The 144,179-nt window shown below is 44.3% G+C and overlaps 1 protein-coding gene across 1 annotated transcript; it reads right to left on the bottom strand.

Moving 5' to 3' along the window:
- Window positions 1-16,301: 16,301 nt before the first annotated feature.
- ARHGAP25 (Rho GTPase activating protein 25) lies at window positions 16,302-62,497 on the bottom strand. Its single transcript, XM_081253704.1, has 10 exons — window positions 62,126-62,497; window positions 54,977-55,064; window positions 48,890-49,006; window positions 36,436-36,643; window positions 31,196-31,328; window positions 26,958-27,031; window positions 24,967-25,088; window positions 23,970-24,166; window positions 20,814-21,340; window positions 16,302-18,033 (listed from the first exon to the last, which is right to left on the bottom strand). The coding sequence occupies exons 1-10, from the start codon at window positions 62,306-62,308 to the stop codon at window positions 17,826-17,828; spliced, it is 1,857 nt and encodes a 618-aa protein (XP_081109830.1). The 5' UTR covers window positions 62,309-62,497; the 3' UTR covers window positions 16,302-17,825.
- Window positions 62,498-144,179: the final 81,682 nt, after the last annotated feature.

Here is a 144,179-nt window from a genome sequence, read left to right on the forward strand (position 1 = left end):
GAAACAATTGCAGGTCACTGACTATTCAGACTCAGTGGCCACCTACTGTGACGTAGGCTATTTGTCCATCCCTTTCCACCAGGGTCACTTGTTCCCAGGGTAGCTCTATTTCCTAGTTGAGAGATATTGGAGGTAGGGGGTCCAGCAGGGAAGTTGATAAAAAGGCCTGGTCTGAGGCAGTATAAATGCTTGAGGTGGGGAGAGGATGGATTCAAGAGATATTTTCAAAAATAGAATTACTGGGCTTCCCTGGTGGTGCAGTGGTTGAGAGTCCGCCTGCCGATGCAGGGGAAACGGGTTTGTGCCCTAGTCTGGGAGGATCCCATATGCCACGGAGCGGCTGGGCCCATGAGCCATGGCCGCTGAGCCTGCGTGTCCGGAGCCTGTGCTCCGCAATGGGAGAGGCCACAACAGTGAGAGGCCCGCGTACCACAAAAAAAAAAAAAAAAAAAATAGAATTACTGAGCTTGGATGTGATGGGAAGAGAGAGCAGGGTGTGGAGAACCCAGATGATTCAGTGTTTTGTAGTTTGGATGACAGGTTGAATGTGATACTCTTTTTTAAAATTTTATATATTTGTATATTTTAAAAATGAAGTATAGGGCTTCCCTGGTGGCGCAGTGGTCGAGAGTCCGCCTGCCGATGCAGGGGACACGGGTTCGTGCCCCGGTCCGGGAAGATCCCACATGCCGTGGAGCGACTGGGCCCGTGAGCCATGGCCGCTGAGCCTGCGTGTCCGGAGCCTGTGCTCCACAGCGGGAGAGGCCACAACAGTGAGAGGCCCGCGTACCGCAAAAAAAAAAAAAAAGTGAGCATGAACTGACTACTCAAAAGACACTTGGATGCTACAGCCAGGGCGTGATGAGACAGGACCAAAAATGATTGAGATCAAAATAAAAAATAATAGCTAACATTTTCTAAGCTCTTACTAAGTGCCAGGCATCATTCCAAGGGTGACACCTTATTTAATCCTCATGGCAGCATCATGAAGTAGCAGGTAAAAACTGACCCCTTATGGACCTAGAGTCTGTCATAGAGAGTGAAGTAAGTCAGAAAGAGAAAAACAAATACCATATGCTAACACATATATATGGAATCTAAAATATTTTAAAAAATGGTTCTGAAGAACCTAGGGGCAAGACGGGAATAAAGATGCAGACGGAGAAAATGGACTTGAGGACACGGGGAGGGGGAAGGGTAAGCTGGGACGAAGTGAGAGAGAGGCATGGACATATATATACACTACCAAATGTAAAATAGATAGCTAGTGGGAAGCAGCCACATCGCACAGGGAGATCAGCTTTGTGCTTTGTGTCCACCTAGAGGGGTGGGATAGGGAGGGTGGGAGGGAGGGAGACGCAAGAGGGAGGAGATATGGGAATATATGTATATGTATAGCTAATTCACTTTGTTATAGAGCAGAAACTAACACACCATTGTAAAGCAATTATACTCCAATAAAGATGTTAAAAAATCCCAACTGATCCCTTGCTTATTCCTGCCTCTTTGCTAAGAGAAACCCAATTTAGCTCACACCATGGCATGGCTCATCACTGATCTGAATAAACCAAGGTGTCCTGCCCCATTTGGCCAGATATGCGTCTCCCCAGCTGCCTTTATAGCTATGAGTGGTCACGTGACTCCATTCTGAGCAATGGAAAGTTAAGGCAAGTTTTCTGGGGAGGCTTCTTTTTCCAGATCAAAGGACAATGCCTCAGAGGGAGAGGAGCATCTGTCTTCTGCTCCTTGACTTCAGCTGTGATCAAGCAGCCCAGAGCTGAAGTGGCCATTTTGGAAACAGGAGGTGACCAGCATGAGACAAGCCAAAAGGCTGAGGATGACAAGGGAGGGGGAAGTGTGGGAGAGCCTGAGCTCCTAAGACATTGTGGAGGTGCCCTCCCATACATGTACCACCTGCCTCCAGAGTTCACAAGAGGAGAGACTATTACATGTCTCCATTGCCTGGGTCACTCTTAGTTGGGTGTCCTTTTATTTACACCCAAACACCTTAACTGAATCAGCTTAAAACCAGTATTAGAAGAAGAAACTGAGACTTGGGAATGGTCAGTGACTTTAGCTGAGGCTGGCAAGTGGGGAGGGAGGCTGGCACTGCACACACCACACAGCTGGACTCCAGCGCCTGCTCTCTGGGCTGTGTCTATGTCTGCCAGGTTATGAGACTTCTGTGATGCAGAGTTGGATGATGGGCAAAGAAACAGAGAGCCAGATAAAGAAAAGGCATCAGGAGAAGACAAAGCGAGAGGAGCTAGACTGATAGACTGACTAAGGAGATGGCAAGGAGAGAAGTCGGGGGGGAGTTAAGGTTAAACACACAGATCAATAACACATCTCCAGTAGAGAAAGTGATTTTGCGACTCTGATGAGGGTGGAGCATAAAAGATTGGATAAGAGAAGTTACTGCTGGGGGTGGCGTGGGGAGTCCAAAAGATAGAAGTAAAAAAAACAAGAATTCCTTTTTAATAAAACATGCTCTGACTTCACTCAGTGTGAGAATCTCTAGGTCCATGCACATCACTGCAAATGGCATTATCTCATTCTTTTTAATGGCTGAGTAATATTCCATTGTATATATGTACTGAGTGGAGTAAGTCAGAGAAAGACAAATATCATATGATATCGCTTACATGTGGAATCTTAAAAAATGGTACAAATGAACCTATTTACAGAACAGAAGTGGTCACAGATGTAAAAAACAAACTTATGGTTACCAAGGGGGAAAGCGGGGGAGGGATAAATTGGGAGATTGCGATTGACCTATACACACTACTATATATACAATAGATAACTCATAAGAACCTACTGTACAGCACAGGGAACTCTACTTAATACTCTATAATGACCCATAGGGGAATAGAATCTAAAAAAGAGTGGATATATGTATGTGTATAACTGATTCACTTTGCTGTACAGCAGAAACTAACACAACATTGTAAATCAACTACACTCTAATAAAAATTAATTTAAAAAATGCTCTGAGCTCTTTGCACTGTCTTCAAGGCTATCAATATATAGAGACAAAAGAAGTAATACAGAGAGTGGCCCGCATGGGCTTGGAGCCACAGGTTACTATAAAATAATAAAAACCCAATGGCTCTGTGCAACTGAGGGACTGAAGCGTTTTAAGGCAACAATTCATTTCCAAAATTCTTAGTCTGACTGTATAACTGTTCCAGCTGCCAGGTGATAAACATAATGAATAGAGATGACAATGGAATCAAGAAAGAAAGAGATGAGAAACGGCTGACACCAGGAAAATTAGCAGAAGAGAAAAAGAAAGTTCTTAAATTTCAGATTTTGCACCAGTGTGCTCAGCAGAAAATTGTAAAAGTCTGAGCTGGAACTAAGGGCGAACCACTGTTGATGACTCTCTTCAGAGATGTGAACTTTGAACAATTAATATAAAATCCTGCCACTTTGATTTCAATCCACCCTTTTCTAGCCTCTTCTGGTACCTAAAAGCACCCAGCCAGACTGATGGCTGGTTTCTGAATTAAGTGATGGCTCTGCTTTGCACGTGCTGCCTTCTTTGCCTGGAACCCTTTCCTCCCCTCCTGTGAATGTCCCTCGACCTGCTCATGATAAGTCTACTGCTCAGGTGGCATCTTCTCCACGGAGCTCCCTCACATCTGGTGTTGGGTGCTCTCTTTGTGTGTCCCAACAGCAACATGTACATGCTGCTATTACGACACGTCTCCTGTTGACTGGACAAGTCTACTCACAAGGACTGTGTTCTGAATAATTTAAGCCCATATCTGCCAGGAACAGTGTCTCTGCCCTTTCCTTTGCCGGAATGTCCTTAGGGCTATCTCTGAAAATCTGTTTATTCTCGAGCGGAGCACCCTATTTCTTTCTTTAATAGCATTAATCACAATCTGCAGTTCTTTTGTTTGCTTTCTTGCATCTCTCTCCCTTCTGCTCTAGAAGGACCCTTGTGTGATGGCAAGGATCTTGTCTTCTTGTCTCTTTCATGGAGGCTGGCATTCACTGGGTGCTCCAAAACTATTAGTTAGAATAAATAATGCCTGGTACATGATAGCTAAAAATACCTAAAATTCAATCCAGGGCTGCTTTACTTCATATCTTTTCAAAAACTAATTATCTGTATTTTTTGTTGCGGAAACTTTTACTTCATGTCAACCAGTATCATTAATATGATACACACAAAAGCCAAAATGTTTAGGTGGAAGCCACGCAAAAGACCTTTATGATGGGATAGTGTCTCTGGTGACAAGGACTAAATACTTCTGTACAAGGAGTGGTTCTTCAGAGCTTGGAGCCCGAGTGTATCTCTTTTAAAATACCTCCTTTGGGAATTATTGGACGCACCCTTGGGTGCTCCATTCTAGGTCTTAAAAGAGCAGAGGCTGTGGACCAGGAAATCTGCTGATCACTGAGGCTCATGCATGAACCAGATGGACACAGTCTGTGCCCCATGAGTCTACAGGTTAGTAGATGAGATCAACATTAATCAAAGAATCTTACCCGAAATGTATTACCACAAACAGTGATAAGTACAGCGAAGTAAAAACAGTGTGTTGCCAGCAGGACCTTGTTCTAAGGCCTGGGGGAAGAATCTTTCCACATTTGGTTCCCAGCAGGTGTTTCCCTTGGCAGCCACAAAGCTATTATTGTGTTCAGCACCATCCTTCCTAAAACAATGACTTAGAAGGAGGAGAAACCTGGGATGTCTCAAATTGCAGAATTAAAAATAATAATGTTAGGGCTTCCCTGGTGGCGCAGTGGTTGAGAGTCCGTCTGCCGATGCAGGGGACACGGGTTCGTGCCCCGGTCTGGGAAGATCCCACATGCCGCGGATTGGCTGGGCCCATGAGCCATGGCCGCTGAGCCTGCACGTCCGGAGCCTGTGCTCCGCAACAGGAGAGGCCACAACAGTGAGAGTCCCGCGTACCGCAAAAAAAATAATAAAATAAATAAATAAATAAATAAATAAATAATGTCAGTCTTAATGAGATGCATGCAGGTGGGGATGAGGATGCCCATGCCCACCTCAGCATCTTCTTGTTACCCCTGGTTCTCAGGCACCATGTTCAGAGGGGACCACTTTATTTCAATAAAGTTTTTGCTATAAATCTTAGAGATTGCTCCAGGGTGAATGTCTGGGGTTTTTAAGATGAATGCCTTTTGTCCAATTCCCAGCCAAACTGAAGCTTACAACCTGGAAGCAGGCTCTCTGGCCTCCTGGGTGTTTGTTTCCTGGGCCCTCACCCTCGTCTTTAGATCTCACAGTGTGTAAGGAACTGAAGAGGTGGCCTCTCTCGCCAAACTAACTGTGTGGAATAATGAGACTCTCAAAAGATAGCACTGCAGGGGAGAGTTTTGACCTCAGCCTCTCATCCCCTAGTCCAAGGCCCCACCAAAATATCCTCACCCCATATTCTAGCCTATCCTCGGGTTGATGGCAGCATGAACCTAGAGCTCCCACTAGTGGCAGGAGTGGGCCACCAACGCGTCTCAACTTTTCATTGAGGGCTTCTCAACTTTCCATTGGTTTCTTCCCTCATTCACAGTGGGTTTAACAGCTAGGCCTCTGGTCTCCGAGAGGCGTTCAAAAACGCCATCTTCACCTTTATGGGGACATTTCTCCAAATTCTAGCAGTTTTCTACAGACCTGCCTCGGCTACTCGGAGGCAAGTGTGAGGTCATCTCATCCCTGCCACCACCTCCACTGATCCCCACTACTTTTTCTTCCTGAGGACTGTTCAGAATCAAGAGAAGTGAATTTTACACACACACACACACACACACACACACACACACACAAACAGTTAGGTTATCCCTGCCTTCTGCCAGCTGGGAGATAGGTAGGGCTCCTGGGGAGTCTGGAATGAGAGCTTAGAAAAGCTCTCCACAGAGATTAAGAAGACTACTCTCCTCCCCTCCTCTTCTTGATGAAGCTTCTCCCTAGGTCTGCCTTTTTCCAGTGTCAGAATGGGGAGATTCGGGGGCCCAGCATCTGGGGGCAGAGGAAGCCGCTAAGTCCTCCTGGAGAACAGGCTGCAAACCCACCTCTAGCTCAGGTACCAAGGGCCCCTGTGCTGCCACGAGGTCCAGTCCACATCACTGAGGGATTAAACTGTAGTTTGGGGCAAAACCTTTATAGTGAGGAAGAGCACGCAATTGTCTGGCATATCCTTACAAACCCACCACAGTAATGGCTGGGTGAGTGCCAGTTGGGGCATTCAGGGTTCCTGGGTCAAGTTAAATAGTGCCTCATCACGCCTTCCTAATATTATTATTATTATTAATTTAATAAATAATCTAATAGAAATGCTTATATTACAAGTAAAAGCCAGGTTTCCTGACCCCCCACCCAATGCCCTTCTCATGGCATCCATGGGTCAACCAAATTTTAGAATTCTGATCTTACTCATCTCCTGTGATAGAAAATTTAAAACTAAATGAAACAATAGCCCCTGGTTTCTAGTTGTGAAGATATTAAAATTTTTACTGATGTGTAGAGGAAATTCTGTAAAGTGGGGAATGCCTCTTCATTGGAGATGTAAGTGATGATGCTAAAAATGTTACCAAGTGTTAGGGTTGAATTGTGTCCCCCTCCAAAATTTATATATTGAAGTCCTAGCCCCCAGTACCTCAGAATGCAACTATATTTGGAGAGATTTTGTAATTTTGTAATTAAGGAGGTAATTAAGGTAAAATGAGGTCATTAGGGTAGGCTCTAGACCAATATGACTGATGTCCTTACAAGAAGAGGAGATTAGGACAGATGCACACAGAGGAAAGACCACGTGAAGACACAGGCAGAAAGCAGTCATCGAAAGCCAAGGGGAGAGGCCTCAGAAGAAACCGAGCCTGCCCACACATTGATCTTGGACTTTTAGCCTCGAGAACTATTAGAAAATAAATCCCTGTTGTTTATGGCAGCCCTAGAAAACTAATACAGCAAGGGTGGGAGTTTTTCTGATGATTTTTAATGGTGATGCAGAACTCAAAATAATATTATTGAATAGACTAGAACTGGGATTCAAATTCAGGAGTCTTTACACAAATGGTAATGTTATTCATTGTTCACCACCTTGAGCTCTTTTGAAACAATGCCTTTTAAAAGGCTATTAAAGAACATTTGCGGAGAACACAACATTGTAAATCAACTATACCCCAATAAAAACTTTAAAAAAGAACATCTGAGGGAGAAATGGGTTTTTTTTTTTAATAGAAAGACTTCTTTCTTAGTGGTGTGCAGGAGTGAACAGGAAGCTTCGACGTGCATCAGAGTCTCTTCATCCCTCCGTCCTAGTGCAGGAGGCTTCGGCTGAAGGCACAAGCTTTGCTTCTGTATCTCTCTCAGACGTTTCCTCCACACCAAGTGCTCTGATGCAAACACGGTTCCTGGAAGGCAAAAGGGAGGAGCCAGATCCCTGGGGTCTCCACGAGCTGTGTAAGGACATTCCTGCCCTGGAGGCTCCCCGTGGGTCAGGGACGTGAAACTCCCCATAGTGACTTTATGTGCGCGAACAGCCCATTTTCTCGGGCTGCATCAGGAGGCCTAGGTGCCCTCCGTCTGGGCAAGGACCCTCATGCTCAACCCAGGCAGTCAGAGGGGCTGGGAAGAATCTGTTCCCTGCTCCTGCTTGGGAGACAGGGCGCTGACAGGGAAATGGGGTGCAAAGCCTGCTTTCAGGACAATTCCTGTTCTGGGGATCTTGAAGTGCAGAACCCTAATCCTCAGACCAATGGCTCACATTTGTATCATCCTTTCACAGGCAGCATCCTATTCGGTCATCACGTGTGGTGGGTAAGACAGATCTCCCCACTGGCCCAGTTTAGGGGTGAAGGAAGTGATTTCTCACAGGTCACTCTGAGGGACACTTGCACTGCTAGTCAAATGAATGGCATGACAATAGGGACAGAGGAGACACCGTAGAGCGGCGGACTGCACGTTCCTGTGGCAGCCTTGTCGTGGCATTGGTCCTGGGCCCCAGAGGAAGACAGCCAAGCTGGGCCGAGGGCCATGTTCAGCTGACACGGCGGGTCCCAGGGTAACATGGGGACCACAGGTGTGTGCACACATGGAGCAGGGCCCATGGTGCAGGTCCTACATAGTGGCGCTGGCCTGGCCATGCTCTAAGTGCCCCCTACACCAAGTGCAGGCACTTGAGCTTGTCCTGCTGGCAGACAAAGCTTTAGGAGGCAGAGTGGACACCTTGAAGTAGACTAAATAATTACAAACCAGATACAATTCTCCCAAGGTAATAACCCTGTTTACACTTAACCAGTACGACCCACCCCCTAGAGAAAGGAAGTAATTTTAGAATGAAAGTCTGGGCCTCTGTTGCTAAATTCTCAGCCTAATGGTTCTCTCCATTCCTAAGCCTTTTTGTTTTCTAATTTTATTAAGGTGTAGTTGATTTACAATGTTGTGTGTATATATATTCTTTTTCATATTCTTTTCTATTATGGTTTATCACAGGATATTGAATAGAGTTCCCTATACTATACAGTAGGACCCTGTTGTTTATCCATCCTATGTATAATAGTTTGCATTGGCTAATCCCAAACTCCATTCCTTCCCTCCTCTACACCCATCTCCTTGGTAACCACAGGTCTGTTCTCTGTCTGTGAGTCTGTTTCTGTTTCGTAGATAGGTTCATTTGTGTCATATTTTAGATTCCACATATAAGTGATATCATATGGCATTTGTCTTTCCCTTTCTGACTTACTCCATTTAGTATGATAATCTCTAGGTCCATCCATGTTTCTGTCAATGGCGTTATTTCACTCTTTTTTATGGCTGAGTAGTATTCCATTATATATATGTACCACATCTTCTTTATCCATTCATCTGTCAATGGACATTTAGGTTGTTCCCATGTCTTGGCTATCGTAAACAGTGCTGCTCTGAATATTAGGGTGCGTGTATCTTTTCAAATTATAATTTTGTCTGGATATAGGCCCAGGAGTGGGTTTGTTGGATCATATGGCAACTCTATTTCATGCCTAAATCTTTTTGATACTGATTTTTTTTTATCCACGAGAGCTTTTCATCTGCTATAAGTAATAATAGTACCTTCAATTACTAATAAAGAACTATCTTAAGATGGACCCCTCGCAGATCTCTTGAGATCTAAGGAACTTCTTTTCCCCTCTGTCTCTGAATTTTTACCAAGTTACTTATAACAAGCCTGGCAGGCCTGAACTTCCTCATTCTCAACAGCTAGGCTTCCATTTCCGCCCCACCAAGACCTCTGCTGGAGAGTCATCAGCAGCCTGTGTGGCTCCTTGGTGTCAGATGAAGACTGTGCCCATCGTGGGCTGGTGCAGCCCTGCAGGTGCTAGGCTTAGCAAGCTGCACATGCTTCTGTGTGGAGCAAAGGGCCCCGTTCCTGGGGTGAGCAGTCAGGATGGAGGCTTGGAGGGCAGAGTGCAGGCTGCCGACAGCAGAGCGAAGGAGCTGCATTTGCCCCCCTCAGCTGTACAACTGCACAGGCAACCCGGAGACAGAAGGCACTCCCCCGCCCCCGGAGTTCCAAATGGCGAGCTTTCTCTAGCCCTGCTGATCCTCTCTGCAGGATCTCTAACCACTGCCTCATCCCACCTTGTCCCAGCCCTGATCTTCATTTCAGTGGTCCAGGAAGTGGCCTCTGCCTTTCCTTGTACCCTCTGTCTAATTCTTTTCCTACCAGGTGCGAACTTCACTTATGCTTTTCTGGGGTTTCCAGTAAATCTCTGTTTCCAGTTGGCCAAGCTTGGCTATTAGCATGTGAAGCAGACTAATTTACCAAAAAGTTTGTCAGATGAACAATTCACCCAATTACTGGAGATTGTTTGAAGTGTTAGCATTGCCCTCATGTGTCCCCAAATCCATCTCCAACCCCAGAAGCTGTCAGAAAAATGTTTTCCTCTGGATGCGAGACAGTTTGCAGAGTCACAGTAAAAGGCAGGAGCAAAAGCAGAAGCAAGTTCCTTTGCTATAAAAAGGGGATAGTGCTATCTAGTTCTGGGGGTTCTGTAGGATTAACTCAGTTAATACACAAAAAGCACTTAGAACAGTCTGGCCGGCAATATTTAGCACCCAATAAAAGTTGGTGATTATTACCATTATAATAATTATTACTTTTAATTGACACATGCATTTAAATTATATGAATTAAACTACACATTTGATGAAAAATTAAAATAACAATTTAAATAGGAATGCCAGGTAAAGAAAGTAAGTAACCATCACTAGGGCCAGTTCAGTGGTCCATACCCTTGGTCTCGTCATTTACCCGGGGAGGGGAGAGGGGCTGGAGATGAGTTCAATCACCAGTGGCCAATGATCTAACCAATTGTGATTATGGAATGAGGCCTTAATAAAACCCCAAATGATGAGGTTCGGAGAGCTTCTGGGTTGATGAACACATGGAGATGCAGGGAGATCAAGGAAGCTCTGCGCCCCTTCCCATGTACCTTGCCCTGTGCATCTCTTCCATCTGGCTGTTCCTAAGTTATATTCTTTTATAATAAACCTATGATCTAGTGAGTAAAATGCTTCTCTGAATTTTGTGAGCCACTCTAGCAAATGAATCACAACTGAGCAGGGGATGGTGGGAACCTCTGATCTGTAGCAGGTCAGTTAGAGGCACAGGTGACAATTGGTACCTGAAGGGTTGAATGGGGGAGCAGTCTTGCAGGACCGAGCCCTTAACCTGTGGGTTCTGATGCCATCTCCCAGCAGAGAGTGTCAGAATTAACTGCTTATGGTGTTGGAAAAGCACACACTGGACATATTAATTTCAGGTGTGCAAATAAAAAAACATTTGCACACTTGAAATTAGTTAGCAGGATACTATGAGCCTAAGCAAGTTACTTAACTTCTTGAAGCCTGTTTCCTCATCTGTAAAGTGGAGATGATACCAGCACCTTCCTCATAGTTTACTGTGAGATGTAATAGAAATATTGCAGGTAAATCAGAGTCTACCATGCTTAGGGAATAGAAGCACTCAATAAGTATATTATGTTTTTTAAAATGTCCATACAGGGCTTCCCTGGTGGCGCAGTGGTTGAGAGTCCGCCTGCCGATGCAGGGGACGCGGGTTCGTGCCCTGGTCCGGGAAGATCCCACATGCCGCGGAGCGGCTGGGCCCGTGAGCCATGGCTGCTGAGCCTGCGCGTCCGGAGCCTGTGCTCCGCAACGGGAGAGGCCACAACAGTGAGCGGCCCGTGTACCGTGCAAAAAAAAAAAAAAAATGTCCATACAAATGTAGCTCTTCTAAAACACTAAACTGTAGGAGGAAGAATCAGTATTGTAATATTTTGCTGTATCTTAGGTGCAGTTTACTTGTACTGAGTAAAGATATCATTGGCAACACAGTTACCCAGATTATCACTGTGTAGAGATAAACCATCAGGGGTGGAAGATTTTAGATGCCATATGATTTTCATGTATCTTACTTTTTCAGTAATTCTCAAATTCTTTGAGGCACGGGTTCCACTACTCTCAGAAGAGCAAGGAAGACACACAATAATGTCTGTCAAAGACTAGGTAAGTATTACGAAGAGCAAGCCAAACAACCTATGTGCACACAATTGGGTCCAATACCATGAAATCCTGCATGAGAATCTTGAAGGCGATAGCTGGATTCTGAGGGTATTAGTTTTGTTTAAGGACCAGCATTTCCACAGGTGAGTAAGCTCAGTTGCAGAACAGGGTATTGGCTTTTTCTGATTGGGGTTGTTTTTTCGTTGAAGGTAATATCCAGTCCTAAAATAAACACTATATCTAATCCAGACCGCCTGCTTCCTGGTGGTCAAGTTCAAGTTCCCGATGAATGTGTTTGGTGGCAGCCCCAGGACAGCTTCTAAGGGAAATAAGGGCTTTGCATCCTAGCCAAAAGGCCATAATGATAAAAAGCAAGAAGCAGAGGGCGGGTATGGGTAAACGCCTCGTTAGATGGGCCTTATTTTTAGAGCAGTTCATATGGCGACATTTCTTCTGCTCGCTGATCTACCAGGAGTATTTAGGAAACAGACTATGTGAAACAGACTGAAGGTTGTCCAGTGCCCTCTGCTCAGAAGCTGCAAGCTTCCAGACAGAATGATCTGTTTTAGGTTAAGGTTCCACAGGGCAGAGCATATATTTAACTTATGACATATCTTAAGATGAGGAAAGGATGGGGAACGCGTGACCCTGTGTCCCCACCCCTGCCACCACATCCGCCTCCACGTGGAACAGGGGGAGGTTTTTCTCTCTCCCAACGATCTCATTGACAGTACATCCTTCAAAAGCATCCAGCATGCCCACTGAGGGCCCTACTAGGCTCGTGGGAAGAGAAAAGTGTTTTCTAAATAAATGGAAAAGAGGGTTGAGAATAAGTGAGAAAGTTCAGAGTAGAGAGACTGACTTCTTAGCACAGTAGAAACAGAGGCTCTTAGGAGACCCCAGTCCCAGAGTTATTCCCAAGAGATCTTTTAAGTGTGGAGCCGATGACATGGGACCCTGAACTGACTCCAGGCAAAGACCAGGTGATGTGTGGCCCCCATCCATCCTCAGGGCAAGCAGGTGGGGTGAGATCCGGGGTTGTGGGGAGGCATCTGCCTGCAGATATTTCTCCACATTGATGCTGAATCAGAAAAGGCAAAATTAGTGATTTTTTTTCCTGGACCCACACCTGTCTTCTCTCCTTAAAAGACTTGGAACGTTCTTGGAAATTTTATTTTAATCTATCATTACTTAAGAGATCATTTTCTATGTTGTACTCCTCTACATGAGGGCCATAGCATTGGGCAAATTGGACAAACTTGTGTCAGTTCCCAGCTCTGCTACATTGAAACCTCAATTTTGTCATCTGTAAAATTGGTAGAGTAGCATTTAATCCAAGAGTCGATTTAAGGTTTAAAGGAGATGACATGTACAAAATCCTTGGCACAGAGAATAAATGGTATTTGTTCCTTATTAATGGTAGTTCCTGTTATGATGTTGATGATGACATCGATCAAGGATCCAGGATGATATCTGAACATGATGGGCCTTGCAGGCTGGGAGGACACCAATCAGTAAATGGGAGAAGGGAGCAGAAAAGGTGGTCAAAGTGCCAACTTTGACCAGTTGTCAGCTTTGCTTGAGGGCAAATGAGCTCTCCGTCCTGCTACCTGAGTCCTCCTGTCCCCTTTTAAGTCCCTACCTCTTCACCCATCTCAGATTGTATGCCCTGTGCTCTCAGGTGACCAGCATCCTCCACTACACTATTCCATGGTGAAGTCTCACACTCCATCCACCTCTCCACCCACGGCACAACTGACCCCACCAGGCTCCCATTCTAATTACACAGCTCTCTGATAGGAATCAGATAACTACGTGGTATAAAGATGGTACTAATGATTAACACAAGTTTCAGGGGTGTCTCCCAGGAATGTCTCATCTGTGGTTAATATCCCAGAGGCTTCTGGTAGAGATTTCTCAATCTACTATGAGTCTGAAAGGGAGACGGTTTTAATCAGAGTTGTTCTCAGGACGCTTTAACTCAAGCCCTGAAGTGCTTATCTCCTTGGCCTATGTCAACCCTAAAAGTATAAGCTGAGTGTATCCCCAGGTGTTAAGGAAGTCTCAAACTCCTGGGACTTCTTCAATGACTAAACTACTGTTATACTGAAATTCTTTGGTAACATCTTCAGGCTCAGTTTTCCCCATCTAAAAAATGGGTTCATATCCTAAACCCATTTTCTGTCTTGTAGGCATCTCTTATCCTAAATGAGTGAACACATGATAAATCAACAGTTGTGTTGACTGGAGATGGGAAAGGGGAGCAGGTAGATTTAATATTATCATTAGTCATGACTTGAGCCAAACTTAGCAGTTTTAGAACCATGTTTAACAATCCTGTCTGCATATTAGAATTAACTGGAAAGTTTTTTTAAGAAAAGAAAATCCCCAGGCCCCATCCCTAAGATTCTGATTCAGTTGCTATGGGGTGGGATCTGAGCATCAGATCCTTAAGGAGGTTCTATTGTGAGGCCAAGTCTGAGAACCACTGTCTCAGGACAGCACTGGAAATGCAGAGGAAGCGGAAACTGGCATCATATGAGGTGGGTCTTGTTGTGACCAAGAGTTGAGCCAGCTCTATATCCTGGAAGCATTTAGCGACTGACAATGAGTTTCACAGCATGGTTGTGAAAGTGGGGGAGAGAACTTTTGGACAGAAGCCATGAAGCATAAGAATCCGTGAACAGTGGATCAGAAGAGCCCTTTAATCCTCTTCCTCATCGCTGCATAAACACTGGCAATTCACTTGGCTCTGAGTCTCGGTTTCATTATCCATTAAATGAACAGGTTAGATTAGACAAGTTCAAGGGTGCCTTCCAGTGCTATTCTTCTATGATCCTAAGATAGTTTCCAGGCATCAGAGGAAAGAGAGGCTGGCATTGCACATCCTTGTTGGTATTCTCTGCTCACTCCTTGTCTGAAGTCACTTGGCAGCTCTCTGTTGCTGACCAAAGGCCAGTCTTGTGTAACAGCTGAATCTCCAGAGCAGCAGCTGAATCTTCATCCTTGGGGCCTCCCTTCACCCAGGCTTCTCCTGCAGGATGAAAGATTTCATGCCATTCTTGTGAAAGCAGGCCACATGAATGGCAGGAGTAGACTCTAAGTGATCTCTCTGTTCCCGGGCCAGCACACAGCCTGATGGTATCTGCAGAGGAAGGGGTGGAATGTGGAAGTTTACATGACGTCAGTGCACACACATCCTCCTGTCTTGAGCTGGGAGCCCAGCCATCAGCTACTGTGCCGTGCTGCATCCTTTCCCCCGCTTCTCGAGAGCCTTGGGCTGCTTTGGAGTCCCCTGCTCCATGCTTCCTGAGAGGATGGGCCTCTGAGTAGGACTTAAACAATTGGTCAAAACAACAACAACAAAACATTTATTGTTTGCATCCTCGGCAGCAGACTCTGTACTAGTGACGTCACATTCCATCTCTCCAGGCCTCAGACTGACCAAGATTCACTGGAAAAGAATTGCTCTGGTCTGTTTGTCACCCTATCCCCCCAGAAAAATTCACATGTAGAAATCCTAACCCCCAAAGGTGATGGTATTAGGAGATGTGGCCTTTGGGAGGTAAGTCATAAGGGTAGAGCCCTCACGAATGGGATTAATATCTTACAAAATAGGCCCAACAGCGCTCCCTACCCCCTTCTGCCATGTGTGGATACAACCAGAAGCCTGCCACCCAGAAAAGGATCCTCACCTACCTTGATCTCAGACTCCAGCCTCCAGAGCTGTGACAAATGGATACCACCGAGTCCGTGGGATTTCTTTAGAGTGGTCCAAGCGGATGTAGACAGGACTCATCCCAGCCAATCCCCTAATACAAAGTGTCCTACCCAGTGCACACACATATGGAAAACCATCAGATGTACCTCACGCTTAGGAGAAAATGCCCTAACACGCCATGCTCGAGGCTGTGAGGACATGCAGAATGTTGGTGGGAAGAGGGCAAGGGGTTTTAACATGCATATTGAAGACCTTTTGGAGTTCTCAGCACCTGTGCCGGTAGAAGAGACGGGAAGGCTGGAAAGAGAGTGGGTGGCTGGAAAAAGACAGATTCAGTAGATCCCGCCCATGGCAGGGCTTTGAAAGTAACAGTGGGAGCTCCTGGGTCCAAGAGAGCACCCGTGACATAGGTCAGTCTGGTTCTGCCTTCCAGAAACTGGCTCCCAGGTCCAGGTGAGGCCTGGAGCTACGTTGCGATGCATAGCATAGGTGGTCTTTTGGGGCACTGAGGACAGTGGCCTCAGACCCCAGACCTTCTTCCCTGGCCCTTCCTTGGGCTCACGACGGCCTGGGGTCCTTGAGAAACTCTTTCTTGTGTTCTCCTCATATGGAGGGTGGCACAGGAGCACCTTAGGCAGCCAGGTCCCCTCCCGATTGTGAAGAAGACTTGATATTCTGGCTTCTGATGCTCTGTGATCTTGCAGTTCTGGCAAAAGGTGTGGAATGAGAAGTATCACCTGACCAGGAGGGGCTTGGGATTCAAACATGGGCCTTCCACCCAGCCTGAGACCCAGCGAGGTCCTATAACATGGACCCCTAAGCAAACAGGCTTCAGGGCTTCCTCTTTGCTCCTTCAAACAAATGTTCCCTTTGGAACTGTGAAGCCGGCTACTTCCATACTCAAGTCTATATTAGCATTCAAAGGGTCCGTGCCAGGAACCCATGGGAGAACATGGCACACGTCTGGCAGGACCATAGACACTCATCAGTGGACATTAGGTGTTCAGGAAGTGTTTCTATGTTTGCTACTCTGCAACTGAAAAACAAATCAACTCCAGGAAATCAAATATTTTATTGCTTTACTTAATAATGTTCCAAATCAGTCTCCCCGCCCCCAATCTGCTGTAAGCAAGTCTCTACGAGCAGCTCTAAGTGTCATCCTTGTCCTCTGTCAGTCTTGTCCTTGGGGGGCTGGAGGTGGGTGGAGCAGGGCCTGGGTAGCAGGACTGAGAAACACTGACCCCCTGTCCATCCCTTTCACTCTGTGAGTGATATGTCATGGCCACAGGCAGTGGGGAATAACCAGAGTGAAGAAAACATAGAGAGGAGGAGCAAAAGGGAGAAAACGAAGGGAGAGAAAGGAATAAAGGAGACACAGATGCTGCAGAAGGCTAAACTCTCACTGTGGTAACCGGAGATTCCAAACCACTAATTCAGCCACGTGGCTTCAAGAGTTCAAGAAAATTATGGGTGTAATGGGATGAACTATGTAACATTAGTACAGGTAATACGTGCTGGGAAATTGGGCCAGGAGTTTCCAGAGCTAAAAGCACATTTGAGAATACCTACTTACATTTGTTTTTATCTCATCATGATTCAATTTTTGTCCTGTGTATGTTTTATGATATAGCAATAGAGTAGTACGTGTGTACAATTTATAAATAAATAAATATACCTATGTTGAGGAATGTATGCTCAAATATTTTCTATTGATGGGGCACAGGGTCAAAAGAGCTTGGAGACCACCTAACTAGAACAATGACGAAAACCACTAAAGACTCCACCATCCTACCTCTCAAGGCCTGGGGCCTCACCAGGGGCCTTGGCCAGGGTGGCTTAATGCAGAAGGATGACTGTTACTATCTAAACACCCAACTAGCATCTAAGGAAGCTGTATCATAGTGGGCCTGCTCTATGCAATCGTGGCCCCTGAAAGGCAAGTGGGATTGGAATGCAGCCCGTGACCTGCTCATCAAGCCATGTGCCCAGAGAGGGGTGCATCTGTCCCCAGGCAGGGGAGGCTTTTACTCTCATAATGGTGTTGTATGGATTGCCAATAGCCCTGCTTCTTTTTTTTTTTTTTTTGAATCTAATTTTCTAATTGCTTTTACTTTCATAAATCCAGCTGAATATCATTTTTGGCCCCTGTGTCTCAGAGACACTCGGAGGCCATCTGACTAGGTGAAATGTCCCACACAGGAAACAAAGAACCAACTCCTCAGTCCAGCCTCTGTTGGGGTCAGCCTGTTGCCTGGGTCCTGGGATGTGGCCTGCAGCAGAGTCTCCATTGGACACAGCCATTCAACCACAGGAGGTGCCGCTTCACTCGACCTGAGACCACGTTGGAATAATGCAATCCCTTTGAATACAGCCCCGGGGCTCGGAGATGTCCACACAAGTCCCTGCTCACGCTTATCCTCCTGCAAACTCCACTGACTTATCTACTGGGAAATGTGATGTTTTCCCCCGGAAACTGTCCTCTCCTTCTTAGGGAGGAATATTGCTTCCTGGTCATCAGCTAGCAGCAAGAAAGGGAGCATTGCTGGGTCTCTGCAGGCTGTCTCTGTGGTGCTCCTGGGACCCTCAAGCATCAGTCTTGGGCTCCTTCATCGATTTGACAAATTCCTTGACATCCTCTTCCAAGGCCTTGTTCCTCCTCTCCACATCCTCCCGGGAGCGCTCCACGTTGCGGAGGCTGATTTCCAAGGCTGCAGACTTCTTCTTCTCCTTCTCCAATTCTTCACTGAGCCTCACCACCTTAGCCCACACATCATAATTTTCCTTCTCAAGCCTACGAGGAAGGAAAGAAAATAATGAAAGGACGGGGTGTGACCTCTAGACTTTCCCTTCAGCCTTGTCCTCAACCCCCTCTGTCCACTTTACCTTCCACATCCCAAGACCCATCTCCAACCTGTACTTCCTAGTTATGTCCCACCCCCGACAGGAGGACTTCCCAGTAATCCTGAATTCCAAGAGCCTGTCCCCTTTTTTGTCATTTGTCATCCATATCATGACATCTCCTGTGTTGTTTTTCACGTCGTTTTGTGTTTTGTATCTCCCACCACACAATAAAGTCTTTGAATGAAGAGACCACCCCTAATATTTATAGCCCCACAGCGCCTTGCCTCTGTCCTGCTCAGTGGAAAGGTTGACTGCTGAACCCCATCCAGATTCCAGATTCCCGGCACCCGTGTACACATGCATGCTTTCTCATCCTGCTTCATTGCAGAGCACGGACCAGAGCCTTCTCTTACGAAGGCTCCTGGGGACCAAGATTTGGAGAATTTGGGGGAGCTGCCCCTTGGGAGCAACTGTCCTGCCAGTCCCACCCTTGCTTCTGAATCCCACTCCAAGTGAAGGATCTGTTGGATTCCTGAATTCGCAGGATTTTCACTGTTACTGGCCAAAATCCTCGTCTAGTCTCAGGTGCCCATTTCTCTCCCTCCAGGCTGTGCTGAATTAACCCTTGGGAATGAGAGTACATATGACATTTTTGAGCCAAAGGAGAGAATTTCAGGCCTGTAAGGAGGCTATGATTGGAAAGTGGCTTCAGAATTTCATTCTGTGAGATGCTGCTTCCCTGCTACCCAATGGCCTGCTCATTTTTATACGGAGACTTGAGTTCCTGTTTGAGCCCATCTCTGGCTTCTATCTTCAAGGGCCTTGGTCCATTTTGCAGTCAATGGCCCCTCTTCAGAGCCTTGCTTACCCCTGCCTGTTTCTTCTTAAAGCCAAATTAGTCTCATTCCTCTGGAATTCCACCCATTACAAATTTAGTTTTCTTCTCTGAGTTCTCCATATCCTTCTTGTTTTGGGGGGAAACCTCAAAAGAGACACCATGCTAGATCTTGACCACTGACTCCAGTGGAGAGGTAGAATCTGAGTGGATTTGGGAGGTTGGTTGACCCGAGTTCAAATCCCAGCCCCACCAATGACTAGCTGTGCAACCTTTTTATACTTCCTAAACTCCCATTTCTTCTGTAAAATGGGGGTATTACCTATTTCACGGGATAACTGAGGGGATTATATGAGAAGGCGTGTCTGAAGCATGAAGCTTAGAGCAGGCACTGTAGACTGTTAATTCTCCTTCCTCTCCCGAGGATGGAATGGGAGGCTCCCCTGACAGTGGATTCAAAAGACTTTGTTCCCTTCAGGAGGAGCGGCCACCTCAATGGCAGCCAGTTCTTCCCCACCCTGTCAATGACCCCCGTGCTAGAAACTGGGGCTCAGTGTCTGCTCTGGGGCTGCCTTGGTCACTGCCAAGATGTCGCCCAAGTCTCAGAGTCTACAAACAGCTGATTTCAGGTTCTTAGACAAGAAGTTATGTGTTGTTCTAGATGGGTGGCCCTCCTCAGGGAACAAAGGATCAGGCTCACCAAAGTCTTCCTTTCATGTACCTGAGTCTCTATGGACTGAAAAGTACCCGTCGTTCGAAAACCCCACTAGGTTCACATTCCACTAACTTTTGATTAGTGTGACTTTAGGCAAATCTGGATTGAGGTTTCTTCCCAGGAAAAATCAGTGGTGTGAAAAAGATTTCAAGAAAGTAGTTTATCTACTCAAGTGAGCAAATCATGTCCGAGCATCTTAGAGATTTGTGTGAAATGGCGGCAACGGCCATGTCACCGGCCTCACTTCCGTTCACCCGCTGCAGTCTGAGATCGTGGGGAGTTAGCAATCCTGACCCAGTGAAGCCTCAGTCAGGTCAGGGGTGCCCAGAAGCTCTGCCCCCCTTAGGCTTTCAGGTGGCTGACCAGGCCCTCTGCATTCTCTGCCCTCTCCCATCAGTCACTCCCCTGTTTCCACCAACCACCACTCTTCCTCTGTATGAACACGCCAGACACCCCCCTTCCCATAGCCTCTGCACTTCGGTTCTCTCTGCCTTGCCTGCTCTCCCCCAAACCCACCCCAACCCCTCCCACGTGGACCTCACTAGTTCCCTCCCCTCCTTCAGGCCTTTGCTCGAGTGTCACCTTCTCAGTGAGGCCTTCCCCAGCCACCCTATGTAACACTGGAACCCCCTTCCTGAGCTCCCCAACCTCCTGCCCTGCTTTATTTCTCTCCTTAGCATTTTCCACCATCTGACATAACATATGTTTTAATTACCTATTTGTATTCTCTGTCTGCCTCCACCAGAAGGAAAGCTCTATAAGCAAAAGGGCTTTTGTTCAGTGCTATTCTCTAACAGCTGAGATGGTGCCTGGCACATAGTAGGTGCTCAATAAATGTTTGCAGAGTTGATGAATGACATTAATATGAAAATTTTAAAAATTTCTCTTAATTCATTAAGACGTGTTGATGTTTAAACAACCACTGTTTGGAAACAGTTGATTAAACTACTTAAGCTACATATTTAACTTTTCATGAATGTAAGGTAAAGCTTAGAGTTTTCACTAATTTAGTCATCTCCTCAATGCCTTTGCCCTGTTTCTCATTAGGCCCAACTGCTGTAGATAGCGTCTTCTGTAACTGAAGTTTTATAATGTCACTTCTTTGGCAGAGGAGAACAATCCCTATTGCTTTTAAGATGGAAGGTGACTGGCTGCCCAGGGCCCTCTGGACGTGACTTACTTTTCAATCTGTTCCTCATACATTTGCTTCTGTGTTTCTATTTCCTTTCGCAGCTCCTGGACCATCCTCTGCAAAGATTCAAGTTCCTCTTCTCCGGAGTTCTTTTTCCCAGGCTCGGTTTCAGAGTTTAGGCTGGCATGAACATCTCTCTTGGAGTCACAGGCCTGGGATGATAGTGTACCGGCTTCATCCCCAGGGGACCCCGGCTGGGTGGGGACGTTATCGTAGGTGGAAGTCCGCTGGGAGTCGAAAAACTGTGGCACACCTTGAGACATCGTTCTCCTGTGCCCGTCCCCTGCCTTCCCCTCCGAAGAAGATGACCAGAACTCATTTTTAAAGATCTCTACTTTGCAGCTGTTGGTACCTTGCAAAGCTGATGTCAAGAAGCATTTCCGGTTAGGGAGCGTCTGAGTCCTTTTTCGTGACTGCAGCTTCCAATCTCCTGGCTTTTCCCTGGATGCTTTGTCTTCTAGACACCCATCACTTGGCCGTTGTCCAGTGGGGCTGGTTGCATCTGAGTCGCTGGCCTAGAAAAAAGTGACCACGGATGTTACATGGGTTTTTCCCACATGTGTCATGTTCCCAAGATAAGGATTAGAGACTTGAAAGAAAGTATCTCCTGGCCACACACCTATGAAACTCAATTAGAAGACCATCTCCTAATTTGTCACATTAGTTGATTATCTGTGTGGCATTTTTTCAAAAGGATATTATACTTGAAGGAACTCATGCTCTAGAGGTAAACTGCTGACTAAAATCAATTGTTTGCTTGTGGTAAAGGGCCCTAAACTAGGATTCTTTTATAACCTTAGAATGGGGGGGGGAGGGAGGCTTTTCTAACTATGACCCAAATCCAGAAGCCATATAAGAGTAATTTGATAAATTCAATCCACATGTGTTTCCATGACCCACAAAATTAAAAATAAAACAAAGAAACCACCACATGCTAAATCAAAGAAGAAATGACAAGCTGACAAACATATTTGCAATGTATATCACAGAGAACAGGCTACTCTCCGTAATGCATAAAGTTCATAAAAATTGAGAAGAAAAAGACTAATATAAATATGTGCAAAGAGCAAGATCAGCGAGTTCATGGAGGAAAAATGCAACTGGCCCTTACACATTAAAAAAAATGTTTGAACACTCTTATAACAGGAAAAACACAAATTGAAATTAAAATTACTGAAATATTAGTTCTCATCTAACAGATGGGAATCCTCCAAAATCTGACAACACACTCTGCTGGCGAAACTATAGGGAAATAGGTTATTTCATGCATTGCTGGTGGAAGTGCAAAATGGCACAACCACTGTTTAACAATTTTAATGAAAATTACATATTACAAATCTATTTACCCTCTGACTCAGCAATCATACTTCTAGGAATTTATCCCAGAAATATATTTGCCTGAGCACAAAATGAAGTATGGTCAAGGTTATTCATTGCATCCTTGTTTGTAGTACAAAGGAGTAAAAGAAACCTGTTCATCTATGGAGGTTGGCTGAGTAGATCATGGTACATGCACAGGATGGAACACCATACATCTGCCAGAAACTTGAGGCTGTATGAGGTAATGCCTATGTATTGACATGAAAAGGTCTCCAGGGTATCTGTTAAACAGAAAAATTCAAGATACACAGTAGTGTGTGTGTGTGTGTGTGTGTGGAGAGGGAGAGAGTGAGCATGTTACACTTTGTGTAAAAAGGGAGGTAAATAACAATTTACACTCATATCTGCTTATATTTGCATAAAGGAACACTGGAAGGATAAAAAAGAAACTGATAAAGGCAGGGAAGAATAAGGTGGGTGAAGACAGCAGAGGGAGCAGGAGTTCTAAACATATCTCTTTCTTTTGTTTTGACTTTCTTGAGTCATGTGTATATATTTTTAGATTAAATTACAAAGAAAAAGATTGAACCCTAAAATGAGAAAATCAGGGCTCAAGCTGTCTGTCTGATGCTTCTAGCTCATCACCTGCTTTGGCAACTCCACCTGGAATCAGAAGGACCTGGGCCCTGAGGTGCAAACTAGATCTAAGTCCCACTCTCTACCATTCTACCGCTGTCATCTTGGGACAGTTGGTCAACCTCCCTGAGACTCAGCGCCTCAGCTATAAAATGTGGATGATAAATTCTTCCCTACAGAGTAATGGTGAGGACTCCAGATGTGATCTATTTAAGGTTCCCAGCACACTGCCTGTCCATTGCTGCCCCTACTGTTACAATAAATACAGAAACCTGTCAAATGAGTACAACAATGGCTACTCTCAAAGACGTCTAGGATGATTTCATTATATGAAGTATAAACATTTCTAAATATTAATTTGATTTTAGAGTGTTAGTAAATGCACTGTGTCCAGACAGGCATCACCCAAGAAAAATCACAACTACCACCATCTTTTTTCCAATACATTCTTAATCATCCTCAGGATTAACAGTAGTCAACTGATATTACCTGGTGAACTGGAAATTTTACATTCATTCCTTGACCACACATAAAGAATTAAGCTGCTATATAAAGTTCACATGTTCTTTTAAAAAATATTTGCCTCTATAAATACATTAAAATATTTGAGCTTTGTAAATTATTGGCCTAAATCGTCTAAATTTCAGAGTCTGCAGAGTTTTTTGACATTGTGAACGTGAGCCCCAACCCTTCAGTACAAATGAGGGGGTTGACATTGCTGAGACAGCTTATCAGGGAATGAGAAATATTACACAAACACATCACATACTCTGAGAAAGGAATCACGTTTCATGGCTTAGCAGGAAACCGTTCTCTCTGGACTTTCACCCGGAATTTTCAACAACTCCCACTAGAACATTAACACTGTGGTATGTAGTTTCCCCATCGAACTTCCCTGGACTAAGTTTAAAAGGGTTTAGAGTGGGCTTTAGTGAGAATTCCCATTGCGTAGTCACTGGGGGATGGGCACACATGTCACCAATCCCACCTCCAGGTTACCAACTGGAAACTAGATTTTGAAAGAGGCCAGGCTTTCAAGATTCATTCAAATGGGTCTATATCAGCTGTGCCCACTGCCACAGCATCACCCAGGACTCCCTAAATTGCCACTCCAGAGCAGCTCTTACATGGGATGACCTGGACCGAAGGAAGAGTCGGATGGAAGGAGGAAGGTTCTCTGTACCTTACCATGTTACTGACGCTGTCTGTCCTAGAAATTGGAGGGTCCTCAGTGGCATCCCAGCCCACAGAGCTTCGCGCCACTGGAGGTTTCCTGGGGTCATTTTGGAGGGCAGGGGGTGACAAGGGTGCATCCTTGGACTTGGGAAAGAGGATTTCATGGTCTCTGATCATCATGGTCATCACTCTTTGGATTTGAGGAGTCCCTGAAAGAAAGAAGAAAGAGATTTGTAGTGCTGGACCATGGGGCAGAGGGCAGGTGGTCCTCAAGGTTCTCCACCCATGAGATGTCTCTAAACTTGACTCTAAAACCCCATGGTCCCAAAGGACCTCATTTGCTCCTCACAGGACCCTTCTTAATTGCTTGGGGTAGGAGATTGTGGTGAATGGGATGGGATAGAAGAAGGGTATGGCAGTGGGGTGGAAGAGGGTTATTTTCGGCCTACAGTCCTCTGGATCACTCTTTGATCAGGTTATAGGCAATACGACAGGAGAGGAAATGAAGACATCTTTCTCTCTTGATGTGACCCTCAATATGACATCTGATTTCTTATTGCGTGCATAGAGAATGCATACCAGGCATACTGCCTCCCCCAAACCATGGCAGACATCAGTACTCTGTGTCAGGACTCTTGTTCACTGAACCAAGACACTACCTCAGAAGTCTTTTCAGCGCAGCTTTACAAGTAACCTCTTTGGGAGTTGTCTTATAAAATCACACTTGTTTGCTCTCTCTGGCTAAGGATGTTTAAAAGTAATAAAAGACTAAGAAACACTGTTTTCGTGCTGGCCTATCATACTGTGTGATGATTGGTAAATCTTTACCCTCTCTGCTCTCTGTGATCTGGAAAATGAACATAATTCCTGCCTGCTTATTTCACAGGGCTATTTTACAACTCAGACAAGATAATCAACGGAAAATGCTTGGCAAACTGCAGAGCAATTTGGCAGCGATGTCACTGTCTTTACTTCCTCTGCCCCTACCTTCACCACAGGACCAGCGTACCTCTCATGATCACAGCAGGGTCTTCGACCTTCGACCTGATGAGATTCACACCAATCACAGTAGCCAGATTGTCCACACTCATCTTGTTAACTCCACAGTTCAGCTGGATTTCGTGGAGAAACCTGTGGGCAAACAGGAAATCCCAGAGTAGGAAATAGAAAGTTGCCACAAGGAAGCACTTCCAGGTACCCACAGGATCCCAGAGGTGGGTCTCAACTCTTTACTTCTGGTCTCAGGAATGGGACCAGTCTGCTCTGACTACAAGAATTTAGCTTCCCCGTGAAAGATTCAAGATCAAGGAAGAAGAGACACAAGCAACCCAGCTGCTGATGGTGGTATTGGGGCCAGGGGTGGGTGAGGAGTCACATCAGCAGGAGGCAGGGTCCAGTTCAGGGAGCTAAGAGGAGACAAGAAGGACTAAAATGGGTGTTTGACTATCTCTGGTCCTGACTTTACAGGCTTCTCTCCCAGGCTCTCAGCACCTATCCCAGAGGAGTCTCCAGAGAAGAAAACTTCATTGTGGGAAGATCTCAGAAATGGGAATTCATGGTGCCTCCTTGCTCTCATCCTCAGGTTACACTACCAAGCATCTCAAATTCTCAGCAAGTGCTCAAAAACTAACACTGAATTTTTGCTGTAATCCCACCTATTTGAGGAATGAAGCTCTCAGATTCACTATTTTAAAAACCTGAAAATATCAGAAAAAAGCACTTCTAAATATTGTCTCTAAAAACCATTTTTAAGTGAATCGGCTGAAGCAACATAAAATTCCAAATACAGAGAAATTACCAAATAAGTGGCAGGGGAGGGGTGTCCAAATGAGGAAACATTATGGAATATTATGGAGTCATGTATAATCCTACTTTGTGACATAGGAAAATGCTCACAATTCAACATTTAGCCAAAAGAAGCAGGATACAAGTATATATGTATAAATATATTTCTAATTTGGTATAAAAATTGTTTCCCTATATTTATATTGATGCATGTGATGATCTGTCACAGAGACAAAAATATTCAGAAGGAAACACACGCAAATATTAACAGTGACTTTTTCTGGGTGAGGGGATTTGGGGAAATTTTCATTTATTTACAGTATTTTATATTCTCCTAGTTTCCATATCAAGCATGTAACTCTTTTATCATCTGGAAACTACAAAAAATTATTAAAAAAAAATAAAAGTAGGGCTTCCCTGGTGACACAGTGGTTAAGAATCTGCCTACCAATGCAGGGCACACGGGTTCGAGCCCTGGTCCAGGAAGATCCCACATGCCGCAGAGCAACTAAGCCCGTGCACCACAACTACTGAGCCTGTGCTCTAGAGCCCACGAGCCACAACTACTGAAGCCCGTGTGCCTAGAGCCTGTGCTCCACAGCAAGAGAAGCCACAGTAATGAGAAGCCCGCGTGCCGCAACTAGAGAAAGCCTGCGTACAGCAACAAAGACCTAACGCAGCCAAAAAATATATATAAACTAAATAAATTAAAAAAAAATAAAGATAACTTTCAGCTATGTCTGACGTGGAGATCCAGGCTCCCAACTCAGCCAGATCTGGGTCAATCCACATGCTATGTGTTGCCACAGAGACAGCACATAGCAGGTCCGTCCTCAGAAAGGGAATTAAGAAAGGTAGCCTGGAATGAATGTCTCTGGGGTACTAAGTTATGGTCCAGAGACAGGAAGATGGGAGAAAAGTCTAGAAATATTATAAGGATTCTGCGTTCTAATGCCTGTCCCAGGACTCTGGGCAGCACTGGGGCAGGCTTGGAGGAGGAAGCATGTTTCCTTTTATGCTGATTCGATTTTCCGGGATCCTTTCAATTATCTTGGGGACACAGGAAACTACCTCAGTGCTACGTGAATAGAGTTGACCTTCCAGAGGTCTGGAACAGAATCTCTTGAGTTCACAGAGATACTCTTTCCTCCTCTAACTGGGGGATTCTTTCTGGTATGGCTGAAAATTATGGAACTGATACCAGGTGCCTCTTACCTGCAGATGTAGCTCAGGAGGCTATAGTTGTCTCGAGGAAGGATGGAGAGCTGCTTCATCAACTCCTGCTGAGCCTGGGAAGAGATTTTTAATGACAGTAGAAGAGCCTGCCCACTTGCCAGCAATGGGACCCTGGAGCATAACTGGTGTATCTCTGCAGAAGCAACACTTTGGCAGTCACTCCCGTTCCCATAGTTGTGTGTGTGTGTGTGTGTGTGTGTGTGTGTGTGTTTTAACATCTTTATTGGAATATAATTGCTTTACAATGGTGTGTTAGTTTCTGCTGTATAACAAAGTAAATCAGCTATACATATACATATAGCCCCATATCTCCTCCCTCTGGCATCTCCCTACCACCCTCCCTATCCCAAGCACCAAGCTGATCTCCCTGTGCTATGTGGCTGCTTCCCACTACCTATCTATTTTATGTTTTGTAGTGTATATATGTCCATGCCTCTCTCTCACTTCGTCCCAGCTTACCCTTCCCCCTCCCTGTGTCCTCAAGTCCATTCTCTATGTCTGCGTCTTTATTCCTGTCCTGCTCCTAGGTTCTTCAGAGCCAATTTTTGTTTTTTTGGTTTTTGTTTTGTTTTGTTTTTGTTTGTTTGTTTGTTTTTTGCGGTATGCGGGCCTCTCACCACTGTGGCCTCTCCCATTGTGGAGCACAGGCTCCGGACGCACAGGCTCAGCGGCCATGGCTCACGGGCCCAGCCGCTCCACAGCATGTGGGATCTTCCCGGACCAGGGCACGAACCCGTGTCCCCTGCAACAAACCCGTGTCCCCTGCACCGGCAGGCGGACTCCCAACCACTGCACCACCAGGGAAGCCCTTGGGTTTTTTTTTTTAGATTCCATATATATGTGTTAGCATATGGTATTTGTTTTTCTCTTTCTGACTTACTTCACTCTGTATGACAGTTTCTAGGTCCATCCACCTCACTACAAATAACTCAATTTCATTTCTTTTTATGGCTGAGTAATATTCCATTGTATATATGTGCCACATCTTCTTCATCCATTCATCTGTCAGTGGACACTTAGGTTGCTTCCATGTCCTGGATATTGTAAATAGAGCTGCAATGAACATTGTGGTGCATGAACCTTTTTGAATTATGGTTTTCTCAGGGTATATGCCTAGTAGTGGGATTGCTGGGTCGTATGGTAGTTCTATTTTTAGTTTTTGGAGGAACCTCCATACTGTTCTCCATAGTGGCTGTATCAATTTACATTCCCACCAACAGTGCAAGAGGGTTCCCTTTTCTCTACACCCTCTCCAGCATTTATTGTTTGTAGATTTTTTGATGATGGCCCTTCTGACCGGTGTGAGGGGATACCTCATTGTAGTTTTGACTTGCATTTCTCTAATGATTAGTGATGTTGAGCATCTTTTCATGTGTTTGTTGGCAATCTGTATATCTTCTTTGGAGAAATGTTTATTTATGTCTTCTGCCCATTTTTGGATTGGGTTGTTTGTTTTTTTGATATTGAGCTGCATGAGCTGCTTGTATATTTTGGAGATTAATCCTCTGTCAGTTGCTTTATTTGCAAATATTTTCTCCCATTCTGAGGGTTGTCTTTTCATCTTGTTTATGGTTTCCTTTGCTATGCAAAAGCTTTTAAGTTAGGTCCCATTTGTTTATTTTTATTTTTATAAAACTTCTAATTTTGAAATAACTATAAATCCACAGGAACTTGCAAGAATAGCCTGGAGAGGTTCACTGTTTTTGGTACCTTGTATTTTTTTATTCATCTGCGATTATGCCCTCCTCCCCGACTCAGAGCTACTCTAAGGCAAGAACTATTTGATAATCATACTCACAGTAATTGTTTGCTTAATAAATGCTTGAGCTGTAACTCTCCAATAAAGAATTCGACCGGAACCAAATGCCCCCCAAGTCACTTTAAAAGTATTGTGAGAAGGAGAATGTTTCTGAGAACTGAGGTTTCATGCGATATGGTTTTGCTGGGAGCTGCTAGAACCCAGGGACAGGCTGACCAAGCTGGAAGGCAGGTGAGAGGTCCGAAGGTTATAGCTTCATGATGACACTGAATGTTAGAGACAGTCCTACAGGGAATGCAAGTGCCAGGAAGAGGAAGGACAGTGAATTTTCTTTGTTCTTTTCGCTCACTGTGCCTATAGTGTCTGCAGTCGCTGTCTACAACGTCATGACTGTAAAAGGGCACCAGTGCACATGAGACTCACAGGCTCTCCTCAGACCTGAGCAGCTCCTCCAAGAGAAAATGCACCCTATGGCGTGTCGGCCTGCATGCAGTGACTTGGTGCAGCCCCACTGGATCTAGAATGCCTGCTTCATACTGATTCCCTCCTCTTCAGTTTAGTCAAGTAAATTCTTTGCAAAGGTTGCTTTAGACTCACGCCTCCCAGCGACTGCCTCCGCCATGTTTTCACCCATGAGAGAGGCTGTGATCCCTCACCCTGTCCAGATCTGTGTTACCATGGATTAGAAACTCTCAAATATGTTGAGATCGAGAAAAGTTGGGAGCAGCAGGTCTAAATCAAGGAAGTTCAGGGGTGGGAGTCTGCTTGTCAGAACTGCATCCACAGATCTCCTTTCCTTTCCCTGAAGCTGTGGGGCAAGATGTCACCTGAAGCATTCATCTTTTTAGCCAACTTTTAAACCTTATTCCATAAAGTTGTATTACTTTTGCAAAGGTGAGCTGATATGCCTGTATAAATTAAGACTTTCCATATCCTATTTTAACCCCCCCTAAATTCATAAATCATACACAAAATATCCTAAAATCACATCATGCAACCTAATTTTTGTGTTGGAAAATAGCTACAAAGGCTAGAGTGCGTTAGTTGCATCCTTATCGTGCTCTTTCTTTCCTAATGCTAAAATATAAAACCACCTTTTATCTTGTACCAGGTTCTACTTAATTTGTGAGTCTCCTCCCTCTCGATCAGGATGGAAGTTCTCACAGAAGTACTTTCTTCCAGGGCTAGGGCACTATCTATTCAATGATTATATATATATACATACATACACACACACATATGTGTGTGTATTATACATATATATATATACTTTTTCTGGGAGCAAAGTATACAATAAATTCTGAAGTAGAGCAGAGACTAAACATCCCCTTGAATCAATAATTTTAAAATGTCACTCACTTGTTACACATATCCCATGGTCCTCAAAACGATCCCGTTATTATGAAATGTGTCTAAGTTTGTGCTGTCTACTACAACAGCAAATTGACACATGTGACTATTATAAAATAAAATAAAATAAAATTAGAAATTTGGTTCCTCAGTTGTGCTAGCCACATTTCAAGTGCCTAGTGGCCACATATAGCTATTGGTTACTACGTTGGACAGTGCAGTTATGTAACAGTTCCATCATTGTAGAAAGTTCTCTTGGGCTAAGTAAATAAACTGAGTGTCACAGAAAATGCATCATTTACTAAATGGCAAAATCAAAGTTAAATTTACTGCAAGTCTTTCTGTGCGCCACTTTGCCAGAGAGAACTTTTAACATAGTAGTGCTGAACACTAACCTCCCCAAAGTGGGCAGTTAGACCCCTTTATTAGCTGTGTAACAAATGCATTCATGGGCCATTTAGTTTTGCAAATCTTGGTTAAAAACCATCATGGTTTTATTGTTGTCAGTCAGGTTTTCTTTTGCTGGTTGGTTAGTTTGCTTAACATGTTGACTATAAGGGCTTTAAGGAAACAATTTATATAAGGATCAAAATTCCTGCTGGAGAGGAGCTGCATGATGCTGTAGATGGGGACTGCAGACCCTACAGGCAGCTGCAGCTGAAAGGAACCAAGAAAAGCTCCGTCCTTCCTCTCCCTGGCACATGTGTTTCTTGTATACCCATGCGTGACATGCATGGTCATCACAGATCTAGAACATTTGGACCTCTCACCTGCCCTCCAAGTGGGTCAGTCTGTCTTTTTGCCCCAGCAGGTCTTAGCAAGGCCATATTGCTTGAAACCCTTCTCAGAAGCATCCTCATTCTCTTACTAATTTTAGAGTGACTTGGGGGTATTTAGTCCAGTACTCTGTTGGAGTGCAGCATCCCATAAAGGCTGTCACCATGATTGGATTCATGGGACTTTTGTTGCTGAGAGTTCCAGTTTGACAAAGTATCTCACCAAAAGTTATGGGGTTCACCCATGACCCACTGTTGCTTGCCTACCAGAATAGTGTTCAGTAACCCTCACCTTCTTCTGAAGCAGGACAACTAACTATTGAGATACAAACCTTTGCCTCATCTGCATTCATGAGCTGCCCACAGAGCAGGAACCCCTCATACTGGCTCCAGGGGACCACTGGCTCTGGGAGGTCTCGGAGGTAGAGCTTCAGCAGGGAGGCTACCGTGTGCACATCTGTATCTCTGGAAAAAAACAAACAACATTTTCTGAAAACAAAACTCCAGAACTCTCCTCACCTCCCCCTTGGTGATCCACTGAACAAGATCCCAGCTTCCAAAAAGAAATTTTGCCGAGGAGTAGAATCTGATAAAGATGTATCTGACCAAAATATTTTTGCAACTCCCCCTTCTGGAATAATAACTCCCAACACCTTTTCCTTTATCTCTTCTACCTGACTGCCTCAAAGATAAGTTTAAGGTCTACTCTTCCAAGAAGCCTGTTAAACTATTCTAGTCTTCATTGCTTTCTTCTTTCTCCAAGTCACTTAGTACAATGGAGCATTCTCTACTTAGTCTCTAGTTTTTCATGTGGTAACTCCATATAGCTATGACCCATTGATCTCTTTAGTCTATCAGAGAGCTTAAAATAGGTCTGGGATTCATTCATATATTCACACAATCATTTATTCAACCAATGTGTTGAGAGAACCTACTAGGTGCAAGACACTATGTCAGGCACTAGGGTTTCAGCAGTGAACCTGAGGGACCCACAGGATCCCTGTCCTCATGGAGTGACAGAGCTATGCAGACTCAAATGTTACCAAGTCATATACATGTTACCAGCCAAGCCTGGCCCATCACCTTTATTTGGACAGCCTGTGAGCTAAGAATGGATCTAACATTTTCAAATGGTTGGGGAAAAAACCCAAAAGGAGAATATTTCATGGCATGTGAAAATCATGTGAAATTTGAATTTCAGCATCCATAAATAAAGTGTTATAGGAACATAACCATGCTCATGCATTTTTGTATTGTCTTTGGCTGAATTCTGGTATAAGAACAGAGCTGAGGAGCTGCAGCAGAGACTGTCTGGCCTGCAAAGCCTAAATATTTCATATGTGGCCCTTTAAGAAAAGTCTGCTGATCCCTGGTTTATGGAGCTATTGTGTTTATTCCGCAGCTCTATAAGAGAAAATGAGTCTGAATATACCATATACTTGAAACTCATTAGTGAAAAATATTTATTTCATATCAAGAAAAACTGGTCATGCACCCCAATGTTCATAGCAGCACTATTTACAATAGTGACGACATGGAAGCAACCTAAATGTCCATCGACAGATGAATGGATAAAGAAGATGTGGTATGTATACACAGTGGAATATTACTCAGCCATAAAAAAGAGTGAAATAATGCCATTTGCAGCAACATGGATAGACCTAGAGATTATCATACTAAGTGAAGTAAGTCAGACAAAGAAAGACAAATATCATACGATATCACTTATATGTGGAATCTTAAAAAAAATTTGATACCAATGAACTTATTAACAAAACAGAAATAGTCTCACAGGCATAGAAAACAAACATGGTTACCAAAGGGGAAAGGGGGGATGGAGGGATAAATAGGAATTTGGGATTAACAGATGCACAATACTATATATAAAATAGCTAAACAACAAAGACCTACTGTATAACACAGGGAACGATAGTCAATATCTTATAATAGCCTACAATGGAAAAGAATCTGAAAAGGAATACATATATACATATGTATATATATATATATATATATATATATATATACACATATTTATATAAATTAATCACTTTGCTATATACCTGAAACTTTGTAAATCAACTATACTTCAATAAAAAAAGAAAGAAAGAAAAAGAAAAACTGGTATCTGTAAGAGACACTCCCAGTAGTATTTTGAAAAGCTGTGATGGGGCAAGAGGTCCAGCTGATCTGAGTGGCTCTTGGGCTTCAGCATTGGGGACATAGAAGTGGCTGGGCTGGGTGAGATCACATCCTGGAGGAGGGCCGGGAGGGGTGGAATTGGGCAGGAGAAGAAGGCAGGCATTTGAGGCCTCAGAAACCAGAACATCAAGGCTTGACTGTGGAGCTCTCTATCTTGACGTTTCATGTAAACGTTTTCTTTTTGGTTTTTGACAGCCAGTGGTTGGAACTGTCTTCTGGAAAGGCTCCCCACTTTGCAGCCTGTGAACTCTACCTCCAAAGGAGAACGTGAGCTGGCACAGAGCCCTGCCTCTGCTCCACTGCTGCCCTCAGGAAGTCGGGGGTGGAGACCATTCACTTAAGGTGGGGATTCTGGAAAAGCCTTCCCTGCTGAGTCACTGCCTAAAAATACCTTGGCAAAGCCCTCTCGTCAAAATGCAGGAGAAGTTCCCCAGAAAATGGCAGGACAACAGCCAGCTGACACTTTGCAGGGGCAGCATTAAAACCTAAAATCTCCTTTGTCCTAAATCCTCTGGATCACAATCCACCCAGGGGGCTTAATCAGAGTCCAGGGTCTCAGGTTTGATTGAAGCCTCTTCCTCACCCCACATCCTCTAATCCTACTCGGCAAATGTCCCAGGAATCCCTCTAGGCCTCACTCCCTGTCCTGTTCCAGAAGGCCATGGTCTTTTGTCAGGATTCTGCAAGCCCCTATCTGGCCTCCTGGCTCCACGACTCCATTCTCCAATGCACTGTCCATCACTGGCACAGCCCCCAACACTGAAAACATACCCACAGAACAAATATGTAAAACAAAGAATTTGAAATGAGAAAAACAGTATAGATGATACATCAAGAACCAGAAACTTTTGAAGAGAAACGGCAATAAAAAAAGACAAACGCTATACACAGTTCAATCAGGAGAAACTAATAGCCAACATTAGAAAAGAGAAAGGGGTTGTAACCACACATATAGGATTGATACTTCAAAATTATCATCAAAAAACACAGTTAGCCATCTAAATCATCATAGAATATTGCAAACCACAGAAAACTTCCCAATTCATTTTGCCAGGGGGAGATAATGCTGCTTGGTCTGGCTAAGTCCTCAGGCTTGTTTATTGTCTCAGCTTAAGTGTCATTTTTGGGGGGGCATTCTAAATCCAGCAGACCATGTCAAAAGCATTTCAACATTTCATGTTGAAATGAAAAATTATGAAAAAATGGAATTAAATGAAAAATAGATGGTATTAATACCATCTATTTTTCATTTTTTGGCATTTAACCAATGGAAAGTCTACAGTTATGTCTTTAAATTTTTGGTTTAATGTTTATGCCCCATTGTAACAGAGCTGGATCAGATGTCATGCTTATAATCTAAGTTTCCAGCATGATTTTTCCTGAGGCTGCTTTTCCTCCAACCTAATGGAACATCCTTATATGATGTTATATGAACTTCTGAGTTCAACACCTGACCCATCAGAGATTAGCCAGGGCCTCTCAGCTGGTCTGCCTACCCCTCCCTTGTAGCACTGACCTTATAATGTGGCATGTCTGTCCTTTTCTCACAGAAATATAGGTATGGGAAGTGTATTGTGTATTGGCAGTATCCATCCCAGTAGATGGACATCCATCCCATACTGTTTATATGTTTAATGAGCACCAGATACATCCAGTAGAATCTACCAAGTAAGAGTGCCTTTGTTTTTCTTCATTCTAGTGAGGCAATTTGGGGGATCTCTGGTAGAACTGCATACATGACCTATGTAGAGGATCTAGGTGAGTACCCACACGGGTCACGTGGACCCAAGAGTCATCCCTGGGAGGACTCCGAAGAGCCACAGGTCACCCTTCCTATTTCTGGATGTGTAAACTCTTTTCCTCAGTTCTAGGGGGTGGAGCTATCATGACAAGGTGTGGTAACTCTCCTCCCTCCAGCCCCAAATATTTCACAGAATCAAAGACTCCAAGTCTAACAGCCAGGCTGACTTTACAGATGCAGAAGCTCAAGCCTTGGGCAGGTGCTTGACAATCCCCACAATCACCTCTAGTCCTCCTGGCTGACTATTCTCATTGCCTTAGCAACAATCCATCTGTATTTTTTGATCAACATAAAGCTAGTTAAAAACATAAAAAGAAAAGTGAATATAAAGGTAGTGAACTTGATTGAATAGGTGCCTAATAATGAAATGTGATTTATGGTCCTGCTGAAAGCTCTCTAAATTTGATGCCCATAACCTGCTCTAGTTCCAGTAACATCTTCACCTGTTGCTTTCCTGATAAAATGCAGCACCTTGATAAATTAACCTATTGCATGCCAAGGGCAGCAAAGACAGACGTATGGTGATCCAAACTAAGACAGTGGCTTTGAGGATGGAGAGGAACAGACGGGTCTTGGCGATGCTTCCGAGGCAGGGTGGGCATCGTTGGCGACTGGAGTGGGAGGTGAGGGAGAGGGAGGGTGAGACGATCCACACAGCACCACACTTAGCTGTTCACGATTTTCCCAGGATCAGCCTGAGTCCTCTATCGTAAATAAGCTCTTGGGGGGATTTCAGGCTTTGGAAACTGGAAGAGTTCAGGCCCGTCTCACTGAATCTTGGTTTATGGGCTGCCGATTTGGAAACAACAGTGGCTCTTTCTTGCCAGTAGGACAAGCACGTGCAGGCAACTGGGGCAAATATTGCACAATAGACAGAAAGTATACAATGTCGGGTGGTGGTTGTACCCGCTGAGCAGGGCAGAGAAGGAAACCTTGGCAGGGTGGCTGCAGCAGCAGGGGTGGGAGGGGGATGGTGGAAGAAATATTGTTGCATCTGGAATGCCCCAAACAGGACTGGGCAACCTCCACAGAGGAGATTGGGAGAACGCCAAGATGTCGGTATTCACTCGCTCCCAAAGGGTTCAGAACCAAATTCAGAGTTGCACAGAACTGTGGTCTCCCAAGTTAAGAAGTCCTGGCTCTGGCCATTTCTGGAAAGCTGAGGAAGACCACAGAGCCCTTGGATATGGACATGGTGTCTTATCCACCACCCAGAGTCGGTACAGGCAGCTCAGCAATTCTCCACCCCTCATCTGCTCCGAAGTGCCTGCCTTGAGCTAAGTCCCACCTTTCTCCCTTGGTCCACCCTTCCCCTCCCACCATACCCTAAACATCTCTTGACTGCCCTGCAAGGCACCAGTTCTAGTTCCATCATCTCTCACCTAAATGATCAGGATGCTCCTCTGTGTTCCAGGCTCCCAAATTCTGAGTTATGAGCAAAACAAAAGGTTCTTTCTGTTGCAAACCAGGGCTTTTGGAAGCATCTGTGCGAGTCCCATAGCTCAACTGGTAGAGAGAGGTGCTCTCAGCCAAGCAGGGCACGGGGGAGGTGAGGCAAGGACCGCATACCTGTCAAAGGAGGGCCGCTCCCCCGCGTCGAAAGCATCTCTCAGCTGCTTCACCAGGTTGTCCTGCCCAGGCAGTCGGAAGATGCCCTCTTCGTTCAGGCCGTGCTCCAGGATGAACTCGGCACACTTCTCCACCAGGATGGGCACCAGGTGGGGGCCGAATTTCTGCTCATAGGCCACGGTCTCATCCAAGCGCTGGCCAAACACCGCTGGGAAGAGAAAAAAGCAGAGCCTGCCCATCACTCTGACTTCCCTTGGAGGAGCTGATAGGTCAAAGTGCTTTGTCTATTTCTTGATTTTCTGCAATACTAAACAAAACACAGAAGACAAATCACACAGAATATTTCCTGGGGCTATAAACTGGGGGAGGTCCACTTGAAGCAGTCTGTCAGTCTTTTTCAGTTTGTCCACATTTATTATATTTAAAATAACAACTCACTTTTAATGAGTGCTTGTTTTGTGCTAGGAATCATGCTAAATTTTTACACCTTTTCTCATTTAATCTTGACAGGAATCCCATGAGATGTTGGTATCATTTTGCCCACCTTCCTATGAAAGATACTGAGCCTTAGAGGTGCTAATGAACTTGCCAAGGTCAGGTGCCAGGACACAGTACCGTCAGAATTCAAGCCCAGGCAGTAAACTCAAGAGAAGCAAGAAGGCCATTTTGAATTCTGCTTGTGTCATGTAGCATTAAAGCATAATAGTCTATCATACGGATGTCTCATACTTTATTAAACCATTGCAGCATTTTAAATAATTTACGTTGTTTACCAGGCTCTACTATTATGAGCATTGCCACGGCGAACATGGCCACACCCCTAGCAGAGTTCCTGGAATGTATATAGTGCAATGTATAATTCCTAATTAATTGCTTAATTGATTAATTAACATTTGGATGGTTGAACATAGGCTTTTCCTTCTTTTGGACTATTTCCTTAGGGCCAATTGCCACATGTAGAATTACTAGTTCAAGTGGTTTGAACATTTTAATGACTACAGTATGCAAATTGCTTTCTAAAAATATTTTTCCAAATTACACTGCCTTCAGTGTAATTCCTTCCCTCCCTCCCTCCCCTCCCTCCAGCATGTGTGGACCACCTCCACTGAGCCCTGCCAGCACTTGGCTCTATAATTTCCCCACCCCAGCAGTGTAACAAGGTTAGTTTATAAATCAGGACATTGGTTGGCGGGGCCCCATGGGGCCCCAGGGCCCCATGCCCTTTGTGTCCTGGAGATTCAGAAGACAGTCATGGTTTCAGCTCTGTCCTGCCTGGTTTTCTCTCTGGCATAATTAGGGCTCTGTTACACTGACCACTTCAGTCGCTAGGACACTGTTCCCAAAGCCCTTTGGTTTTCCCCATGATTCTCTCTGATTGGTCCCCTTTATCCAGTCTCTAATTAACATGGATGCCACATGTAAAGAGCTGCAGCGATCTCTCTGGAATCCACCGTGTCCTCCCCACTTCCCACTGCCTTAGGCCAGGCTGGACTCCTCTCTCACCTCCCCCTGCTGTGGTCTCCTCTCCTGTAATTGTTCAAAACCCTCCTGCTATTTAAACAACTGGTCTACCTGAGCACGTTTGTCCTTGTTTTTAATAGTCACCCACTTCTTCCCCAATTGCCACAGCAGCGACTTTCAAATTACCCCTCAAAGCTCCAGGGGTTCCTCAGAGGCCCCTCAGATGCTGAGAGGTGAGAGCATTTCAGAGGAGCTGAGCACGTGGGCCTCCCTCCTCCCTCCTCCCAACCCGGCCTGCTGGGTTGTTGTCTGTTTTACTTACAGCATTCCAGTGAGACTGTTTGCTTAAATATTTCTGTGGCTAAAATTTGAAAACCAGGTTGGCATTTGTACTGGCTCCTACCTACCTTTCTGCCTGATCTGGCACCTCAACCTGATGATCTCAAAGCCCACAGTGCCCTCCAGTCCTCATGCCCTGGCTGAGGCAGTCTATCTCTCCCTTCCCTGTCTACTAAGATTCTATGTGTTCCTTGGCCCGACTCAATATCATCACCTCTGCCAAGTCTTCCCTGACCCAGCCCGAGGGGCTCCATTGTATCCCTTCTGTAATATCCCAATCCCTCTTCCACTATGCTATTATCATTTGTAAGTACTGTGCCCTCTGCGAGACTGTAGGCTTCCTGAGGTTGGGAATATGGGGAGAGGTCTCTTGACATTATCTTGTTTAGCATGGGGCCTGGCCCAACGTAGACAGTCAACCAGTTTTGCTGAATTACTTAATGAATTATGTCATCTTTAAGCAAGTGCTTTCCATGATTCATGACAATTTGGGCATTTCTATAGTTTAAACAATAGTAGGTACCCCATCAGTAAATGAATTCAGCTTCACACTAACATCTATTGAGTGCCCTGCATGTGTTAACAGCAGGTCACGTGAAATGCATTATACAGAAAAGGAGGGACTGTAAGATGTGGTTCTCGCATTCAATTAGCTTACTACCAAGTTACGAAAATGAAAGGACTCCATGCAAAATAATGAGAAACAGTTAAAGGATGTGAGGAACTATACAGCATTAGGTTTCTGTTTGTCTGTGAAAGGAGCTAGATAGATATTTTCACCAAACTGGAAGGAAATGATTAAAATGATCTGACTCAAAACATAGACCAGGAGGCATTTGTAAAATTCCCTTTGAGGGGTCCAGGGAGGGCACCTCAAAGGGAGAAGCAGATGTGTTTCAGAGCAGTTGAAACTTGGGCTCAAGGAGCCCACTGGATGCCCATGGAGAAAGATACCATCATGGAGATGTCAGAGCTGTCAAACATGAGCTCCAACTCTGAGGTCCCAAGGCAGACGATCTGGAATCAAGTTCCTTCTTCCAGCCCTCTGCACAGCCAGTCCACCAGCTTTTCTCCTCAACCGAGTCTCTCAGCCGTGTCCTGTGTCCATCTTCTCTTCCTCCCATGTCCACAGTCAGGCCTTTCAATGTCATTCTTCCTGGGACACTCATTTTCCAACATTCCTTTTCCGTCCAGCATCTCCACCACCCCCTCCATGCCTTTCTCAGGCCACAGAGGTACAGAGCATACCGATCTCCATAAGACCTTCAGTTCAAATCTTCACCACACAATCCCCTCCCCTCTGCCTCAGCAGGTGACCTTGTCTCCTCCTTCCCTTATCTCCCCAAATGAAGGGATTCATGAGAGAACCCCCTGGTCTCCAGTCTCTGCCTCTCCTATCCTTCCTCCTCTGTCCGTCTGCCTGTCCTCTCTCAGGAGAAGTAAAGTACCCTGTGCTTTCCTCTAAGATGATGTTTCTTGAACTGTGGGTTCCATCCTTTTCCACCTCTTCTAGGTCTTCACTCCTCTTTTATATCTTAGACTGAAAGAGCATGTGAGTCTAAATCTTTACCAATTTATTAAAGAATCATCTCCCACCCCTGCTCTCACGCAATCAACTAATACCTGCCTTTCTTCTCTTCACCAATATGCTCATAAGAAAACATGTCTACTTCTGGAAAGAGTCATCCACCCTCATAGCCTCTACTGTTTCCCTTGTTATTTATGTAAACTCTCAATCCATCTCAACCTGGTTTCACAAGCTGCATCTTCCCATCCAATCTGCTCACTAAGATTTCTCGTGCCTCCTAATGGCCAGATCTGACCTATGCTCATTCCACACTCTACTGGTCTTCTCCGAAGACTCTGATGGTATTGATTCTCCTTCCTTCCTCAAGACTTCCTCCTTATGTGGCTGTGAAACCGTCCACCCTCATTCTGGTCTCATCTCTCTGCAGGCTGCTCTGCAGGCTCTTGCCCTTCCTCCACATGCCCCTTCAGTGTGTCATTTCCTAGCATTCCAACTCAGACTCCTCCTCACTCTAGATGTTATCCTCGGGAAAGTTCATACAACTCCATGCATTTGGATATCACCTATAAACTGACATATAAATCCGCATACCTGGTCCAATCTCTCTATATATATCATCTCTATCTCCCTCATTTCTTTCTGTCCCTCTTCTGTGCCTATAAGCCCAACATCTGATGGCAGTTCTCCCACTGTCTTCTCCAATCTCACTCTCATCCCGTCCCCAACTCTCCCATATCACTGCTTCTCCTACACACTTCCGCACAGTCAATAGCCTTCAGTCAATCAAGCAGTCAAGCAACAGGCACTTTCCTAGACCTTGAGAATACAAAGCCATTAACGCAAGGTACCGGCCCTCAACTAATCCAGTTAGCAAAAGTGTGAGCACTAGAAGTATCTGCAACAACCCTCCTTCCTTCTTTAACAGATCAGGACCTTTTAAATCCCCTTTATTTATTTATTTATTTTTATTTTTTTTGCGGTACGCAGGCCTCTCACTGTTGTGGCCTCTCCCGTTGCGGAGCACAGGCTCCAGACGCGCAGGCTCAGCGGCCATGGCTCACGGGCCCAGCCGCTCTGCGGCATGTGGGATCTTCCCAGACCAGGGCACGAACCCGTGTCCCCTGCATCGGCAGGCGGACTCTCAACCACTGCACCACCAGGGAAGCCCTAAATCCCCTTTAAACTCTTTCTCTTCTCTATCCTCGCTTGTACTGTCCACATTATTGTAATGGTTTCTTTTGCAGTTCTTTTTCTTGCAAATTCCTTCCACTGGAACTCATGAAATCATTTGGCAAATATAGACTGAGCGTCTGCTGTGGACCAGCTTCTTTGGTAGCTGGAGATTATGATAGAAAGAAGGAAAAATAGTCTTTCTCTTAAAAACTCTGGAGTGAAAGCCCTCCCTCCTGCCCACCTGGAAACCTGATTTTCCTGCAGCCTGAATTCAAACATCTTCTTCTAAGAGGGAATTGGTTACTCCCTCTGCTGTGCTCACGGCGTTCCCTGTGCATACCTCACCGCTTCTCGTGTCCCTTTATGATGATTTAGTTAAGCATCTCTCTTCCACTGGACTGTGGCTCCTCAGAGGCAGACAGCCCGCCTGGCTCACCATCTATTTTTACCTCCTGGCACAGAGCCTGTCACATGACAGACTAGTCCTCAAAGTGCTGTTACCTGCTGTCTTCCATTCCTCCTGTTGCCCATCTCTTCTCTCCTAAATGTACTCTTCTCAGCACTTCCTCAAACTTGGGCTTGTCAAAGAAATCAATGGCCTCTACATTTTTAAAATCCAGGGTCAAATTCTTAGTCTTTATCTGAACTGCTCCATCAGCAACATGTGACCCAGCAAATCACCCCTCCTTCTTGAGGCAATTTCCCACATGACTTTTGGTTCTCCATTTATTTCTTTAGCCTCTCGTTCCCTGCCTCCTTGGATGATTCCTCCTTACTCCCTCTCCTCTAAAGGTTGCAGTGTCTCAGGCCTTTCCTTCTGCATCTGCCTCTACTTCATAATCTCACAGCTTTAAATATCACCCATATGATAAAGATTCCAAACTTTCCGTCTCCAGCCTAGAAATCAGTCCAAGTTATTCTTACCAAGAAATGACCACGACCTGCTCTAGAGACATCAGGACCCACAGGTCCCTTCTAACATGAGAGAAAGGGCATCCTTGTTTGTTCAGTTTGCCTAGGCCAGGGTTTGTCACTTTTCATCTCACATCACATAAGATGAATTCGGCATCCAAAACATCCCTGGAACTCCAAAGACCCAATCGTGAGTTCTATCTACCACTGACTTCTGGATCCTGATTGCTATCCTTTGATCCTGGGTGGACATGAAAGAGCCTAAATATAAGGGAATAGATGAACAAAAAAATCCAGGGAAACTAGGGAAGGGACCAGTGAAGGAGGAAGACAGCAGACAGGTACTCAACGACCATTTCCCACCCCAAGGATTCCAAGAGGTGAAACCCAGCTCCCCCTTCTGTGCCATGCCCTCCTAGCTTGCACTCAGTCCTTCAGGGAACTAGTGCCCTACTGCTCTTTTTTTTGCAGTACGCAGACCTCTCACCGTTGTGGCCTCTCCCGTTGCGGAGCACAGGCTCCAGACACGCAGGCTCAGCAGCCATGGCTCACGGGCCCAGCCGCTCCGTGGCATGTGGGATCTTCCCGGACCGGGGCACGAACCCGCGTCCCTTGCACCGGCCGGTGGACTCTCAACCACCGCGCCACCAGGGAAGCCCCCTACTGCTCTTTTTAACCTCTGCCGGCCACTCATCCACCCGGAACTTCTCATCACTTTGGACCCGTCACCATTAACAGATGCATTTCCAACTAAACAGGTACAAATCTTAATTCATTATAATATGTAATCTAATTATTACTACATTTAATTAATTAAGCTAACTTATGACAGACGACCCTAAAAGCTTTCACGTGTGCTCTCATTTAGTCCTCATAAGAACCCTACAATTGTTCCATTTTATAGATGAGAAAACTGAGACTCAGATTAGGAATCTGTCCAAGGTCATATTTGCCCTGTGATTCTAAAATCAGTACTTTAATCCTTCTTGTTTAAACTCAGTGGAATAAAATTGTCTAGATGAAATTTCAGGCAGCAGCAAGGCTCAAGGGAAGAGAGAGAGGGGTAAGCTGCGCAGTTTCTGCTCACAAGCCATCCTCCATTCTTTACTTCTTAAGCTCTCTGCCCAGATTTGCTGGAAAACCCCAGAACACTGTGTTGGTTCCAGTAAGCAAAAGTAGAAAGATTAGCTGTCACCTCCTTTCTAACCTAGCTCCTACTTCATCATCGCTCCCACACTCCTGGATTCAGGACAAGAGCCCCTCCCACCCCACCTCCAGTCCGGCCCAGGTCACCGAGAGCCCGCCCTGCCCCTCTCCTCCCTCTCCCCACTGGCCCCGTCCCCCGAGGCTCAGTCCCAGGAGCATCCCCCTCTCAGACAGGAGAGGGAAAGGGAGCCGGGTGAAGTGTCTTTTTGTGGAAGAATTGAATCACAAAATAGGAAAGAAATACCTTTCTTTTGGAGCTTGGGGGTTTTCTTCCTGAAATTCCAGCAAAAGAGCAGTGCCAGGGCAGGAAAGCCACAGCCCAGTTCCCACCGCGGCATCCTGGGAATATGAGGCATGGCGGGGGCCGAGGAATGGTACTTTCTGCTGGGCCAGGCTCAGACCTTCCCTCCTCCCCAAGCTGCAAGAACCATCCCCTCTTGCTTCCAGATCAACACATGCTTGTCAATACTGCTCAGGTTCTGATTCCGGCACTGAAACCATGGGATGTGTCGGCACCTGCCCCGGCCCTCCCTTCCTCCTTCCCACACGACTTCTCCTCCCCACTCACCTTTACACACATGACTCTTGGCTTTTAAAGAGTGAACATAAAGCTGTCAAGGCCCCCGCAATAAAAATAAGTGCCTCCTTTTACTTAGCAGCGAATTGTCAACTGCCATTCAAGGAATACCAGGGAGGTGGGTTAAAAAAAAAAGAAAAACCCCACACACAGCCCTTACCAACATCGCTCCATATATCAAAGCCTCTGGCAGGAACACAGGATTTCACTTAGTGCTGATGAAGCCAGCCTACCCTTCCCTGGAAGTGACTGAGTTGCATGTGGCTCAGTGGAGCGTTCAGAGAGAAGGATCTTGGAGGTGGGTTGCCGGGTAAAATGAGATGATGTCCCCCCCTCCCACTGAGAAGATTCAGCAAAGAGTGCAGCAGACCAACTAGACATGCCCAGGAGACTTGAAATGGACTCTCGGCGTCATGGGCAGGATAGGCAGGGGCAGGGAAGGACTGCCAGGAAGGGTCCTGGGCGGCTGTGTGATGCTGACAACCAAGTTCACCCTTCCATGTGCTCCTAGGAAAGGAGGACTCATCTTTGACACCACAGTCTCCTTCCATGTCAAATTCACTCCCATGTCCTGGCAATGCTACCACAGAAACAAGCAAGCCTGTTTACTTCTCTCCATCTCCACCACCCCCACCCTCATCCAAGCCACTTTAGGATGAAGACCCACATCTTTAACACAGCTATCTCCACTGTTCTCACCTTCCTCTCACTCCAGAGCCCATTCTCCTTTCTGCCACAGGACCTTTGCACATGCTATTCCTCTGACTGGGACACTGCTCCTCTTCCCCCTTCTCTGCCTAGCTGGCCTCTACTGGCCTTTCAGATAGAAGCTTAATCATCACTAGTTCAGGGATGCCTTCCCTGAACTTCTTAACAGAGACATATTTTTCCCCCTACATAGCATCATGAGTTTTTTTCTTCATGGTACTTTTCGCAGTTGTAATTTTATGGTTTTCCTTGGGGTTTTTGTTTCCTTTCTGTGTCTTCTGCTAGACTGTGAGATCCTTGAAAGTAGAGACTTTTTGTCTTTTCTTTTTTTCTCTCTTCTTCTCTCTCTCACTGTTGTACTCCCAGTGTTGGTGCCATGCTTGGCACGTGACACATGCTCAAGAAATATTTGTTGAGTAAATGAATTAAATAAGTATCCATCTGGTGTTAGGATCTCAGGGGAAGGGAGGTGAGGGAATTAATGAAAATAAATAAAAATCATCCCTCGTAATGTCCCATTTAGCCAGAGAGAAAGAAGCAGGATACATGAGGTAACAGTGAATCACAGAGACCACACTCCCACAGGCTACACTGGGCTGTGGGTTGTGAAATCTTGCTCTGAAGGCTGCAGAGACCTAAAGAAATGAGAGTGAGAAAAGGAACCTGAGGCATAGAAAAATTCCATATTTATATGATCCATGCCTAGTGCTGGCAAACACACAAAGACGCTTAAACCATGAGACCTGCCCCAGGGTCTTTCAACCTGCTTGGGTGGAGCAGAACTATGCATAATTTAGTGCAGTGCTTCTGCACCCAGTGATGGCCCAAGGAAAACTTCAGAGGCCATCCTCCAGAGAAAGAAGGCAAAGCAGATCCCGAATGAGTAACAACTTGCAGTGTGGCTGCCAGCCTCCTGGGGATGGGATGGAGACCAGGATTCAATGCGGAGATCCAGGGAAGGCAGAGCCCCCTTACTAAAAGGAGTAGGTGGTTTGAGAGAAAGTGGGCAGCTGGGAGCCTGGGAACAAGTCACCTGAAGTTGAAGTATGATCGCCTCCCTTCCCTTTCTCCTACGTAATTCGGGACAACCTAGAATTGCATCCAGAATTTCTGGGAAAAAATTAATCTAACCTTTCCAGCTGGGCCCTTAAGAAAAGGGAGGAAAAGAAAGAAAGAAAAAAAAAGGGAGTGAGAGAGAGAGATAAATTGGCTGTCTAGGAAGGAAAAGGCTGGAACACCAAGATGCACCAAAGAGCTGCTCTCCAAGGTGCAATATTGTGATTTATAATAATAAATATTTTTTCATCTTCCACCCATTGCCTGGCACAGAGTTCCTAAAACTCTTCAAATTTCCTGTGATGAGAGCGATAAAGTGTCTTTCGTTATGTTAAAGAGGTAATTTTTGGATCCCAGCTAAAGATGGGGGCTGGTTGCCAGGGGAACCAACCATGTGATTATTGGTTTGGATCTTTCAGTCCCACCCACCAGGGAGGGGAGAGGGGCTGGCGATTGAGTTCAATCACCAATGGCCAATGATTTAATCAATCATGCCTATGTACTACAGCCTCCCGAAAAGCCCAAAAGGATGTGTTCAGAGAGCTTCCGGGTTGGTGAACCCAAGGAGGTGCAGGTAGAATGGCGCTGGGAGAGGGCATGGAAGCTCCGTGCCCGTTCCCCATACCTTCTCTATGCATCTCTTCTATCTGGCTGTTCCAGAGCTTTGTTCTACTATAATAAGCCAGTAATCTAGTAAGTAAACTGGTTTCCTCTGTTCTGTGACCCACTCTAGCAAATTATTTGAACCCAAGGAGGGGGTTGTGGAACTTCCAATCTGTAGCCGGTTGGTCAGACGCACAGGGTACAATCTGGACTTGCCATAGGCATATGAGGGCGGTCTTGTAGGACTGAGCCATTAATCTGTGAAATCTGAAGCTATCTCCAGGTAGATAGTATCAACATTGAGTTAAATTGTAGAACACCGAGCTGGTGTCCAAGAATTGCTTAGACGTGTGGGGAGCCCTCCGCCTCTCCCCAACACACACCCACTGGAATTGGTCCCAGAATCAAATCGGACAAGGTAAGAGGCGTGTCCAGAGTCAGCTCAGAGGCAGGAGGAGATGAGGGGAAGAAGTTAGGTATATGCCACGGGGAACATGTGGACCCTCTCTTCCATCAGGGGAGCCAGAAAAGGAGTCAGGGCAGGAAGAAGCCTCAGCTCTGCAGAATTGTCATGAGAATGACTTGGTGGGGAAGGGGTTCAATGTGAAACGGGATGATCAGGGGAAGGCTCACTGAAGTGAAGTTTGAGCAAAGACCTGAGGAAAGCAAGGGACCAAGCCGTGCAGCACCCTGGGGAAGGAGGGTTCCAGACAGAGGAAGCAGCCAGTGCAAGGGCCGTGAGGCAGGAATGTACCTAGGGTATTTGGGGAAGAGCAAGGAGGCTGGTGAAGCTGGAGTGAAATGAGCACTGGAGAGGGTTCCAGAAAACAGGGTCAGAGAGGTCATGGGGGTGGGGGCAGATTGTGCGTGGAGTCATTATAAGGCTTCCGACTTTTCCTCTGAGAGAGAGAGGAAGCTATTGGACAGTGATGAGCAGAGAAGGGTCTTGAGATGACAGGTTTAATAGGCTCACTCTTCTCTCTGTTGAAAACAGACTATAAGAAGGCGAGCCTGGGGCTTCCCTGGTGGCGCAGTGGTTGAGAGTCCGCCTGCCGATGCAGGGGACACGGGGTCGTGCCCCGGTCCGGGAAGATCCCACATGCCACGGAGCGGCTGGACCCGTGAGCCATGGCCGCTGAGCCTGCGCGTCCGGAGCCTGTGCTCCACAACAGGAGAGGCCACAACGGTGAGAGGCCCGCGTACCGCAAAAAAAAAAAAAAAAAAAAAAAAAAGAAAAGAAAAGAAGGCGAGCCTGGAAGCGTGGAGAGAGTTTGGAGACCACTGCTGCAATTCGAACAAGGCAGTCTGGCGCCTCAACCAGGATGGCAGGTAACAAAGGTGGTGAGAAGTGGGTAGGTTCTGGGTGGGAAAAGTCATAGAAAGTTTCATGAAGAGCTGAAAAAAGACAGCAGCAACATACCTCAGTGACTTTCCAGCGTGTGAGGGGGCATATCCTGCCGATCTAGTAGACCCAGATCAGAGAAAGAGGGCCTCCCCAGAGGCAGGAGCCCCAGCCCTGCCCCTCGACAGCTGGGGCCCTTGGACAAATCATTTACTTCCTCAGGACTGAAGTTTCCTGACTTACAAACGGGAAGAGCAAATGTCTGACTTGTCCCAAGACCTCAGACTGGACTCTGCTGTCTTAAAATGCCTTCTCATCCTGAGATCTCTGATTTTGGTTCAACCTGAGATGCCACATCAAATCCAAACCTTGTTCTTTGAATACATAAATAGTGCTGGACTCTTAGTTCTCCTCCCGTGGACTTTCCTCTGCCTACAGGACTTACGCTTGACTTGCTTCTGACGGTGGTGGCCTCCAAGTGGGGTGAGGGAGAAATCCCCATGTGGGTTATGACCGTTGCAGCGGTTCACCCTGACAAGGCTGAGCAGAGCGCCACACGGGGCATAGATGCTGGTCACAGTGCCTCCACAGCATTTTTTTTTTTTTTTTTTTTTTTTGCGGTACGCGGGCCTCTCACTGTTGTGGCCTCTCCCGTTGCGGAGCACAGGCTCCGGACGTGCAGGCTCAGCGGCCATGGCTCACGGGCCCAGCCGCTCCGCGGCACATGGGATCTTCCCGGACTGGGGCACGAATCCGTGTCCCCTGCATCGGCAGGCGGACTCTCAACCACTGTGCCACCAGGGAAGCCCCTTTCATATTTTTATGAAAGGTAAAAACACATACTGGAGTCACCTGTTGGTTAATTTCAGATTTGTTTCACATTAGTTATTCACAGGCACAGCCCTCCTGTAGTGTGGACACAACACCCGGTGTTCTCAGAGAGCTCAAACACTTGAGCCTGTAACCTTGAACTTGAGCTTATAAACTCAAACACTTGTAACCCAGAAAAGTGTTCAACCCTGAATTCACTGTGTACCTGTAAGACTGCAGACACAATTCCAGAACCTCTCTCCCTTGTGACCACCCCAGTGCTGGACAGCAGCTTTAGTGTCCTGTGTTGATCAGTCTAACTTATGCTTTCAGCAGAGATATTGCCATCAACCTTCCTGGGTTCCCAAAGCCCCATAACTGGGCACGCTCTTGGTACCACTGAAGGTTAGTGCTGCCAGAAACCGGGGTCAGCTGGTTCAACCCGTTCGTTTTACAGATGAGAGCACTGTGTCCAGAGAGGAGAAAGGACTGCTTCAGGGCATCACACACATTTGCCGATGAGTGCAAAGGGCTTGCAGTCCTTCCAGCTAATCTGGAGTTGGCTTTGACATCACCCAGGGAAGGATGTTAGAGCCTTGGCAATGAGCATGGCCTCAGAGTTGTCCTCTGGTGGTCTTCTTTGAACCCTGTTCAAGGAAAGCTCTTGTCTGAAACTACTTCCTTCCCATCCTTGAGATGTCACAGACACCTGTCCAGGAAAGCCTGCAGGAGTCCTTACCTCCAGAGGGTGTGCCAGCGACTCTCCTAAGGAATTTAACCCACTCCTCCATTTCCGCCTGGGAGCTGGCCATGAGGACATAGGAGTCCTGTCCCGTGCGACTCTGGTCACATGAGGCTGGAGGAAGAAGTAACACTAATGAAGGTCATACATTGGTCAGGGGCCAGGGCAAGGGGCAGCGAGAGGAAGCTGAGCCTGAATTTCTTCTTTGGTCCAATTAAACAAGCAGTCAAACAGCACAAAAGCATCTACTTTTCCTCAGCAGAACTGAGTATTTACACACCTTTATTGTTTTTGCTGGAGCTCTAATCCTATACACAAATCATTGAACTCAGTGGTTTGCAACTGAGATGATTTGGGCTGAGATCTGTCCCCATGGAGGACAGAAGCCATTTCCTATCACAAATTAAGAGGAAGTTCAAGGGGCAGTGTCAGTACAAGAGGAGACAGGCTCAGCCCATACGATTCTGAAACCTAAGTCCATCACGCCAATCATGGATACCTTCCTAGGCTACCCTGAGCTCAGCTGCGGGGTTGGAGGAGGGAACAGCAACTCAGGAGGGAGGGGCAATGAGCACCGTGTGCCTTTCTTATGAATCGGTGCCTCCTGTTCAGGATTACTGCCCTCCTGCCTGCATGAAGACATTGCAAATGGTAGGCTCTCGATACATAGCTGATGGACAAATGAAGTTTGTTAGGACATTCTTTATCGTTTTCACTTTAAACCCAAGATTACAGACAGACATCTGTAGTATGTCTTGGGTTGGTGTTATCAAATGGACAAAAGGGTGGAAGAAATGACAAGGGGGCAGAGTGGGGAGAGGAGACCAAGAGAAAGAACAAGAGAAAGTGACAAAGAGAGAAAAATAGGGAGAGAGGAGAGGAGAGGGAGAAGGGGCACATCAAACATAGGTCTTACAAAGTACAAGAAAATAACAGCAATCCCTTTCAATTACAGGATACTATTAAATCTCACATTGCTTTAGGGGACATCAACCCATTCTTCTCAAAATATCAGGGCATTTCCTTCAAAAAGAGCCTGTTTTGCTACCATATGACCCAGGAATTCCACTCCTGGGTATTTATCTGAAAAAAACAAAAACACTAATTTGAAAAGATACATGCACCCCAATGTTCATAGCATTATTTGCAATTCCCAAAATATGGAAGTAACCTAAGTGTCCATTAACAGATGAATGGATAAAGAAGATGTGGTGTATATATATACAATGGAATATTACTTAGCCACAAAAAAGAACAAAATTTTGCTATTTGCAGCAACATGGATGAACTTGGAGGGCATCATGCTAAGTGAAATAAGTCAGAGAAAGACAAATACTGTATGATATTGCTTATATGTGATATCTAAAAAATACAACAAACTAGTGAATATAACAATAAGAGAAGCAAACTCACAGATATAGAGAACAAACTAGTGGTTACCAGAGGGGAGAGGGATGGGGGAGGGGCAATACAGGGGTAGGGGATTAGGAGGGACAAACTATTGGGTATAAAATAAGCTACAGGGATATATTGTACAACATGGGAATATACCCAATATTTTATAATAACTATAAATGGGGTATAACCTTCAAAAACTGTGCATCTGTATATTGTACACCTGTAATTTATATAATATTGTACATCAACTATACTTCAACTTTTTTTTTTTTTTTTTTTTTTTTTTTTTTTTTTTGCGGTATGCGGGCCTCTCACTGTTGTGGCCTCTCCCGTTGCGGAGCACAGGCTCCGGACGCGCAGGCCCAGCGGCCATGGCTCACGGGCCCAGCCGCTCCGCGGCATATGGGATCCTCCCAGACCGGGGCACGAACCCGCATCCCCTGCATCGGCAGGCGGACTCTCAACCACTGCGCCACCAGGGAGGCCCTACTTCAACTTTTAAAAAGCTTAAAAAAAAGACCCTGTTCTAGCTGCCCAGTTGGGCCCAAACCTGTATTTTCTTACATAGCAACAAAATACTTTCAAAGTCCCTTTGTTTTCAGTCTCTTCAACCTATCTTAATATTACCCAGCCTCACTTTCTTTTACACTTTGGGACAACCTAATTCTGAATCCATCTTATCACTGGGTCATCAGCTCTTCTGCCCAGAAGGGTCAGCCCATGGAAGTGCTGGTCACTGAGGAACATCCTGAAATCGGGTGTTTCCAGAAGTAAGATGGGCAGTAAAAAGCCCTCAGGGCAGAACTAAAGAATCCCATAGGAAACACAACATCCTTTAGTAATAGAGTAGGGCTCTAGTATCATTCCGCTCTACAAATAATGGAACTGAAGCCCAGAGATGCAAAGGGGCTTGCCCATTGGTACCCAGTAAGTTACCACCAAACTCAAGGCAAGGCCATGGGTCTTTCTCCCAATAGTTTCCACCAGCCCATAGTGCTTCAAATTTGACCTTGGCCAAAATTTATCTGGTTTCCTTCTCCACCATGCCTACACTCCCGTCTATTACGTTATCAAGAACATGCCTTCTCAGTTTTCTCTCATTCCTGAGAGATTCCTTTAGTTCCACCACGGCAACACCACTGAGAAATATCCAGCTCTCAGGATGTTCCTCAATGACCAGGGCTTCCGTGGACTGATCTTTCTGATTAGAAGAGCTGACGACAAGATGGATTGAGAAGTCAGTCATCCCAAAGGGTAAGGAAGGTGAGGGTGGGTAATATTAAGATAGATTCAAGAGACAAGAACCAAAGGGAATTTGAAAATTCTTTGTTACCCTTCAAAAAAATGAATGTTTGGGCACACTGGGGTGCGAGAAAGAGCTGTCTTTGAGGGAAACTGCCTGACATTAACACAAAGCCCATGAACAGCATCTCTGCCCTCAGGCACATACTTTCTCTGACTTAAACAGTCTGTTCAATCTGTGTCACCTATTGGGCTGCTACCCCTGTCAGAAAGGAACCTCCCTTCTTTTCTTCCCATGCCTAAGGAACTCCTATCCATCCTTTAAAACCTAGTGCAAATGTTATCTTCTCTAAGGACCCTTCCTTCAAACCTCCCCCTCCCACTCCAGATGGAGTGGGGACTCCCTTTTCTAAATCTCTTAACATCCTACCATCACCTCTATCACAGCAGTAGCTAAATTATCCTGAACATTGGTTTCCTTATCATTAAAGTTGAATTAATTACTTAATACGTCCAAAGCTAAAGCCCCGATCTTCCACCCAAAACTGGTCACATGCACAAATCTCAGGAGAGCCATCCTTCCTGTTGTTTGCGTGAAAACCTTAGAGTCAATCTTGACTTCTCTTTCCTACGTCCAATCCACCAGCAAATGAAGTCCTCTCTACCTTCAAAATGTGTCCAGAAATGGATCATTTCTCACCCCCTTCATTGTTACCACCTCTGACTTGGATAATTACAATAACCTCCTCACTGGTGCTCCTGCTCCGTCTTTGCCCCTTTTTAGTCTCAACTGAAAAGAGTTTTAAAACAAAAGTCAGATCACGTTACTTCTCTGCTCAAAACCTCCCAATGGATTTCCATCCTTCTAGCACAAAAACTAAACTTTTTACACTTGCCTACCAGTGCCTGTAAAACCTGTGCCCGCCCCTGACCAAATCACCTACTCTTCTCCCCTCTCAGCACTCCACTGTAACCGCCTTGGCCTCCTTGATGTTTCCTGAACACAAGAAATAGGCTCAGAGGGCTGTTCCCCTTCCTGGAATGTTCTTCCTCCAGATGTGCACTTGGCTCACGCCTTCACATCCTTCGATCTTGGCTCAAAGATTACCTTCTCAATGATGTCTATTCTTCCCGCTTTACTTCAAATGACAAATCAACAGTTGCCATCCCCACCTCATCCAGTACTTTCTCTTTCTTTGCTTTCTTCCCATAGTACTTATCCCATAATAAAACTGTACAATGTTCTCATTTATTTGGTTTGTTTTCAGTCTCCCCCCATTGACTGTAAGCTGCATACAGGCTGTTTTGTTCATTGCTGGATCCCCAGTTCCTACAATAGTGCCCGGCTCGTGGCAGGTGCTCAATAATTTTGGTGTAACATTTCAGAAGGCAGTATGAGAATTAAATGCTACATATTCTACAGAAGGAATAAACCCCCCATCCCTGATGACTCCCTTTGGGTGGGAGAACAGATAATTATTCTGCTTGAGGTAGTTAGGGAGGGGGAAGCTTGCCTCAGATTTTTGCCTGCTCCAAATAAAGAAAAACAGCATAACAACAACTGAATTCTTCTCTCTGGCCTTTGTGCAGCTAAAACTGGTGATCACAGAGAGGGGGCCCTGATTAGGAAGGCCATTTCTTATGCCAGCAGTGGCCCCTGAGAATTGTCTTGCACAAGAGGATGACAAAAAGAGGAACTGAAAATTCTCTACATCATAACATAAAGGGTTGTCTCATTTTAGGTTAGGTGGAGGCTTGAGAATGATGGTGTCTTTAGGAAAATGGTTCCCTGCCTTACTATTGCTTTAGCATTGTTGTTTGTCCTTATGAGTTGAGTGTGTGTATGTGCACGTACACACATGTGTGGATCTGTCCAAGAATTCCCCCAGCAGTCCAGGAGACAGCTGTAAGTGTGAGTGACAATGAGAGGACAAATCTTCGTCCTACAGTAACAGCAGTCTTCAATTTACTGCAAAGTCCACAGTAAATTTGCAGTTGGAGCTCTCAATAGGGTCACCCCAGATTGAAAAATCAGGTTTTGGGACATGTATCATCATGAATGGTCACATCCCTTGAATTGTGCTGGGAAAGGGATCCTAGGGATAGAAGAAACCTCGTGGGGAAAGGGTGGGGTTATCCCAGAAAGAAGAGACTAGAAAAGTAGGCTCTTCCTCTGAGGAGGAAGAAAAATGGATAGACCCTCAGATAAAAAGCAAGGGAGTGCCCATGAGGGGGCCACTTGGGAAGAGCTGAACTTAAAAAAAACACTCTGTTTTTCTTTGTTTTCTCTAAATAGTCAGAGCCAGTTTGGGGATTGGTTTCTACATTACAATTTCCTCTAGTTATTGCCAAAACTTCAAACACTCGGCACTGCAGCAAATGTGGCGTATATACTTCTTTACTTAATCCTCACTATAATCATCATTGCCCCCATTTCCCAGGTAAAGAAACAGAGGCAAAGAGAAATTAAATAATTAAATTAAATTATTAAATTAAATAATTGATCACAATTACACACATAGTAAGTGGCAGGGCCAGGATGTGGCCCCGGGCAGGCTGGCTCCAGATGGGGCATGTCTACCCTCTCTGCTACACTGACTTTGCCATCAAGTTTCTTATGCACACAGCTGCCTTGTGTGAGAGGTAAGAAGAAATTTAAGGCAAGGGGCACTCAGGGGACGTTGATCTCCCCTGCTGTGTCAGCATGGCAGCAGCAACTTGGCTGCATAGCTGGACCAGCAGCCCTGTAGTTCCTGTTGGTTGGGTTGGGCGGGGGGGCGGTGAAGGAGCAAGAGACAGGGAGAACAGCCTCAGTGTGACAGACTTCCACAGACACAAGCAAACTCCCCTTGAGACAAACTGAGACAAACTTCCCCTTTCCCCAAATGCATTCGAGGAAGGTAACTCTTGATTAGAAAGAGACACCCTCCAGTGTGCGGCTAACTTGTGCAATAGGTAAATTACAGCGCCTGACATGTAGTAAGTGCTCAGTTAAGTCGGAGTTGTCATTTCTTAATAGGTCACAATGAACCATATGAGACTGTTGACTGTCGACTGTTTTTGACCTACCAACATGGCGATTTCACATGGTTCAATGTATAATTTAACTGTTCATTTTACTGTCCCACTCGCCTTCAAAGCTGAGCTCCTTTTAGCGAGCAGGGATGATGCACTTTCCGATCAGTATCCCAGTGCCTCGTGGATACCTGGCTCCAAGCAGGTGCTCGTGAAATGCTTACAGAGCTCAACCGGATGCACACCCACTTAGTTCACCTGTCGTTAATGAACTAGTATGGGATCGTTAACTATATACAGAACTATTATGCATTCTTACTAAGTTGGTTGGCTAGCTGGTTGACAGACTCACTGAATGTAACCTTGACTTCTGGGGTCAGAAGTAACATGAGAACGTGACGCACGTCTATCCCACATTTCGTCACCTACCTGGAATGACTTCAAAGACAAACTTCCCCGCTTCTTCTGGGTTTGTGGCGATCTCCTTGATTGTACTCCCTGGTAGATACATGCAACCCTGAAAGATTGAAAGCGAGGCCTTTAAGGTAAGCAAAAACATTACCAGCTAGGAACTAAAAGAAAGTTGGAGGACAGATAGGATAATGATGGGATGGCAGGGAGGAGCACGGAAAGCTGGCATCCAAGCTTCGAATGGGGCACTTCTGCTACTCAGACCTTGGTCAAATTAAGTGGCAGCTATGTGAGAGCAAGCAAGGTGCCTAAAGAGACAGGAGGGCAAGGTTCTGACTGGAAAATGAACTGAGACGGTGCCATCACCAACCCTTGCCTCTTCCTACTTTCCAAGAGCCAAAATTCCTTGCCAAACAAGACACCTGATCTCTGTGGAGGCCATGCTGAGACTGGGGACCATACCACCTGCCGGACTGCCATAGGGGGCACTGGGGACTGAACCACAGGTTCATTGAGGCGATGCAATACTTAATAGCAGCAAGAGCTTCTGAGCAGCACACTCCAGGTGTCTGTCCCTCTGCTAAGCACCTTGAATGTGTATTATTCACTTAGTCCTTTAAGCAATTCTCCAGGCAAGGTATTGCTGCACAAATTTACAAGTGAGGAAACTCGGGGTCAGAATGGTTCTGTGATTTGTCCAGCGTCACAGAGCTAGTAAGTGGCAGAATGGTAATTCATCTCAGAAGTGTGTTCAAACTCTGTGCTCTTCACCATCAGTGGAAGTGCTGGGACCCATCAGCTTGATGTCCCTTGAACGGGCAAGGGGAGGAGGATCATGGATCCGTTGTGGGGGAAGGGTGGAGTGAGGGTGGAATTTGTGACCTTACACATGAATACGTCATCAGAAAACCAAGTCACTTCCACCACGTGTACGCTCATTGCTCTACCATTGACAGTGCCCTGTCACATGCAACATCTCCTTAGACCTCAGAACAGCCCCCAAATCAGAAACATGGCAGGATGGCCACTCCCACATTACAGATGAGGAAACCAACGCTTTCAAAGTTTAAGTAACGGCATGAGGGGGCACAGTTAATCGTCCTAGAGTTCCTTACTCACAATTTACATTTCACTAGCTGTCGTAGGTAGTGTGTCTGATTCTGAGCTGAGTAAACAGTGATGTCTTGTTTCTAGAACAAACCATGGATGAAAAGGATTGGCAGCAGAAAAGCTCTAAAGGAAGAGTCTTAAGGAACTCCCAGATGAGCTCAGAATCCTGAAAGAATAAATGTTTCTTGGGGGTCTATAAATGCAAATGTCTAAGACTGAGTGAGAAAAAGATTAGAAGCGAAAGCAGAAGAGAAGGGGGGGTGGAGAGAAAGGGGAAGAGGAGAAGGAGGGGAAGGAGGGGGAAGGAGGACAAGAGAAAAGAAAAAACCTCTGCCTACACTTCTCTAATTTTATTACTTAAAAATAACCACCACCTGCACACTCCCCGCCATCTTTAAATAATATCGGTGGCCTCAGAAAAAAAAATGACCCTTTTTGTGCTGCTGGATAGTATATTCAGGACATTTAACACAGAGCCTGGCACCTAGTAACTGTTCAATAAATGGTATTTACATACTTTGTATTTTATTTTTACTATTTTTGGATGAAACTATCAAATAATAGTTTAGAGACGAACTTAGGAGAGGCAGGCACCCCTGAAATGACACTTTCTTTATCTTCCTACCAGGCAGTGCTTCCTCCTGTCTGAAAAAACAGCATAGTGTTTTATTCAGGTGCCATAACTCACAGCCATTATTAAAAGTTAACTTATATAAACTTACAATGAAATACTTTATATTAAAAATAAAGGTAGGGGCTTCCCTGGTGGCGCAGTGGTTTAGAGTCCGCCTGCCGATGCAGGGGACAGGGGTTCGTGCCCCGGTCCGGGAGGATCCCACATGCCGCGGAGCGGCTGGGCCCGTGAGCCATGGCCGCTGGGCCTGTGCGTCCGGAGCCTGTGCTCCGCAATGGGAGAGGCCACAACAGTGAGAGGCCCACATACCGCAAAAAAATAAAAAATAAAAAAAATAAAAAATAAAAAATAAAGGTAGTACTACTCAGAATTCATCACTTTCTAATTCTCTCTTTCATTCTTTTCTTGCAATTCCCCTGAGACACAATTGACATACCGTACTGTCCAAGTTCAAGGTGCAATTCCCCTGAGACACAATTGACATACCGTACTGTCCAAGTTCAAGGTGCAATTCCCCTGAGACACAATTGACATACCGTACTGTCCAAGTTCAAGGTGCAGAGCACGATTTGACCCACAAGCGTCATGAAATGATCACCACAATAAGTTTGGTGAACATCCATCATCTCATATAAATAGAAAAGAAAAGACAAAAATTTCTATTTACCTAATTATGTGCTCTATTTTACTATTATTTCTGTTCATACGGTCATTTACATCAAATCTATCTGTGTGGTAGGAATACTATCTAACACTGTGCTACTGTACACCCCTTCTCAACTCTGTGCTCAGGGATGCTGGTAGCTTGAATCAGCCACAGTGGGAGTATTTACACAACAGAAATTGGCAAATGCTGTGTCCAAAACAACTCCCCTACCACAGGGCTATTGGTTAAACATTTCCCAGCTCGCCCCTGATAGACAACTCTCTGCTCTAACTTCAGAGAAAGCAGATGAGGCACTGGAACAGCTAAGCCAGGATTGTCTAAAACCATCATTGTAGCAGAGACTTGAGGGCAATTCACTGAGATTCTGTTTTAAACAACTTCCTTGACAAAGAAACTTTTGGAATGAGTTATAGGAAGCTAGGTCATGGACTTACAGGGCATTATACTGTTAGAGCTAGACAGACCTTTCTGAGAACTCAGAGGAAAAACTGCACAGATTGCCTTCTCCTGAACCCCAGGGTCCCCTCGAAGGGCACATACAAGGGTGCATCATAGAGGGCCCCATAATTTACTGAATCATTCTCCTTTGTTGGACATTTGGTCTAATGTTTCTCATTACAAATAGCACTGCATATATCTTATTATTTCTGTTGGATAGCTTCTTAAAACCAGAATGACTGGGTCATTCTGGATATGATATTTTTTGGCTTTTAGAAATCCGGCCAAATTGCTTTCTAGAAAGGCTGCACCAAATGTACACATCATCAGTATACATGAGGGCATTTTTCATCTGATTGCTCTAAGATTACTGGAGTGATTTTTGTTTTTTGAGTTTTTTAGGAATCGGAGTGTATTGTATGTGTGTTCTTTTTAAATTTACAACTAATTTATATTTTAGTCATAAAGAAAGCAGAAAAGTAAAAGTTATGTGTAACTCAGAGATAGCTCAGTTAACACCTCTGTGTATTTCTTTCCAAGCCTTTTCCCATAAATTACAGATTCATTGTTTTTCTCCCTCAAGAATAGGATTAGCATATAAATCATCTTCTGCTGTTAACTGCTTTTTTCAAAGCAATTATATTATGGACATCTTTCAATTTCAAAAAGTATTAATTTAGGGCATCAACAGCTGAATTATATTCTATCGGATAGATATATAAAAGTTGCCTCACATAACTTAGCCCCTAACACCAGGCATTGTTTCCACATCACTGTTATAAACCCCTACATTAGAAATGCAGGGTCAAAGAATTTGCATTTCTAAGAGGCATATTACCCTCCAGAAAGGTTGTACAGATTTTCATTTCCACCAGTTGTACATGAGAATTCCTGTTCCCTGGTCTTTACTAACAATGGAATTTCTAGAAAATCTTCGCCATTTTGATAAGGGGACAATGGTATCTCATTAACTTCCATTGCATGTCTTTAATTATGACTGAGTGGAGTTTTTACATATGCTGTTTGGCTATTACATTTCTTTGGGAAATTGCCCATTTACGTCATTTGTTCATTTTCCTATTGCTGTTTCTTATAAGATTTGAGACTATTTTAAATAGGAAGAATAGTTGTTTACAATTTTTCCTGTTTATTTTTGCCTTTTCACCTTATTATTTTGGTTTTTAAGGTACAGACATTTCTATTTATGCAATTACATCAGTCTTTTCCTTGTGCTGTCTTTGTTGCTATGCTTAAGAAACACCTGCTTCCCAAAGATCATGCAGATAATTACACTTTCTTCTAGGATTTTTATGAACTCGTTTTCACACGTAAGTCTTTAACCCATCCAGAATCGTGAATGGTGTGAAACATAGTGTGGAAATAGACCTTTATTTTTACCCAAGAATTTAGTTCATATCTTTCATTTCACGTCTAGATATTTGCAATGTCTATGAATCCCAAAACAATGTTAAATGATAGCATAATAAAAGTATTTTATTTTGAATAGACTTTTCTTTATCTTAATAAAATAATGATGGATATATGAAAAGTCTACAAGGATGTCCTCTTAATCCTGTTTGTTATAATAACATAGAAAAATCAGCCCAAATTCTCAACTAATTTCCAGGAGGAAATTAGTTAAATAACTTATAGAATGTCCATAAAATAAGTTATTTTGCCACCACTAAGAATTACATTGTAGAAAATATTTAATAATACTGGACAATATTCAAGACATATTGTTAATTTTTAATTAAAGAATACTATTATACTAATTTTGCATTTAGATGAGTTTCTAAATGTATATGCATAGAAAAAACTGGAAGAATTGAGGATTTAGGTGGTTATTTCTTACTGATGGGATAATTATTATTTTCCACTTTGTGATTTCCTGCATCCTCCAAATTTCCAACTATATACCCATATAGCTTTTGTAATCAAAATATTCACATCCATATAAAATAAAATATTCTGAGAAATTATCATTTTATTCCTTTTTAAAAAAAAACTCTTCATATCTGAAATGAGCTTTGGATTTTATCAAACACTTTTTTCAGCCATCTATTTAGGGGTTGTGTGGTTTTTCTCATTTGACTTCTTGATCTTGACTTATTGGTCTGATACATTAATAGGTTTTCTAAAAAATAAACCATACTTGTCATTCTAGAAGAAGCTTTACCTAATTATCAGACTAATTTAATCCTGAGAGGACTCAGAGTTTCCTCCTCCAAAAGTAAGGGAGACAAGCCAGGACCTCCAATAATTTATTTTACTCTTTGACATCCGTTTATGTTTTTACAAAACAATTTTTTACATGTGTTTCATATCATTTAATCCTGTGACAGATGCAGGCCAGGTATGATTGTCTCATCTTACAAAAGAAAAAAAGAGGGGTCCAGAAAAATTAAATAATTACATGGCCATATGGTAGTAGAGCCAGGAAAAGAACACAAGCTCCCCGCTGCACCTCACGGAAGTAAGCTTCACTGAACTTCCCTTTCTGCTGCTTTGGGAAGGCTAACACATTATTGCCATCTCCCTCAGGCTCCGCAGACGGGAAGACTTCCTGCCTCGGCTATTAATGTACCAGGAACCCCATCTTAGCTTGTAATTGCTTGCCTCTGATAGGGTTTGTTCGTAAAGTGAAGAAAGTCTGGTTACCACGCACAGGACACTGGGCAAGAACCGAGGCGGTGGTACGGTCTCTGGCCCCTCTCCAGCCTCTGCAGGGACAGACACTCACAGCCCTCTGAGTGGAGGGCCTGATTAACCGGACACTGCCGACGTGTCACAGAGCCTCAAGCCTGCCCTTAGAGAGAACTGTCCTCTTCCAAAATGACCTCCTCACTTCTTTGCTTACCCAGCCATCCACCTTCAATATCCTCACCCTTCTTGGGGCTTTTTTTCTGCCTCCAGAAAGTTTTAGAGTCTGTCCTCCCTAATAAGTTCCTTGCCCACTCTTCCACCTCCACAGGCATGAGCTCTAGAAAGGGTGTCCAGTCCTCCTGGTTGCCTTGAGACATACAATTTACACCTGGGGTCTCTCAGCTGTTAACAGCATCCCCTTTTGCTCTCATTCACCATGATGGCCATGAGGAATCAGTGAGGCAGGAAGAAAAGACCCGGGCCCAAGATTTACGATCAAAGCCCTCTCTAGCCCCATCCGCTCCATCTGGAAGTCCTGTTTGCTGTATTTTCAAGTATATCAGGGATCTATCTGATCATTTTCTTCCTGCCCACTGAGATTCTAAACATAATAACCTCTCACCTAAATTACCCTTGTACCTCCTCCCTTCAGCCTTGGATCTATTTTTGAGCATGGTAACCAGAACCATCTTTTTACAACATGACCCAAGAATGACCCCTTTCTGCCGGGAACCTTGCAAGGCCTGCCATCACCCTCAGTGTAAAGACTCAAGTCCTTACAGTGGACTACAATGTCCTTTACAATTTGTGTCCCAACCCCCAAGGCTCCATTCTCTGACCTCATCTCCTTTGATCCTTTCATTCCCTAACTCTGCTGCTCCCACGCTGACCTCCTTGCTATTTCGCACACACATCAGACATGCTCTACCTCAGGGCCTTTGCACTGGCTGTCCCCTCTGCCTGGAGTGCTCTTTACCCAGAGGTCTGCCTGGCGGATTGCCTCTCCTCCTTAATCTTTGCTCAAATGTCCCCTTTCTCATGAAGGCATTCTGGCCACCCTTCTTGAAATTGTACCACCTCCCCCAAATGCTTGATCCTCCTAGCCCATTCTATTTTCTCCTCATAGAACTAGTCATTTTCTAACAAACCACATAATTTTCTTATTGATTATGTTTATCTTTTTGCTTCCCCCCTCCCCATCTTCTAAGTTCCACACGTCAGGGGTGCTTATCTGTTTTAGTCACTGAGTTATTTCAACTCCCTGGAACAGTGTCTGGCGCACAGTAGATGCTCAATAAATATTGATTGAACTGACAAATAAATGAAAGCCCCAAATCAATTTTCCTGAACCCAAATCCACTCTCCCTGAGCCCTTGTGCTCCACATTCCCATCAAGACCACGCTGCCAACCTCGACTTAGCGCTGCGTTTAGGAAGAGCCCCAGTGCTCATCTTGGGGCTCCGTGGAGGAGGATTACCCTGTCATCTCTGCAACTCAGTTTATGCATCTCACAAAGGGTGAGAAGGAGAGAGAGAAGTCCTTTCAAATGGACAGGGGTCTCATCCTAGTAAGAAGCCCCCCTGTGAGTCTGTAGTGATCTCTGGGGCTCCACCCACCTCCCACACCCAGGAGGGGACAGCCCTGGGAAGGGGGCAAACAGCCAGGCTGGTACCTGCGGCTTCACGTCCTCCTCGTCCTTGTAGTAATAGAGCTGCTGTGCCCTCAGCACGAAGTACCTCTGCTGCCAGTTTTTCACGAGGGACCTCTGCTTCTTCAGCCAGCCCATCTTGATGGGTCTTTCCAGCGGGTTGGGGATGGATGCGGGGTGAAAGGCCGCCATCTGCTCTCCGGTCATCACACTCCTTGACCGAGCTGTGGAGAGGGACAGACAGGCGGGCTGACAGGGGCTGTGAGCAGTGTGCAGGGAGGGGCCGGGAAGCACTGGGCCCCAGCCAGGTCGGGCTCAGGGGTTCAGATCTGCAGCAGAGAGGATGCCCCGGAACCCAGCGGGCCAGCCGAGGGTCCAGCCCCTGTCAGCGCCGGCCCTGGGGCCCTACACCCTCAAGGTCCGGCAGCTGGAGTCAGCGCCCTCGTTCTGCAAAGCCAGAGATTGGCTGGAGCCTTCTGAAGAGGAAGTGGCCACAGCATCTGACAAAAGGTGCTTCCTTTTTCCTGCGTGGGAGTCAATATCTGACAAGAGAGGGGAGAAAATAATGCCTCTTGCTCTCAGGGTTCAGGGTGAGTCCCACACAGCTGCAGAGGCAGCCAGAAGCTGCCTGGCTTCTTCCTCAGAAGGAGCCACTGTGTTCCCCAACCTCACTGTCCAGTACTGCCCTGCCCCAACGGTCCCCCAAAGCCCCCCGACCCCTGACCACACAGCCAGCGTGCAGGATGCCGGCACCTCCTGAATCTTCCTGCCCAGTGTCGTCAAGTGCTCTCTGTCCCCCACCCACGGAGAGTGTTCACAGCCCTTTCTGCAGGACCGAGGGCCTCCCTGCAGCTGCCTGCCTACTACGTTTTCAGTTGGCTTGTCCCTCCCATGTGGCTGACAGCACACAAGCCTTTGAAAATGACACGAACCTGCCACCAGGACACAGACGCAGAATTTGAATCCAGACCCCCCAACCCACTGCATCGCGTAGTTTGCTTTTGTTTTCACATAAGAGCTCCGCCTCTCATCAGATTAGATCCAGGTGTCTGCAGCTTGTCTCCATGGTAACTCCCACCCAGGATAACTCCCTCCTTCCCTCCTCTCCACAGCGATCCATCAGCCGGCCTGTGGTCCCCTGGGGGTCAACATGTCCTTCCTCTGATTCTCCCCTTCCTTCTTTCGCAGCTGGTTCAACAGTTCCCTTAAAACCGCGTTGGAGCTCCGTGTCTCCTCGACCTTGTGTGGTGTGCTCCACACTTGGCAGTCCCCAGGGCTTGCATTCACCTCCTTGTTGGAGGAAGTCTCCATCTTATAATCCCTTTATCCAGCTTTTGTCAGTCCCCAGATCATTCACGAAGAAGCTGAACTAAGCCAACTTCACTCTCATCCAATCTCATCTCACCTGGTAAAGACCAGTTTTTCCTTTCTTGGCCCTTTGACCCTGGGTACATTATGCAACTTCTCTGAGCCTCAGTTTCCTTGCTTGTGAAACTAGGATCATCATAGCCCCTATTCTATGGAATTGTTGTGGAGATTAAACAGGTTCATATATATAAACCACTTTGCACAGTCCCTGGTCCAAAGTGAGCAAATGTCACTCATTATTTTTATCAACAGATGACTTTACTTCCTACTGCGAAGATGGAGATCATCTTCGAGGACCTCCTAAACTTCTCTCTTCGTTTCAAAACATTGCTGCCTTGTCAAGCTTTCCCTCTTCCTTAATTCCCATTTTCAATGCATTGAATCAACAACTTCTCTCATCGCTTTTGATTCCTTTCTTTCTATCTCCCTCTAGGCCTGTAGTTTTTGTCTTTTATTTATATTCGTGACTTGCTTTCAAATACCAGAATTTTTTTTTTTTCTTTTTGCAGTACGCAGGCCTCTCACTGTTGTGGCCTCTCCCGTTGCGGAGCACAGGCTCCGGACGCGCAGGCTCAGTAGTTGTGGCTCACGGGCCTAGCCGCTCGCGGCATGTGGGATCTTCCCAGACCAGGGCACGAACCCGTGTCTCCTGCATCGGCAGGCGGACTCTCAACCACCGCGCCACCAGGGAAGCCCTCAATTACCAGAATTTTATACAGCATTACAGAGTCTTTCTTCCACTGACTCTAACTGGATCCAGAATTATCACCCTATTTACATAGCTCATCCTGGATTGCTGTCTGAAGTGGACTCTGCCCTAACTGGGCTCCCTCAACCCCACAAGTGGTCTGCGTTCCTGTCACATACCCTCATTCCCAAGATGCCAACTTGCAGTCACCCCTCGCCTCCCACCAGAGACTGGAGAGCTCATCCTATGCTGTACACCAGGGCACAAGACACACTTGATTCAACCTCCTATTAGACAGATATCGTAAGAGTGCAGATATCCCCATACCCCGTTGCAGTAAAAAGTAACTTGACATTTTGATGAAAATTTAGCAGTGTGCTAGCAAAGGGTTTGCTTTATATCCATGTGTCCCGGCAAGCCAGTTAAGAATTTTATCTTTGATCTTAATCTTCAGTTCATTGCAATCTTCAAGGCCTTCTATCTGTAACTCAAAGAACAGCTACTCTGGGGCTAATCACTTGCTCTAAGGCTGTTTAAATGATCTGAAGGAGCCAGAGGAGGGTTTGGGCAGGAATACAGTGGGGAGGAGAGAACTGGAAGAACTGTGCACAGCTCTGTGTCTCTAGGTCAGAAACTGTAACATGGAAAGACTCACATTCATACTAGAAACAGGGCAGAGATTGAAAGAATGGCTGGCACACAGAATTTCTGAAGACTGAGGGTTTCTGGCAGATGCACAGGGATTTTCCCTCACCTCGGTAGCCTCTGCCCAGCCCAGTGTGACTTCTGTGCTCATCCAGCCGAAGCAGTATCAGACTTGGGAGGGAGGGCTTCTAGGCTTCTAGGGTGATACCACCAAAGGCAGCCAGCGCAGGAGAGGAGGAAAGCAGGTGGGTGCCACGTGGTGGCTGTGAAGACTCAGGTCCCCGCAGACTCAGGCTACCCCCAGAGACCCACAGAAACTGTTCGGACTGCTCTAGAAAATGGCAGAAACTGAAGAACTCCAACAAGAATTGAAGAAGGAGGATAGGGGGAGCAGGGGCCAAAACGACACCGTAGACTGAAGAGAATGAACACAGCACAGAAGAATTCAGCTGCTGGGATAGCTCTGGGAAACTTTTTATGCTCTGTAGTGGCCAAAACAATAATAGCAAAAACAAATACGCAACACTCAAAACCTCCCCCTAGAAGCATCTGTGCATTGCAGAATGGCCTGGAAAAGGAAGAGTAGATATGGGAATGTTATGTTCTCATACTTGGCCAAGAGGGGTCTTGATGTCCTTGTGACAAGTAGGGGAACACTTTGTCCATATGCATGGGATCAAGGCCTTGGCTAACCATCTGTTATATCTCAGAAATGATCCCATTCACCCATACATCCACCATACGTGTTATGACTGTGGGCACTGGGCCATGAGTACAGATGGCTCAGAGCAAACTGCCACTGCTCCAATCAGGCCTGAACACTGGGGAGATGACAACAGGGGTTCTGATGAGACAGTAACGAAGCAGGGGCTCCTTCTGCCCCATGTCAGAGCCATCTCCCACCTCGGCCCTCGGTATGGCTCATCGGCCAGCCCTATCATGAGGTGATTCAAATATCAGAGAAGAAAGCCTGGTGGGCCCTGAGTTGGACTTATTTTTGATGACTTTCCTGGTTCGTTCCTTTGAACAGTCTCTCTTGTCTGTGGGTGTGACTTGTTCCCGGATAAAGTAAACAAAGAGATCTGTTACTATTTCTAGAGCTGTTTCTCATAATGAAAATAATAACCGTGACAAGCTTTGCTTGTGAGCCAGTCATCACATACAGAGCGCATGATCCCAGCCCTTTGGGAAGGAGGTCTGAGCCAGGCTGTGGGCTGGAGCGGGGGCCAAGTGAAGACCAGCAAAAGGCGGGTAGTTGGAAGGCAGTTGCTAAGAGTTTGCAGAACACTCTAGGGAGGTGGCAAACCCACCCGTACTCTAGTAGATAAAGAAAGAACAAGCCCCCAGCACTGCACTGTCCAGTACTGTAGCCACTTGCCGTGACTGGCTACGTACATTGAAATGAATTCAAATAAATTAAGTTCAGTGCCTCGGTCACACCAGCCGCATTTCAAGTGCTCAGTAGTAGTAGCCCATGTGGCTCATGGCTACAGTAATGGACAACACAGGAAGAGAATATTTCCATCATCACAGAAAGGTCTGTTGGTTGGCACTTCTGGGAATCTGAATAGTATCATTACCAAGCATGAGACAAAATGGGCCATAAATGTGTGGGTAGCATTTCCTCAAAGAGAGAAATCAAACTGAAAGGTCCAGAAAAGTAGCTTCTTTTCAGAGTGAGAAGTTCAGCCTTGATCTGAGAGCTAACAGGGAGCCATCTCATGTACCTAAGCAAGAGAGGTTCATGATAAAATAGAGGCAAGTTAAGTAATTGAACCGCATAGGCTGCATTTTCGTCTGCAGGTGAGGGAGGTCAAGAAGAGACGTAAAAGAAGTTCCACAGTCTCAGCGGTGCTGTTTTTGCAGTAGAAGGTAGCTGCTTTTCGCCCCAAGTTGGAGCGAGAAAAAAATTAAAGGAGGAAGTATAAACAGAGAAGTCAGCTTGGGAGGCATTATCACTTCCTCTCTTTATCTTCCATCTTCTGACCCCACCCTCCCCCCACAGATAATCAATCACAAAATCTTCTAGGGTCTACTTCTGAGATATTTCTTCCATCTGCTCTCAACTCTGCATGAGTTTAGATTCTATTTAGAGGCTCTGAACATGTGAGCTGGGAATAGTTCAATCAAAGCTGGAAAACTACTGAAGGTATTTTCTCAGTATGTTGATCTGAGCAGTGCATTAGTCTGGGAACCTTGTATAAATAAAGTTGAAAAGGGAGTAGAATATACATAGATTACCCCCAGACACCCTCTCCTGAGCTGTAGACTCATCTACCCGACTGCCTTCAGGTACCTCCGTGAGGATCTCCAGGTCACGTGATGCTAGTTGAACTTACCGTCTTTCTCCCCCTACCTCCTACCATTCCCCGGGCTTGTGTAACAAACACACCCAAGCCTGCTTTTCTCTGGTTTGCTGTGACTGACTTCTCCCCGGTCAGCCAGCCAAACCAGAAGGCTGACCCATTCCTACAGTCCTCACAATCAATAGCTCTCTTTCTCTCTGATCCCTCCTCTCTACCCCTACCTGGTTTTCTTGGCCCATTTATCCTCTCCCTGGATTTCTGCACTAGTTCCCTGTCCTGTCTCCCTCCTACCAATCTCATCTCTAATCCACTGATGACATTGTTTGTGACATGGTCCTTCTGAAACACAAATCTGATCATGTTACTCTTTGACCTAGAAGCCTTCAGTGACCCTCCAACATCTTCATCCTAAAAGATGAAGATTAAACTCCCTACCATGCGGTTCAGAGTCCTTTGTGATTCTCCGGTTGCATCTCCTGCTCTCTTTCTGCATACCCATTGTGCACTCCATCCATGATGGTATTCCATTCCCTCTGCTGGACTCTTCTCCCCACCCATTCTCACCCACACCCAGTTCTTTAAATGTTCTTGTTCATCCTTCAAGACTTACTTCCGGCCACACCTCCCATGAGACGCCTTCTCAGCCCAGCCAGACTGAGTCACACCCTGGGCTCTATTCCCTCTTAACTGGGGACACATGTCCTTCAAATCACTTATCATCCCTCCTGGTCCTTTTTCTTACTCTGTCTTTTCTCTCCACTTGAACTCTAAGAGGACAGGGGCTCTGCTTTCATGCTTAGCCTTGTTCACCCTGTATCCCCAACATCTAACACAGTGCTGACAAAGAGAGGGCAGGGTGAGGTAGCAGAGAGCACAGGCTTCTACGTATGCAGCCTTGGGTGAATCATGTTCTGCCAGTTACCTTCTCTGTGAAACTGTGATCATAATACGTAGCTCGTGGAGTGGCCAGTCTATAAAGATTAACAAAGACAAGTGGACGGGCCCCAGCCAATGTCAGACTCTTAAAACATGGGCATTAAATGGAAGCTATTATTGTTAGCAGTATTATCATAGGATAGACTGGATATTATGTTAAATGAGAGAAAAGGAAGAAGAGATGAAAGGGAAGAGAGGAAAGGAGGGAGAGAGATTGAGGAAAGGAAAAAGAGAAGACTAGCTGGACCATGTACAAAATTCCAGGTGTGAATCCAGAGGCCTGAATTAGGATGGCAGCCGGGGAAATGGAGAGCGTAGGAGAGGCAGTGATGAGGCAGACCACCAGAGCTCCAGAGCTGGCTGAACAGGAGGCGGGTGGGAGTTTGGGGTTTGGGTGGCTCAGGTGAGGGGTCTTCTCCATCTATTCATCCAATGCACATTGGCTGAGCCCTTGGCACGCGCCGGGAGCAGTGACTGGGTCTGGGATCTAAGATCAACCAGACACAACCCTGCCCCACAAACATTCAAAGACCTGAGAGACTCATTCTTAGAAGCTGGGAAGGAAGCAGAGAACGTGGTGGGTTGGAATAGGCAGGAAAGTCCTGTTCTGGGTGTGATGATATATGAGGGTGGGCTGAGAGATTTTGACTTCCCCAGAATTCTAGTTTTGACAGGTGAGGCCTGTGGGTTCAGAAAGAGCTTATTGGGGAAAAAGAGGTGCAAGTGAAAGCCAGGATGTGAGAATCTCTGATCTGGAAAGTAACATAATAGATGTTCAGAAATCAAAGAAAAGGCTGAGCCCAGAAGAGACTAGCATTAACTCAAGGCACTGGAGATCAACTTAGATACAAGACAGAGAAGGTTACTGTTTTCCTTGGGACTTTACAGAGAGCTTGCATTAGGTATCAGTGTAGGAGAAAAGAAGCACAGCAAGAAAATCCACTATCCCCAAGAGCTTAGCAATGGAGCAGGGGTTGCTTCCTGGAAGGGGAGTGAAAGGAGAGAGGCTGCCATCTTGTGCCAAGCAAAGATCCAGGGCCAGTTTGGGTCCATCTCATACCCCTGGGACAGGAGCTGTCCTGGGGGAGAAGATGGTGCCCCTGGATGGATGGATGCAGCCACTCTCCAGGGTAACAGCTTCATGATAGGAGCACCAGCTGGGTTTCAGCCCTGCTCACACTTTCTGCCAAGACTCTTGACCATGCACTTACACAGACATCCACGTTCTGCAAGAGGACCCTTAAGGACATAAAGCATCATTCAGAAGCAAGAGGTCCTTTACAAAGAAGTGGGGTTTTTTTTGTTTTTTGGGTTTTTTTTGCGGTACGCGGGCCTCTCACTGTTGTGGCCTCTCCTGTTGCGGAGCACAAGCTCTGGACGCGCAGGCTCAGCGGCCATGACTCACAGGCCCAGCCGCTCCGTGGCATGTGGGATCTTCCCGGACCGGGGCACGAACCCGTGTCCCCTGCATCGGCAGGCGGACTCTCAACCACTACGCCACCAGGGAAGCCCACAAAGAAGTCTTTGAGTTTCTGATCTCAGTGTTCTCTCTCAGGAAATGATATTTGGCTGTGTAGGTGAGCAGAAGGCCCCATGGCTCAGGAATAAATATCTTTTTTTCTTATTTTATTTTTTTATTGACTTATAGTTGAATTACAATGTTGTGTTAATTACTGCTGTACAGCAAGTGACTCAGTTACACATATATACATTCTTTTTCAATTCTTTTCCATTATGGTTTACCACAAGATACTGAATATAGTTTCCTGTGCTATACAGTAGGACCTCGTTGTATATCCATTCTAAATGTAATAATTTGCAGCTAGTGTACTAACCCCAAACTCCCAGTCCATCCCTCTCCTTCCCCCTACCTTGCGCACGGCAACCACAAGTGTGTTCTCTATGTCTGTGAGACTGTTTCTGTTTTGCAGATATGTTCATTTGTGTCTTATTTTAGATTCCACATATAAGTGATATCATATGGTATTTGTCTTTCTCTTTTTCACTTATTTCACTTAGTATGATAATCTCTAGTTTGTATCCGTGTTGCTGCAAATGGCATTATTGCGTTTTTTTATGGCCGAGTAGTGAGGAATAAATATCTTTGTGCTTTTATTGCATGTCTGCAGGTTATAAGGTGCTAGACCTATGGAGAGGTTCTTGAGGGCAAAGACCACATCTTATTCATTTTAGTATCTTGAGGACCCTCACTGTGTCTGGCTTAGAAAAGTTAATTGGAAGGAACAAAGAGAGGAAGCAAGTGTACGTGTGTGTGTACGTGTGTGTGTGTGTGTGTGTGTTAATGTTGAATAAAGTTCAAACAGAAAATTCATAGGATGGATTCTCTTTAACAAAGAAATTCATACCCTTTAAATTAACCGATCAGAAAAATTTCTTGGGCATTTCTTATGTGCAGGGCATGGTGTTAGGTAATGTGCAGAGTTTAAAAAATAGAGGAAGCTCTCTAAATTAGTGAACTCGAGATTGTGAGGCTTCAAATATTTGCTGTGCACCCTGGCACACAAAAATGCATTCTACTGCACCCTGCTGCCAATAGCTGCCTCCATCCCAGCCCTAATTCTTGATGGGCCAGAGCTCTGTCATGTTCTCCTTGTATAAAGAAGGAGATTCATAATCAATCACAAACCATGAAATGTGAAAAGACGGAGGCTCAGGTGTCAGAAAATAGGTTCCCAGGGGCAGGGATTTTTATAAATTTTTTTCACCAATCAAACCACACCTTCTAGAAGAGCATTTGGCCAATTGAAGGTTCTCAATAAATGTTTCTTGAGTGAATAAAATAAACATTTTAGAGAGAAATGTGAGTCACCTTGAGTCATTTTACATTTGCAACAAACATTGACTGATCTACCCATTTGTGGGATTTCTAGATGTGTTCACTTATGCCCATGCAAGCAGGGCAGCCAGGGAAGATAGGAACCTTGATATAATAATGAGCCCCACCAACAGTGCGTATTTAATGAGGTCTTACCTGCGCTAGCCACCATGCAAGCACACTGTCTATCAAGGTCAAGGCAGTCTGGTTGAAGGCTCACCCTACCTCTTCACGGTATGCTCTATTTTACAGACCAGGAACTGGAGCTCACAGAACTGAAGTGATTTGTCCAGGTACACGGCTAGAAATCTAATTTCAAAGCCCAATGTCCATACCTAGGCCACACAGCCCACAGAGAGGCACATACTCTAGTGGTAAAGAGAGGTGCCTAGACTGAGAATCGTGTAATAATTCACAGGGTTAGACAGTAAGGGTGAGATGAAAAGGGGACGGGCCACTATTCCCAACACGGAGACACCAGCCTCGGCCTCCACCCATTCTGCCGCAATGTTATGCATAAACCACTCTGTGCTGCCTTTTCTTTCCATCGTAAGCTCTGCAAGGCTCAGCAGGCCTTGATGAAAGAGTGATGGGGAAGTAACACTGAAGCCTCCAGCCCAGCCCTGAGGCTGTGCTGACACCCCGTCAGGAAAATGGACATATTACTGGTCCTGCCACATCTTACTGGCTCTCTGCACAAGCTCCTTTGAAGAGACCTAAGGATCCTGACCAAAGCCCAGTGGGGCTGAGGCGTGGGAGGGAGGAGCATGGAACCAACCCGAGGGGTGCCCAGCACTCGGCCCACAGGGCAGCTCTCAGAGGGCCCTCCACCCTTGCTGAAGAGGCAGCCCTGGAAGCCGTGGGAAACAGCAGGCCCCCGCATGGCTGCCTCCCTGGAGATGGTCAGTAGGGGTCCATACACCATTGCGTACACCCCACACACACTCACACCCACACCCACACACTCACACCCACCCACACATTCATACACACTCACACCCACACCCACCCACACACACACTCCCACACACTCATATACACACACTAACCCACACACACACTCACACACACTAACCCACAAACACTCACTCACCCACGCACACACTCTTACCCACACACGCTCACACCCACACGTACACACTCACACACCCATTCACACCCGCACACACCCACACACTCACATACCACACTAACATCCACACACACACTCACCCAGACACTCACACACACATCCACACACACCCCCAACACACATGCAGACCCTCAGCCTGTCTAGTTATCAGACTGTGGGAAGACAGCCCTCCTAGAAGAAAATTAAGTCTTTTAATTTCAGAACCTCCAGGCCCACTTTCTTTACCTCTTTTCTCTTTTCCTTGTCAAAGGCAAACTGACCTCTACTTTGAAACACCCACTATTCAGGGGGGTGGGGAACTTTAAAAATCTTCCACTCTCAAAACCTGGCATTTAGACTTCAGGATAAATTTATCCTGTGATTACTCTCCTGGATTTTTTTTTTAATTCTCAGTTTCTTTTTTAACTTGGGCTTAAAAAACTTTGCTCCACCCCCAACCCCCCAAAAGGTAATGAGGTGTGAGACTGAGGACAGCCAAGAGGCTTTCTCTGTGCACCCGGAATTCAGTCACACGGGCCTTCCCAGGCCGCTTGCCCTGAGACACATTTACACAACCTAATTCAAAGAAATACCTAAAGTTATTCCCTGAATGCCTGTCTCCAGACCCAGGAACTGAGCAGGTTTAATTTTCCCATGTTCTATAGCTCATAGAAATTTATTGTTTGACAAGTGAGCCTTTCAAAGTAAAAAAGCAAACTCTGCTTCGCAAAGGGACTTAGCACACGTAGCTACGTCTTTTGCAGGAAGAAGCAAAAATGCGGTCTCTGTAGCATATGAAGAAGAGAGAGGGAGCTGGCTTTCTGTTTCTTCTTCAGACTTGCACGTTCTACACTGTGAATCCACCTGACTAGGCTGCCTTTCCAGGGCCGCCCTTCTGGTGTTCATTCTGGAGCTTGCATGTCTCGGGAATGTGAAGAGCAGTTGTCTCTCGTGGGCCTGTGTCTCCATCCATTGCAACACTTCACCAGCCCCCTCAGCCTATCTTTGCATAACAGGAAGCCAAGCATAAAAACAAGAAGCGTGCAGAATTGTGAGTGCTTCCGACTAAACACTGCTCGGGACTGCCTGTTCCTCAGCACATGGTGTAGTGGAGATTTGGCAATCAGGTGGCACACACACCCCGGGGTCCACACTGTGGCCCCTTAACTGTATCCAAGCTAACTGGCTTCCCAGATATGGATGGACGGAAGGACTTTGCATCATTATCACAGTAAGCTAGAAGAACTATTGACCCTTCCACTGTCAAAGCCAGTCATTTGCTCCAGGTAAGGGGTTCTGCTTAGTCACTAGCATTCATAAATATGTAGTGCATTAGAATGCTTGAAGTATTTATATTTTATAAGCCCAACTAAATTCTGTGGCTCCAGTAACTCACAGCAGTGACCCAACCAGGCCATTGCCCAAGGGCTGGCCCCAATAATCAAGCACTGGGCCTTGATGAAGCTACAAGCTATGAACCAGCCTACAGATGTCACTCCAGTCTGTTCCTGAGGCCCTCTCTGGTCCTCGGGAATAGTGATTTTTAACCGTACAGTTCTAAGAGTGTGAACAATGAACAATTGTTGCAGTGGAATGGGCCTGGCATACAAGTCATAATAGGTTTCTCTTACTCTACAATCCGATAAAAAGGTTCTTTTTTAATTAATTTTTATTGGAGTATAGTTGCTTTACAATGTTGCATTACTTTCTGCTGTACAGTAAAGTGAATCAGCTATATAGATATAGATAGAGATATAGATATATAGATATATAGATATATATATCTCCACTCATTTTTGGATTTCCTTCCCCTTTAGGTCACCACAGAACACCAAGTAGAGTCCCCTGTACTATACAGTAGGTTCTCATTAGCTATCTATTTTATACATAATAGTGTATATATGTCAATCCCAACCTCCCAATTTACCCCACCCCCCTCCCCGCCTTGTTATCCATATGTTTGTTCTCTACGTCTATGTCTCTATTTCTGCTTTGCAAAGAAGTTCATCTGTATCATTTTTCTACAATCTGATAAAAGATTCTATTAAAAATGGAGGCCATTAGATTATGGATGGAGGACAGATGACACCCATACATTATTAATTAGTTTCCTAGGTGCAATTAGGCATGTGCTTAGGAAATTAAATGTCCATATTTTCAAAGATGCATACTTAAGCATGGGGAATAAAATTACACAGTGTCTGGGATCGGCTTTAAAATATCTCGGCAAAGAAAAGACAAAAAGAGAAACAAAGGAATAAAGCAAATGTGACAAATTCTTCATCATTTTGAATTTCAGTAATAGATATACATGGCAGTTCATTATATTTATTCTCTGTGTTGGTGTTTGAAATATATGTATAATAAAAAAATCTTTTTCAAGATTCTACTAGGTCTTAAAAAAATAAATTCTTTTAGGCTTAATTTTTTTTCACACATCAGCTATTGCCCTGAACTTCAACTTGCTGGTTTTCCCAGGCCTGCATTTCCAGACCTGTTAGTTATTCCTCTGAGCACAGTGAAGTGATGTTACACAGATGTTCTACCACACACGTACACATTCCCCCGCCCCAGACAGATCCAGCCCCTCCGTTGCCCCCGCACTGTCACTTTATCAGTTAATGAAGCAGAAGAACCGAGGGACTCCTGATGCTTCCAGTTATGGATAATATTTCCTGTAAAGTCGGCTTTTACTCAGACTGTTAATGGTGGTGATGGTCTGTCTGTGTACATGTACACACACACAGACGCACACACACACACATATATATAATTCCCCAGGGTCGCAGAAGGAGCTTAAAAAAACAGCTGTTGCAAGGAAAGCAAAGAGACTTCGTCTTGCTAGACAATTCCTTCTGACCGGAAGTAACGTCCGGGACATCGGAGGCCTAGTTCAAGATCAATGGAAAGAATAGAGTGACTGATTATCAGCGTTTACAATGAAAAAAGTTGGCGGAAGTGCTAGTTCATAGGCTACTGGGGCCTGGTAGATGGCTGACACTGGATGATAGTCCCCCCTCCAGCCCTGTAGCAAGCAGGCAGGCAGGCAGCCTAGAGCAGTGGAAGGCGTATCTGACTGGGCATCAAGAGACCCAGATTCAAGTTCCAGCTCAGAGACAAAGCAGCTGTGTAACTCTCAGGGCCTTTCTGAGTCTTCATTTCTTCATTTGTAAAATAAAAGGATGGAAATAAGCCATCTTGAATGCTTTTCCAACTCTAAATTAAAAAATAAATTTTTTTCAACTCTAAATTTTTTTGATTGACCTATCAAACATCTTTCAGCCAATACTTTGTGCTGTAATCCTGTTTTTTATGTGCAACATGTCTAACTTAATTTGCCAACTCAGGCAAGAATCCAGTTCCATATCAAGATCACAGGTCTGTAGCGATACGTTTATGTAATAGATTAAGAAAAATGAATTTGGCAAAAGACATAATCTTGGTGATTTTAATCAAACACAGATGGTTTGACACGTTCTGGTTAGAGTGTGAATTTCGATATTACGCTAAAGAAGATCCCCTAAGAAGTCCCAGTAATAATACAGGGTAGGAAGTATAAAGACAAAAGCCACTGTAACTATTACTCAAGGACTGACAATTAAACAGGCTGCGTGATCAATTTATTCTGGGATGATACCTTAGCTCGCAAATATTACGGACCCCATCATCTTTCTGGATGCATCTCTCCGACTTTAAACCAGGCTTTACATACCAACATCTGCAAATACAACCATGCCTTTTTGACCAAGAAGCCTTCTACTAATTGAGTTAAGGAGATAATAATGAATGTATCTTCAATTTATTTACAAAGATATTCACTGCAGCATTATTGCTTGAAAAATGTAAACAAGTAAATGTCCAACAACATGGAATCAGTTGAATGAAGTATGGTATGCTCATAAAGTAAAATACTATGTACCATTAAAGCTGATGCTTTCCTGAGTTATAATGACATGGAAAACATTGAGTTTATGTAGTTAGGTTAAAAACGGCTTACTCCAATATACACAGGATGACGCCATTTTGTTACAAATACACACACACACACACACACACACACACACACATACTATAGTGTAAGAAAGTCATAAATACGGGCTTCCCTGGTGGTGCAGTGGTTGAGAGTCTGCCTGCCAATGCAGGGGACACGGGTTCGTGCCCCGGTCCAGGAAGATCCCACATGCCACGGAGCAGCTGGGCCCGTGAGCCATGGCCGCTGAGCTTGCGCGTCCAGAGCCTGTGCTTCGCAACGGGAGAGGCCACAACAGTGAGAGGCCCACGTACCGCAAAAAAAAGAAAAAAAAAAAAGAAAGTCATAAATACATGTGTGGTGTAGCACAGAAAAACATAATGCAAGATTCACACCAGACTGGTGTAGGGTTATAGGTTATTTTCCTGATAGGTGGGATTATGGGTAATTTTTTATGTCTTCTCATGTTGTCACTTTTTTCATAAAGGAAACAAAAGCTATTTGTAAAATCTCTATGTCAGCTTTTTCTTCAATGATCTGCAGCCTGTCTCCCAAATTAAAAAATTTAAAACTTAACATGAGTCAAGAAGGAACTGACTGAGAGGAATCAGTCCCAATGTTAGGAAGAATTTTCATAATCTAAACCAAAGTGAATTCCAAAAGTTTTCAAATAGAGCATTTCAGAAGCTAGCTATGCTCTCTTGGGAAATCACCCTTCCCTGCCTGATGGGATTACTTGCCAGCAGGATACAATATATAAATGTCCTTTATGAAATATACAGGTATAGGTAGGTATAGGTTTGCTTATTGTCATTTACAAGAATAATTTTTGCAGATCTTAGTTTCTGCATATATAAAATGAGGCTGTTGAACAGGATGTTTGCTAAGGTCCTTCTAGACACCAAATTCTTCTACTCTTTGTATATGAGCAGTTTCTACTAATACCATAATGCACTCAGAGTGTAGAATTAGAGAAAAGGCGAGCAGAGCAGATTCATTATTTAGGAAAGAAAATAAGAGAGAATGTGCTCAGCGAGGGAGGGAGATCAGTAGAGTTTGGAGGGTCAACCCAGACATCACAGAAACCATAGAACCAGAACAAGTTCTTTGGGGCTGAGAAAGGGCAGGGCTTGGGGAAAGAGAAGAGTCAGCAGAAAGGCCTGAGGGAGCACAAGGGGGTGCTCTGGGGGAGCCCAGGAAGCAAGGAGCCCCTGAAATTCTGGACGGTTTGACCCCTTGGTGTAACAGCCCCATTTCCAAATTTCCATCAGAATGACCAGAGAATGACTTCAGTGATAACAATGGGAAATGTGAAATGAAAGTAAAAGTAAGGAAGGATGCTGTCTGTGAGCTATTTGTGGGGTGGAGGATTTCTGTGAGCTGGAGGCTAGGCAGGACCAAACTGAAAGAGCCGACCAACCCACAGTTCAGTGTCTGTGGAGGAGAAATTGTCCACGAGAGTGGGATGGTCCCCCAAAGAATCTGCACCACCTCCTAGAGGGGGCCAGCCGCACTCGATGGGGGGAACGAAGGGAGGCCCCCAGAGCACAAAGGCCTGGCTGGGCATGCTGTGCTATCTCCAGCTTACCCGAGGGGCTGAAAGTCCTGCCAGCAAAGCAAGAGGTGGGAGGGCCTGTCTTGCTGGCTCCTAACCTGGGCCATTGAACCAGTGAGAGCAGGGAGGACTTTTCCAACTAACCTGGGGCTTCGCCAAGGAGAAAAAAAAGAAATTCTCCATGAACAGAGCCTCACTCCCTAAACTGAATGCTTCTTAAAAAGTTACAGATACGCTTACCATGCCGCCCAGCAATTCCACTTCTAGGAATCTCCTCACGAGAAGTGAAAGCGCACGTCCACAGATTTCTTGTATGCAAGTGTTTCCAGCAGCGTTATTCATAATGGTCAAACTGGAAACGATCTAGAGTCCATCAGCTGCTGGATGGAGGAACACAAAGTGCATAGCTGTGCAATGCAACACTGCCCCAAAATAAAAAGGAATGGAGTACTGATACAAGTTACAAGATGGTAACCCTCAAGAACCTTATGCAAGTGAAAGACACTGAATGCAAAAGACAGCATATTGCAAATCCATGGAAGAAAAATACCCAGAAAAGTCAACATTATTGAGACAGAAAGCAGATGGGAGGTTGCCTGGAGCTGAGGGTAAATGTAGAGATTGACTGCAAATGGGCAGGAGGGAACTTTCTGGAAAGATGAAAGTCTTCTAAAACTGAATTTTGGTAATTGCTGTACAAGGACCAATTCCTCTCTCATTTTATAAAGACCATTTAAAATAGATCATAAACTTCACAAAGTGAGAGGTTTGCCTGTTTTGCCACTCAGGTAGCCCAAGTGTCTAGAATACTCCTAGAATGCGGATATTTCAATGTTAGGAAAACTATTCAATGGTTTATTACAGCAATAGGTAAAAGAATTGAAAAGCCATATGTTTTCAAAACACTGTGAATTTACATTTGATAAATTTCAATATCAATTGATATTACAAAATTAATTATCAAGAATAGAATACTTTCTTAGGTGGTAAGGAATGTCTATCTCAAACCAATGAGAGGTAGCTGAAAGAATGCTCTATGTTGCTGAAAATTCAACTACTGAAAATTGAAAAACTCTTCAAGAAAAAGTTCTTAGGAGCAAGGCCAAGTGTTTGGTGTTTAGCTGTGTAAGGAAAAGTGATGAAGGTGAGAGTTTCAAAGAAACACAAAATGACACAGCAGAAAAATTCTGACACTTCTACTGTGTCATATAATTGAGAGCTGTGGAATGTGTGAACATTTCCATTGCTGTGACATTTTACAATTCCTTTAAAAATTTTTTGAGGATTCACAGAAGAAATCATTCCAAAATCCATGAAACTTAACCCAATAGAAAAAAAAAATCAATGTCAAGGTCTTGCTTAGAGCTACTGATGTGGGAAATCACTGAGATTTTACTTCTTCATAAAATATTATTATTTACCAGCATTGCTATCCATTTCAGGCTATGCCTCACCGTACTTGAGTGAGGCTTCGCAGAAGGCAGAACTTCCCCTGTGACTCTGCCGCTGACATCCTGCAGTTCTGTTTCCTCTTCAAAGCTGTCAAACTTTATCAGCTGTCTGAAAAAAAATGCTCTAGGGGTTTTCCCTATTATCGCCCAAGGTCCTCAGAAAAATGTTAGGATTCCTTCTGAAAGCATCTGTCTGAAGTGTGGGCTTCTTCGACAGGCAGACACAGACCTTTGCCCTGATCCGTCTCTCTGTGGCTGGCCACCCCTTGACAGTCCTCCCAGCCTCTGCACCACATCACTTGGTGCCCACAGAAGATCTAGAAGAACATCATTCTTCTTTCTTTTTCCTTTATCCATTTGTTTGCTTTTAGCCAATGGCCACTGAAAGACAAACTAAGCCTTGAAGTCGTAGGTGCAGAACCTGAAGAAGCAGGAAGCCCAGATGGACAAACAGGAAGCGGAAGACAGGGAACCACGCATGGGTGACTCGGTGATTGATACCATGACAGGCAGGATTTGCCCCCAGTTCCAAGTCCCTCTGGTCTGGCGCATCTTATAGCATAAAAGACCTTTTCAAGGTGAAAAATCACTTACGTTTTCATGAGGTTTTGTTGAAAGGGAATCATTTCACTCAACTCAGTGTATGCACTAAAAGGAGATACAATAACTGACATGTTTTATAATGAACTTGCATGGGGTACAATCAGGAAAGAAGTAGTAAACATCTTAATGTGGAATTTAAAACATGGAAGAAAGGATTTATTCGTGTGCTCAAGAATGGATCATACTTTTTTCTCCTTCAATTCCTTAACTCCACCCTTTCCCTCTCTCCTTCACTTTTCTGGCATTTCCTTAATTGTATCAACTGTGAAATGTGAGGACTTCAAATCCAACCTAAGAGAAGTGGAAGGACGCTGTACTCAGACTTAAAAATAGCCCCAGAAAACATCTGTTCCTTTGAATATATGGAAGGATATTTCAAAATACAAATAGACAAACATAGCTAATTAATTCACTTGAACATTAAATCCCATTGAGATACAGCGTGAGTTTTGTTATACGAGGGATGGATGTATATTGGGGGACGGATTTCCATAATGCCATTTCTACTTGAATAATTTTGAGAAAGAGGCTTCACAATGACATTCTGGAGTGTTTGGCCATAAAAATAGCACTGACCATTCCCGTCTCCAGCACTTTCCCCTGCATGATAAAAAATACTTTGGAAAATGTGACTTCTGTGATCTTTGGGAGGAGGCCTGGAAAGGGAGGGCTGAGGGTTCAGAGTGACACAGGAAATCTGTGTTTGTAATGCTTAAGTGTGTGGGTGTGTTCACATGGGCAGGGCTGGAGAGGAAATATGAAAGAAAATGTTTGCAAACCATTGCAGGCAGGAGCTGAATGAGAGACTCAGAGAGTCTATAAAATTTACAAAACTTATTTGATATGCATAGAGTGTCCTGGGTTGGGATTATCAAAAACTACTCTTGACACCAAAAGCACTATCTATAAGAGAAAAAACTGATATTGGTTTTTGTCAAAATTAAAACCTTTACTCTTTGAAAGGCACTGAGAGAATGAAAAGCAAGCCACAGATTGGGAAAAAATATTTGCAAACCACATATCTGACAAAGGAATTGTATCCAGAATATATAAAGAATTCTTAAAACTCAACTATAAGTAAACAAACAAACCAGTTTTTTAAATGGGCAAACTATTGAACAGATACTTCACTAAATGAAAAGATGCCAAACATCATCAACTATCAGGAAACCATAAAGTAAAACCACAATGAGGTACCTTTACAATCATATTAGAGTGACTGAAATAAAATTTAAAGACAAACTAACAGTATTAAGGACTGGTAAGGATGAGAAGGAACTGGAACTTTCAAACACGGCTGGTGGGAATACAAAATGGTACAGCTACTTTGGGAAATAATGTGACAGTTTCTTACAAAGTTAAGCATTCACTTACAATATGACCCAGCAGTCTCACTACTCAAAATTTACCCAAGAGAAATGAGACATTATATTCACACCAAAACCTGTAAGCACGTATTTATAGCAGGTGATTCTAACTTCCAAAAATCAGAAGCAAACCCAGTGTCTTTCAACTGATGAATGGCTACATCCATACAATAGAATAATACGCAGCAATAAAAAGGACAAAACTACTGATACAAGCAGGAACATGGATGAATCTCAAATGCATTCTGCTGTCTAAAAGAAATCAGACTGCAGACGGGCTACGTCTTATACAATTCCATTTATAGACATTTAGGACAAAGTAAAACTATAAGGATGGAGAACAGATGAGGGTTTGCCCAGGGTTGGCCAAGAGGGGTTGGCTAAAAAGAGACGGTGCTGGACCTGTCTGTATCTCGATTGTGGTGGTTATCACATGACTCTAGGCATTTGCCAAAACTCATACAACTGCAGACCAAAGTAAATACGTTTTACTAGGTGTCAATTTCAAAACAATTTTTTCATCTGCTCTCATTTGTTGCATGTTTGTTACACAGAACCACCTGACATTCTCACTTCCTCCTGACCTTAAAAAGTTTCCATAGCTGTAGCTAATATAAGTTCTTGGTTTTTTTTTGAATATCAAATGCTGAGTTTCTTTTTTTTTTAACATCTTTATTGGAGTATAATTGCTTTACAATGGTGTGCTAGCCTCTGCCCTACAACAAAGTGAATCAGCTATATATATACATACATCCCCATATCTCCTCCCTCTTGCATCTCCCTACCACCCTCCCTATCCCACCCCTCTAGGTGGTCACAAAGCACTGAGCTGATCTCCCTGTGCTATGTGGCTGCTTCCCACCGGCCATCTATTTTACATTTGGTAGTGTATATATGTCCATGCCACTCTCTCTTTGTCCCAGCTTACCCTTCCCCCTCCCCGTGTCCTCAAGTCCATTCTCTACATCTGCGTCTTTATTCCTGTCCTGCCCCTAGGTTCTTCAGAACCTTTTTTTAGATTCCATATATATGTGTTAGCACACGGTATTTGTTTTTCTCTTTCTGACTTACTTCACTCTGTATGACAGACTCTAGGTCCACCTACCTCACTACAAATAACTCAATTTCGTTTCTTTTTATGGCTGAGTAATATTCCATTGTATATATGTGCTACATCTTCTTTATCCATTCATCTGTCGATGGACACTTAGGTTGCTTCCATGTCCTGGCTATTGGAAATAGAGCTGCAATGAACATTGTGGACATGACTCTTTTTGAATTATGGTTTTCTCAGGGTATATGCCTAGTACTGGGATTGCTGTGTCGTATGGTAGCTCTATTTTTAGTTTTTGGAGGAACCTCCATACTATTCTCCATAGTAGCTGTATCAATTTACATTCCCACCAACAGTGCAAGAGGGTTCCCTTTTCTCCACACCCTCTCCAGCATTTACTGTTTGCAGATTTTTTGATGATGGCCATTCTGACTGGTGTGAGGTAATACCTCATTGTAGTTTTGATTTTCATTTCTCTAATTAGTGATGTTGAGCATTCTTTCATGTGCTTGTTGTCAATCTTTATATCTTCTTTGGAGAAATGTCTATTTAGGTCTTCTGCCCATTTTTGGGTTGGGTTGTTTGTTATAAGTTCTGAATGGACAAAAGGAAAGTGACTCCTACCATCCCACAGTGACTTGGATTAGGTGAGTGGCCTCAAAAAAACATGGGAATGTAGGAAAGACCAAAATATTAAGCTAAATCTCCCCAGATGGTAAGAGAGCTGGATCCCAGGGACGGCAGATGGTACCCCTTCAAAGGCTGGTCTACCTCATGGCATGCTGTCCCCAGCAACAAGCCCACACTCCTGTGAAGAAAGTCTGACCATGATCCTCACCCGGATGACTCATTTTGGTGTCCCAGACTAATAAGGGAACCTGGCCAGGGGTGTTTCCTCCCATCAACACAGTCTCTGAATTCCAGTGCTTCCGGGTTTTAGTACAAGGGAGAGTACAATGATAGGTAAGTTGGTGGCATTAAATACCCTGAAAAGGAGTTCTTTGGTAGAAAGTAGTAGAAAGCCCACTGGGTAGTGTTCAGGAGACTTAATTATGCAGGCCTGGTTCTGCTGCTAATTTGCTGTGTTCATATTTGAGCAGTCTACTTAGTGCATGTTTTATCATTGTCTTACCAGACTTTTGTGGTTTTTTTTTTTTGGCTGCAAAAAACAGACTCTGAATCAAGCTGGTTTAATACAGATAGATAATAGATACTTAGATCGATAGATCGACACATACATACATGCATACATACATACATACATGGACCAATAATTAGATTAACCAATTGTTCTTAACTGGGGACATTTTTACCCCCAAGGGATATTTGGCAATGTCTAGAGATATTTTGGTTGTCACAACTAGGAAGGCTGCTACTGCCATGAGGTGGAGAAGTCCAAGGTTGCTGCTAAATACCCTACCATGCACAGGGCGGCTGCCACAGCAAACTGTTGTCTGGCCCAAAATGGCAATAGTGTTGAGGCTGAGAAACCCTGATATAAGTATGGACACACACATACATGTATATACATAATGATGTACGTGCATGTGTGTATAATTTTTTTTAAATAAAATATTCTTTCAAAAAACTAAGGTAACTTTGGGGAAAATATCATGGCTCAGGATGATTAGAAATCAAGGTAGACTTTGCAAGTTTTGAGCTCTTAGAGTTCAAGGCCCTTCCTCTTAGTGTCCTACGATTTGCAAGGCTCAGTTCTAAATGCCTGTTCTCTGTGAACCTCGGGCTGAGAAAAAACAAGCTAGTTGCAGCTTGAGTCAGTTCTGTCCAAGGGCAGGCTTGCAAAGGCCAAGCCTGTGGCCACCCATGGAGACGAGTTGGAAGCCAAGAGGGGGAGTTATGAAAACAGCCCCAAAGAGGCCATTAAATGTATCTGTAAAGGGATGATAAGGCCACCTACCCTCTAGAAGCCTACCATTAAATAAATGACCGTGGGCCTCAGGTCTCTTGGAAGCAGAAATGGCAGGTCTCTCCTTGAAATGGAATTCATAATCTCCCTTTTTTTCCCTTTTTATCTTGAAGAACAGTTTGCGGTTGTTATGCTACTACAAAACAAATAGCACTGTAACTTATGTTCCCCAGTTTGCATAGCTGATTCCATGAACTTTAATAAGTTTTGCTGACTTATTTCCGTCCCAAGTTTTACCCCCTTAGAGCTGTCAGGATATGAAGGGTAATTTTGCCACCTGAAGTTTATATGGACCGAATGAGATAACGGAAGGTACAGTAAATTCCTGTCCCAACACAGTCAGTAGGGGCCAAAATCAGTCATCTACAGCACAAGGTCACGTTATTTTGAAGCTAATGAAATGGCAGGGCGACCTTGAACCTGCTCAGTTGCCCAAGGCAGCTCCAGAGGTCCAGGTGGACTAACAGGCCTGACCCAGCCGTGGCTGAGTGTGCTGCCCTCTGGTGGCCATAGTCAGCTTTAGCTTACACATCAAGGACCAGAATGCGATCCAGAATGCCAGGACCAGCAGGTCAGCAACAAGAAGCAATTCTAAGAATTTCCCAGTTAGTTGTCACCCTTGTATTGTCCCAGGCCAGGAAAGGCTGTAGAATAGAGAATCATGTGGCATTTTCCCTCTACTCAGCTTTCTCTCCCTCCACTCTCTCTACATATGACACCCAGAAAATACCCTTGGACAGGACAGAGCATGGACCCATGTGCCCACCACATTGTGTCTAATTATCACAGGGTTCCTTACTGGGTGGGGGGGGTGTGGTTTGTTGCTTGGAAACGTAAAGCAGTGGTTTTAGCCTTTGTATAGACCCTTTTGAGAATTTGCACGTACACATATTATTTTTCATACAATTTTGGGAGGGTTGTGGGTTTACTGAAGCCAGCCCAGGACACAGCAGGAAGGACACTGGATACAGGCCTGACAAACATGTTTGTTGGGTAATACATGTATGATCACAAGCCACTCTGAAGCCATTTGGAACAGAAAGGAAAAAGATCAGGGGTAGGCAAGAGAGAAGGAAGAGAAAATCTTTGCCAATTGGAGGATAATAAGCCCTTTACTGTCCTCTAGAATGTGCCAAATGTCTGTATGGCTCCTTAGACATAGTTATCTATGCTGTGTATCCCCTTCTCTTTTCATCCTTAATACTGGGCTCCTGTTTTACACACCTGAGTTTTTTCTCATCCCCCTGTGCTTTCTGGCCAGAGTCGCTGGCAGACCGGCAGTGAGGCTTGAGCTGGGAGTGAGGAGACCGGATGGAATTAGGCCGACAACTCCACCTCACCGAGTGAGCATTACAAGTGCTACCTTGTCTCTGGGCTCTGAATGGGGATGAACATCCCTCAATCCCTTTGGGGCTGGAATGAGACACTGTGAAGAGATGAAAAACATGGAAAGAGAATTTGTCTTTCAATTTTGGAGTCTACAGTGTTATTCCAAAAATAAGTCCTTCTAGGCTACCCCACAAGCAATTCATGCTTAGAGCTGGTGAAATAAGTGTCAGCTGGCCCTGTATGTTGGCCACACTCACAGCAGCAGAACTCAAACTTCTCCAGATACCAAGATGGCACCCCACTTACATCAGTGTCTCTGCTACTTACATCAGTGTCTCTGCTAGTTGGAATTTAGCAGCCAAGTTTGAGAACCAATGATTTAGAGGAGGGGTAGGGAAGGTTCAGCTCAAGAACCTGATGCCATCTTCCTGTGATTCTCTTGAGCCCTGGAGTGATGGCTCTGATAGGTGAAACTATCAACACATGAAGGCACTGGGGAGCTCATGGAGAATAAGTTAAGGACCGTGAGAACTGGAGGCTGGACAATGGTTAGGAAGCTCGCAGTAATCTGGAGATAAGACAAGAGGGTGGATCTGAGATACAGGTAAGAGAATTCGTAGGACTGATGTGCTCTACTTGGGGAAGGAAGAGGTCCTGGTCAAGAGGTCAAGGTCCAGCTCAACAATCACCCCATTCTTGGGACACAAGGTAGAAAAACATCAAGATTGACTCTGTAATTTGTGGCCCCCAGTACAAAGTAAAAATGTGGGGCTCCTTGTTCAAAAATAATTAAGAATTTCCAGATGGCGACAGCAGAGCCTTTAACCAAGGGTGGGCACCCTGCGCGGTTGACCGGGTCACACACCCAAGCACCAGCACTGAGAAGATCTTGGCCACTTGATAGAGCAGTGAAGAGTGGGAAATACAGGGGGTGTGTGGAGAGAGACACCTAGAAATGAAAGGCCACTGGGTGATGACTCTGTCTCTCTGAAGGACTCACACAAGTGCTAGCTGGGGTTATTGTAAGAGGTAGATTTCCTGTTTGTTATGGTAGATTTTCCTGTTTGTTGGAGAACTTCTTGTAAATATTTGAATGGCAGGATTGCCCTAAGGGCTCTGGTTTGCTCAGGCACTAATTGGCTGCTGGGGAGTCAATGGCACCAGGGACTGTGGAGATGCATTTGGTGGAGGAGTCTGTGGAATGTGCCATTTTGGGAGTAGAAGGTGATAAGGGTTGTGTGCAAACTGCAATGGTGACATATGAAACTGTATGCATCCAAGTTCAGTTTGGGAAGTAGGAATTGCCTATCAAGGATTTAAGTGTTTATTGAATATTTGGAGGAGCTGGAAGAGCAGACTTCAGGCCCCAGGGCAAAACAGACCTGATTCCCTCAGAGACAGATCACCTCTGGGGAAATTCCACAAGTGAGGTCCCTCCGCAGAGGCTGCCGCCACTGCCCCCCATGCCCAAGACCCCACAGAGCGGGCGCTGGAGCTGCGATGTCCAGGAGCCTCACGGGTTCCCATCTTGTTTGCCAGCAATAACCAAGAAGACACAGGGAGATGCCTGCCTTTCACTTCTACGGTCCAGATCGCATACCAGTGAAGTGACCCAGCAGAACGTCATCTATTTCTAGAATCCTGGCTACCAGGGAGTCTGAGAAATCTTGGTTTGAGTTTTTCAGTCTCTCCAAAGAAAGGAAAGGTAGAAGGAAGTTTCAGCGAAAGAGTCCAGGGTTATGATCATAGCCGGGTTTGTTATCCCTCATTGCCTGAGAGTGTGATGACTTTCTGAATCCGTAGCTGATAAGTTCAGTCTGGCTGCTGGCTGGTGAAAGCCAACCTGCGGGGCTTTGAAGAGCATCCTCCCCTACAGCAAGGCCTGTCTTCCACTCACCTCCCCTGCTGCACCCTCCCCTCCTCCTTCTCCCTCCCTCTGCCTTTGCTGGGTCCCCCTCCCACCCTCTGTCTTTCCTCCTTTCTCCTCTCCATTGCTCCCCCTCGCTCTTCATCTTAGCTACCCACCCAGACTAACTGACCACACGACAACACTGATGTGCAACTTTAATATTTCCATTTCCTGAGAAAAGCTGCTTTGCACCTCTTAGGAGCTCCCTGGATACCCTAACCCTAACCCCAGCGCTAACCAGTATCCAGTTAAAGAGGGGAGGCAGGGCTTCCCTGGTGGCGCAGTGGCTAAGAGTCCGCCTGCCGATGCATGGGATACGGGTTCGTGCCCCGGTCCGGGAAGATCCCACATGCCGCGGAGCGGCTGGGCCCGTGAGCCATGGCCGCCGAGCCTGCACGTCCGGAGCCTGTGCTCCGCAACGGGAGAGGCCACAACAGTGAGAGGCCTGCGTACCGGAAAAAAAAAAAAAAAAGAGGGGAGGCAGAGGGATTGGGGCTGCTGAACATGTCTCCCCAGTCCCTGAGTCTGAAGTGGAAGGATTAATTCGTTGGCCTCACTTCAATCCCCATCATAAAGAAGACTTTGGGGATGAAGAGGTACAAACTACTATGCATAAAATAAGCTACAAGGATATAGTGTACAACATGGGGAATATAGCTGATATTTTTTTAATAACTATAAATGGAATGTAACCTTTAAAAATTGTGAATCACTCTATTGTACACCTGTAACTTATGTAACATTGTACATCAACTATACTTCAATTTTTTAAAAAGGACTTCGATTATAGGAGCAAGAAGTGTCCCTTGGCACCCTATTCAGCAGCCTAAGCCCCGTGACTTAGGTCCCAACCTCTCTTGAGAATAGCTGGATGCTCAGTCACCTGCATGCTCTTCCAAATTAGCTTCAGAAACCAAAAGTTCTACTTCCTTCTCCAAAAGAAAGTCAGAATTGTCTCTCTGGATCAAACCATTGCTCCACACCAGTAAGGGCAGCAGAAAAACATGTATTGGTCTTATTGTAACTTACAGATTTCACTGGGGTGAAGGAAAGTTAGAAGGCCACAGGGCATTCCCCAGCTATCCCACGAAAATCTCCGAGATCACCTATTTGTATGCCAGGCACTGTTCTTGGCAGCAATGGCCTAAAAGTGATGGAAACAGACCAAGCCCGGCCTTCAAGGAGCTTATAGTCTAGTGGGGGTGGAGACCATAGACATGAAAACAAATGAATATCATTTCCGGTACAAAAGTGCTATGAAGAAAATAGAGTAAGGTGATGGGATAAAGAGACACTGCAGTAGGCGGGATGCTATACTAGGTATTATGGTCAGGAAAGACCTCTTTAAAGAGAAACTATTTGAGCCGAAGCTGAATGGAGTGGAGGAAAGACCACGGTAAGATCTGGGTAAGGGTATAGCAGAGAGAGAGTGGCAGACAGGCGCAAGGTGGCCTTGAGCTCCAAGTGTTTAAGGGTCTAGGAGGTGGGCGTGGCTGAAGGGCAGTGTGAGAGGAGCGGAGGAGAGGCAGGTGGGTTGGGGGAGGGGGTTGGGGTCACACCCCACAGGCAGGGATAATTAGTCTGAATCTCATACTGATGGTTTTCAAGCAGACGTTCCACACGTTGGTTTCTGCTTTGAAACACTACCAAGTCTGGCCATGGTGCAGAGCGTATACCGTACAGCAGTGGTCCCCAACCTTTTCGGCACCAGGGACCAGTTTTGTGGAAGACAATTTTTCCATCGGGGGGAGAATGGTTCAGGCGGTAATGCGAGCGATGGGGCGCGGCAGACAAAGCTCCGCACGCTGGCCCACGGCTCGCCTCCTGCTGTGCGGCCCCGGTCCTAACAGGCTGCGGACCGGTACCAGTCCGCAGCCCAGGGGGTTGGGGACCCCCGTTCTACAGGGCAAGAGTGGAGGCAGGAAGACTAGTTAGCAAAAAATTGCAGAAGACTCAGCAAGAAATGATGGTGTTTACAGTATCAGAGATAATTGAAAATAATCAGATGAGAAACACAAATCGCTAACGAATCCACAAGTTTTTTCTGGTGGATTAGATGCAGGGTGGTAGAGAAAAACATGAATGGAAAATTACTGTAGGTGGAAGTTTGAGCAACCGGGTGACAGGTAGAGTCTTTTACTGAGGTCAGCTAAACTGGGTGGGGAGGAATGCGAAGAGAGAGAATTCTGGATTCTGTGTTGGACGTGCTGGGAGAGAGAAGCCCGAGAGGGAGCCAAGTGGAGATGGTGAGCAGTCTGGAGCCCAGAAGACGGACCAGGGCGAACGTACAAAAGGATAGATGGAATTTAAAGCCATAGGAAGGGATGAGACGACCCAGCAAGTGAGGATGGATGAGAGAAGAGGACGAGGGAACTGAGCCCTGGGGCCAGAGCTGGCCTCATAGACACGCAACCTGTGTGGTTGTGCTGAACCCCGGGTCCCTTGCACCTGGTTCAATCCTCTGCGGCTGCCATCTTGCAAGTCTTCATAATCTGGAACTAGGAGCTCCACATTTTCACTCCTCACCAGGCGCTGCAAATGATGGAGCCACTTCTGCCTCAAACACTTCAAAGTTAAGAATCTGGTGGAGACAGAGACTCCATCAAAGAAAGCTCAGAAAGAGTGATTAATGGGGTATGGAAGGCCCAGAGTACGGTATCAAGCCAGCCCAGGGATTATTTCTAGGAGGAAATGGCCAACTGTGTCAAAACACCTCAGGGCACTGGAGTGAGACAAGGACAGCGATCGATGCACCCTTGGCCAAGTTCCCGACAATCAGTGACTTTGACGATGACCTTCTTGGCAGTGTGGCCTGCACCAGTCCTTAATTTGGCTGACCATAGAATGACAAGAGACAAGTGACCGCCAACACTGGACAATGTATGGCAAGAATATACAGATGGAGCCCCGCTCATCCTACAGCCCACATCTCTTCTCTTCCCACTGCCCGCTCGCTCCATTTCGCAGAGTGAGAGGCCTCACACACATGCACGTCAACACGCCAGCCCAGACATCCAAGCCCTGTTCTGGGCCTCCCTGCCATCAGCCTTCTGCAGAACAACCACTAGAAGGACCCAGGAAGACAGGCGGGCCGGCCCTGGAAGCAGCTCTGGCTATCCTTGCAGGGAATTTCACATCCCCGAGTGGTCTAGACAGCTAGCAGGGCCCAGGCTGCGGGTGGGCAGACACCTCGGCAGCTAGAGCCCGACCAGAGCAGGACCCTGTAAGATCCAGGCCTCCAAATGGTGGCCCCGTGCCCAAATCTAAGGGCAGTCCTGGAGGTGGAGACAAGGGTAGACGGAAGCACTTGTAGGTAGCAAAATGAGTTGGTTCTCATTCGGTTGCACATACTTTTCTCTAAGAAATAAAAGTGAGCGTGACAGTGGGAGTAGGTGTTAAGACCTTGAGGAGAGAAAAAATGTTTTGGGGAAAAGGAAAGGAAATTTATTAACTAGGCGTAGCAGGCTTGTCTGGGTCTGTTGAACATCCACCTCACGATTGTTCACAAATTTTAAGTAAATCCAGGCAGCTCCGTGGTCTCCCTTTCCCCAGCAGTGTTCAGGTGCCCATGTACAGGTGCCAAGAAAGTGGCTTGTTGAGCTTAAACAGGGTTAGGGGCAGAAGAGTTAAGGGTGTTTGTTCCACAGCTCTGCGATGCCAGAATTAGCAATCTGTGGTCAAGAGGGCATAATGGGGATTGATGGGGAAAAGGTGGTAGAACCAATGGCATGGGAGCTTACTGAGGGCCGAGAATCGCTGGAGTGGGTGCCTGCAAGTGAGACTTCAGAGATGGCACAGTTATGAGGGCGGACATGGTTTACTTAGGACCATGAGCCGTTTCTTTCAAGAAACATTTTTTATCTGGAACCCTACTTTGTATCTGTAAAGACACAAAAGGTGATTAAATCATCCGTCGCTTCCGTTATAATGCTGGGCATTTCAGGCCACAGAGGATGAGATATGGGGATAACTTTGTGATGACCAGAGACTGGTTAAATCCAGGGCTTCCTGGAGAGAAACAAGGGAAATGGAGCAAGTTTACGGGTAGAAATGTAGTTATGTTGTCTGTGGGCGCCCTCTACTGGCACTTAGTCAGAATAGCCATCTGGGGTTGGAAGCTTTTGGGGGTGTGTGGGGGTGTGTGTGTGTTTTAATTAACGAGTGAAAACTTGCCCCTTATAGATATTTAGGGGCTATGGCTCAAGTGGGTAAGGAAACTTTAGTTACAGAACAAACCCTGCGTCTGCATTTTAAATGTCACAGTCTCAGTTACGTCATTTATGACTTTCTGATTCTCTTTACAGAGAGCCCTGCTTAACCCTAACCTTGAGGGTCTCTCCAATGGGATTGAGCTACTTGAAGTCAAGATCTTAATATTTTTTTATTTTCTTACATCCTGAGCCTAGTACTGTGCCCAGCATATTGTAGGTGTCTGATAAATATGTGTCAGTCAGAATAGAAGGGCAATGAGCAAATGAGCAAAGTGGTACAATGTCACAGAAGAAGGAGGTTTAATCCTACTTGGCCAATTCAGGAAGGCTTCCAAGAGGAGAAGGGTGGTGGCCATGGTGATGGGGAGGGACAGGTAAAGTTGAAATGAATCCAGAAAATAGAAGAGCAAACCTAGGGGCCAGATAGAGACTCCACAAGGCAGGGATTTTTGTGTGATTCTGGAAAGAAGTTCCCTGCTATATGACCGACAGCTGTGGCTCCCAATCCTTCCTGAGAAAGGATGAGCAAGAATCTTAAAATTTCATAAAAACAGAGAGAGGAAGCTAGCATGGCAGATTCAGGCAGGCTGAAGGAAGAATCTGGAAGGATTTTTAACCATGAGTACTGAAAAAAAACAAAAGAACAACAATTCAAGGTTTAAAGAGTCCCCATAATTTTGTTTTTACCCTAAACTGTGCGACCTCACCGGAAATTCAGTTCAATAGATAACACAGAGCACTTTTACAATGATGGCATTCTTTTCTCAAAATGCCTTGTTTTCTCAGACACAGAGCGTGGGACCAGGGTGACTTTTCTGGTTTTTATACTGAGTATCTCATATCTCGGGAACCCCCTGAGTCCCAGGCAAACTGGGACAGCTGGTCACCCTAGCTGAGCAGGGGAACTCAGAACAGCTCAGATGGAGAAGGCTGGTGCCCAGGCTGGTCTCGGGACGGAGCACAAAGGGCCCTGGCTGAGAATGGACAGGGGATGCCAACGTACTCTGTTCCTGTGATCATCATAGCTCTGGGCTGTGAGCCCAGTGCGATTCCTCACCCACCAGCAAAATGGGTTTCTGGGTCCGAAACGACCAAGTGCCCAGAGGAAATTGCAGAAGAGCAAGGAGGGGGAGAATGCACTCACAAGGACCCTTGGGTTGCAACAGCAGAACTGAGGCCAAGGAAGACAGAGATCTCACTTTGAAGGTCCTGCTGTTTCTTCACAATTGTATCTAAAAATAATGACCTGGAAATGAATGGTTGGCCACACGCGGGATTCTTACAGAACTGGAAAAACTAATCGACTGCTGCTGTAACTCACACGTAAGACATCACAGACATTAACCATTGACCCCACTGAGGCCCAAACCAACAGCATGCAACCTCACTTCGATGGCCAGAGATACTTGTGACAGTGGGAGACGTCTGCAGCTCTGGCGGAAGCGGCTCCTCAGCAATGGAGGAGGGTCACCCAGGTGGTGCACAGCCCAGAGTCACTCTTTTCCTACCCAGAGTCAGAGGAGTATGAGGAACGGCCCCTATCACCACAGCACGGAGACAGGGACCTTTCTACAGCAAGCATCCTGCAGGACACTTACCAGAAGCCCCTCCTCATCCTTATAGGAAAGTCACAACTCAGATACTTTACCAACTTAGGAAAGAAATGGCAAAAACAAACAAACAAACAAAAAAAGAAAAGCAAGAGGAAAGGAAAAGGACAAACAATGAAAAGCGATGTAGCTGTGTACACACAGTGGATAAAATTTGTATGCCTTAAGGAAGGGCTGCAGAGTCAAAGACTGGAGGTGAAGGAGTCAGAAACAAGACATGCCAGGCAACCCCAGAGCAGCAGTGCTGTGGTGAGCCGGGGGCTGACACTGGGCAGCAAAGAGGATCAGCAGATGCTGAAAAGGCCATTTGTCTAAAGAAAAAAGAGAAGAACTAAATGGGACCAAGACAAACTAAACCAGCACTGCTGGTTGGGGCTTCCACCAAAGACTTGGCTAGCAGGAGTTTATAGCGTACCCACATTGTAGTCATGCGCTTGGCGGCAGTGATGATGACAAGTGATATTTATGAAGCACATGCCGATGTCTGTTATTATGCTAAGGGGTTTACCAAGATCATCTCCTTTAAGCGTCACAATAGCCATATGGGTTAGCACTGTGATTATGCCCATTTTACAGATAAAGAAAGTGAGAACCAAGGTCACATGACTAGCAACTAGTGACGGTGGAATTTACTTTAAGGTAAATTTCTAACTACCATACTATGCACAGTTGGCTTGTGTCACTGTAGGTCGTTCAGACTTTGTTAGAAAATTTTTTGGTAAACTTAATAAAACTCTCTTTTTTTTTTTTTTTTTTTTTTGCGGTATGCACGCCTCTCACTATTGTGGCCTCTCCCGTTGCAGAGCACAGGCTCCGGACACGCAGGCTCAGAGGCCATGGCTCACGGGCCCAGCCGCTCCGCGGCATGTGGGATCTTCCCGGACCGGGGCATGAACCCATGTCCCCTGCATTGGCAGGCAGACTCTCAACCACTGCGCCACCAGGGAAGCCCCTAAAAATCATTTTTAAATATTAAAAAATATATTTTATATCAGCATCAGAAACTTCATACTGTACCACTTCCTCTCTCACTTTGAAACTCTCAGACCAACAAGGAAGCCTACAGATGGTTCAGAAGCCATAGGCCAGGGCTCTAGGAATAGAGTATCACCAGCCCCATCTGGAACATCTGTGTGTACACATTTTGGAGGTGGGTGAGTAGCATAAGGAGGAAGTGAAGCAGCTGTCACAGGGCACAATATTGAGAATGTTCCTTGAAAAGGACCTGTCATGTAGAGGTGAGCAAATACATGTTACATGAATGAATGAATGAAATGCAAATGATTGGCCTCGGTGTACTGAAGCCACCATTATTACATATAACTAGCAAAAAAATATGAGTGGTCAGGGGCTTCCCTGGTGGCGCACTGGTTGAGAGTCCGCCTACCGCTGCAGGGGACACGGGTTCGTGCCCTGGTCCGGGAAGATCCCACATGTCGTGGAGTGGCTGGGCCCGTGAGCCATGGCCGCTGAGCCTGCGCGTCCGGAGCCTGTGCTCCGCAACGGGAGAGGCCACAACAGTGAGAGCCCCGTGTACCGCAAAAAAAAAAAATAAATAAGTAAATAGTGGTCATAGAATTGTGTTTTCATTTATGAACTAAAAGAATTGATTCTCAGCACCCGTGTTCTTTGAACACTGCTTTTAGAAAAATTATAATGCCCAGTTGCCACTAATAAGTATGAAATTTATTCACAGGCTACCTGAGGAGTTGTATACTGATAGATGGCATATACTTACACTCTCTCCTTAAAAGACTTCATGGGTTTTTCATCTTCAAATAGAAAACTCATTTGCAATGAACACACAAATTTATACCAAAGACAAAGGAAAATGTAAGTCTGCTAATTGAATGGGCAAAAGTTGTGATTGAGCTTCCATTTCGCTCTGAGTTTCCTGGCAGACAAGGCAAAAAAAGAAGAACAATAGGTTTCACAATTGTCTTAACAGAAAGGAGGAAGCATGCCAGTCCCTCAAAGGAGACAAAGTAGAAGCACTGAATTCTCAGGGAATTTTCCCACCTACGGTTACACATAGGAGTCGCCTGCATTGTTCATTTCTTGTTCTCATTTTTACAAAATAATCAGGAGCAGATTTCATGAAATCGTTACCTGCGGTGATGATGAAAACTGACGCTGTGACAGTCAAATGCAGCTTAGTGAGCCCATCTGTAAGGATGCCACGGTAATGTAGCCCAAGCACAGCTTCTAGTTTGATCTGAGGTTAGAAATCAGATTATCTATAAAGAAAGGGAACAGGCGTTTGCTAAACACCTAACGTGTTATGTGCATGAAGCGTTTCTTCCTCTCAACATACATATTATTAATTCTGTTTAATAATTAAGTGAAGGTTTTACTGGGATTTACTGCAAATCAGCAAAGGAGTCCCAAGCTCATGCACTCTCTTCTGTACCACACACACCTTCCTGCACTCCTACACTTCTATCAAGAAAAGCCAATGGGCAATTCATCCTTTAGACAAGCTGCTGTCGGTGCCACTCTTTACAGGCAATTAGAGGTAATTCTCTCCAGAGAGGGCCTAGAGCTCTGGGGTTGCACATTACTGATTAAGGAGAAATTTCTTTGTTTAAAAACCAAGCAGACGGGAATAAACACGCAGACCTACTAGAGAATGGACTTGAGGACACGGGGAGGGGGAAGGGTAAGCTGGGACAAAGTGAGAGAGTGGCATGGACATATATACACTACCAAATGTAAAATAGATGGCCGGTGGGAAGCAGCTGCATAGCACAGGGAGATCAGCTCGGTGCTTTGTGACCACCTAGAGGGGTGGGATAGGCAGGGTGGGAGGGAGGGAGATGCAAGAGATAGGGGGATATATATATATGTATAGCTGATTCACTTTGTTATAAAGCAGAAACTAACACACCATTGTAAAGCAATTATACTCCAAAAAAGATGTTTAAAATTAATTAATTAATTAATTAATTAAAAAAATAAAAGCCAATCGATCAGTTGGTAGGTTTGACTCAAATCTCTCAAGTTCAGGAGCCTTCACTGAGCTCACTGCAAAGGAAGTCCACCGTTTCTAGATCTGTGAGTCTCTCTGTTTAAGTGGCCTGGGAAAGGATTGTTACACTCTCCTTCCAGTGATAGGTAGACTCAAGGTCTCCCAGGGGACAAGATGTCTACACCTTGACTAAAACGTGATAGAGCCTTAATTTAGCTCTGAGCTTCCCAGCAGCCAAGGCAAAAAGAGAAATACAATGAGTTTCACAGCTGTCTTAACAGAAACGAGGAAGCATGCCAGTCCCTCAAAGGAGACAAAGTGTGGGCTAAAGCACAGGCAGGAATTGGGTGGTAGTAAGGGAGCCCTGAGTAGAGAGGTCTCCAGGCGGATGAGAAAGGGCAGGGAACTGAAAAGGACATGGCTGGGGTCTAGAGTGTGCGTGCGTCTGCTTGGGGAAGCACCTGTGGCAAGAGTAAGCAGGCAGTGTAACCCCTTCACAAGGAGGAGCTACACAAAATTATAGAGTTTTTTCTTCTCCAAAGGAACAGGGACCATGTACAGGAAAATCAGTCTGAGAAGGATGGCAAGTCTGGGACTCACTGAAGAACATACACATCTATATCTTAAAGATATATCTATAGATATCTTTTATCTATAGATATATAGATAAAAATGAATGGCAGTGTTGGGGAGAGAGGAGGTGGGACCAGCATGCAGATTCCTAGGAGCCCTCCTGTGGCTCCCATGGCTGTTATCATAGGACTGGTCTTGATGTCCTGTCATTGTTTCTCTGTCTATGCCACACTAGCCTGTAAGCCTTGCAGGAGCAGAGAGCAGCACTGCCTTTAGATTTGCTTGCCAGACCTATGGGTGTCATTTTGTGTGTGTGTGTAAAGTGATTTTGATTTTTTAGAACGTATTCAAAGGGAGAACAAAAAAAGCTTTCAAGGAGAAAAATGGTGATGAGTAAAGCATAAGACAAGAAATGTAAATTATTTTCTCTCTTTGTAACTCCCATATCTCAGTTCCCCTCTGGGGACTCCACAAAACTTACATACCACCCCCAGGCTGGAATCTGTCCCATTGGCCTGCGCCTCACCCTGGCTCTCCCTGTGGTATTTCCCTGAGTCTCCACGGGTGCCCTTTTGTCTCAATTGTTGTGCCAACGCTGAGGCTTCACATTAGCTCTTTACACACTCCCTTCTCCTCTATCCAGTGAAACAACCACAGAGCTGTCTCATGAGAGGCATGTTTTCTTTCAAGCTGTCTTGTGTGTGATGGGACCATCATCACCAACTTAGTGTTCTTAACCAGTCCCAGGATCTTTCCAACACCCCTATAATGAGCCTCTTGCCTATGACCACGTGTAGGTCCTGGCTGGTTGCAACCTCTGCAGCTGCAGGAGGGCTTTGCACCTGGCTGCCGACTGCCAAAGAGCATGTGCTGCCAGACCCTGTACCAACACGCCTGGCCAAGCACTGGAATTTGTTTTAGCTTTGAGTATTCTTAATAATGTAGTTAAGACTTGTTCACTATCGAAACTCTGGAAAATACTTATAAAGTAATAATACATACATGTGTGGTTATACCTCACCCATAAATCCTTCACCCATATTTAGCTACTCCAGTTGGCCCTTGAACAACACAGGTTTGAACTGCGCAGGTCCACTTATAGGTGAATTTTTTTGATAAATATAGTTCCTGTGTTTTCATTTTACAGAGTTTTAAGTGCAGCGAAAAGTTTGTGTTCGATTGGAGATCCGTTTGCTATTTCAACATCTTGCCCCCTTGAGTGAGTCATTTATCAATTCCTTTGTTTCTGAGGCAGAGATAGTAGTATTCAGATTTCTGGCTGCACGGAATGGGGAGGGAGGGTCCTGTGCCCCTAACCCCCCCATTGTTCAAGGGTCAACTGTATTAACAAATTGTATATCTCCTTCCAGATTTTTGAGTGTTTATTTACATGTTCATTTCTTTGTTCATTTTATATACAATAATAAAATAACTTCTCATGTAACTACCAATAACGTTAGTTAGGTACATTTGGAGCCTCCCAAATGCATTTCCCTTTCTTTTCCCTACAGAAGTAACAACCATCCAAAACTTTATATTAGTCAATTCCTCATTTTTCTTTATGGTTTTGCCATATACATACACAGTTTTTAAGCTTCCTGTAAATGAATCCCCATTCTGATCTTCTGTGACTTCCCTTTTCTGCCTAAAATTAAGTTTTTGCTATTCAGACTCATTGAAATATATGACCACAATTAATTAGTTTTTGCTCTTGGGTAGCACTACATTTCATAAAGATACTACAATTTATTTTTCTATTCTGTTATTGATGGGCACTTGGGTTGTTTCCTGCCCTTGTTATTTCAAGAAAAACTACTATGGAACTTCTGTACATCTCTTCTTGTTCATATACACAATAGCTTCTCCAGGGGACAGTCTCCAGAGGGAAATGGCTACTTCGTAGAGTTTGTACATCATCAGTTTCACTGAGCAATGCTAAATTGTTTTCCAAAATTGTTTTATTCTTTGTGTCTGAGAGTTCCTATTGCTCCGTGTCCTTGACAACACTTGGTATTGTCAGAATTTTTCATTTTAGCAATTTTGGTGGGTGAGATTAGGTATGTCATTGAGCTTTCAATTTACATTTCCTAATTACTGTGATTAACCATATTTCCATATATTTATTGGCAGTATTATTCCTATCCTGTAAAATGCCTATTCATGTTGTTTCTTCATTTTTTAAACTATTTTTTGATTCATAGGACTTATTTATATATTCAATTCTCTCTGTCTCTGTGGATCTCTGTATCTATCTATGCATCTGTTTATCTAAAACTGTACTTTCAAATCTGACAGCTTTTAACAAGAATAATAACCTACGTTGGAAATTGGTCTAGTTACAGGGTCTTAAGTAACAAATATTTTTATTCCCTTTACTCTGATTTTCTAAAGAGCAAAACTAGATCCCATATCAGACAAATAATGATTTATCAAGTGGAAAAAAGCCCTCCACTACTGTGGTTTTTCACTTTACTACTTGGGAGATTAGAATAATGAATTTTTGTTTCTGGATAATTTTTTTTCAACACTGAATTTCAGAGGGGAAGAAAATGTTGAAAACAACTGTCCCTCCAAAGTCACTTTTTTAACGTATCTCAGAGTCATACGCTCTCTAGGGCCCATTCTCCCCTCGTTTGGCTTAGGGGAGCTGAGAAAAAAGTAATATGTGCCTGCAACTGGATACAACGTGGGTGGTCCTGAAATTCACCCAGAGATCTCCCAACTAAGCCCTCCCCAGCAGCCGGGCAGGAAGGGCTTTCCCTGGATGGTCAACACCCTCTCAATAGAGCACCTACATGCCAGCCTCTGGATGTGCCATACCCTTGGACAGTGTGCAAGAAAGGACACTGCATCCTAGAACCCACCCTCTAGGGCTTACAATTCAGTTAGGAAGACAAATAAATGAAAGAGTAAAAGATATGAGTAACACTACATGAAAGAAATGGAAGGCTATCAGGATTTTAACTATTGGACTAAAATTGAAGATGACAAAGGATCAAAGGAAGAAGTATGTGCTCTTGGCTCCACCTCAAGTCAAGTCTGTTGGCTCTGTGTTTCCCTTGCCTCCAACCCCTGTTCCCTCCTAGGACCAATAGGTCAGACGCAGGGTAGCTTGGGTCACGTTCTCCCACCGCTTCCAGACTGATGGTGTGGTCTCTGGTCAGCCTCCCATCCACTGGGGCCCTCCCCACTCTCTGAGATGGAAGTACAGAGGAGAGTCCTCCACCCTCTCTCGGAGACTTCCACTTTCATTCCAGCCCTGGCTCAGCACTCACAAGATTCAGAGGGAACTAGAAGTGCCGCTCACCAGAAAGATGTTGGAGCCACTTCCTGGGACACATCATGGATCAGTGTCTTGCTATTTCCCTAAGTAAGTGCTGAACCTGGTGTCCTTCTAGGGCACTGCCCATTCCCTGAAGTTATATCTTACTAAGAGCCTCTTGAAAGTTGACCTTGACAATGAATCATGAGGTAATACTTGAATTCCAGTCCCAAGTGACCTGATAACCATACCCTCTTGGTGAAGATCTATTCCAGTGGTTTTCAACTAGGAGAGATGCGCCCCCCCCACCCCAGACATCCAGTAACTTCTGGAGATATTTTTGGTTTGTCACAACTGATAGTGGTAAGGGAGTGCTACTGTCGTCTAGTGGAAAGAGGCTGAGGATGCTGCTCACATCCTGTAATGCATGGGACAGCCTCCATCACTGAGAACTAACCAGCCCAAAATATCTGTAATGTCCAGGCTGAGAAACCCAGACCTACTCCTGACTAGCCCAGGCTGGAAAAACCACAGGTCATGATTCCCTGTCATGACTCCCAGCTCCACACATTGTTTAATAGACGTGAGCTTCTTTGGTTATTCTTAAGTCAGTTCCTACAGTCACACCTGGACACAGGGTGCTGGAGAAGGGACCAGAGGTCCCATGGCTGAGTCAATGACTCTCTTCCCTCAGAGGGCTCAGCCTGTGATCTGAATTCTCATCAACGTGACACTCACAAAAAGTATTCTGGCTGCAGTCCAATCTCTTGGGGTGACAAACTTGTAAATGGCATGGATAATGACAAGGGTTCCTCTGTATTTCATTATGTAATTATGATTTTTTTCATTAAAAAATACTAAATAATATCTGCTTGTACTCAATCATTCATTCAGTCAACAAATATTTGTTGTGTGCCCACTAGGACCCAGCACCATGCTCTATGCTAGATGAATGGTAATTGTTCAAGTCTACTAACCTAGACCACAGCCGGACTTCTTGATCAGGTGAGATGGAGGGCTGGGAGCTTATTAAATTACAAATGCTTGGGTCTCCCTTCAAAGATTCTGATTTTACAAGTCAGGGTGATGTCCAGGAATCTGCATTTTTAATGAGCACTTGTGATGACTTCTAACACAGGCTAACTATGGGACCATGTCTTAAGAAACGTTGGTAGAAATCATGAAATCTACCCAACCTTACCCCAGGTCTGAGATTAGGCAGACCTGAACTCTAATGTGGTAACGTCCTCTATCCCTGAAAAAAATCATTTAACCATTTAATCAATTAATCATTTAACCATTAATTGTCTCAAGCTTCCATTTTTAAAAGAAGGAGAATAAGACTTGTTCAAACACGGATGGTGAGAGGGTAGAATGACCCCATGTAAATAGAAGCGAGACACTTTCCAAAGGAACAGAACCATAGAAGTTTTACTTCTAAAAACAAATTTTTTATGACATACAATAGAATGACCATTAGCCAAGTACACTGATCTCAACAGTAGTTAGGACAAAAACCTCTGATTATGTAAAATCTCTCATTCTCTGAACCGACCTGCAATGATTCCCAGCTTGGTGAGGGACCACTAATCCTCCCTGGTTACCAAGATAAATGGCTTCTCTGATTACTCTCAATTTTCTTTCAAATTCTTTCTTAGACCTATATCATTAACACTCAGATATGTGACTTTGCAGTGGACCCCTTGTTTTAGTAGCTCATTAACCACTGTTAGAAGCCCAGGTTTAAACCTTTTCCAAGCAAAACTTTTCCAAGCCATTAGAAACACCTCAATACTTATCTATGTCTATTAACAAGGAAGTTATCTCACTATACAAGCATAAGGGCAAAACACAGGGAATCATTTCCAGCCCAACTGCTCTATTCTAAATTACCGGGGTCAATTTAATAGTAGAAGGAACCCATATAAAGAAACTCATGATAACAATTATAGAACAGATTAAAATCAATGTATCACATGAATGGACCTAGAGATTATCGTACTAAGTGAAGTAAGCCAGAGAAAAAGATAAATATCATATGATATTGCTTATATGTGGCATCGTAAAAAAAATGATACAAATGAACTTATTTACAAAACAGAAATAGACTCACAGACATGAATACAAACTTATGGTTACCAAAGGAGAAAGGGTAGGGAAGAAATAAATTAGGAGTTTCAGATTAAAATATACGCACTACTATATATGAAACAGATTACCAACAAGGACCTACTGTATAACACAGGGAACTATACTCAATATCTTGTCATAACCTATAATGGAAGATGATGTAAAAAAAAGTAATATATATATGTTTATATACATGTACAATTGAATCACTTTGCTGTACACCTGAAACCAACACAACAGTGTAAATCAATTATACTTCAATAAAAATTTTTTTTAAAAAATCAATGTATCACCAACATCATTAACGAGAAGAGGTATGAATTAAAGGCCAGAATACCTCAGAAAACATACCAGAGTGCCCTAAGTTAATTAATCTAAAATGTATTCTGTCCCTTTAATTAAACGTGTCTTTGTTATACCTTCAAAGGTCTCTATATTCCTGTCTTGTCCACACTATCTACTTTTTGCTACAAGTAACACCACCTTAGCCCCGAGTCCACAGAGAAGGTCTGGGGACCCAGTGGGCTCACAAAACAGAACACCTTGCGTTCCTTTACAGATCAAGCATTTCCAAAGACTCCTACCAAAATCCACTCAAAATACGGATGAGTGTCCAAACAGGAGGGAAATTATCCTTCCATGATAAACAGAGAAAAACTCACCATGTTTTGTGAGATCTGTAGCCTTAGTCCATGCCAAGTACCCCAGATCCCACACACCAAGGAGCTCCATTCCTGCCACCTCCAAACAAAAAAGAACCCCTCCCCAGCACTTGGGAACTCTGAGCTGACATATCAGTTTGAATGCAAATTTTACCCCAAACCCAGCTCTGCCGACAGATTCGTTTTTAAGTAGACTATGCTCCCTGCAGACCAACATGCAAATGGTGGGAACTCAAGTATGAGAACCACAGAGGCAGCAAAAAGACGTTGACCATACCTATTTTCCCAGCCTCCCCTCGCAGGTTGAAATCCCAGTTTCTTGGCAACTTCAGGGACATTTTGCTTCTGGTTTGGGTGAGTTGCTGCTGAAGCAGGGAGTCTGCCTCAGTTCACGCCCTTCTTGGCTTTTTGATCTTCTTGCCTCACAAGCTTGTGTGTGTGTGTTTTCCCCTTTACGATTGCTTCACAAGCAATCTTGGGTTTGAGGTTGATCTGCCAGCGTGTCTTCTCCTTTCTCAGCTGAAAGGTCCATCCATCTGTCACCGGGCATGGCACCCAAACCCGCCCACGGTCCCCCAGGGGGCTGGTACCTCATGAAGTGTGCACCCTGCTTTTCCTGCTTTCAGTATTACAAGAAATATCCCAGTTGACACTTCACTCTGCGTCATGGGAAGCAAAGCTCCTGTTCGAAAGAATCTCAGGCCTCACTGAGGCGAGGTTGTGATAAACAACGGCTGCCTCTTGGCTTTTTTTTTTTTTAACTGTCTGCTTCCTTGCATTTGAGGAAGTGGGTGTTTGTTCAGTGTAGATGATACATTATAATCTCTTTCTTGAGAAAATGGTTTTTGGAAATGCTTATATAAGTAGAGTGAGTGCTCTTGGGTTATAAACCTAGAGGTTTGATTAAAGGAAAAAGAAAAGAAAATTCTAAGACTCTGGCCATCTACCTCTAAGGCTCCCTTCTCGTTGGACAGATTGGGCTTACAAAAACGGTCAGTAAAACAAACAGCATTCCCCCAAAGTCATCTTCTTTTAGTCACCTTCTTCCTGCTATAAGGCCCACATAGTAAGTTCTCCACCTACTCAGGACAAAGGTTCCAAGGGATCTCAGCCTGATGTCAGGAGGGTTCTGATGTATTTAGCTAATAAGTGAGCTTTAGTTGGGTAGACCCACTTAAGTATTATAATGATTCTTTGACCTTGTGTACAGGGTGTGGGTTTGTGAATCAGACTGATATGTGTTCACAACTCAGTTCTTCCACTTCCTAGCTCTGCAGCTTTTAACAAGCAACTGAATCTCTCTGGGTCTCAGTATCCTTAGCAGTAAAATGGGTTGATAATAACCGTGACTGCACAGAGTTGTGAAGGCATCTAGTACAGAGCTGGACGCATAGTGGTTACACCACAAACATCAATTCAACCCTTATTCCATTTAGTTCAGTTCCATGACAGGCTTTCATATGTTCAACTGACCCAGACTAACCTAGTGATTAAGTATTTGGTCCAAGAGCCAGACTGCCTGTGTTCAAATCCTGGCCCAACCACTTTCTTTTTGTGTGACTTTGGATAAGTTTCTTGACTACTCTGTACTTCAATATTCTCATCTATAAATGAGGCAAACAATAGGACCTACTTCAGAGGGCTATCATGAGGCTTATTAAAGATAGTAGATAATAAAACTAATAAGGCTATAAGGTAATGAGACTAATAAGATAGTAGGTAAGAGTGCTCACAAGAGTCACTACTGGCCAGAATATGAGCTACACATCCTTGGTCCATTCATTCTCCAGCCCTCCTGGATGACTCTGCTATACTTTCTTCTTTGCCTCCACGTGCTCACTCTGTTGATGACCTGGCTTCCTGTTCCATTGAGAAAGTTGATGCAACTGGAGGAGAACGTCTGCAAGCTCCCATCACTGTAGCGCCCTCACTTCCATGCATGAAAGCTCACATACTCAATCTTCTCCCAGTTCTGAACGATAAACTGTGTCATCACTCCTCCATCTTTACTGCTTTATCAGTTTCTTCTCTCTCTTGGATCATTCCCACCAGCATTCACACGTATTCTTTTATATGCTATAGTTTAAAAAATCTCTCTCAATGTCATTTCCCCCTTTGGCTACAGCCCCATTTCTCTCCTTCATTTCTGAGCCAAGTTTTCATAAGAATTGTCTATACTTGCAAACACTTGTCCTACTATTCTCTCCTGAATCTTTTCGGTTGATGTTTTTGCTCCCATGACTCCACTGAATATATTCTGATCAAGGACATCGACCACATCCCTGTCACTGAACCCACTGGTCAATTCCACATGTCATCTCACTTTGACACATTTGATTACTTTCTCCAACCCCAAGCCCTCTCTCCACTTGGCTCCCAGGGCTCTTCTCTGGTGTAGTTGTCTGCCTGCCATTCTGCTTCATCTCCATTTCCTTGCTGATTCCGCCTCATCTCTCTGACCTCTTAACAGTGAAGGAAACCAAGATTCACTCACTGGACTACTCTTCCACCTATACCCACACCTTGGTGAGCTCATCTGTCTCAAGGCTTTAAATGCCATGCATCTGCTGATCCATCCAATGTAGATTTTCAGCCCAGACTGCCCCCTGAACCCCAAATCATACACATCTCTGCTTATATAACAAATAACCACCTCAAACTAAACTGTCCAAAACTTATATCCAGGGGACCAGGCTGAAGGAGCAGGGGTGACCTGAGGCATATTCTTGTGAATGAAAGGAGTATAAGAGGGAAGAACCACATAAGCATATTTAAAGCCTCTGCTCTTATCATATCTGCTCATATTCCAGTGACCAACACACATCACGTGAACAAGTCCAAAGTCAGTGAAACAGGAAGTACACACAACCCGGGGTTGGGGGGTAGGAGGAAAAAGGAGTAAATATTTGCTGATCAATACTCCAATCCATCACACCAACACGGCTCAGCTACCCTCCAAGCACCCCAGGGGTGCTGGATTTCTCTGAACTTGACTCAGTCAGTTGGAGACTTCGGAACGCCCGCTCGGCATTATTGCCTGCCTGACCCAAACAGCACTTCTCTTTTCTATCCTGACTTGGGGTGGAGGCAGGTGTGGATAGCCATCCTGAGTCCCAGCCCAGCAACATCTCCACAAGGAACTTGACATCATGCCAAGGTTCAATCCTGGGACCTTAAACTCAAGAACTCTGAAAATATCTTGAAGGTAGCATTTAGAAACATGGAGAGAACTTCCCTTACTCTTCAGGGTAGGTTCCTCTAAGTCTTGGGAAAATCTCGTGACTGATGGGGAAGTTGTTCATGAATACTTGGAAAGGCAGCCAGAAGAAAAGCACCCCTGGAAAGGCCCAGCACAGCTGCCTTCCCTCCAAAAAGCCTGCCCTGGAGCAGTCAGCTGCTTGGGTAGGGGTGACAGGCAGCATCGCTGCAGCACTGCTCCCCGATTCCTGACCTTCAGAAAATGAAGAACTATAGATGACTCGTCTGGTTCCAAAGTTTGAATCAGCATCTGCCATAGCAAAAGGAAAAGTGAACATTCATTCATCTATTTGCTTACTGAATGCTAACCATTAATTAAGGGCTTAATTTTTTTACTGGACATTGGTGGAATGTTCATGAACAAGCTGACTTTGTTTCTGCCCCCATTCAACTTACAGTCTGTTGAGAGAGAATAGTTAAGTCAACAATTAAATACTGCATGAGAAGTGTATATTGGGGGCAGTTCGGGGAGTATGGGACTTTATCTTGGAGGGACCTAATTGGGACTTGGGGTTGTGAGGGAAGGCTTTCTGAAGGAAGTGTCTTTTATATTAAGGCTCCACGAATGAGTTAAGGAAGCAAAAGTGTTGCAGAAGTTCTCCATACGAAACAAACAGCATGCAATAGGCACAGAGGTAAGAAAGAACTCATCAGGTTGCTCCTGAAAAGGATGAAAGGGGAGGGATGGAGGAGAGACGAAGCTGGAGAGGGAGACCAGGGCTGGATCGTGGTGGATCCCTGGGAAGAGTTTTGACTTTACACTGGAGGAAACAGAAGCTACTGGGGAGTTTTTATTAGGGTGAGGATGCGGAGGCTGTGGCAGACATCCAGGTGAGAGTGAGAGCGGGGAAACGTCAATGGCTGAGTTCAAGGAAAGAAGGGAAAACAAGGCAAAAGCCATCCAGGTGGTAGGATTGATGGCCCCGGGGAGTTTCTATGGGAGAAAAAAGATGCCCACGGTCCTGGCCCCAGTCCCTGCAGAGATGGAGGCTCCAGTCACAGAGATGGGGAGTGGACAGGAAGAGTGTGGGTAACTAATGAGGAGGGAGAGTCAAGGTGCCTCAAGGAGAAGATGGTGGGCTCTGGCAGTCCAGGGGAGGTTGCATTTAGAGAGCTACGGGATGCTCAGTGCAGATGCCCTGCAGCTGTGGGAGCCCAGAGCTCACGTTCATTTGTTCCCTCATTCACTCCATAAACATCTATCCAGGACTGTGCTGGATGGATGCTGAGTAAACAGGATGATTAAGAACCTGGCCTGATCCTCAAATGACTCAGGAGAGAGACGTGTAAACATAACGGCAGTGCCATTGGAGACAAAAAGCATAGTGTACGCACGGGGTAGGGTGGAACAGGAAATGTGAGCTCTGATTGGGTGGCCAGGGAAGGCTTCCCAGGAAAGGTGACCCAGGAGAGAACAGGCAGGCAGGAAGCATGGTGAGGGAGCCGGAGGAAGATGTTCCAGGCTGATGAAACCGCAGAGAGCTGCTACAACCCCAAACCCACTTAGGGAAGAACTAGGAATGGTATACGGCTACGGCTACGGGGTAAGGCTGGAAGAGGGGGAGACAGACAGAGGGGCCAAGGGGGCAGGGCCGCTGGGCCAGGGCCTCAGGCACTGGCTGAAGGCTTGGACTCCACTCTGAGGTGACAGTCATTGGAGGACTTCGTATACATTCCTTTTATTGTTATTTTTACCATTATAGAAGTCTATGCAAGTTTTAAATATGTATAAAGGAAATAAAAATCACTGTTACCATTTAAGATGTAATGAAAAATTTTCTCCTTCTCGGCTTCCTCTCTGGATGTAGCATATGTATATACTTTTTTTAACTTCATTAAGAAATAATTGACAGGGCTTCCCTGGTGGCGCAGTGGTTGAGAGTCCGCCTGCCAATGCAGGGGCCACGGGTTCGTGCCCCGGTCCGGGAAGATCCCACATGCCGCAGAGCGGCTGGGCCCATCAGCCATGGCCGCTGAGCCTGTGCGTCCAGAGCCTGTACTCCGCAATGGGAGAGGCCACAACAGTGAGAGGCCTGCGTACTGAAAAAAAAAAAAAAAAAAGAAATAATTGACAAATATAATTGTATATGTTGAAAGTGTACCACATGATGATTTGATATCCATATACAATGCAGATGTGTGATTACCAAGATTAAGATTATTTACACACCCATTACCTCACATAGTTAATATAGTTACTATTTGTGTGTGTGTGTGTGTGTGTGTGTGTGTGGTCAGAATGCTTACGATCTACTCTCAGCAACTTTCCCACATATAATACTGTATTATTAGCTACAGTCACCGTGCTGTACGTTAGATATCGCATATCTGTATATATATTGTTTTAATTCAAAAATTACTATGTATGTTGTTTTATAAACTGCTCTCATGCCTTGACAAAAAAATGAATAGTTATCTATCCTTAAGCATTTTCCTAAAACATCATTATTAATGGCCTCATAGTTTTTATTTATGTAATGAGAGCCAAATTTATTCAACAAACTCCTGTACCACTGAACATTTGAGAGATGCACAAAGTTTTATAATCTTCTTATAGTTAAATATCTGGGGAAATCCATTCTCCCACTTTTTCCCTCACCCCCAGGTGAATTCTTAAGAGGTGGAAATACTGTGAAAAAGGTTATGAAAATGTTAAGACTTGACATGTGTTTCCAAATTGTCTTGCAGAAGGTTCTACCAGTTTATGTTCACATCAGTGATATATGAAGGGTCCAGTTCCCTCATGGCCTTGCTAAAAGTTGGCATTGTTTTTCTTTTATTCATTGCCAGTTTTTCAAACAAATTTTTAATTAATAGTGAAACTCAAGTTACTTTTGAATGTGCTTACTGGCCATTTGTAGGGGTCAGATATGTCTAGGTATCTATGTCTGAGTGACTTTGCAAAAGGAGGGTTATCTTATACCTTTATTTATGACTTTCATCCCACTTGCCCTAGGATCTCCTTCAGAAACTCTGGTTAGTGGCCTGCTAGTTCTTCATTGGTAGCCTCTTTGTCTTTCATTTTGTCACCTCTGTTACTGTCCTCTGCATTTCCAGACAGTTTCTCATGTTTGTCCTTCACCTCACTGGTTTTGTTTTTTTAATGGCTTTATTGAGGTATAATTTATGTACAACACAATTCACTCATCTAAAGGGTAAAATTCAATGATTTTTTCCTATATTCATAGAGTTGTTCAGCCGTCACCACAGTTTTAGACCATTATCGTCATCCCCCAAAGAAACCCTGTGCCCTTTAGCAGCCCCTTCCCATTTCCCCCACCCAGCCCCAGGCAACCACTAATCTACTTTTTGTCTCTATATATTTGCCCATTCTGGACATTTCATATAAATGGAATCATATGATATGGGGTCTTTTCTGACTTGCTTCTTTCACATAGCGTAATGTTTTGAAGTTCATCCATTTTGTAGCATATATCAGAACTTTATTTCTTTTTATGGCCAAACCATATTCCATTGTATGTATGTAGCACATTTTGTTTATCTATTCATCAGAAGATGGACACTTGGCTTATTTCTACTTTTTGGGTATTATGAATAATGCTGCTGTGAACATTCATGTTCAAGTTTTTGTGTAGACATATGCTTTTGTTTCTCTTGGGTTTGTACCTAGCAGTGGAATTTCTGGATCATATGGTGACTCATGTTTAAACTCTTGAGGAACCACCAGAATGTTTTTCAAAGTGGCTGCACCACTTTATATTCCCACCAGCGATACAGGAGGGGTCCATTTTTCCCCCACATTATCCCCCAAACTTGTTATCATCTCTCTTTTCTATTTGAGCCATCCTAGTGGGTATGGACTGGTATCTCATTGTGGTTTTGATTTGCATTTCCCTGATGGCCAGTGATGTTGAGTGTCTTTCCATGTACTTATGGGCTGGTTTGGTTTTCCAAAGCATAAGTTCGGCTTCTTGAAACGTCCACAGATGTAGCCACAGGAAACATGCATTTCTATAAGACCACATTCAGCTAAAACTTAAGCCTTCAGTTTTGGCTTTAACTCTACTGTTTTGTTTTGGTTCCTTTAAAACCTTCTTTAAGGGAAAGCTGATGCACATTGTGATGAATATCATTCCAAACTTTTGGCAGTATTTTTCCTATGTAATTCTGAAGTACCACTTTCCCCTACCCACTGCCTGGCAAATTTTTAAGTGATGCTGGGTATGAAAACATAGTCGCATCTTACCAGTAGTGATCGGGTCTGCTGGAGAGACTCCTTTGCCGCTGGATCTCTCCTTCTCCTTCTCCATCGCATGCTCCAAGTGATGATGTTGCCATCATCATCTGCATCATCATGGCTAGTGTAGCTGTTATTTTCTGCAGGGATTTATAGCAGTGCCTGGGAAGGGATGGAAGGATGATACCCTAGCTACCTCACTGAGGAGCATCAAAGAAATGTACAGCAGAGAAGGGACGTTCAGTTTTCTGGATTCTCCACAGTCTGTGTCTCTGAGTGAAGAACAGACTTGAGGAGAGACACGCTGTGGGTTCCCACCTTTGTCAGGAATTCTCTGCCCATGAGACGAAGTCGGGGAGGTTTCTCTGAACCCAGGTCCTTGTGCGATAGGACAGTGCCCTGTTGATCAGTAAGCTTCTCCTATGAGGACAGAGAGGAGCTTTGTTGCTAGTGCTGGCCCAATGATTTTGTTGTTGTTGATCTTAATAGAATTAATTGTACATTACGGTGGAGGGGGGTGGATAGAAACATAGAGAAATCTTGAGCATCTTGGTGTCGGAGTTGAAACAAAAGAGGCTGTAATTTCACTGTCTAACAACAGCAAAATCGTGGGCTCTAGAGAAGTGGCTGAGGATTGGCCTCCTTCCCACCTGTCTCCCACGGCCCCTGAAGAGTTGCTTGGTGAAAGGTTAGGGCACTGCCCTTGGTGCTGGCCCCTGAATCTAATGTTTTTCTCTCTCAGTAGTGAGTGTGGGGTGGCCAGAGGAAAGGGGAGGCACCTGCCCTAAGCAGGCAATAGAGGTGTTTGCCTGTAGAGAATTTAAAAAATATAACAAAACTAAAAGCCCTCGACTTTCCTTTATTATTATCACCACACAGGATAATTCTAAATAATGTCTGTGCTAAAACTACTCCTCACCTTAGCTGGACCCTCCCACCCCTCACCTTGGTAGGCCCGACAACGCCTGCTGGTTATGACCCCACCTTGTCCACATGAGAACTCTCTCCTTGCTGTGGAACCTGCCCAAGGCTCGTGTATTTTGATTGACTACACTGCCCACTTGCAAATATCAGCACAACCCCCATCCTTCCCAATCCTTCCCACTCCAGCTCTCTGAGGATTTGAACCCCTATTCCAGCCCCTATCCTACTTTCCCCAGCAGTAGTCTATAACAACCCCCCCACATCTCGTGAGCTTTCCAGGAAGCCTGGAATTTGAACCAGGTGAATTGGTTCAGAAAACCTGCAGGACGCCATTCTAAAAAAAGCCCTGAATGACTGCATCTTAATGACTTTATCCTGACAATTCAGGTAGAGCATCTACATTAAAAGAAACAAAAAAACAAAACAAAAAACAAAAACACTTTGTTCTTTAAGCAGTTTTAAGTTTACAGAAAAATTGAATGAGAAGTAGAGAGTTCCCACATACCACCAACCCACCCTCCAGCGCCCACACAATTCCTCCTTTCCCCGCCTACTAGTGCTACTGAGTGCAAGCTCGTATGGCTCACTGCACAACAGGCCAAGAAATTGAGGGATGAGCTGTTGGGGCAAGGAATAGTGATTTTATTTGGAAAGCCAGCAGACCGAGAAGATGGGGGACTCGTGTCCCAAAGAACCATCTTACTTGAGTTAGAGTTCAGGCTTCTTTTATACTGAAAGTGGGGGGGGGTGGTGTGGCTGGTTGTTGCAGATGTCTTGGTGTTGGAATCCTTTGTCCTTGCCTGTGTCCGTGTAGGTCTTGTCACAATGATCCTGTAAAACTCCAACAAGACAATTTTTATTTTCTGTTCTGCAACTTTTTATCTCTACATAAATGAAAAAGAGTTACACATTTAAAGGTCAGAGCCTTGAGAATAGGTTATCATATATTATTTCAGGGTATAGGCAACATTCTTTTACCAAAGGTGCAGAGCCAGCATGACAAAGCACAGGCAACAGAGCACAAGGATTAGAGCTAAAGGAATAGATCCAGTGTGGAGTCAGGTTTGTTCTTCTCTGTTACATTAGCATCTTGCATTAGTGTGGTACTTTTGATAGAATTGATGAGCCAATATTGATACACTTGCATTAACTGAAGTCCATAGCTCGCATTAGGAGTCACTCTGTGTGTTGTGCATTCTACAGGTTGGATAACTGTTTGATGACATGTATCCACCATCATGGTGTTATCCAGAATGGTCCCCTGTGCAGAGCACCCACTTTTGTGACACCCTCCCGTCTGGTTCACGCAGAGTTTTGTTTTTCATTACCATGATTTTAAAATCAAGAGAGTCCTAAAGGAATCTGAGTTTCTGAAACAGCCAGCGATTCAGCCACATGCACCAGCGTGTCCACAAGATCACAGTCAGCAGAATCTCAGCAGAGGCTGACCCTCTTCAGACAGGTCATCCATGCCAAGACCCTTCTGCCCCAGAGAGGCAGGGCCAGGTGCCATTTATAGTCACACTTGGACTGTTGCTTTCCTTAGAATAGATATGAGAAGAAAAGTATGACACTTTGTACTAATGTCTCATTCAAAAGTGAGGAGAATAAAGGTAGTCTGGGAAGGTCAAGAAGTTTGGGAGAAAACACATTTCTTTGTGGACACGAGTGAGCTAGTTTCATGTGCTTATATTCCCTGCCTGGCTCCTTTTGGCGCTGGAATGTGGGCCCCATATTGGGGGTGCAATCGACCAGCAACTGTACTTTTAGTTACTATTCAACTGTGCCGGGTTAAAGGCCGCATCTTCAGGGATATGACTGATTTCACAGAATGTGTGTCCTGAAGTGTGGCATTTAGAGAAAGATCTTTTTCATATGGATTTTAATAGTCTACGTCTTTAAGAGAGTTGTATTTAAAAGGCACAAGTTCAGTGTTTTATTCCCTTTCCCTTGGCTATATGAGTAAAACAGGAAAAAAAAATCCAAACTGGCAGAGGAAGAGACTCTACCCTCTGAACAATCTGCTTGGTTCAAGGGATGTGGTACTGGCATCTTGGCACAGAGCCTTGTTCCTCCAGGCCTGAGCCATGAGGTGGACATGCCCTGCTCATTACTGATCTCACCTCTGCTAAGGCTCTAATGTTGATTCTGATGTCTGGTCACAGTTTGATAGTCTATTAACTTTTAGTTTTTCCAACTATCCCATAGCCAAAAAAAAATTATATATACACTATGCTATCTATAATTTTTATATATAGTATAGTATATAAAGCTATATGTATACTATAATATATAGTATACTATAATATACTATAGTATTTTAGTATATATAGTATATAATATATATGATATTATATTATTATATATTATTATACTATTATAATAGTATATAGTATATATAATGATATATTATATATCATTATACATACTATACTATAATCTACTATATATACCATAATATAAATTAATATAATATATATTATTGTATATTACATTATATATAGTATATATACTATACTCTCTATATAATATACTATAATATATTATATATTATTACATAATATATTATATTATTTATATTATGGTTAAATTATTAATAATATTATATTATATATATTTTCTCTCTATATAAAATAATGTCTTTTAATTTGCCCTGGAGGAAGACTGTTCCATGGATCACAGGATTAGAGAGAGAAATGTCCATTTAAATAGGAAATTTGTCCCTGAAAGGTTCTAAACAGAACCTGAAGTTTTTGAATGGGAGCACACAGAGCAAATCAAGGGGAAATGTCCTCCACATAACACATCCTTTGGGCCAATCATGGGTTGCATTCTATTAGGCTGAACCACATGAAATTTCTGATATTTGACCACTTTTGACTGGCAAAAACGACTTCATATGTTTCAGTGTAAGAGTTCCATTCTGCTTCCTGCTGCTCATTCACTCGACAAATAGCAAGTAAATTGTTCACCTATGATGTACCAGGCACTGTTCCAGGTGTTGGGAATATAGCCAAAAGCAAGACAGCCAAACACTCCTGCTTTTGTGAAGCTTATTCAAGTGAGAAGAGAGAGACATAACCACAATAATAAGCAAGATGAGTGTGCTGTGTTAAGAGGCGTGAGTGCTGTGGAAAAGAGTAGATGTTCCCTGGGAAGGGAGAAGAGGTGCTGGGTTTCAGGAGGGGTGGCTGCAGCTGTAAATAGTCAGATGTGTGCCATCTGAGTAAAGACCTAGAGAAAGTGAGGAACGAGCCAGGCGAATATCTGCAGAAGAACATTCCAGAAGAAAGGTGAGTGCAAGGGTCCCACCCGAGATAGGAGCAAGCCGAGTATAACCAAGAGACAGCGGGGACGCCATGTCCCTGGAGTGGAGGGAAGAAGGGGGAGATCGCTGGGGGTGGGATCATGAGGTAACAGGGGGCCGACTGCACAGGGCTTTCTAGGACCTAGCCGGGACTTTTACCTGGAGTGAGGTTTTGAACAGAAGAGTGACTTGACTTGATTTGTACTTTAAAAAGATCACTATGAAAGGATGCTCGACACTGATAATCATCAGGGAAATGCAAATCAAAACCACAATGAGGTATGGCCTCACACCTGTCAGAATGGCTACCATCACAAATAACAAAGGTTGGCGACGATGTGGAGAAAAGGGACCCTGGTGCACTGCTGGTGGAATATAAATTGGTGCAGCCACTATGGAGAACAGTATGGACATTTCTCAAAATCTAAAAATAGAACTATCATATGACCCAGTGATTCCACTCTTGGATATATTTCCAAAAAAAACAAAAACACTCATTCGAAAAGATACATGCACCCCAATATTCATAACAGCACCATCTACAGCAGCTAAGATATGAAAGCAACCTAAGCACCTATCAACAGATGAATGGATAAAGAAGATTTTTATATATACACATATATTTATATATATATATATATATATATATATATATATATATAATAGAATACTACTCAGCCATAGAAAAGAATGAAATTTTGCCATTTGCAGCAACATGGATGGACTTGGCATTATGCTAAGTGAAATAAATCAGAGAGAGAAAGACAAATACTGTATGATATCACTTATATGTGGAATCTAAAAAAAAATACAGCAAACTAGGGAATATTAAAAAAAGAAGAAGCAAACTCACAGATACAGAGAACAAACTACTGTTACCAGTGGGGACAAGAAATGGGGGAGGGGCAACATAGGGGTAGGCAATTAAGAGGGACAAACTATTAGGTATAAAATAAGCTACAAGGATGTATTTACAACACGGAGAATATAGCCAATATTTTAAAACTATGATATAAATGGAGTATGACCTTTAAAAAAGTGTGAATCACTATATTGTACACCTGAAACTTATATAATATTGTATAGCAACTGCACTTCAATAATAAAAAAAAAATCACTATGGTTTCCATGTTGAGGGCTGGGGAAGAGGAAATAAGAGGTCCCAGCTCAAGTAGGCAGGAAGGAAGCAGAAAGGGGTAAATTGTCTGAAGGGTGAGGAGGGCAACAGAAGCAGAGACTTCAGAGCCCGACTGCTACAGTGCAGGGGAGAGGGGACAGTGGGTCTGGACCAGCGTGGACCAGCCAGCACACCACACATGGCTGTGCAGTTGATACATTGCAGAGGCACTGGCCTCATGGGCAGGGTGAAGGGGCACTGGAATCCAGCCAAGGCCTAAGTGTGGAGCTGCATCCCTCCAGAGGGAAGGGAACCTTTCTCTCCAAAGGCTCTGTCCACCCATTAAGTTATGTGGGTGATATTTTTCTAAACATTACAAAAGCATCACCATATGGACCAGCACAGGCTCTGGCAGTGGCCAAGGAGTTGGTGAGAAGGGCTGAGATTCTACATACATCCTGGACCAATCCTGTCAGTTCTATTAACAGATTGGGTGAGGGGTGTGAGAGAAAGAGATGAATCAAGGGAAACTACAAGGGTCTCGGCCTGAGAAAATGGAACAATAGGGCTTCTACCGGCTGAGATGGAAAGGCAAGGAAGGAGCGGGCTGGGGAGAAGGGGTGGAGCAGACTGGTGAAGAGGGTCAGCACATTGTGAGCTAAAGATGCCCAGTAAACATCCAAGTGGAGACGGTCCAGTGGGCAGCTGGATAGGAGTCTGGTGTTCAGGGCTCAGGTCCCCTGGATGGATATTTTACATCATGTAAATAGACATTTCCTTGACCTTACACTTTTTTGGTCCCCCAAGCAGCTCAGGAAGAACATCAGCAAGTGCAATTGGTATTAACCTGAAGGGCCCCAGGTGCCCCTGGCCCCGTTCTCTCCACATCCTGCAGAGATCACGCACTGTGGGCCTTGGCCCAGCAGGGTGTTTTCCTTTCTTATGGGGCTGGCGTGAGAGGTCTTCCCCAAGAGAAGTACGCACTATAGGCTCATACGTCAAGCGGTCTCAGGGACAGGCCAGGTGTTCAGGAGACTAGGGGAAATGTCCGCGCCCTAACACCTGGAGAGTTGGGGCCCCCCAGCCCAGTGGGAAGTTGAGTCCACGGAAGTCTCAGCCTATCCCACTGGTAGAAGGGAAGCCGTGCTTCCTGGCCATGCAGAGACCCCACTAGACATCCCTGCTCAGCTCCAGTTCGGCCCTCTGACCCCAGTGGCTCAGCACGCAGGGCATAGCTCTGTGGTGTCTGGATTAGGGATTTATCCCACTCCACCTCCTTCCCAGTGTTGGATGTGTCCATGCCCAGCCAGCGGGGGTCTTCCACTCCTTCCAAAGTGAACCAGGTGACGTATGCCTCTCTTTGGAGCAATACACTCTGTGGGGACCCAGGAATCTCCATCTTGCCACCAGAGGTAAACTCCAGGGACCAGAAAGTGTGTTAGGAAAATCACCCAAGGCCCGTCTGTAGGTCCAATTTGTGTCCATCCCTGAGTGACAGGCTACAGGCAGTATCAGGGCCTGTCTCCTCCCTGTTTCCCTCACTCAAGCCCTTTTAAAAGCATCCTGCAGGGCTTCCCTGTGGCGCAGTGGTTGAGAGTCCGCCTGCCGATGCAGGGGACGCGGGTTCGTGCCCCAGTCTGGGAAGATCCTACATGCCGTGGAGCGGCTGGGCCCGTGAGCCATGGCTGCTGAGCCTGCGCGTCCGGAGCCTGTGCTCCGCAACGGGAGGGGCCACAGCAGTGAGAGGCCCGGGTACCACAAAAAAAAAAAAAAAAAAAAAAAAACATCCTGCAGCTAAGGCACCAACCCCAAGTACAGGTGTTCAGAGCAACTTGGAGGCTAATGTGGCCAAGCAGGCCATGTGAGCAAGGGATGGAGGGCTAGCTTCTCCCACCCCTCACTCATCCACTCTCAGGGGGCCAGGGGTCTCCCCATGGCAGAGGAGCCTGGGCCTCGTGATTGCCCTCCAGGGAGTCCCTCCATGCCAGCATTTCTCAAGCACTTAGCTCACACCAGAGCCCAGAGATGGATGGAAAAGGTCAAGGTGCCAAGATTCAGTGCCTTTATTTCCCCTTGTCCTCAGAACCCAGTGCGGGGTAGGGATTCACTGATCCCTAGAGGGAGCCCTAGGGCAAGAAGGCAGCCCTTCTGGCCCTACCTCCTCCTTGACCTTGGCGGTGTTCTGACTGGTCACCCTCCGTTTCATACCTACTCTAGGTTTTAATCTGCCCCTGCTTACCCTGTCCAACTATTACAAACTGCCATGAGAAGTTTCTCAATGAATGCAGTCCATTCCAATCATTTTTCAAAAATGGCCCATCCAGGCTCGGGGGTAGCCCACTGGCTTCCTGTTTCACAGCTGGTCCCACAGTAGGTCTACAGGCTTGGACAGACTGCCCAAGGAGCCCAGAGAGGGTAAGCCCACCAGAATGCCCCTCAGTGGGCTGACAACCCCTCTTCCCTCGTTTTGGCTCCAATGAGCCTTCTTTGCTATTAACCAGCGACCACAGTGCTGGCACCTAGGTGGCCACCTGCCAGCTCTCTGAAACCCAGATTTGTCCCCCTGGCCTTGAACACAAGCCCACTGCCCTGTGTAGGCCAACCAAGCCACGTGCAGAGAGAGACAGAACTCACGCGCATGTGCCCCGGTTCTCCCGAAACTCTGCCGAGCCTGGCTTCCCCTTTCAAGCTTTCCATATTTCCCCCCATGGTTTAAGAATTAGAAACCCCTCCATTTCTCGTCTAACAAAAATGCTGTTAACCATCCTGCTTTAGGTGATGGGTTATCATGGCAGATTTGACCCACTTTCCCTTTCTGGGCTTCCTCTACATTTTGTCACCTCTTTCCTGGGTGGAGCCCTGGGGTTGCACCCATCCTGCCTGGGATCTTACAGGGCAGGCTGAGCCAGGTGCTACCGGTGGTCTCGGCAGGGCTGTTCAACTTTGCATCTGGGGTCTCCTCCGTTCCCCACACGGGTATATAAACTTATTCACTGTGAGTCTGGTTCAAGACTGGGCTGGGTGTAGGGGGAGGGGGGAGGGGCAGAAAAGGGTACGGGGAGCGGGAGATGCAAACCATGGGGTGTAAGACAGGCTCAAGGCTGTACTGCACAACAAGGGAATAGAGCCAATATTTTGTAATAACTGTAAATGGAAAGTAACCTTTAAAAATTGTATTTAAACATTTAAATTAAAAAAGACCGGGCAGGTGTTTCTGCCTTCTTGATCAGCCACCCTCCATACCTATTCTTCCCAAAAAAGTTCTGCATTAACCCTTTACTGCCTGTCACTGGCCTTACTCCACCGCACAGAGGTTCCATCAAGAGATTCTGGTGACTCGGGCCTTAGGAAGCCCAGTTCTCTTTCCCCAGAGGCCCGACAGTATATTCATACAGTAACTGCTCCGTCCTGGGGAAGAATCTTTGGTCCCATCCTTCCCCTAGTCTTTCACAATCATGGGGAGAAGCCAAAGATGGAAGGCAGCAGCCTCATGGCTCAGTTCCACCAGGTGAGGAATCCACCACGCATGGCTGCCAGACCACCAACCCTCCTTAGGGCTCGTGACCTGCCCTCTCAGGGATTCCAGTGGCCCACAGACATGATGGTCACCCTGATTACTGCTCTCCCTTGACCTGCTAGCACCCTTGGGGTGGGGGAGACACCTTCCACCCTGGAGGACCCCGTCGAGCCCTTCTGCATGCCTAGTTGAGCAGCATTTACCCACTATCAGCACTCTCTACCAGATGAAGCACTGGCGCCATCACTTGTGGAGGCTGGGACCACGGGCAGGAGAGTCAGCTGCTACTAAGGGTCTCCCTTTTCTGGGCTCCAAGTGCGGGGTTATGTTCTTTGGGAGGTCCACTTCTGAAAAAAAAAACAAAAAACACTTGGAATGAAAAACCCCAACGAGCTTTTGGGTACAGCAGCCACTAGAGTGAGCCCACAGAACCCAGAGGCCTGTGGGATCTCTGCTCACACCCAGCCCAGCGAGGGAACAGCCACCAAGGACCAGGAGGGCCAACTAGGAATCTATCAAAGAAATGCACTGCTGGTCAGCTAAGTGAGCAGGGCTCAGTCCCCAGGGGTCTGGCCACAACTAGCAGATGAACTTCCCAAGGTCGCTGCTCCCGAATAGGGGGCTTCATTTTTGCTCACCTCTCCCAAATGGACGGCCACACACTTCTGGATGACAAATGACCTCCTTTATCGTGTGCTGGGAATCTGTGACTATAGGAACTCCATTTATGACCACTGCCTCCCAGTGGGCCCAGCATCATGGAATCTGCCGGCTATTCCACCCTCCTCACCATCTGTAGCCATGGGGCTCAGTGAGCACGGAAATGGTCAGCTCAAGAGCCAAACGCAGCCACTGTCACACTTGCCCCATAAGGAGAGAGAGCAGAGAGGGCGTGGTGTCCCTCTGCTGCAGCACAGGCCCACATGCATCCAGCTGAACCCAGGCCAAGTTCACTCCCCCCAGTTTGGAGAATGGGGAAATGGCGCACCTCTTCACCACCTGCCCGAGGGCATCCACACCTAGTGACACTAGCTCCTGTTTGCCCAGAATCCTTGGCTCAGGGCTTCACGAAGCTGTCCTTGAGGGCTCATGAGTCCATCAGTGCTGTGGAAAGGTCGGGGGGTCAGGAGCCTGAGCTGGAGTGAGAAGCTCGATGGGGAGCAGGGGCCCTAGAGCCAGACCCCCGGGTTTGAATCCTCCTTGCTCAGCTGTCTATCTGTGTGATGTGACCACGTCAATGAACCCCTCCTAGGTTTACTTCTGCCATTTGAAAAATGAAGGTAATTATACCTATCTCATAGAGCTGATGAGACCATCAGATGAGATCATACATCAAAAACACTCAAGATAGGGCTTCCCTGGTGGAGCAGTGGATGAGAGTCCGCCTGCCCATGCAGGGGACACGGGTTCGTGCCCTGGTCTGGGAAGATCCCACGTGCCGCGGAGCGGCTGGGCCCGTGAGCCATGGCCGCTGAGCCTGTGGGTCCGGAGCCTGTGCTCTGCAATGGGAGAGGCCACAACAGTGAGAGGCCCGTGTACCACAAAACAAACAAACAAACACTCAAGATAGTGTCTGCCATGTAGTTCTTAATAAAGCTTAGAGAAGAATTTAATTTCCACTGGTGAAATTATGTGACCTAAAGAGTCCGTAAAGCTCCATTTCATGTGATCTAATAAGAAAGTAAGCTGATAGTTAACAAATTAACATGTGCGGTGTCGGCTCTAACTTGGGGAACAGGAGGGACCTGCCTTGTTTGAACGGCCTATGAGGCTGCAAAGCCAACTCGGGCCAGCTGGGGAGGGGTGTGGACAAGAGTGAGAAAGGGCGCTGTCTGTCCACATAGCACTGCAGGGCTGAGATGCTGAGGGTGGTGACTAATTCTGGACCACAAACCAGTGGTGTAGTTTCAAGAGGCCTCCTTGCCCACCCAGCAGCCCAGCACGTGGGCAAACAATGACACACCCAGTTTTATCAGCTTAGAGGAAGGAAGTGGTGCTGTGGGGAGGGGTAGAGCTCTAATCCTGACACGGAGACAAGAGAAAGGGATTCAAGTTGCAGAAAGGTAAACGTGTAGTCTCCTGTGTACCTGGAGCTTTGCCACTGAGAGGAAATCTAATCCAACAATCTGGGATCTGTACTGTTAAGCCCATCTTGGACTGCTCCGTCACCAGCTTCTAGTCTCCTGAGATCACGAGATGCTCAGCAGGGCGCTGCCAGAACAGGAAGTGACAAGGGCAGCTGATTTCATCAGTGATATGAAACCCACGGTTCCCGTTGAGTAATTACACACAGAACAGACAGACCCCGCTGGGGGAAGGGAAGAGTTAACACGAGCCGGTAACTTCACTTTAACTCCACACATCGGCAAAGAGAAAACTTTGACTTTCAGTCAAACTCATTTTCCCCTCGTGTTTTTCATCACAAACTTGGATGACTCATCCCATTTTACAGATAAGAAAACTGAGGCATGGACTGGAGAAGAAATTTGTTTAAGGGTCAGGTCAGACATCTATATATTGTCCATGAGTTGTTGCAAACCTTAATAGTTCAAAAACATACAATATAATCCTTACAGTATAAAATTCAAAATAAAGCAAGGAATTCATTTCTTTTTTTCAATTTTAATTTTATTTATTTTTTAAATTTGTTATTGAAATATAGTTGATTAACAAAGTTGTGTTAGTTTCAGGTGTATAGCAAAGTGATTCAGTCATATATATATATATATATATATATATATATATATATATATATATTACATTCCCTTCCCTTATAGGTTATTATAAGATTTTGAGTATAGTTCCCTATGCTCTATAGTAGGTCCTTGTTGGTTATTTTATATATAGGAATTCATTTCTGACTGTTAGTTCTGATGGTAAAAAGAAGAGTTTGGTAAAAAGTCTGAGTTTTGGCCAGTTCTATAAAATAACACTTTATATGTTATTTCAAAAAAAGCTTTGTTTATGAAATTAAGTAGCCAGTGCAAATTAAAACTTGGACACATTTTGAAGCATCACTCTTTTGGAGAGTTGGTAAGAAAGTTGTCACCAAGGAGTTTCATGTGTGGTTCCAGACACATGGGCAGGAAAAAAGAATGAAGGCTTTAACCCACAATAAGACCTTGGAGCCTGGGGATGTCTTAAATGTTTCTGCATTCAGTCTGAGAGCACAGCTGGATTTCTATAAAAGCTTATTTCAGGTTTGAAAGATAATATTGCTCAGAGAGGAGCCTAGTAGGATCACCTTCAAATATTCTAGAACATCTGGTGTGGAGCAGGGGTAACCTACACATTTTAGAGTCACATAGATTTCGCCCACCTTTGCTAAAGGACGTTTGAATCTGGGAGGTGGGGAAATCCTGAAAGCAGACTGTGGTCCTTGAACTTGCCCTTTTAGATGATCCCAGTAGCAAGGTGATTATGGCCACATATTGAGAGGAATTTGATCTCTGCCCATAGCACAGCTTCCAGAGCAAGTGTAAGAGCTATTTTTTACTTAAACAAACAAAAAACCCCTGAAATGTCTCCACGTCTGCCACCTCTGCTCTGTCCCACATTTGTTCCTTTGCTCCCACAAAAGTTTGAGCCACACTTCACCATGGAAGCTCATTAGAGTGGCATCTCACAAGCTGCCTCCTGCCAAGGGACAGCATTTCTTTCTGACTCCTGCAATTTTAACCATGGGACCTTTCTTGTCTAGGTGTGTGATTTCTAGAAACGGGCCCTGACCACTCAGCTGATAGCGCACAGGAAGCCTCTCAGGGTTTTCACCAAAACCATCACTTTGGTCTTTGAATAACATGGAAAATTTCCTTCTCAAAATAAGCATGGGCTTTAGATCAGTGGGCATAACAGGCAACTGGACAACCCTGGACTGTCCGACGTCACTCATGCTGAGTTAATTAGCCGGGTGTCAAGGGGTGCTCGGTAGGCCTGGACTCATGAGGGTCTGGGTGCCAATCTCTGCTCTGTGTCACTGTGATGTCTGAAGCCCAGGCTTATCATCTACAAGGACCAGATGATCATATCTACTGTGGGCTATTCTTGTGAGGATTAACTTTCACGTATGTAAGATACTAGGACATGGCAAACATTGTTAAATAGTAATGATAATAATGCTAACTTTCCCTAAAACAATATCTGACAAGGATGTGGAAGGCTGAATAATGGCCAGCCCAAAGATGTCCACATCCTAATCCCTAGAATGTGTAGGACTTTGCAGATGTGATTAACAGAAGGATCTTGAGATGGGAACATGATCCTGAACTATCCAGGTGGGCCCAGTGTAATCATAAGGGGCCTTTTAACAAAGAGGCAGGGGGAGATTATGTGAATTATGGAAGCAGAGGTTGGAATGAGGTGAGAAACGGGCCACGGACCAAGGAATGCAGATGACCTCTAGAAGCTGGAAAAGGTAAGGAGAGAAGTCCTCCCTAAGAGCCCTCAGAGCAAACTAGCCCTGCTGACACCTTGACTTTAGCCAATTAGGACCAGTTTTGGGGTTCTGACCTCCAGTATTATCAGAGAAAAAATCTGGGTTGCTTTAAGCCACTGGGCTTCTGGTAATTTGTTGTAATAGCAGGCAAAAACTCATACAAAGACTCTAAAACTGATTTTCTTGGGCAGTTCATGAGCTGGCTCTGGGGACCAATTTCCAACAAAGCAGTCTTTCCTGTTTTTTCAGAACAAGGTTTGACATATTCATGGCATACCTATTTCAGTGTGTAGAGTGGGAAGAACAGAGGCCTTAAAGCAGGCACTGGAGCAGTTACTCTCAGAATATCCTATGATTTTGAATTATTAGAGTTCATGCTAAAATGAACATTCTGATTCAGGAGGTTTGGGGTGAGGCCTGAGACACTGCATTCCTAACACATTTCAGATGATGCAACACTGCTGGTCCCCAGATGACACTTTGAGTAGCCAGGCTCTAGAGGACCAATTCGAAGGGAACACACATTTTTTAAAATTGAAGTATAGTTGATTTACAATATTGTGCTAGTTTCAAGTGTACAGTAAAGTGATTCAGTTATATATATATTTTTTTCAGATTTTTTTTGCATGATAGGTTATTACAAGATGTTGAATATACAGTTCCCTGTGCTTGTTACTTACCTATTTTATACATTGTAGTCTGTATCTGTTAATCCCATACTCCTAATTTATCCCTCCCCCACCTTTTCCTCTTTGATAACCATAAATTTGTTTTCTGTCTGTGAGTCTATTCCTGTTTTGTATATAGATTCATTTGTATTATATTTAGATTCCACATATAGGTGATATCATATAATATTTGTCTTTCTCTGTCTGACTTATTTCACTAAGTATAATATCTGTAGGTCCATCCATGTTACTGCAAATGGCAATATTTCGTTCTTTTTTAGGGCTGAGTAAGATTTCATTACATATATATATATATATATATGTGATATGTATATCACATCTTCTAAAGCCAATTGTCTGTTGATGGGCACTTGGGTTGCTTGCATGTCTCGGCTACTATAAATAGTGCTCTGTGAACATTGGGGTGCGTGTATCTTTTCAAATTAGAGTTTTTTTCTTTTCTAGATATATACCCAGGAGTGGAATTGCTGGATCATATGGTAGTTCTATTTTTAGTTTTTTAAGGAACCTCCAAATGTTTTCCATAGTGGCTACACAAATTTACATTTCTACCAACAGTGTGGGAGGGTGAGGGAACACATTTGCTTGGCACACAAAAGGCTCCATTAACGGACCTGCCCTAAACCACCTTGCCAACTCTGTCCAGTACTCTGTAAAACTTGACAAGGGCTGAGTGCCAAGGGCTGGTCATGCATCATTCACTTCCACTCCTAACTCCTACCAAGTATATTGTACATATAAACTCAGTTGGATCTGTTCCCAAGTGAGTGTGTCCCAAGGTAGTACAAGCTGTACTTACTATTCTAATTATAGGATGAAGTTGATTACCTAAACTAATGAAATATGAGTTTCTGCAAAGAAAAAACATAACTCTTTCTATGAAAATTAAGTTACTAGCTTTGGAAAGAGAGAGTAAATGCACAGCACTATAAAATATGACAAATCACATGTGGGTAAATGCAAGGGAGAATCATAAAAATGTCTACACTTAGAATGCTTTAAAATATGCCTTTAGGGCCTCCCTGGTGGCGCAGTGGTTGAGAGTCCGCCTGCCGATGCAGGGGATACGGGTTCGTGCCCCGGTCTGGGAGGATCCCATATGCCGCGGAGCGGCTGGGCCCGTGAGCCATGGCCGCTGGGCCTGCGCATCCGGAGCCTGTGCTCCGCAACGGGAGAGGCCACAACAGTGAGAGGCCCGCATACCGCAAAAAAAAAAAAAAAAAAAAAAAAAAAAAAATATGCCTTTAAATTTTCACTCCCATTTTAAAGAAACCAAAGCTTTCCTGCCAGTACATTACAGAGAAGACTTAGGCAAGCAAAGCTATAGGGATAGGCATCTACTTTTTCTTTTTTTTAACATCTTTATTGGAGTATAATTGCTTTACAATGTTGTGTTAGTTTCTGCTGTATAACAAAGTGAATCAGCTATACGTATACATATATCCCCATATCCCATCCTACTTGCGTCTTCCTCCCACCTTCCCTATTCCACCCCTCTAAGTGGTCACAAAGCACCGAGCTGATTTCCCTGTGCTATGTGGCTGCTTCCCACTAGCTATCTGTTTTACATTTGGTAGTGTATATATGTCCATGCCACTCTCTCACTTCGTCCCAGTTTACCCTTCCCCCTCCCCGTGTCCTCACATCTACTCTCTACATTTGCCTCTTTATTCCTGTCCTGCCCCTAGGTTCTTCAGAACCATTTTTTTTATTCCATAATATGTGTTAGCATATGGCATTTGTTTTTCTCTTTCTGACTTACTTCACTCTGTATGACAGACTCCAGGTCCATCCACCTCACTACAAATAACTCAGTTTCGTTCCTTTTTTGGCTGAGTAATATTCCATTGTATATATGTGCCACATCTTCTTTATCCATTCATCTGTTGATGGACACTTAGGTTGCTTCCATGTCCTGGCTATTGTAAATAGAGCTGCAGTGAACATTGTGGTACATGACTCTTTTTGAATTATGGTTTTCTCAGGGTGTATGCCCAGGAGTGGGATTGCTGGGGCATATGGTAGTTCTATTTTTAGTTTTTTAAGGAACCTCCATACTGTTCTCCATAGTGGCTGTATCAATTTACATTCCCACCAACAGTGCAAGAGAGTTCCCTTTTCTCCACACCCTCTCCAGCATTTATTGTGTGTAGATTTTTTTTTTTCTTTTTTGTGGTACGCGGGCCTCTCACTGTTGTGGCCTCTCCCGTTGCGGAGCACAGGCTCCAGACGCGCAGCCTCAGCGGCCATGGCTCACGGGCCTAGCCGCTCTGCGGCATGTGGGATCTTCCCAGACCGGGGCATGAACCCATGTCCCCTGTATCAGCAGGCGGAGTCTCAACCACTGCGCCACAAGGGAAACCCCATTGGTAAATTTTTTGATGATGGCCATTCTGACCATTCTGGTGTGAGGTGAAACCTCAGTGTAGTTCTGATTTGCATTTCTCTAATGATTAGTGATGTTGAGCATCCTTTCATATGTTTGTTGGCAATCTGTATATCTTGTTTGGAGAAATGTCTATTTATGTCTTCTGCTCACTTTTGGATTGGGTTCTTTTTTTGTTTGATATTGAGCTGCATGAGCTGCTTGTATATTTTGGAGATTAATCCTTTGTCATTTGCTTCATTTGCAAATGTTTTCTCCCATTCTGAGGGTTGTCTTTTGGTCTTGTTTATGGTTTCCTTTGCTGTGCAAAAGCTTTTAAGTTTCACTAGGTCCCATATGCTTCTTTTTGTTTTCTTTCCATTTCTCTAGGAGGTAGGTCAAAAAGGATCTTGCTGTGATTTATGTCATAGAATGTTCTGCCTATGTTTTCCTCTAAGAGTTTTATAGTGTCTGGCCTTACATTTAGGTCTTTAATCCAATTTGAGTTTATTTTTGTGCATGGTGTTAGAAAGCATTCTAATTTCATGCTTTTACATTTAGCTGTCCAGTTTTCCCAGCACCACTTATTGAAGGAGCTGTCTTTTCTCCATTGTATATTCTTGCCTCCTTTATCAAAGATAAGGTGACCATATGTGCGTGGGTGTACCTCTGGGTTTTCTATCCTCTTCCATTGATCTATATTTCTGTTTTTGTGCCAGTACCATACTGTCTTGATTACTGTAGCTTTGTAGTATAGTCTGAAGTCAGGAAGCCTGATTCCTCCAGCTCTGTTTTTCTTTCCCAAGAGAGCTTTGGCTACTCAGGGTCTTGTGTGTTTCCATACAAATTGTGAAATTTTCTGTTCTATTTCTGTGAAAAATGCCATTGGCAGTTTGATAGGGATTGAATTGAATCTGTAGATTGCTTTGGGTAGTATGGTCATTTTCACAATGTTGATTCTTCCATTCCCAGAACCTGGTATATCTCTCCATCTGTTTGTATCATTTTTAATTTCTTTCATCAGTGTCTTATAGTTTTCTGCATACAGGTCTTTTGCCTCCTTAGGTACGTTTATTCCTAGGTATTTTATTCTTTTTGTTGCAGTGGTAAATGGGAGTGTTTCCTTAATTTCTCTTTCAGATTTTTCATCATTAGTGTGTAGGAATGCAAGAGATTTCTGTGCATTAATTTTGTATCCTGCTACTTTACCAAATTCAATGATTAGCTCTAGTAGTTTTCTGGTAGCATCTTTAGGATTCTCTATGCATAATGTCATGTCACCTGCAAACAGTGAGAGTTTTACTTCTTATTTTCCAATTTGAATGCCTTTTATTTCTTTTTCTTTTCTGATTGCTGTGGCTAAAACTTCCAACACTATGTTGAATAACAGCGGTGAGAGTGGGCAACCTTGTCTTGTTCCTGATCTTAGTGGAAATAGTTTCAGTTTTTCACCACTGAGAATGATGTTGGCTGTGGGTTTGTCATATATGGCCTCTATTATGTTGAGGTAAGCTCCCTCTGTGCCTACTTTCTGGAGGGTTTTTATCATAAATATGTGTTGAATTTTGTCAAAAGCTTTTTTGGCGTCTATTGAGAAGATCATATGGTTTTATTATTCAGTTTGTTAATATGGTGTATCACATTGATTGATTTGCATATACTGAAGAATCCTTGCATTCCTGGGATAAACCCAACTTGATCATGGTGTATGATCCTTTTAATGTGTTATTTGATTCTGTTTGCTAGTATTTTGTTGAGGATTTTTGCATCTATGTTCATCAGTGATATTGGCCTCTAGTATTCTTTTTTTGTGATATCTTTCTCTGGTTTTGGTATCAGGGGGATGGTGGTCTCGTAGAATGAGTTTGGGAGTTTTCCTCCCTCTGTTATATTTTGGAAGGGTTTGAGAAGGATAGGTGTTAGCTCTTCTCTAAATGTTTGATAGAATTCACCTGTGAAGCCATCTGGTCCTGGGCTTTTGTTTGTTGGAAGATTTTTAATCACAGTTCCAATCTCAGTGCTTGTGATTGGTCTGTTTATATTTTCTATTTCTTCCTGGTTCAGTCTCAGAAGGTTGTGCTTTTCTAAGATTTTGTCCATTTCTTCCAGGTTGTCCATTTCATTGGCATAGAGTTGCTTGTAGTAATCCCTCATGATTCTTTGCATTTCTGCAGGGTCAGTTACTTCTTTCTCATTTCTAATTCTGTGGATTTGAGCTTTCTCCCTTTTTCTCTTGATGAGTCTGGCTAATGGTTTCTCAATTTTGTTTATCTTCTCAAAGAGCCAGCTTTTAGTTTTATTCAGCTTTGTTATTGTTTCCTTCATTTCTGTTTTTTTTGTTTTTTTTTGTTTTTTGCAGTACGCAGGCCTCTCACTGTTGCGGCCCCTCCCGTTGCGGAGCACAGGCTCCGGATGCGCAGGCTCAGCGGCCATGGCTCATGGGCCCAGCCGCTCTGCGGCATGTGGGATCTTCCCGGACCAGGGCACGAACCCGCGTCCCCTGCATCGGCAGGCGGACTCTCAACCACTGCGCCACCAGGGAAGCCCTCCTTCATTCCTTTTTCATTTATTTCTGATCTGATCTTTATGATTTCTTTCCTTCTGCTAACTTTGGGGTTTTTTTTGTTCTTCTTTCTCTAATTGCTTTAGGTGTAAGGTTAGGTTGTTTATTTGAGATTTTTCTTGTTTCTTGAGGTAGGATTGTATTGCTATAAACTTCCCTCTTAGAACTGTTCTTGCTGCATCCCATAGATTTTGGGTTATCCTGTTTCTATTGTCATTTGTTTCTACGTATTTTTGATTTCCTCTTTGATTTCTTCAGTGATCCCTTGGTTATTTAGTAACATGTTGTTTAGCTTCCATGTCTTTGTATTTTTTACAGAATTTTTTCCTGTAATTGATATCTAGTATTACAGCATTGTGGTCAGAAAAGATACTTGATATGATTTCAATTTTCTTTAATTTACCAGTGCTTGATTTGTGACCCAGGATATGATCTATCCTGGAGAATGTTCCATGAGCACTTGAGAAGAAAGTGTATTCTGTTGTTTTTGGATGGAATGCCCTATTACTATCAATTAAGTCCATCTTTTTTAATGGGTCATTTAAAGCATGTGTTTCCTTTTTTATTTTCATTTTGGATGATCTGTCCATTGGTGAAAGTGGGTGTTAAAGTCCTCTACTATTATTGTGTTACTGTCAATGTTCCCTTTCATGGTTGTTAGCATTTGCCTTATGTACTGAGGTGCTCCTATGTTGGGTGCATAAATATTTACAATTGTTATATCTTCTTCTTGGATTGATCCCTTGATCATTATGTAGTGTCCTTCTTTGTCTCTTGTAATAGCCTTTATTTTAAAGTCTATTTTGTCTGATATGAGAATTGCTACTCCAGCTTTCTTTTGATTTCCATTTGCATGGAATGTCTTTTTCCATCCCCTCACTTTCAGTCTCTACATGTCCCTAGGTCTGAATTGGGTCTCTTGTAGACAGCATATATATGGGCCTTGTTTTTGTATCCATTCAGCCAGTCTATGTCTTTTGGTTGGAGCATTTAATCCATTTACATTTAAGGTAATTATCGATATGTATGTTCCTATTCCCATTTTCTTAATTGTTTTGGGTTTGTTTTTGTAAATCTTTTCCTTCTCTTGTGTTTCCTGCCTAGAAAAGTTCCTTTAACATTTGTTGTAAAGCTGGTTTGGTGGTGCTGAATTCTCTTAGCTTTTGCTTGTCTGTAAAGATTTTAATTTCTCCCTTGAATCTGAATGAGATCCTTGCTGGGTAGAGTAATCTTGGTTGTAGATTTTTCCATCACTTTAAATATGTCCTGCCATTCCCTTCTGGCTTGCAGAGTTTCTGCTGAAAGATCAGCTGTTAACCTTATGGGGATTCCCTTGTATGTTATTTGTTGCTTTTCCCTTGCTGCTTTTAATATTTTTCCTTTGTATTTAATTTTTGATAGTTTGATTAACATGTGTCTTGGCAAGTTTCTCCTTGGATTTATCCTGTATGGGATTCTCTGCTCTTCCTGAACTTGAGTGACTATTTCCTTTACCATACTAGGGAAGTTTTCAACTATAATCTCTTCAAATATTTTCTCAGCCCCTTTCTTTTTCTGTTCTTCTTCTGGGACTCCTATAATATGAATGATGGTGCATTTAATATTGTTCCAGAGGTCTCTAAGACTCTCCTCAATTCTTTTCATTTTTTCTTTATTCTGCTCTGTGGTAGTTATTTCCACGATTTTATCTTCCAGGTCACTTATCTGTTCTTCTGCCTCAGTTATTCTGCTATTGATTCCTTCTAGAGAATTTTTAATTTCATTTATTGTGTTGTTCATCATGGTTTGTTTGCTCTTTAGTTCTTCTAGGTCCTTGTTAAAAGTTTCTTGTATTTTCTCCATTCCATTTCCAAGATTTTGGATCACCTTTACTATCATTACTCTGAATTATTTTTCAGGTAGACTGCCTATTTCCTCTTCATTTGTTTGGTCTGGTGGGTTTTTACTTTACTCCTTCATCTGCTGCATATTTCTCTGTCTTCTCATTTTGCTTACCTTACTGTGTTTGGGGTCTCCTGTTTGCAGGCTGCAGGTTCGTAGTTCCCATTGTTTTTGGTGTCTGCCCCCAGTGGGTAAGGTTGGTTCAGTGGGTTGTGTAAGCTTCCTCATGGAGGGGACTGGTGCCTGTGTTCTGCTGGATGAGTCTGGATCTTGTCTTTCTAGTGGGCAGGACCGCATCCAGTGGTGTGTTTTGGGGTGTCTGTGAACTTATTATGATTTTAGACAGCCTCTCTGGTAATGGATGGGGTTGTGTTCCTGTCTTGTTAGTTGTTTGGCATAGAGTGTCCAGCACTGGAGCTTGCTGGCCATTGTGTGGAGCTGGGTCTTAGCGTTGAGACGGAAATCTCTGGGAGAGTTCTTGCCAATCTGGTGGTCCAGTGTCCTGAACTCGGCTCTCCCACCTCAGAGGCTCAGGCCTGACACCCAGCTGGAGCACCAAGACCCTGTCAGCCACACAACAACAATGAATGGAAGAGTGTTTCTGTGTGGTATGCTATCCTTCTACTAGTCCCTGATTTTCCAGTGCATTCAGGAAGCAGATTCCAGTTTTCACGTTATATTGATTTTCCATTGCCATTGTTCTTTCAACGTCTCCTCAGCTGCCCAGGGCTCAGCCACCTCACTCTCCTGGGCTGTGGCCCTGGGGGACTCAGAACTGCACGTGGCCCAGCCTCCCACCGGGTTGGGGGTGGGGTGGGGGAGGAGTCCCACCCCAGGCCTGGTATCAGGGACCCCACCTGGGATGGGTGAGCACCACTAGCCCTGCTCAATCTGTGGAAGATGAACCTGCAATCTGGAGAAGAAGAACTGGCATTCAGCCTGGACCACTACGAAGCCAAGGCCACGTGGCACATCCTCCTCATCAGACACACTCCCAGTAGCACGTGGACGCCTCCCTGGAAAGAACTGCACTCTTGCTTCTACTTTTCAAGTGAAAATGTAAAAAGTCAAGTGATTATTGCTGCTGTCAGTGGTGGGGATGGTGTACTTACTTATATTTCAGATCTTTGGCTCTTCTTACACAACATTGCAGTGTTACCTACCACTGCTGTCAAGCGTCAGCGTCACAAACCTGTCAGAAGCTGTGATTAATCTCCATCTTTTGCAGCGGAAGAAACTGAAGCTGAAAAAGAAAGGAGTGAATTGACTCAGTTCTAGAGGCAGTAAAAGCCTCTCCATCCTGGGCCATCCTCAACAACCCAGGGTTGTTCTTCTAAACAACAAAATGTCATGTTCTGACATTTAAAGAGAGAAAAAGAATCCCATGTATTTTTCAGTTAAGATCAAAGAGTAAATTGAAATAGCTGTGGCAAAAGCACATCAGGTTGAAGGAAGTGTAGACTGGAAAATTATTCTATAAAGTAGAATGCAGATGCCTATCCAAGATGTCCCTAGAGACCCCATGGTGGTTTCTCGCCAGTGTAAGTGCTAACTCAAGATTATGTCATGTGGTAACCTATATGTGAAAAGAATCTGAAAAAGAATGAATATATGTATAGTATAACTGAATCACTTTGCTGTACACCTGAAACTAACAAAACTTTGTAAATCAACGATACTCCAATAAAATTAAAAATAAAAAAATAAGTTATATTAAATTAAGGTATGCTAAAAAAGATTACATCATGTGGTTGAGGTTTCGGATATAACTATATACACATTTTCAATCCTTCTGTGCTCAGGAGTTGAAACTTCAGTTTCAATTACTTCTGGGAGGGAAGGATGTTGGCCCAAGCTCCAGGAAAGGGTAGAAGCCACATAAGGCAAGCTCAGGAGCCCTGCTGGCCTTCTCTATGGCCACAATGACTTGCTGCAGTATTCCTGTCTCTCTTGAAGGATCTACATTTTGGGAGAAGCCACAGCATGAAAGAGTTAAGCATAATTTCCATATACGGAAACGTCCCACAAGGGTTACATGGATGTACCAGAAGAGACCACACTGAACAGCTCTCCTCATTCTCCATGCACTTCATCTTTCCTTCTCCTTTTGAAATGGGTCACCAGGGACAATGGGTGCCAAGTCTCAATAAGAGTAAACAAACAAACTAGGCCTTCTGATTCAAGTTGGCAAACTAAGCATATTCCTTTCTCTCTCTTCTCTCCCCAAATCCTATCTAAATGGCAATAAGGAAGGAACAGGAAGAGGGGAGAGCATAGGAGAGGATCAGCAGACCAAGAATTTTCATGATTCTTGGGTAGAATTACACTGAGGGATAACCATTGGCAGAAGGAATATCAGCTCAGGACATGCCCAAGAGAAGGCTGCAGCAGAAGAGGGGTCCTGGATTCAGGCATGTCAGGTGTGAAAATGATTGAAGTAATGCCTATGGAATAAATGCCTATGGAATAAATGCTGGAGTAGGTTCATTCTCCTATCCCCTCTCCTCCCCCATGCATACAACAAAAAAGTCCACGGGAGGATGAGGCCAAGATTGTTAATTTTGGAGCCCTGGCATATCATTAGGGCATCAGATTCTTTCCACCTCTCAACTCCGCCCTGTTCACTCTGTCACTTCACCCCACCACCAACAGATGCCACAGCAGTTCCATCCTCTCACCTAGAAGTGACTATATCTGGTGGAAGGACCAAATATGGCTCCCAATCTTCCATGCACCTCTTTTAAGAGCAAGAACTCTTTTCCCAGAAGCCCCTCAAACAAACCTCCCGTGGCATCTCATTAACCAGAACAGGGTCACGTGTCCACCCTAAGCCAATCACGGGCAAGAGGAATGGGATTTCTGTGGCTGATTTAGAGCAGTGCCTCTCAAACTTGAGCATGCATCAGAATCACCCTGAGAATTTGCTAAAACACCCATTGCTGGGCCCCACCCCATAGGTTCTGGTTCTGTAAGTCCCAGGATGGGGCCAGAGAAATTGCTTTTCTGAAGAGTTCCCAGGTGATGCTGATAATGATAACTGGGTTTGAGGAGGCAAACAGCAGTGAAAGGGCCTATCCTCTTTCAGCATTTTAAGTAGTTCTAACCTAACTTCCTGCCCGCATGTTTCAACTTAAACCTTCTAGTGCACATGGTCTGCTCTCATGCTCAGGGCTTAGTCATTTCTCTCATTCAGGGAAGTTATGATTGTAACCATCAGAAGAAATAAAAGCAGAAATGGTCAAAAGTGGCTGCCTCCGGGGAGCAGGTGGGAGAAGAGGGAACAGAAGGAAGGAATGAGATGTTTTATTATGATTACATGCCCATCTGGACTGATTGGCTTTTCCTTTTCATCTGTATTATTGCTTTAATAAGAATGCTTTTGCAGTGCATGTTTTTCTTATTAAAGAATATTTTCAGCTCCTCCTTTTTCCAACCAGTCATTTCTATGTATCAAGATCAATGTTGTGAATGGAGCTTAATGTAGGTGGGAGTTGCTATTGAGTAATTGAGTTAAAATCATCATCATGAGGTTGACAAAATATTAACCTATGGTTTGCACCAAAATTTGTCTTAGGAAGAAGACTCTTCCCCTTTGGAAAAATAATTTGAGAAGAACCTGGGGGAAAAGTTCACTTCCACTTATCCTCAGTCACCATCACCAGGGACCTCCATGAAGGCCAAAACCAAGGCTCAAGAGGAAAGGGCTAAAATACTCTGAAAATAAAAGAAGTCTTTGGACCTCCTCAGGAAATCCACTGGAAAGCAGAGAGGAGGAGAGAGAGAATTGTGTGCCATTGAAAAGGAAGAATGGGCTTCCCTGGTGGTGCAGAGGTTGGGCGTCCGCCTGCTGATGCAGGGAACACGGGTTCGTGCCCTGGTCCGGGAAGATCCCACATGCCGTGGAGCGGCTGGGCCCGTGAGCCATGGCTGCTGAGACTGCACGTCCGGAGCCTGTGCTCTGCAGTGGGAGAGGCCACGACAGTGAGAGGCCCGCGTACTGAAAAAAAAAAAAAAAGAAAAGGAAGAATTGCATTTTGAGCTGTGACCTCTCACCTAGACATCCTTCATCAATTCCTCAGGGCCCTCTTCTGTTAAGAGTCTTACACATGCTTATTTGAGTGAGTTTTTGTGTTGGAAACTAAAGCGACTATGTTTCACATTTGGCATGGGATGACCTAGACAACCCAGGAGGAAGCGGAAAGCCAAAGAGGCAGAGGAGACTCAGAGAACAATGTAAGACTGGTCTGCCCTAGGGAAATGTAGCAGAAATCTTGTTTCACTTTCCACAGGCCCAGTTATTAGAGAGTTGAAGGTAATTTTACCTACATCTCAAGGGGCAGGTCAGCCTCCAGTTGACATACCAGTTAGTTATATAAGAACTAGAAAAAGCCACCAAGTTCATATCAAGGAAAAAATATTTCAACCAGATGACTGAGGGCTTTGAACTCCTGAGAAGAAACTGTTACTCAACTGCTGCAGAGACATCTTCCAGGAAGAGGGGATGGTCCAGGTGTGTCCAGAGCTCCCACCTGGACTGGGAGCTAAATTCCAAAAACTGAGCATGTTCTTCAGATGGAATAACTCTGAGTGCTCCTAGGCTGGTGTTCATCTATGCAGAAATCAGAAAAGCCAAGCCTGACTTATTATAGGGGCTAAATAAATAAATAAATAAATAAAAGTCCTACAGGTGTTTTTAGCCTGATTATTATCCCCACTAATACCCAGGAAATAATGTGAAGTTCTGCCACTAATATAAAATTATTGTCATTATTCCATTTACTCAAGAACTTAATGGATCCTGTTCATCAGTACATGTCTTTGACATTTCAAGTTTGTATTTTTTTCTCTTAAGCATTTCCATTTCTCTTCACAATTGCAAAGTTGGTTGAATTATTATTTTTTCCTCCCTTTCTGTGACTGATTCTCCTTTTCCTTTATAAATTATCTATTTGATTCATTTACAGACCTAGCATAAACTCAACCTCATACTATCTGTCCTGAGTAATTAGCTGTTCTTTTTATGCATCAAATGGAAGGGTTTGTCATCAGACTCTTCAATAAGTCATCTCTCAAAAAGAATAAATAACACTATTACTTTAAGTAAAGTTATTCTTTAACTTACTAGAAAAAAATCCGAAGAGAAATGTATTAGCCATTTGTCTTGTAATCCAGTTTGATTCTCCTCTCTTTGTCTCTACCCAGAAGAGGATCATAAGGCAGCATGAATGTCCACACTGGGACACAGTGCTACATCTGTCCTCCCATCGCTCAAAGACAAGGACCACATGGCTAGCTCAGGAAGGAAAGTGGTACTGAAATACCAGGCACACTCACTTGACAAATTCTGGAATATTAGGATCTTCGTTTAATCTGTTCCAAATTATAACCTAGTAGAGAAAAGTTTGTATTTTTTCATCTGTAACCGTGGGAATATCTGGCAAGAGGAAAACTTGTATCTCAGCTCCCTCTGCTGGCGTTTCAGAAGACAATCTGTCCCCTTATTACCAGGTCCTGTGCTTTATATACACAGAGGGCCATCTTCTTGCCAAATGTGAGCTGATAAGGAAGTTAGGTCCACATCAATAGGGAGAATCTTCTCAAGGAGCCCGGTGCTCCAAAAGATTAAAATAGAAGAGGGGCCTTCCCAATGGTGAGTCCAAACTAAAATGGAGATTCTCCAGCCCCCTCTATAACGTAAGCCCGAGATGAATTCAGACATGCTTATTCTGAAAAAGAATCGCAGGTGATTCTGCTGGGCCTCCTCATTAGGAATCACAGGTTCTAAAAGTTCTATTTTATGTTTAATGCATATTCTGGTTGCTACAGTTCAAATTTATATCTGTTTTACAGGCTTAGTGTGTTGCGGGGCTTGGGGGAAAGGGGAAGGCTAATATTAACCTGACCAAATATGCTTGGTTATTAAAACGGCACCTAGAGCCCTGCTTCCTTATGCTAAAAGCCCCAGTTGCATGATCCTCTCTTCGCAGTTCCTATCCTCCTGAAAAAATCTCAAGAACAAATCATAGCCATTTGAAGAAGCATTCAGCACCACATGCACCCAAGTTTCTGAGGCCTTGTTGCTTTTTCATCTTCGGTTTTCTCATTTCCTCTCCTTAAGGGTTTTGCTAGTGTCAGTGCATTGCTTCTGAAGCTGGTGAGCAGCCACCCAATGAGAGAAGGGTCACACCTCCCAACCTGCTCATGGTGTTCATTGTTCGTGATGACAGGAAGATGGAGCATGGTGTTGAATGACACACACAGCATCCTGAGCCCACAATCCTGAGGTCCATACATCAAACCTATCCCTGGCAAGAGAAGAGGTCTTGGCATGTCAGCTCAGTGACTAAGAGACTGCTTCTCACTGGTCAGGGCATGATTTACACTCAAATTCTATTTACCTCAGTCAGAGCTGCCATGAGAAAAATGGTTTCGAGGCTCCAGGTATGCCCATGAGCTTAGCTAGCCCCCTTGCAAATGTGTGGTCTTGGTTATTTCCTACCAAGGGAAATAACAAAATTTGTTCAAATAACCATGGGTTAGTCAAAGTACACATAACATAAGAGAATAAAACATGTCCGTAATTTGTCCTCTATAGGGAAATATTATACACATATAATATAAAAAGGAACCAGCCAGAACTGAAGAATAACATAACTGAAATGAAAAACACACGAGAAAGAACAAAGTAGGTGATACAAAAGAATGCATAAGTGATCTGGAAGATAGAATAAAGTATATTAACCAATCAAAACAGAAAAAAGTAAAGCAAATTTGAAAATGAAAACAGTTTAAAAGATCTCTGGGATGACATCAAGCATACCAACATTGTATTAGAGGGGTCCCAGAAAAGAAGAGAGAGAGAAGGGGGTCAAAAGTGTATTTGTTGAAATTATGGCTGAAAACCTCCTGAACCTGAAGAAGGAAACAGATATCCAGGTACAGGAAGCACAGAGGATCCCAAACAAGATGAGCCCAAACAGACTCACACCAAGACATAACCTAATTAAAATGGCAATAGTTAAAGATAAAGAGAGAATTTTAAAGGCATCAAGAGACAAACAGTCATATACAAGGGAACCCACATAAGGCTATCAGCTGTCTTTTCTGCAGAAGCTTTTTAGGCCAGAAGGGAGGGGCATGATATATTTTCAATGCTGAAAGGGAAAAATCTACAACCTAGGATACTCTACCAGCAAGATTATCATTTAGAACTGAAGGAGAGATGAAGAACATTCCAGACAAGCAAAAAATAAAAGAATTCACCAATACTAAACTGACCCTAAAAGAAATGTTGAAGGATCTTCTCTACTAGGAAAAGAAAAGGCTACAACAAGAAGTAAGTCTCTATAGGAAAGGAAAAATCCCACTAGTAAATGCAAATATATAGTAAAGACTGAAGATGAACCACTTAAATAAGCTAGTACAAACATTAGAAGACAAGAAATTGTGAAATCAACAATAACTATAATAAACAGTAAAAGAATATATGCAAAGGTGTAAAATATGACATCAAAAACACAAAATGTGGGGGAGGGGAGTAAAAAGTGTAGATCTTTTAGAATATGTTTGAACTTAAATGACTACCAGTTTAAAACAAGTAGATATAGTTAGAGGTCAACATATATGTATCCCATGGTAACCACAAATCAAATCCTACAATAGATACACAAAAACTAGAGACAAAGGAACACAAGCATATCACTAAAGAAAATCATCAAACCACCAAGGAAGAAACTAAAAGAAGGAAAGAACAGGGAAGAACTACAAAAACAACCAGAAAACAAGTAACAAAATGGAAATAATTAAATACCTATCAGTAATTACTTTAAATGACAATGGATTAAATGCTCCAATCAAAAGACACCCCTTCTTAAGGGTGTCTCAAACCTCACCTCCAAACTTCACCCCTTCTTAGGCCCCCACCCTCCACAACCAAAGCCTTTTCCACCTTTTTTTTTTCTCCTCATCTTTTTTACTATTGTGGTTCTGTTTTACATTCTGATTGTTGTTTCATCTATATTTTTATTTTTATATTTTTTCTAATATAGCTGTTAGTTTCCTAGACTAATTTTATTTTTTACTTTGTTATTGTTCTCCTTTATTTATCTATTTATTTTTTTGCCACCCTATGCCACCGGTGCCCCTGAGGGGTGGCTGAGAGGGGGGAGGGGTTCCCACACCTGGAGGGACCCTCAGGGGCTCAGATCAGGGGGGAGCAGGCCCAACATTTACCCTGCTTAATCGGTTGGGGAAGTCGCCCACCTCTCAGAGGTCCCCTCTGAGCTCGGTTTGTCCTGGGGGTGTAGAAGGGAGGCTGGGGAGATCAGGAGAGGCAAGTGGGAGGGCCTCTCCATTACAGGAGGAGCAGGAGAGGAGCAGAGGGTGTTTGCCCTGCCCACTTGAGCCCAGGAAGCTTGCTGGGCTCCCAGAAGGGGTCCCCTACAATCTGAGACCAGAGGTGGGAGGGAGAAGCATGCTCGGGTCCCTTCTGTTCTGTTGAGACTAAGCCCCACCTCCCACCCCTCCACCCCCACCCCACCCTGCCTTTTCCTGCCCTGTGGGTACTAAGAATAGGACCTGCCCACCACCCAAACCTCACCCCTTCTTAGGCCCCCACCCTCCACAACCAAGGCCTTTTCCACCTTTTTTTTTTTTCTCCTCATCTTTTTTACTATTGTGGTTCTGTTTTACATTCTGATTGTTGTTTCATCTATGTTTTTATTTTTATATTTTTTCTAATATAACTGTTAGTTTCCTAGACTAATTTTATTTTTTACTTTGTTATTTTTCTCCTTTATTTGTCTATTTATTTTTTTGCCACCCTATGCCACTTGCAGGATCTCGGTTCATGAGCCAGGGGTAGGGCTGAAGCTCCTGCGGTGGGAGCTCCAAGTCAGAACCACTGGACTAACAGAGAACCTCAGACCCCAAGGAATATTCATCAGAGTGAGGTCTCCCAGAAGTCTTCATCTCAGCACCAAGACCCAGCTCTACACAACAGCCTACAAACTGCAGTGTTGGAGCCTCAGGCCAAACAACCAGTAAGACAGGAATGCAATCCCACTCATTAAAAAAAGGAAAAAAAAACAAGACAGAAAAAAAACATGTAACAGATGAAGGAGCATGGTAAAAACCTAAAAGACCCAATAAATGAAGAGGAAAAAGGCAATCTACCTGAAAAAGAATTCAGAGTAATGATAGTAAAGATGATCTAGAATCTCTGAAATAGAATGGAGGCACGAATTGAGAAAATACAAGAAATTTTTAACAAAGATCTAGAAGAACTAAAGAACAAACAAACAGAGATGAACAACACAATAACTGAAATGAAAAATACACTAGAAGGAATCAATAACAGAATAACTGAAGCAGAAGAATGAATAACTGAGCTGGAAGACAAAATGGTGGAAATACCTGCTGAGGAGCAGAATAAAGAAAAAAGAATGAAAAGAATTGAAGACAATCTCTGAGACCTCTGGGACAACACTAAACAAACCAACATTGGAAATATAGGGTCCCAGAAGAAGAAGAGAAAAAGAAAGGGTCTGAGAAAATATTTGAAGAGATTAAAGTGGAAAACTTCCCTAACATGGGAAAGGAAATAGTCACCCAAGTCCAGGAAGCACAAGAGTCCCATACAGGATAAACCCTGAGAGAAACACACCAAGACAGATATTAATCAAACTAAGAAAAATTAAATTCAAAGAAAAAATATTAAAAGCAGCAAGGGAGAAACAAAAAACAACATACAAAGGAATCCCCATAAGGTTATCAGCTGATTTTTTAGCAGAAACTCTGCAGGCCAGAAGGGAGTGGCAGGATATACTTAAAGTGATGGAAGAGAAAAACCTACAACCAAGATTACTCTACCCAGCAAGGATCTCATTCAGATTCGATGGAGAAATCAAACGCTTCTCAGACAAGCAAAAGCTAAGAGAATTCAGCACCACCAAACCAGCTTTACAACAAATGCTAAAGAAACTTCTCTAGGCGGGAAAAACAAGAGAAGAAAAAGGCCCACAAAAACAAACCCAAAACAATTAAGAAAATGGTACTAGGAGCATACACATCAATAATAACCTTGAATGTAAATGGTTTAAATGTCCCAACCAAAAGATACAGACTGGCTGGATGGATAAAAAAACAAACCCGGGCTTCCCTGGTGGCGCAGTGGTTGAGAGTCCGCCTGCCGATGCAGGGGACACGGGTTTGTGCCCCAGTCTGGGAAGATCCCACATGCCGTGGAGCAGCTGGGCCTGTGAGCCATGGCTGCTGGACCTGCGCATCCAGAGCCTGTGCTCCACAACGAGAGAGGCCACAACAGTGAGAGGCCCGCGTACCGCAAAAAAAAAACAAACAAACAACAAAAAAAAAAACATATATATGCTGTCTACAAGAGACCCAATTCAGACCTAGGGACACATACAGACTGAAAGTAAAGGGATGGAAAAAGATATTCCATGCAAATGGAAATCAAAAGAGCTGGAGTAGCAATAGTTGTTTCAGATAAAATAAACTTTAAAATAAAGACTGTCACAAGAGATAAGGAAGGACACTACATAATGTTCAAGGGATCAATCCAAGAAGAAGATATAATGATTATAAATGTTTATGCACCCAACATAGGAGCACCTCAATACATAATGCAAATGCTAATGACCATGAAACGGAAAATTGACAGTAACACAATAATAGTAGGGGACCTTAACACCCCACTTACACCAATGGACAGATCATCCAAACAGAAAATAAATAAGGAAACACAAGCTTTAAATGACACAATAGACCAGATAGATTTATTTGATAGTTATAGGACATTCCACCAGAAAGTGGCAGAATACACTTTCTTCAAAAGTGCACATGGAACGTTCTCCAGGATAGATCACATCTTGAGTCATAAATCAAGCCCTTGGTAAATTTAAGAAAATTGAAATCATATCAAGCATCTTTTCTGACTGCAATGCTATGAGACTGGAAATCAATTACAGGAAAATAATTGTAAAAAACACAAATACATGGAGGCTAAACAGTGCACTACTAAATAACCAAGAGATCACTGAAGAAATCAAAGACAGAATTTAAAAACACATAGAAACAAATGACAACAAAAACATGATGACCCAAAACCTATGGGATGTAGCAAATGCAGTTCTAAGAGGGAAGTTTATAGCAATTCAATCTCACCTCAAGAAACAAGAAAAATCTCAAATAAACAATCTAACCCTACACCTAAAGCAACTCGAGAGAGAAGAACAAAGAAAACCCAAAGTCAGTAGAAGGAAAGGAAACATAAAGATCAGAGCAGAAATAAATGAAATAGAAACAAAGAAAATAGCAAAGATCAATAAAACTAAAAGCTGGTTCTTTGAGAAGCTAAACAAAATTGATAAACCCTTAGTCAGACTCATGAAGAAAAAAAGGGAGAGGATGCAAATCAATAAAATTAGAAATGAAAAAGGAGAAATCACAACTGACACCACAGAAATACAAAGGATTATAAGAGACTACTACAAACAATTATATGGCAATAAAAAGGACAACCATGAAGAAATGGACAAATTCTTGGAGAGGTACAATTCTCCAAGACTGAACCAGGAAGAATTAGAAAATATAAACAGACTTATCACAAGTAATTAAATTGAAACTGTAATTAAAAATCTTCTGAACAAACAAAAGTTCAGGACCAGGTGAATTCTATCTAACATTTAGAGAAGAGCTAACACTGATACTTCACAAATTCTTCCAAAAAATTGCAGAGGGAGGAACACTACCAAATTCATTCTACGAAGCCATCATCACCCTGATACCAAAACCAGAAAAAGATATCACAAAAAAAGAAAATTATAGACCAATATCACTGATGAACATAGATGCAAAAATCCTCAACAAAATACTAGAGAACAGAATCCAACAACATATTAAAAGGATCATATACCATGATCAAGTGGGATTTATCCCAGGGATGCAAGGATTCTTCAATATATGCAAATCAATAAATGTGATAAACCATATTAACAAATTAAGGAATAAAAACCATATGATCATCTCAATAGATGCAGAAAAAGCTTTCGACAAAATTCAACACCTTTTTATGATAAAAACTCTCCAGAAGGGCTTCCCTGGTGGCGCAGTGGTTGAGAGTCCGCCTGCCGATGCAGGGGACACGGGTTCGTGCCCCGGTCTGGGAAGATCCCACATGCCACAGAGCGGCTAGGCCCGTGAGCCATGGCTGCTGAGCCTGCGCGTCCGGAGCCTGTGCTCTGCAAGGGGAGAGGCCACAACAGTGAGAGGCCCGCCTACCGCAAAAAAAAAAAAAAAAAAAAAACTCTCCAGAAAATGGGCATAGAGGGAACCTACCTCAACTTAAAAAAGCCATATATGACAAACACACAGCAAACATCATACTCAGTGGTGAAAAACTGAAAGCATTTCCACTAAGACCAGGAACAAGACAAGGATGTCCACTCTCACCACTATTATTCAACATAGTTTTGGAAGTCCCGACCATGGCAATCAGAGAAGAAAAAGAAAGAAATGGAATACAAATTGGAAAAGAAGAAGTAAAACTGTCACTGTTTGCAGATGACATGATACCATACACAGAAAAACCTAAAGATGCCACCAGAAAACTACTAGAACTAATCAATGAATTTGGTATGGTTGCAGGATACAAAATTAATGCACAGAAATCACTTGCATTCCTATACACTAACAACAAAAAATCAGAAAGAGAAATTAAGGAAACAATCCCATTTACCATTGCAACAAAAAAAATAAAATACCTAGGAATAAACCTACTTAAGGAGGTGAAAGACCTGTACTCAGAAAACTATAAAACACTGATGAAAGAAATCAAAGATGACATAAACAGATGGAGAAATTCACCATGTTCTTGGATTGGAAGAATCAATACTGTGAAAATGACTATACTACCCAAAGCAATCTACAGATTCAACGCAATCCCTATCAAACTACCAATGGCATTCTTCACAGAATTAGAACAAAAAATTTTACAATTCATATGGAAACACACAAGACCCTGAGTAGCCAAAGCTCTCTTGGGAAAGAAAAACAGAGCTGGAGGAATCAGACTCCCCAACTTCAAACTATACTACAAAGCTACAGTAATCAAGACAGTATGGTACTGGCACAAAAACAGAAATATAGATCAATAGTACAGGATAGAAAGCCCAGAGATAAGCCCATGCACCTATGGTCATCTAATTTATGACAAAAGAGGCAAGGACATACAATGGAGAAAAGACAGCCACTTCAATAATTGGTGCTAAGAAAACTGGACAACTACATTTAAAAGAATGAAATTAGAGCACTACCTAACACCATACACAAAAA

Source organism: Mesoplodon bidens, assembly GCF_964165515.1.
Source record: "Mesoplodon bidens genome assembly, chromosome: 14".
Lineage (NCBI taxonomy): Eukaryota > Metazoa > Chordata > Mammalia > Artiodactyla > Ziphiidae > Mesoplodon > Mesoplodon bidens.

Coding starts and splice junctions, on each gene's coding strand:
- ARHGAP25 (XM_081253704.1), bottom strand. CDS start 62,308: ATGACCGGAGAGCAGATGGCGGCCTTTCACCCCGCATCCATCCCCAAC. Junction 31,329..36,435: donor GAGCGGCCCTCCTTTGACAG/GTATGCGGTCCT, acceptor GTTTTTTTCCAG/AGATACAGATGTGCACACGG. Junction 18,034..20,813: donor TATGAGGAACAGATTGAAAA/GTAAGTCACGTC, acceptor CCTTCCTCGTAG/GCTTGAGAAGGAAAATTATG.